The sequence below is a fragment of the Neomonachus schauinslandi genome, chromosome 7 (genome assembly GCF_002201575.2).
Source record: "Neomonachus schauinslandi chromosome 7, ASM220157v2, whole genome shotgun sequence".
NCBI classification, from domain to species: Eukaryota; Metazoa; Chordata; class Mammalia; order Carnivora; family Phocidae; genus Neomonachus; species Neomonachus schauinslandi.
Genome location: NC_058409.1, coordinates 109123445 through 109263181, shown reverse-complemented (window position 1 = coordinate 109263181; position 139737 = coordinate 109123445). Strand labels below are relative to the sequence as shown.

At 51.5% G+C, this 139737-nt stretch overlaps 4 protein-coding genes and 1 pseudogene across 6 annotated transcripts in view; 2 read left to right on the top strand and 3 right to left on the bottom strand.

Annotated features, from left to right (window-relative positions):
• Positions 1-38533: 38533 nt before the first annotated feature.
• On the top strand, positions 38534-75834 carry TCOF1 (treacle ribosome biogenesis factor 1). The gene is made up of 28 exons (XM_044916902.1): positions 38534-38654; positions 41286-41341; positions 44198-44343; positions 46387-46460; positions 47214-47400; positions 48015-48088; positions 49807-50037; positions 51160-51372; positions 51593-51814; positions 51979-52158; positions 52301-52483; positions 52647-52898; positions 52989-53189; positions 57380-57517; positions 57708-57898; positions 57972-58164; positions 58320-58460; positions 60617-60727; positions 64990-65176; positions 66879-67012; positions 68537-68650; positions 69015-69237; positions 69889-69971; positions 70469-70649; positions 72512-73060; positions 73769-73866; positions 74614-74657; positions 75442-75834. Exons 1-27 carry the CDS (start codon positions 38547-38549, stop codon positions 74638-74640), a joined length of 4497 nt encoding a protein of 1498 aa, XP_044772837.1. The 5' UTR covers positions 38534-38546; the 3' UTR covers positions 74641-74657; positions 75442-75834.
• A 1123-nt stretch (positions 75835-76957) lies between these two features.
• Positions 76958-86078, bottom strand: CD74 (CD74 molecule). 2 transcript variants are annotated; one of them, XM_021700875.2, is made up of 9 exons: positions 85782-86078; positions 81581-81753; positions 81295-81374; positions 80608-80670; positions 79852-79947; positions 79472-79556; positions 78299-78490; positions 77806-77868; positions 76958-77549 (listed from the first exon to the last, which is right to left on the bottom strand). In XM_021700875.2, the coding sequence occupies exons 1-9, from the start codon at positions 85856-85858 to the stop codon at positions 77539-77541; spliced, it is 840 nt and encodes a 279-aa protein (XP_021556550.1). In that variant the 5' UTR covers positions 85859-86078; the 3' UTR covers positions 76958-77538. The 2 variants fall into 2 exon arrangements, with proteins under 2 accessions (XP_021556550.1, XP_021556559.1); XM_021700884.2 differs by lacking the exon at positions 78299-78490 and having other exon boundaries at positions 85782-86073.
• A 1938-nt stretch (positions 86079-88016) lies between these two features.
• LOC123325321 lies at positions 88017-88132 on the bottom strand (annotated as a pseudogene).
• An 18967-nt stretch (positions 88133-107099) lies between these two features.
• RPS14 (ribosomal protein S14) lies at positions 107100-113321 on the bottom strand. 2 transcript variants are annotated; one of them, XM_021697096.1, is made up of 5 exons: positions 113042-113321; positions 110567-110717; positions 109775-109936; positions 108182-108258; positions 107100-107221 (listed from the first exon to the last, which is right to left on the bottom strand). In XM_021697096.1, exons 2-5 carry the CDS (start codon positions 110713-110715, stop codon positions 107154-107156), a joined length of 456 nt encoding a protein of 151 aa, XP_021552771.1. In that variant the 5' UTR covers positions 110716-110717; positions 113042-113321; the 3' UTR covers positions 107100-107153. The 2 variants fall into 2 exon arrangements, with proteins under 2 accessions (XP_021552771.1, XP_044772835.1); XM_044916900.1 differs by having other exon boundaries at positions 112838-113042.
• Positions 113322-136722: 23401 nt separating this feature from the next.
• Positions 136723-139737, top strand: part of NDST1 (N-deacetylase and N-sulfotransferase 1) — a 59760-nt gene continuing 56745 nt past the window's right edge. Inside the window, exon 1 of the mRNA XM_021700902.1 lies at positions 136723-136901. The gene's annotated coding sequence lies outside the window, so the exon portion shown is untranslated. The remainder of the gene's footprint in view (positions 136902-139737) is intronic.

Here is a 139737-nt window from a genome sequence, read left to right as displayed (position 1 = left end):
ATTGCACAAGACATTTTAACTGTAATCAGTTGAGATCACTCACTTTTTCCATTCTGTCCGCCTTACTGTCAGATCTTCCTTTTGTCAGATGGCTTTAGAATGGCCGTGGCATTTTGTGGATCTGGCTAAGGAGAAGTGGAATTGGTGATACCTTTAGTTTGCGTTTGGTGGCTGTATATATTTAAGTCAGCTGTTTTGGGATAGAAATGTCTTGAAGGACCCCCTTGCTGTCTACTGAGCCCACTCACCTGGCATAAAGACACAGAGATGTAGGCTCCGAGCTGCATGGCACCATGAATGTGTCCTCCAGGGTCTGGCAACAGAACTGTGTGTGTTGAAGAGGAGGGATCATTTGAAATCTAGGAAGCTGGAAGCTAGGCTGTAGACAGTTCTTCCAATGATCAGGCCTCTACGATTGTAAGCAGATAACCTTTCCTTTCTTTTTGTGTTGTTTATGGTTGAACTGTGTCTCTCTGAAAAAGGTCTGTTGTTGTCCTAACTCCCAGTACCTCAGAATGTGACCTTGGTTGGAGATAGGGTCTTTATGGAAGTCTTTAATCTTTAAGACCCTTTAATTAAAGACCCTTTAATAGGGTCTTTAATCAACTTAAAACGAGACCCTTAGAACGGGCCTTAATCCACTATAACTGATGCCCTTATAAAAGGGGGAAGTTTGGACACAGAGACAGACACACCGTGAAATCCCAGATAGAGATGAAGGCAGAAATCGGGGTGATGCTTCTACAAGGCAAAGAACACCAAAGACTACCAGCAAACCCCCAGAAGCTATGAGAGGGGCCTGGACAAGATTCTTTCTCACAGCCCCCAGAACAAACCAATACTGCCAACACTTTGATTGCAGACTTCTAGCCTCTAGACCTGGAGACAATACATTGCGGTGGTTTAAGCCACCCAGCATGGCACTTGGTTATGGCGGTCCCAATAAACAAATACACATGGGAAACAGAAGTTGTCAGAAGACCTGTGTCTGTAGGCCACGAACCTGGGGCAATACCACACACAGTGAGTACATCCATGTGTGAAGCCCCATGTTTCATGCATTCCAACTAGCACAAATCAAAAAGAAAAATCCAGTTAACCATGCAAGAAGGAAGAGCCGATTATCTTTCCATTTTCTTCCCAAGAGTATACCTGTGGCCTCCCCCCCGCCCCATTCTCCAAGACCTACACGGCTCCCACCATCTGGAACTTTCTCTTATTGTCCGCAGCTAGGGCTTCCCTACCTCCACCCCCAGGGCCTCATCCAGTTACCTGTGTGTGCTCCCCACATCATATTTAAAAAACAACCAGCTGGGCTCTGCTCCTGTGGGCCCAGATCCCAGATTTGAGATTCTAGAGATTTAAAGGGTAGAGTGGCCTGAACCCTATCCCCCAAACCACCCTTCCTCATCACTTTCCGTTCCTTCCCCCAGCCCAGAAAACCAAATCAGAGTTCTTTCCTCTCAGACCCTGAAGGAACATTGCCTTCATGTTTGGCCCCAGGCGAGCATTCTCAATTACCCTGGAAAGGCCATCTAAACATTGGCGATTCTGCTGGGTTTTTCTTTCCACCTCTTCCTCCTCCTTCCCCTGGCCTGGCCTCCAGCCTCTCTTCCATATTCCCTGCCCCACAGTGTCCTCAGGGGAACCCGGCCCTCTCTTCCCCTGCAACCCACCTCCCACCCACCCTTACCACCAGCCTCCTCTCTCTTATCAGATGACCAGCCATGGTTGTTTTTCTTGGGCATCTGTCTGAGGCTCTTGGCTAAGGATGTGGGCAGCAGCAGAGGGAACTATAGGGTGGTTCGGCTGCAGGGGCCGGGCGGGGATTCAGTGGCTCACAATGCGGAGGGTTCCATCTAGAGCACCCTCAAGCACAACTTGACTCGTCAAGATTCTGGACTTGGCACTGAGAAGAGGGGATTGATCAGGATCCTTGGAGTTACAGAAACCCATTTTGCCAGCTTAAGGCAAGAAGGGGGAGTTTTTCGACTGGTGGAGCCACGAGGAAGGAGATGGGAAAGAGTAGGGCTGCTAGGATGACTTGCACTCTTCCATTTTTCAGCTTTTCCCCTCCGTGGGTGTCACTGGTATTCTTCCAGGCTCACCAGGAAGACGCTCAGAGACACTTTCTTGGCCCAAGTTAAAAGCTCCCAGAGAGCTGGCACATTACTGATGGGAAGGTTCAAAATGGTGCAGCCACCATGAAAAACAAAAGTCAACAGAGAATCACCTTAAGACCCAGCAATTCCACTCCTAACTGTATGCCCCAAAGAATTGAAAACAAGGACTCAAACGTACACTTGTACACAAATATTCGTACAGTGCTATTCACAATAGCCAAAAGGTGGAAACAGCCCAAAGGTCTTTCAGGGGATGAATGGGTAAACAACTTGTGGTAAACACATACAGTGGAATATTACTCGGCCATAAAAAGGAATGGGGTTCTGATACATGCTACAGTGTGGATGAGCCTCAAAACCAATATGCCAAGTGAAAGATGCCAGACATCTAAGGTCACATATTGTAGGATTCCATCTATGGGAAAGAGCTAGAAGAGGAAAATCCATAGAATGCAGATTGGTGGTTGTCAGAGGAATTGGAAAGAGGAAATGTGGAGCAACTCTTAATTGGTGTGGGGTTTCCTTTGGAGGTGATAAAAAAGGTTTTTGAATGAGAGGTGGCAGTTGTCCAACATTGAATTGAGTTGTTCACTCACCTTTAGAAAGTTAATTTTAGGTTGTATTCATTTCACTACAATAAAATGTACCCCATAGAAGAGCTCTAGTTGGCCTAGCTTGGGTCATGTGCCCACCCTGGCCAATCAACAAGGATTAGGGGTGGGATCTACAAAGACATGGCAGCTCTCCTTGGAGTCACGTGGTTGCAGTTGGGAGAAGTTACATTTCCTGAAGAGGTGGGAGACAGGGCACTCTCCTGAGACAATGAAACTTTAGTTTAATGAATAAAAGAATGGCCAAATGACAGGGCTAAAAGAGAATCTGGAACCACACCATCTGTTTGGTGGCTACTAGTTAAATATGGCCATTTATTTTTTTAATATTTTACTTATTCATTTGAGACACACAGAGAGAGAGAGAGAGCATGAGCAGGGACAGAGGCAGAGGGAGAGGGAGAAGCAAGCTCCCTGCTGAGCCAAGAGCCCATCACGGGGCTCCATCCCAGGACCCTGGGATCATGACCTGAGCCAAAGGCAGATGCTTAACTGACTGAGCCACCCAGGCACCCCAAATATGGCCATGAAGATTGAAATTAATTCAGTTTCTAAATGGCATGAGCACCTTTTAAGAGCTAGCAGCTACCATATTGGACAACAGAGATACAGAACTTTTCCATCACTGCAGAAAGTTCTTTTGGACAGCACTAATTTAGGGATCATGAGTCCAAGCCCTTCCTTTTGCAGGTGAGGGAAATGAGACCTAGAGGAGGAGGGGACTTACATAAATACAGCAGTTGAGGGCCATAGCCAGAACCAACACTCAGGCTTCTTGACTCCTATTCCGACAATGTCCTCTCCCTACAGTGGCCCACACTGTAGGGTGCTGTCTCTCCTCAGGGGGCTCTCAGTTTCATGGGAGAGGAGACATGCCCACAAGAAATGACAGGGCAGGGGCGCCTGGGTGGCTCAGTTGGTTAAGCGACTGCCTTCGGCTCAGGTCATGATCCTGGAGTCCCTGGATCGAGTCCCGCATCGGGCTCCCTGCTCGGCGGGGAGTCTGCTTCTCCCTCTGACCCTCCTCCCTCTCATGCTCTCTGTCTCTCATTCTCTCTGTCTCAAATAAATAAATAAAATCTTTAAAAAAAAAAAAAAAAAGGAATGACAGGGCAACCCCTTCGATTCCATTCACTGATAGTCTTAGGCTGCGGGGGGCCAGGCTCCCAGTCACGCCAGGAAAAGCAGTGTACGCCACAGGGAGGGTGATTGGCAAAAGGCCACACAAGCGTAGGGCAAGTAGACATGAAGTTCTTAATTGGAAAGAAGCTCTAATGTCTTTCTGTTTATAAAAGCAACATGTTCGTTGCATGCAACTTAGAAAACCTCAAAAAATATTAAGGAAAAATAAATATCACCATAATCTTCATGACTCAAGAGATTGTCATAGTTAACATTTTTATATATATCCTTCTAGGCCTTTTTTTCTCTGCATTTCCAATTATAGACACATATATATGGATCAAAATGCATTTTATACACTTTATTCTGTCTTCTGCTTTTTTCACTTAATATATTTTGTACATTTTTTATGTAATCAAATGTAGATTCATGTCATCATTTTAACATCTGTGAGAGATGAATTTTGAATAGAAAGTTCTGCAAGGCTCCTTGATGAAGTGGCATTTGACCAGGCCCTTGAAGGATCAGGAGGCAGACGGTGGCCAGGGCATCCTCAGCAGAGGGGGCAGTGTGGACGAAAGTCAAGTCAGTGACAGTCCACTGTGCCCACTAAGCTGGCCGTTGATAGATGAGGGGATTGAGGCCCAGAGGCGGGAGTTGGTGTTAAGGGTGAGACTTGAGCCCCGGACTGCAACCCTTCATCCAGGGCATCTGCCCTCACAAAGTCCAGCCCAGAGTGCCCCCCCCCCCATGGGCACTTGAGGTCCTGCACCACCTGGATCTTGTTCCCTTTCATTGGCTTTGTGGCAGATGACAACCCATCCTGGATCACGCTGTGCTTCTGCTTCCTGCACCAACAGGGAAATCGAGGCCCACAGAGGGAAGGGTTATCTGGGTCACCGAGCTAGAGGATAATGATGGCCGTCACAGAGAGAGCCCTCACGCATGTCAGGCCACGAGCTGGGGCCTGGCCTCCATTCCACCCGGGGACCCTCTCCTCCCCTCCTGAGGGCCGTGCCCGCACCACCGTGAGTCACAGCCGGCATGCCTGCTTGCTGTGAGTCAGCAGCGTTCTTGGGGCCTAACAGCACCACACTGCAGCCGCAGGCCCTGCCTTGTGCCTCGATGAGCCTGGCACATTCTGCGGAGAGGCGAGACGTGAGCGCGTCAGCCAGACGAGCGGCCTCAGGTCACGGCCCGACAGCCTGGGAGCTGACCCTCAGGGGCCTCGGGGATTCGGATGACTCAGAGAAAGCCCAGCTGCCTCTGTGCTGCCCCGGAGCTGGATGCTGACGCCACATGCTCTCTCTGAAGGAAACTGGGGGGGCGGCGGCGGGGGAGGCATCAGCCACTGTCCAGGCTGGGAGAGGTTGTGGGGGAGCAGTGAGAAGATTCTCTGATACCCTCTCTGCCCCGATTTGGGCAAGTCATTCCCCACCTCTGTGCAGGGGGGGATGTTAAGAGCAGAGGCTTTGCCATGAGACAAGCGTGGGTTGGGATTGAGCCCCAACTCGGCCTCCTACGACCCATGATCATGGCCAGTTCCTTAACCCCACAGGGCCGCAGCAGGAGGAAATGAGAGGTATGTAATGCACTTAGCACAGGGCAGGACACAGGGAGGGCGCTCAAGAATTGGAGCTCTCATTAAGGTAAGAAATACTATCCACAGTCTTTTCTGGCATCCCCCTTGTATGCATGCACCCATTCACTCATTCATTCATTTAACCAGTATTTACTGAGCGCCTCCAGCTGGGGACAGAGCTGGGAACAGGGCTTTCCAGGGAGCGGAGGTCACCTGCTCAGCTGATGTTCATGGCCAAGGCCTTTGCTGAGCCGAGAAAACGCAGATGTTGACCATCACGGTCTCTGCATCATGGAACTTACATTGTAGTGGGGAGAAGAGAGACCGTGCAAAGTTAAATGGATAATAAGAAAGAAAATTGCAGGGCACCTGGGTGGCTCAGTCTTTAAGTGTCTGCCTTCAGCTCAGGTCATGATCCCAGGGTCCTGGGATCCAGTCCCACGTCGGGCTCCCTGCTCCGCAGGAAGCCTGCTTCTCCCTCTCCCACTCCCCCTGCTTGTGTTCCTGCTCTCGCTATCTCTGTCTCTGTCAAATAAATAAATAAAATCTTTTTTTAAAAAAATTGCAGATAGACGGTTGAGGGTGGCGGGGGGAGCCCGTGTAGATGGAGTGGCCAGGCAGCCTCCCTGGGGAGCGTGATGTTTGTTCTGAGACGTGAGGGCGGAACCGTGAGAAGAAACCAGCCTTGTGAGGAGGCAGGAGGAGGGCCCCCGGGCCAGGGCGAGAGCAAGGGCGAGGACTGGTGCCAGGAGACGGTCTGCTGGGGAAGGCAGGGCAAGGAGGTGCGTGGCACTGCCCTGAGAAGGGGAGTGGCTCGAGATGAGGACAGAGAGTGTCAAGGCCTTTCAGGCCATGTGAAACGTGTTTATTTTCTCCAAAATGTGATTCCATGCCTCTGTAGGTCAGTGTTCCCTGCAGGGCAAGACCCCCCAATGCCTGAATCGGGACTAAAGCTGGCAAGAGCTTGGCCATTTTCCCAAGGGGGCAGCCTGTGTTCTGTTCCCGCTGCTGTGCCTCTCAGCCTTCCCAGCACCAGCAGGGCCCTTGGAGGTGAGCCCCTCCTCGCTGGAGCACAGAGACCACAGCAGAGCCACCTGGAGGCTATTTCTGGCAGGGGGCCGAGCCCCCCAGCTGCATTCCAGGAGCAAATCTGCCTCGATAGTTGGTTCTGAGGAATGCAGAGTCCACCTCTACCCTAGACACGAGGAGCCTTTTCTCACCCAGGCCCCTGGGGTGAGGGTTTCCAGGGCTGGAGGTCACCCGACTTCTGCTGTTCACGGTGAAGACCTGTGCTGAGCAGAGAAAACACAGCCATCAGCCAGAGGCCCAGCACAACACCTGCAGGGAAGGACCTGGACAGGGGAGGGGTGGGGGCTGCCAGGCTCACTGGGTCCCTCCCTGCCTCCTGAAGTTCAGTCACACTGGCATTCAAGGACCTGCATCTCCCTTGCCTATTCTAAGCAGGGATGACAGCCTGCCATACCATAGATCATCTCCTGAACCCACTTCAGAGACAGGGAAACTGAGGCCAGGGAGGGGAAGGGGCCACCCAGCTAGATAATACCCGACCATTGAGAACTTGTCATGGGTCAAGAGTGTGGTAAGAGCTTGACCAACACTTCACAACAATCCTGTGATGTGGCCACTCATGTTACCACCATTTTCCAGATGGGGAAACTGAGGCTTAGAGAGGTTCACTTACAGGCCCAAGGTCAAGGAACTACTAAGAGGAATAATCTAGGTTTGAACCCAGGCCTTCTGGGTGACTAAAGCTCACTCTAATGTTTTTGTTGTTGTTGTTGTGTTTTATTTACTTAAATTAATTTTGTGACTCCAAAACTCTAGTGTTTTTTGTTGTGTTTTATTTACTTCAATTAATTTTGTTCTCAAAGGAAACTTGTTATTACTACTACTAGTGAAAAACCCATGTTGGGCAAAGGTAAAAATAAATGCAACAAAACCCAAATAATGTTAGTAAATTCTAACTAATTCTAACCAAAGTCTAAAAATATTGTTGCTGTTCAAAGTACCGCAAACTGGGTGGGTTAAAACAACAGAAATTTATTCTCTCACAATTCTGGAGATTATATGTCTCAAATCGGGTGTCGGCAGGGCCATGCTCCGTCTGAGATGCTGGGTAGAATCTTTCCTTGCCTCTTCCTAGCTTCTGGTAGTGGCCATCCATCTTCCGTGTTCCTGGGCATGCAGACGCAGGTGTCCGATCTCTGCCTCTCTCGTGTTGTGTGGTCTTTTCCTTGTGTGTCCGTCATATTGGATTAGCAGCCCACTCCCAATCCAGGATGACTTCATCTGCAAGACTCTATTTCCAAATAAGGTCACGTTCACAGGTACTGGTGTTAGCACTGCAACATAGATTTTGGGGGGGAACACAACTCAACCCATAACACCAGGAGTCGGAAGGCATGGCCCTTTGACCTCTGGTTTTCCCTGGCGGGTGGAAGGGGGCATAGAAACGGAGGGAGAAGGTGAGCGGGAGCTCTGATCCGGGTACCCGGACATCTGGACTCTGCCAGCAGCTTCCAGGGTGACCTCAGACACTCCCCTTTTCTTGGCCTTATTATTCTTCATGGTAAGATGAGGAAAAGCATGCCCCGCCCCCAACCAGGTTCTCATGAGACTCAAATAGGCCAGGGGCTAGGAAGGGGCTTTGCAGCCTGGAAACCCATACACGGTTTCCCTCGGCCTTTGACTTCCCTCTCATCCTCTCCCCTGAGCTGGGCAGCATTACTGAAATGGTAGTTTTTCCACCAGCCCTGCTAATTAGACATGCACGAGGCTGGGCCCTCAGCCCCCCACCCTCTCCATTTCCAGGGTTTCTCATGAACTCATCTTTCTCCTGTGCCTCAGTTCGGTTACTTGGCTCTGAAAGTCTGTTTCCTTCCCTCTACAGTGGGGAGAAGGTTGCCACCACATATGGTTGTTGCAAGGATTAAATTTAGAGGCAATGCAGTTAAGTCAGCACCGTGCCTGACGCATGGTAAACTTGAATAAACACACATTAATATTGATTTGATCATCACCGTAAGGAAATAGCCCCCACAACATATAGACACACAGTGGCCACTCTGTCCCCCCTTAGCTCGTGGGCCTTTGTTCCTGCCTTCATTCCACAGCCTTAGATTCGGCCTCTCCTTAGCGCCTTGCCAGGCTTCAGAAAGGATGGGCCTGGTTTGTCGGGAGACCCCCACCAGTTCTGCTCACGGTGTGGGTTGGGAATGGCCCCTGTCTCTCCGGTCCTTAGTCTCCTCCTCCGTACAATGAGGGTATTAGCCTGGGGGCAATCTCTGGCAGGCCCCAGCAGCTTTCTTGCTGTATGATTCTAGCCTACAGGGGCCTTTTAGGGCAATTCAGGCCCCAGACCTTGAGGGGCTGAGCAAAGGCATGGTGGCCAGAGTTCAGACAAAGGCCAGGACTCCTGGTTCTGCTTCCTGCTCTGCTACTGACATACCTGGGCAATTCCTTTCCCTCTTCGTGGCTCTTCTCTCCATCACAAAAGAGGCTGGCCAGGATGAAAGCCCTTCCGGTCTGCTTGTCTATAGTTCAACAACCAACCCTCCTCTGGAACAAGGTTGTCCTCACCACCTGGCCTTAATATTTACTGTACACTCCTCCAGAAGGCATGTCCCCCACTGTCCCCCACTGTCCGCATGGTGCTCTTCTTCACCTCACTCGGCTCGTTAGGATTCAGCAAAGCCTCCCCTTTCCAGCCTGTCTGGAACCACACGTATACACACAGACCTGAGACTGCTTCTCCCTAAAACAGCTATTACCTGGTATCATACTACACACTTATTTGTAGCTTACTTTTTCCCAGGCTCCCCCACTAAAATATAAGTCCTCTAATCACAGGGACCTTCTCTTTCTTGTTCAACACAGCACTCCAGTGCCCAAGATAAGACTGGACACATAGTAGGTGCTTGATATACTGTGGAAGGAAGAGAGGGAGGAGAGAAGGAAGGAAGGAAGGAAGGAAGGAAGGAAGGAAGGAAGGAAGGAAACGTTACCTACATGCGTGAATTTAGCCAAGATCACCTAAAATGCCTTTTCTTTCTCACCATTGCTGTTGCTAAGCTATGTCTTTTTGTATTTATCTGTTCAACCAGTATTTATTGCCAGCTGGCTCTGCCCCAGGCGTGGAGCTGAGGCCAGGGGATAGGGAGGCCATCTCCTCTGGGTCTTATATCCTCCGAGGAAGAGACAATTTAACATTTTACCCAAACAGTAAACCAGGCTTGCGGTCAGTACCATGAAGGAGAACAGGACACCATGTGACCCTGAAACGGGTCATGGGCTGGGGGCAGGGAGGAGTTAGGGAAGATTTCTCCGAGGAAGTGACACAGGACCTGAGTGGTCAGTCTGGGGGCGGGGAGGGGCGACTGGCTCCCTGGTGTGGACCCTGGCAGCCCCCGGAAAGCAGGTTCTCTGGCCTGCTTTCCTGAGAACCCTTGCTCGCCCAGCTGGACACCCTCCTCCAACCAAGCCGGGACCTCTCTCCTCTCTGCACCCTGAGGCAGCAGATCCTCACTTCTGAGCTGTGTCTGCCTTGCATGGCCTCGGCTGCCGACCTCTCCATGGGGCACTCCCTCGCTGCCTCCCTTTGACACACGCCAGGGGGCAGGCCCTGGATGCACTCCCTGACCTCGGCCCTGTCGCAGCTTGCAGCGGCCACCCTCCCCTCTCTCACCTCACCTCTGAGGTGGTGGCTCTCTGACTCCCCTTCCCTGTGGCCGGGGTGCAAACCTACATCTCTCCACTGAGTCAGAACCTGGCTGACCCCAGGTGGTGTTAGAGGACATCCCAGGAGGCCACTGTCAGGCAGGCTCTATTTAGCAGCAACAACAACCACAATAATAATAGTAACAACAACAACAATAATAGTAACAACAACCACAACAATAATAGTAGCAAGGACAACAATCATAAAGGGCCTTCCTCTGACATTTGTCTTAGTAGGTGGCTGAGCAGGGGCTCTGTGACAGGGCTGTGACACCGAAGCCCTCCATGTCTTACCGAAGAGCAGGGCCTATCCGTTCCACACCCCGTGGCTGGGCTTACTGGGGCCGGCAAGTGAGCCAAAGGCCTGCTCCTTTTCCAAGAAGCCAGCTGTGCTCCCTCATGAGGGAGTGGGATAGGGTTGGGAGGCAGTCAGAATCATGGATCTTTTCAACGTTGGGCAGAGCCTTGGAGAAGGGAATTAGATGGCCATCCTGCCCTCTGGACATTTCCATAAATGATAGTAATTACAACAGCTACTATTTATCTAGTACTTACCATCCAGGGCCGGGCGCTGTTGTAAACAATTACACATGCATTCGTGGTCTGATCCTCACAGAAACTGTTATCCCCACTTTACAGATGAGCAGACTGAGGCCGGGAAAGTTACATCCCCACAGCTACTGAGCGACTGTGCTGCGGTGGAAGCCAGTAGGCTCTGGAGTCAAGCTCTTAAGCTCAACTGTTCAAGCATCTCAGAGTCACTGCCGTGGCCCTTGCACACAACCTCCCCTGGGCTCACCCCCACCCCCACGTGGAACACACAAGGGCAAAGGACCAGTCATCCCGGCCCACATACTCCCCCAGCCCTTGTCCTCCAGACCAGAGGCCATGTTCACAGTGATGGGTCTGGACGCCTTTTAGAAGAAAAATACAATTTTCTTTTCCACTCAACAAGCCCATGTTTCTCTCCCCTACCTCCAGCCCCAGTGTTTATTTCAGCAAGGAAATGGCCTTTGAAGTCCTCACTTCTTGAAAGCTGAGAGGGAAGGGAGGCACTACAAACATTTCAAAGCATGTCCACATTTTGGTCAGAACGTGGAATTTTTTTAAGGATTAATAACACTTTTTGGAATCCACCGACCCTGTTGCTTTTTCAAGGTGAAAAAAATAACCCCTTGAAAATCACAGCTGTCGGGGCCTGGGGGGAGAAGCCCACGAGGGCAGGAAGCAGTGCCGAGGGCCTTCGTAAGCAGAACCAGGCAGAGACTGATGAGGAGCCGCCCGAAGTGGGCTCCGAGGGGGGGATTTCATAGATTGTGGCAAGGTGAGAGGAAGAACAACCGAGTCGTTCCTAAAGCTCCATTCACTCAGCTTAAAGGATTGTCTTTCGCTCAGGGGTTATGCCCTTCCTGCTTTGCTTGATGTCAAAAAGTACTCTCTTTAAGGAAATCGTGGCTATGTTCAACGATAGCCTTTTTAAAGTGTCTTTAGCAAAAGAAAATAGTTGCCAATCCAGTTTTGGTCTCTCCCAGTTTTTAATTTTTAATTTTTTTGGAATGCGTCTGGTCTATGAAATTTCAGGTCTGGGAGTATAGTTGGTGATGAAGAACTAGCTGGACCCAAGTTATCATAATCCAAAGTAGAAACAGGGGCCTCCTAAGACTCTGCCAAAGTGTTGAAGAGGTTCAGGGAAGGTCTCTCCCGACGCAGATCCTAAGAAAGTCTTCTCAGAGGAGGGGACGCTAGATTAGGCCAGGAAGGTCAGGGACCACTCCACCCCCCCACCCCACCCCCACCCCGGCCAGGGCCAAGGCAGAGCTCCAGGGAGAGGGAAGGAAATGAGCAAAGCCACAGAGGAAGAAACAAAATGACCCTAGGGGGACACCTGCCTGCCCACACGCTCCCTCAAGCTGATCTCATGTACTTCTCACAACACCCCTGCAAGGAATGTACCCCAGTTATCCCCGTCTGACACGCTAGGAGACAGAGTCATGGGCAGCATCACACAGCAAGTAGAGGTGGAGCTGGGTAGTGTGACCAGCTACATAATTTGCAAGCCCAGTGCACAGTGAAAAAACATGAAGCCGAGAGTTCAAACATTATTAAGAATTTCAAAATGGTGACTGCAGGACATTCATCCAAGCACAGGGCCCTCCTAAGTGCAGGGCCCTGTGCGACTGCCTAGGTCATACACCCAGGACATGAACTTGGCCACCTGGCCCAGAAGTCTAGTTCTTTATATGCTGCTGCTTTCCATTAGATGGAAGAGTTAAGTTAAACAGAACCCACATCGACAATATACCACATTGTTCCTCCATGGCTATGTTTGGGGGGTTAAGACAATAGGTGGATTTTTTTCTACTTTTCTATATAACTAATTTTTAATACAAGTATGAATTTCGTTAGACTAGAAATGAAGAGGTGCCTGGCCTTGGCATTTTAGTGGTTTTACCTATAGAACAGGAAGAATTATGGAGTTTCCTGGCCATTCTCTGAGCTTCCTTTTCAGGGTCACTTGGTTCTTCTTTGTCTGTCATTCCCTCTGACTCTAGACCCCTACCCACCCTCTGTCAGGGTCCCAGCCTGGCCCTGGCCTATGGCAAACTGTCAGGACCAGAGTATGCTGTGATAAACCAGAGCATGTGGAACAATGGAAAGACCATGGCCTGGGAGAGAAACTAGGTCTACTTCCTGCTCTGCCATGAATGTACTGTGTGGCCTTAGGTAAGCCCCTTACCCTCTCTGGGCCTGATGTTATAGTAGGGCCCTTTCATACAGAGTGGCCTACAGTTCAATTACTGCAATGATCAAGGGGGCAAGCCCACCCACCACGATCCTTTCTAAGTATCCTCCTGTTCCACAGAGAGAATAGAGGGAGTGAAACAGGATAGCCTGAGGAGAGGTGGTAGAGTAGAGTGGGCAGACCGCTGAGCCTGCCATCAGGAATTCTAAGTTGGAGATTCTCTAGGTGGGTGCTATCTGCCCTTCTTAGGACCTCTGTCCTCTCTGTTCCAAACTCTCCGTGGCTTCCAACTGCCCCCAGAATAAACCCCAAACTCCTTAGCATGGCCCTCCATGACCTGTCTTGCCAGCCTCATCTGCTGCCATCTGTGCCTCTTGCTCACGCTCCACCTGCCATGCTAGCCTCCTGCCTTCCAAGCTCATTCGCCCTCAGGCGCCCTTTGCACTGGCTGTTCCCTCTGCTGAGAACTCTCTTCCCCAGACCTTCACGTGGCTGCCTCCTTCTTGCATTTGGAGCCCCAGCAACATTGTCACTCCTCAGAGAGGTTCCCCCAGTCCCCAGAGTCATCCTATGAGCTCATGTCTGCATCTCTACAGTCTTCTCAATCACCCAAACACTTCCTGTTTGTGTGTTTTATTGCCTGTGTGCGTCTCCCCTTTCCCTCCCTGTGACAATCAGCAATCATACCAGGAGGGACGTTCTGCCTCCTTCCCTACTGTGGCCTCAGTGCTTAGACATTCCATAAATATTTGATGAATGAGTGGATGAATGACCAGCATGGACATCAATTTGCCTATCAATGCAATGGGAGTGTAGGTATTACCCGGCTCTGGTCATAGGTGCCTTTTCAAATATAGCACAGTTTAGGGATCCCCTCCCTGAGAAAGCACAGACACACAACATTTTTTAAAAAGATTGATTGATTGATTGATGGGGGGGCACAGATAGAATCCCCAAGCAGATTCCCCACTGAGCGTGGAGCCTGATGCAGGGCTCTATCCCATGATCTAAGATCATGACCTGAGCGGAAATCAAAATCCTCAACCAATTGAGCCACCCAGGCGCCCCAGACACCCAACATTTTACGTCAAGTTTGGAGAGGGTGTCCCCAGCCCCTTTGAAGCCTACCCCAGACTCCCTGATCTTGCTCTGAGGTTTTTCAGATTTGGAAACAGAAAACAATGAGATCGAGCGGCTGTTCCTTTGGTTGCAAAAGGTGCTCAGGATTTGACTCCCCTTTCATGGACTTTGCATTTCCTCATTTGGAGGCGAAGGTGCCCCTGGGTGCCCCCTCTCACTCCTGTCCCTAACTCCGCAGACCTCTTACAGTCTGGGCCCATTATTCTTGCTCCTTGGTTTGCCACCCCCATTCCTCCTGGCCCTGTCCCCTCCTCTTCCTGCCACTGGGATCTTAAGATAGCAAACTCAGGCCCCCTGGAGAAATGGTCTCCCTTAACACCAACATAGTCCCCATCTATAAAACCTTTCAACTTCATAAGCTCGTAACTGCAGAAATCTGTCCAAACATTCCGGGGCGGTTGTAACTATTGGTGTTGGCTTGCAGACCTGAGCCAAGCTGCCAGGGCTTTAATGAGGAAATACTTAACAGTCCCAGCCCAGGGTAACGGCCAGGGAGGGTGGGGAGCCCGCAGATGGGCGCCAAGCAGCCATGAGCTGGCCTCCAGGGCACAGTGGATAAGACAGGCTCTGCAGCGTTTTCTCAGAAAAGTGAAATTGACTTAATCCTGTTACCCTTTGCGGGTGTGGGCAGAAGAGGCCAAGATGGGTCAGGACAGCTGTCAAGAGCAAGAGCTTAGCCAGGGCTGAACTTTTGAGTTGAGAGCCGTGTAGCCAGACAGATGAGAAAGGCGCTTTCTCCCTCCCAGGCTCGGTGCTGGCTTTTCCATGATTAATGTGGAGAGAATGGCTTACACGCTTTGGAGGGCCGGCTGCGAGAAGTGGTCCCTTTTTTCCCTCCTCCTTAGGCGCCTGTCTGGGGGGTGGTGGGCGGGTAAGGGTCAGCCGTGTTGGTGGGGTCTGCGGCCGGGTTGCCTAGAACTCTCGCAGGAATCCACATCGCTGAACACCACCACCCCCCCCCCCCCGCCCCGCGCGCTCCTTAGGAAGGGGGGCTTCTCTGGCCCCAGAGAAGCCCGTGGTATTTTCCCTCCCACAAGCCACATGAAACAATTCCCGGGGGAGAGGGAGAGAACACACTTGAGAAGTGGGTGTGAAAATTTGAGCCTGGTAGATGAGGTGCCATCCACGACAAGGGGGCAACTCGGTGGCCTTGGAGACTAGTCTGAAGGAGTCCCCTTCGGTCTGGTCACTGGGAAAAGCGGCACCCCAGCTGTGTGGCAGGAGGAAAGTGCTGTCCCACTGCACCCCTGCCAGAGGTCCCCTCTCCCTACACAGTGCCGACAGGACCACACTTTGCACCTGTGGCTGGTGGGGGGCAATTCTAAAAGTCGATACCCAGAGGTACTAAGCAGAGCCGCATACCTGACTACCCCATTGGCCCAGACTGTCACCACCTTGGAGCTTCAGTTTTTCAGGGTAGTTGGCCCTGGGCCACGGAGATTCTATATATTCCATGTACGTGGGGAAATGAAGGTCACTGTCGTAGGAGCTGAGGGTCTTTCCCAAGAGAGTGATGGATTTCTTTTCCCTTCATCACATCAGTAGCTCTGAAGACCTTGCCTTGCCTAAGGTCCTGTGCTCTACTGAGATTCTCCAAGACCCCCATGGAATGGAGCCCTACTCTCTTCCCAGATAAGACCCTGGGAATTATACTTGAAGCCCTGGGGGTCAGGAAAAGCATTGCTTAGGTTTCTGACTAGGGAAGGAAGAAGAACCTGAGGCCCCAGAAAAAAGCTGAATTGGAATCATAAAATGGATTTTCCCTTGGAGGTCATCTGGCACCAGGCTGATTTTGCAGGTGGGACCTCTCCAGCTCAGAGAAGGAAGAGAACTAGATGTGCCTCCGACTTCCCCCCCCCCACTCCCCACCCACCACACCACAGAGCTGCGTGATTCCCTCTGCCCAAGGAGCCCTGAACATGGCCTCCCCTTCCCTTCCTCTGCTCCCATCTCTGGAGAGGGCCCGGCAGGCCATGCCCGTGCAGATGCTCCCCCAGCTCCCAGCAGAGGCTGGGCTTGGGCCAGAGGAGTCTCAAGGACCTCATCAGAGCTGGGGGGTGGGGTGGCTCACAGGCAGGAAAGCAACAGACGCAGGGACAGGAGTCAAGAAAGCTGATTTCAGTCCCAGTTCTCTGCTAGAAAGCTGTGTGACTTTGAGGGGGCGCTTTTTCAAATATCCCTGTTATTTGAAGAACCCATCACGTTTGACAAGGCTCTTTCACATATGTTACTTCATTCTACCCTGAATCCCTTGGGGCCTCAGTTTCCTCCCATCAAAATGAGGGGATTGGACCTTCAAGGCATTCTCCACACCCCCCCCATGCTAATATTTTGTGAGAAACTATGTTTTCTGGTATCTGATATATTTTATTGTTCGTTTTAGGATTAATGACGCTAAGAGTCTGCATTCTGGGATTCTAGAATCTTCGGTTTCTAAAGTGCAATGGCCTTTGGTTCTGAGAATATATGACTTTTTTGTTCCGTGATTGCATATGTCAGTGCTGCCCAAGTTTGTCTCGTACCCACACCACCTTCACCACCTAGGCTATGTCTGCACACCACCTGTATTTGTATGCATTTAGTATTTTTCTTTAAATAGACTCTTTTTAACTTAAATAAATGTCTTTAAAATGGAAACTTTATATCACTACAGCAAATGGAAAACCAGTCTCACCTGCCATAAATAGGACCTAAAAGTAAAAATAAATACAATAAAAACAATGTTATTAAATTCTAACTAGATACTGTTGCATGCCAAAGGCTCAGAGCCCAAGGCCTGCTCTTAAAAAAAAAAATCTTTTTTTTAAGCACACATGTACACACACACACACACACACACACACACTAGCAAGGCTTGGAGAGGCATTAAAGACATGTTAACATCAAATTAAAACAGTATAGTGAGAAGGACTGAGAATATCACTGAACTTTTCATCTGCTTCTCCTTAAGTGTTGGTGTATTTGGTGCTGTCCCTGGACACCACCTACGTTCATTGCCAAGTGCGTCCCTTCACCATGCCAATCACCTTGCTCTCCTACACGTAGGTAAAGGAACCTAGAATTCTTGCCTTGGGGGCCACACACACATTGCCCAGGAACAATTGTCCACACTTTGTCCAGTTGGTTTCTTCTCCTCTGAGCTTTGGGCCAGGTCCTCTTTGCATGATTGCAAAACCAGGCTCTGGAATTCAGGCCTGGGCCTTCACCCTGCTCATCTCTGTCTGGCTACAAAGAAGCTAGAGTAACCCTGGAAGCTCCCACCTGGAAACGGTTGGAGACAGTGACTCCAGAGCCACCAGCAGGACTCAGTGCCCATCTGGTGACAGTTGGGCCTGCGGTGATGCTCTTGCCTGCAGGACAGAAAGAGCGGGCACAGCCCAGGCCATGCCGCACCCCCGGGCTAGGGAGGGTGGAGGCGGTGGGGAGAATCTGGTGTGGCCCAGCACACCCCTGCAGGTTCAAGGCTGGCTACAGAGCTAGGGGGGCATCAGGATGGGCACTGACCCATGGGCAGGAAGCCCCGAGTCCTAATCCCCTCTGCCACTGCTGGCCCAGTGTGGGACCCTGAGTAAATCCCTTTTTGTCTGGGCAGCCGCTTCCTCACTGTAAGATTGGGATGGATACACTGGCTCTGACTAGCCATCCGATTACTTATTGGGTCACACTCTATCTTAAGCATGTGTTCACACTCAAGTAAATGGCTGAAGCTGTTACCGTTGAAACACTAATAATTATGATTTGAAGCTCATGATTCTTCAGTGAAGGGTAGGGTGGGCAGTAATTTTCTCATTGACAGGGTCAATACATCTAAATGTTTTGGTACACAGAAGCACTTCATAAATTTGATAACAACTCTATTTCTCTCCTGCCAAGCCCCCTGGTGCCTAAGAGCAGCATCAGTCCCTAGACTGAAGTCAGTTTCTGAAGCTGGCCGCATGACAACTTCTCTGATAGTGACCTTGACCCCCACATCCAAGGCAGCCTCTGTCTGTCTGACTCCAGAGCAATTTATGAAAAGCCAGAGCCATCTCACTCCCTGTTCCCTTCACCTCTTGGCCACTGTCCTTGCTCTTGCCCTTCACTGGGGTGCCCTCTTCTCTCTGCCTTGTTTGACCGAGCCCTCAGGACCAGCCTCTGAGACCCAGCTGATGGTCCTGGCTGGACCCCTGGTTCTCTTCTTACTTTGGGTAAGTCCCATGACTGCTCCAGGCCTTAGTTTCCCCATAGGAAATAAATCATTGAACCTCATGTCCTCCAAGTTCCTTCCAGTCCTAGCATTGGGAATGGTAGATGCTTCGGTGCCCACCGCAAGAAGGATGTGAGCCCAGCTACTCGGACTCCCTTGGCTCATTGAAGACCTGTCAGACTTCTAGTCAGGAGGGTGGGGACAGCTGGCTCTATGGCCTGTGAAGGTTTGGAGCCATCACGGCAGAGACTGCAGGCAACCAGAGGACAGGGCTGGGCCTGCATTTCGTGACCCTCACATCTTCAGCCCAGCCCAGTGCTCAACACCAAAGCTGCTCAATAAATAATTAGCAAATGGATGCATGTATGTTTGAAAAGCAGTATGGTAAGTATTATTAGTAAAAGCTGAGGTTAGAGTCAGATGCAATCAAGCTAGGGCTCCTTAACCTTAAGCTTCAAAGAGAGAAGCCCCCTGACCCCCCCACTTTGTGTTTTCCTCCAGGCTCAAACACCTGCATCAACCCAGTCTAGGGGTATGGGGGGGGGGGGAGGACAGGGGGAGAGAACAAAGATCCCATTAACTTATTTTAACTAACTAGAGAAAACTTCACAACTACAGACATCCTTACCCCACCCAATATTCTTTCACTTATTTCAGAAACATTTCTTGAGAACATCTGTGCTGCTACAGAGAGGGTTGGGGGGATAGGTATGGGATCTGGTTCCCAGCCCCAGCTCACTTAGACAAGTCACTTTCTTCTTAGTAGCCTAGTCTCCTCATCTGTGAAGTGGGGAAGTTGGATTTGATAATATCTAAAGATTCTTTCGTTTCTTATTATCTGTGATTGAGCTGCAGATCGCTCTGCAGGGGAGGAGCAGAGATTTCCTCAAAGATCTGGGAAGTTGTCTGTACCTCAAGCATTGTCTGTAAACTAAATCTATGAAATTATCACTCATCTCCTTTTACGTGTGATGGAGTGAGATGGCTAATGCATTTCACAAAAGGGGCTCAAACTTTGAAAGGTAGAACCTCTACTGGGAATAGCACTAGCTCCAGTCCTGACTCGCATGGAGCTTACAGTTTTGCAAATAAGATAGACTCCAAGTAACTTGACCACAGGGCGAGAAACAGACGTGGGACCTGAAGGTCCAGAGGCAGATGAGACTAGTGATCTCTGAGGGGTCAGACCCCTCTGAGAATCTGAGAAAAGTACTAACTGTCCCTGGTCAGGATGCCCTCATGCACCAGATTTCATGTACAATTAATTACCTGGTGATCACAGGTCTCCTGGTTCATCTCACAGACGTCAGATTAAGAACTCTTGATTTAGATAAACCCATAAACAGAAGTCAGGCAAGTCTGGAACAAATGCCTAACTTGAGTTCTTGAACAAAAGCACCACAGAAGTTATTAGGAGAGGCTAGGGACACACAAGGTCTGTGGCCCCAGGACCTGGGGGCAGGGGTGCTGATCAGGGAGAAAAGGGGGGAGGGAGAAGCTTAGGTAAAATAAACCATGAGGCAGTCTCTTTGTTCCTTCTGCTGGACAAGGCAATTCTTTAAGCTGTTTTAAAAGACCGAACTCCTAAGCTTCAAAACATAAACAAGCAGAGCCTCTTAAATCATTGGGGAATTGTTTATGAATATAATTATTGGATTACACTGTCTGTTTATAATAAGCAGAGACTGGGCTGAGAATCCACAATCTCTGTGATTGGGTGGAGAAGAAGAAGGATCTTCTTCCCAGAAGATCGGGAAGGGTCCCTGTTGGGATGAGACCCCATCCAAAATGATCCTGCTCACAAGCAAGACCACCAGCTAGAGAACTCTGCCTCCATTCTCGTGAACATGTTCCTTGGGGTGCTAGAAACCTGATGGAGAAGTAAGCTTTTAAAAGTGAAATATGCTTTTGATTCTTAAGTGGCAATTTGGAAAGTCACAGCCCCAGCCGTCAGGACTAACAATTACACCCAGTAGTCTCGTGGCAAAGGACAAAGGACCCAATAGCCAAATGCAGTTTGATTGAGGCTGCCTGGCAGCCAAGGGCCCCGGCCCCCTGAGTGAGGGTGGGGGTGGACTGGCTGGGGAGGAGGGAGGAAGTTCCGGCCACTGAAAATAGGCTTCTCGCACTTTGATGTATATCTGAATCGCCTAAGCCTCTTGTTACAACGCAGGTTCCGAGTCAGTAGGTCTGGGTGCACCTGGCAATGTGCATTTCCAGCAAGCTCCCAGGTAATGCTGATGATACTGGTTCTCAGGCCATACTTTTATAGCGAGCTTCAAGGACATGGCCCTGACAGCTGAGCGTGGCTAAGCCCATGAATTTCGGAGTCCGATAGACCTGGGTTCAAATCCCGACTTCCCCATTCCACTAGCTAACTAACTTCAGTTACTTAGCCTCCTTGAGACTCAGCTCCTTACCTGTAAAATATGAATTAGAGGCAGGATTATTTGTTCATTCAACAAATGTGTATATAGCGTCAACTCTGTGTCGGTCTTGTGGTAGGCCCTGGGGAAGCAGTGGTGAGCCAACACAGGACTGGTTCCTGACAATCTTACAGATAATGGATGTGGAGTCATCAGCACAGTGCCTGGTACATGGTAAGAACTTAACAAATGATATCTATTTTTATTAGGAGGGGGAGGAGTATCATCCATTTTAAGCACCCAGGGGAAAGAACTCTTCTGTTAAATGCTGACTGCGTAGAAGGATTTGGAATTCATTCTGCAAACCAGGGGACCCAGATGTGAAGAGTACACAGTCCCTCTCCTTGAGGAGTTCCTGGTGTTAGTGGAAAGATGGGTGCGTAGCCTGAGTGGCCCCAGTAAGCCACCCGGCTCTCCCCAACGGCACACAGCGACATGAGTTCGCTCTGTTCACATACTTGGTCCTGGCCACCAGCCTCGGCTCACGTCTCCAAGCTGGCCCTGCTTCTGGCCTGACTGTCCCACCCAACTTTACTTTTCTTACTCTGCTTCCCATTTATCTACCCTTCCCTTACCCCTTTGACTTGAAAAATGCCGTTCCCCCCTACCCCCCTTGCTCAGGAAAGATCCTGCTCTAGCTCCCATTACGCTGCCAGCCAGACAGCCTAGAGACCTCCCACTTTGAGCTGGGTGCCACCCTGAGGGCCTCCCTACCCTCCTGACCGTGGGGCCCTACCAGTCCATCAATCCAGACACTGAGCAAACAATGATGTTGTGGCGGCGGCGTTCTGAGGGAAAAAGTCACAAAGACTAGGCCTGCTCTGCAAATCTGCATAATATCCTCAGGCAAAGGCCTAGTTGGGCTGGGCTGGGCATAATCCAGAGGTTGGAGTTCTCAGAAGAAAGAATGACAGCCTGCTTCCAGGTGGGCTTGGCCAGAACAGCTGGGTCTGGGCCTCCCTGTCCCTTCTTCCTGGTACAGGCTTTGCAACAGTGGGGTTCTGAGTCAAGGCCAGAGAGAAGGAGCAGGGGGAAATTTCAAGGAACAGCCAATGACCGGAGACCCAGAGGCAGCCCCAACCTTCAAGTAAATGGCAAGTGACGGGGGCTTCTTATAAAACCATCATGGGCAGTGCTAGGCCTTGGGGACACAGTGAGGATCAGGGCTGAGCCCCTGCCCTCAGGGAGCTTACAGTCTAGCAAAGAAAGCCGATGTGCTGGCACTCCAGCTCAAGGCAGTGAGGAAGTCTAGGCAGGGAAGATGAAGAGCTAGAGTGTTCCAAGATGGATAAACAGCTCAGGTGAAGGCTGGATCCAGAGGGCTGGTCTGTACGGTCAGAGCGGCAAGTGTGAAAAATGGGCATGGTGAGGAACAAGGCCGAGGGCAGGCCAGGGAAGGTTGACATCTCTAAGGGACTTGGGGGCTCTTTTGAGGGCAGTGGAGGGTTCTACGGTGCAATTCAGCAGTACAATGAATGATTAGTCCCCTTTCCCGGATGGGGAAACCGAGGCACCGAGGAGCAGTAGGTAACCAGCCTGAGGTCACACCACCAGAAAGTGGCAGGGCCAGGATTCCATCGCAGCAGTCTGAGGCCGGAGCCTACACTCTCCAGCACATTGTTAAGTACATACACCGAGACCAATACACGTATCTTAAAATTAAAAAAAAAAAAGCTGCACCCCGGGCACCAGGCTCAGCCAGAGGCCATACAGGCAAACTCTATTTAAACCCAGTTAACAAGGAGCCTCTTAATGATCTCATTAGCCCGGACAGGGCCCTTAGGAAACTTGAGGCAAGGCCCTGCTTTAAATGGGGCTCCTTTGAAGTGGCCACCACCTGAAGCAGCCACCTGAGAGGGCGGGAACAAAGCCAGCCTGTGAGTCCCGCACCCGCTTGGGCAGGCGCCACGGGGCTGCTAGCGAGGTAAGACTTGGCCCCGGTGTGGCCCAGGGCGCCCGTCGGGTTTCCATTAGCGCCCTCCCAGCCAGCCTCTCCACAGGCTTGCATGCATGGGTGATTCGGCTGGCCACAAATGAGCTCATGCGCCATGATGGCGGCAGCCAGGAGCCTGTGGCCTTCCTTAGGCCTCAGCCCCTCAGGATTGGACTTCGGTCTCCCTCAAGCCCTGGTCTGGCTCATGACCCTGCTTAGGTTCTTCCTGACCCCAACCTCAACCTCCACCCTCTGTATCCCTCATTTCTCTTCATCAGTCCTCTCGTTTTTGGACTGACCAACTCTGATCTCTCCATGACCCCCTTAAGGGTGAGTGCCTCACCTTCCATGAGAGTTGCTGTGAAGACCCCAACCAGACACTCCCCCATCCACATGGATGTCTGCCTCTCTGGCCAGCTCTGGGTCCAGCATGAAGGGGGAGGGTCAGCATCCTGGCAGGGCCATGCCCCCTTCCGAGCTGCCCCAGGAAGGCTCAGGGTGAGTGACCTTCTGAGAAATAAGCACCTGGCCAATTGTGCCACCACAGGGTGCAAAATCCAGACAGGCAGAAGGAACTGATTCACCTTTCCAGAATTGCATGCTGAGGCCCTCCCAGCAGGCTGCGGCTGAGGCCCCTGCCTATTAATAGTCAAGCAGCTGTTTGCCTCCCTGAATGAGACTCTTTATTTGCAAGCTGCATTGACAAAACAGATCCCGCTCCTTCCTGCCAGGAATATTTGGGGATGGAGGGGCCGCAGGGAGATGTTCCTTCCTTCCAGGGAAGTTGAGAAGGTCAGCGCAGGAAGAGACCTTAGTGATGACCCCCCTCAACATTGGGGAGGCCAAAGCTAAGCTCATTATCACCATCTTCTCTGCTCCCTCCCTCACTCCTCCTCCCATGTTCCCAGCACCAGCCAACGGCCCCATTCCTTTCCGAGTACTGCCTCCTCAACAGTCTCCCCTTCCTTTGTCCCAGCCTCAATCTAGAAGCCTCGAGGTCAAGTCCTTGGGTGACTGACATCCAGGCCTCATCTCCTGTGCCCCCAACCTTTTGATCCACTGTTGTCTGTGACTGTGCCCTCCCTGAGATCCTGGCCTTTGCACATCCTATTCCCTCTGCCTGGGGCTTCTTTCCACTACTCTCCCACCCCACCCCCGCCCTCTTCCCATGTTTAATGCTCCCTTACATCTTAGCCTAAAAAAGACCAGGAAGCCTTGCCTCTCCATACCCACCTCAAAGGGCTTTCACACTCTGCTGAATTTACCCCTCTCACCTGAAGTTCTAGGAGGGTAAAGTGATGCCTTTTTTTTTCGTTGCATTTCTCCACCGGCCACAAGGACACTATATGACATGGAACTAAATCAGAGAAAGGGCATATGAATTTTTTCCTCTTCCCAGACCTCCATGATCTGATCAATCGCCAAGTCCTGTTAATTCAACCTGGTTAAGAACAGGAGATCTGGAAATGTCAGTTTGAACCATGGTTCTGCCACTTACCAGTTGGGAGACCTTGGGTAAGTCACTTAACCTTGCAAAACCTTGGTTTCCTCACCTGCGAAACAGAGCCAACCATAGTGTCTGCCTCATAACATGGTCATAAGAAGTCAATGAGATAATGCTTATAAAATGCCTAGCCCAGTGCCTGACATATTCAGCAAATGTGGGCTGCAAAAATGACTTTTAACATTTTGATTTGAACCAGAATCTCTCACCCGTCCCTGCCCCCCCCGCCCCAACTACCACCCATGATAGTTGTTGCTCCACAGCACATGCTTTGAGAAATGCCTGTCTAGGCTCCCCACCACCACCCCCGCTGCTGAACAGGCAAGGCATGGAAGGCCAGAAGGAACAGAGAAAAAAGCCATGAACCTAAGGGTTAGGCGCTGTCATGTGGCTGCATCTCTGCTTATTGGTACCTGATGGCCCTAGAGCCTGCAATGGCTGGCCTCCCGGGGAAAGACCAGGACCAAGAGGCTGGCTGTCTTCCCAATGGAGCAGCCCAGGTACCCATTTTGGGTCCCCAAACCCCTCAGGGTGCCTAAGGCATGTTTTTGTCAGGAGTTAAGGGACTTTGGTCCTTCTCTGCCTGATGAAAGTTGCAGAGGGAGGGGTTTGGGGAGGAAGGAGACATTCATTCAAGCCTTGGAGCTGGTGCTCTCTGCTTCCAGGAGTTTGGTTGGCTTTTCCTGCTCCTCTGAGCTTCAACGCCTTCTTAAATTGTCTTCAAAGAGTGAGTACTAATCTCTGCCTCGTACAGGCCTTTTCAGTTCCCAAAGCACATTTACTTCCATGAGCTCACTTGGTCTCTTAGCTGCCCTCCCTGTGAGCAGAGTAAGGCTCTCCCCGACTTGGCTGATGGTGAATTTGAGGCTCAGAAAAGGCAAATGCCTTGCCCAAGGCCGCAGAGTGAGAATATAACCATGCTGAGGCTGGACCCGGGTCTCCTGGCTTCCCACCCAGCACTCTCACCTGGCTGGCGTTCAAGGTGAGTAGCTAGCGGAATGTTCTCTGTGCTGTGAGAGGGCTGGCCCCTTGAAACAAATAACTCTAGGCCCAGAAACCTATGAAAAGATGTTCAACCTCATGGGGATTCAGAGAAATACAAATTAAGACCATTGTGAGATATCATTTTACACCCACGAGATTGGCAAAAAGATAAGGAGCCTGACAATACCAAGTGTTGGCAAGGATATGGATACTGCTAACAGGAGTGTCTGTGGGGATAAGTGATTCAGAAAACCATCTGGTATTATCTTATAAAGTTGATCATTCACTTTCCCTACAACATGGTGGTTCTACCCCTGGGCATGTATATTCCCAGGTATGTATACATGAGTGCTTACCATTTGGACCACACTGGTTATTAAAATTTTGAATTAATTTCAGGTCAGTTGGTAAATAGCTGCTCCCCCACATCTCTCTCCACCCAGCCCCTTCACCGTGTGACTCCCCCGTGCTCTGGCTGCCCCAGCTCCTCTCCTGGGGACCCTCCCAACATTCCCATGATCCAGCAACTAAAGGTTAACACCTGGCCTCTCACAATACCTCCAGGACCAGGTTCCAGCTCCATAGCATTCATTCTGATGCCTCAGTGCCCTTACCTTTCCGGTTATTTGTTACTATTATACACACCCTAGAGAAACTCTTGTTCACATGCACCAAGAGAAATGCACAAGTTTATTCAGAGCATCAGGGTTCTTAGTAGACACAACAGCAACTGCAACAACCCCAACAACAAATCAACTATAAATAACTTAATGTGCGTGGATGGAAGAGGCGGATCCAGGCTGCCTCCTTCTGTTGGGTCAGAGAAGCTACTCAGGGCCTCTGGGCAGATGAAGGAGACAGGCCGGTCTTCCAGCGGGGCCCAAGCCCCATCAGATGTCATGTTGGATGGCAGGTACTAAGCCCTCATTTCTGTGCCAGGTGCTACATTCGTTAGGGTTTGATCTTATTTCCCAGCCGAGGAGGCAGTTACGATGCTTCATCCCATTCACAGGGAAGGAAGCCGAAACGTAGAGAATTAAAGTGCTTTGTCCAAAGTCACACATTGCAGAGCTGGAGTTTGAGGTCACATCTGTCTGATTGCCAAGCCCAAATTCTTCTTCACCACTGTGGGCTCATTGCCATAGAGTAGGGGTTTCTGGGGTGCAGGACCTTCTCTGCTCAGGATCCCCAGCCTCTACCCCTGGCATATGGAAGATGCTCAGCAAACAGAGACTTGATACCACAAAGTAGTCAATCCGCCTGTTGAGTCTGACCTCAGCCTCTGGCCTGGCCTTACTCCTGCCTGGTCCCTGAAATCCAGGCCAGAAGGCCGTTTCTCCCCCTAATTCCCTTGCCTTGTGATGGCCTGATTTTGGCCTGGACTTGTTAGACATGTCTCTCAGGGGCCCCTCCAAATCTTGAAACACAAATAACATGACTCTACTCACACATTCCTTTATTCTTTAAACATTGATTGAGCCCCTCCCACATGAGGTGCGGAGCTCCGCTTGGGAGAAACAGCACTGACCAGAAATCGTCCTTGCTTTCTGAAGCTCTCTGCCTACCCTGGGGGACCCCAACCCTGAACACTATGTCTTCCAGAAAAGTGGGTGCTGAAATGAAGCCCATGTGCTTCGCTCAGTGGCCCTTCAACCGGTCAAAGTGGTAAATCAAATTGTCTGGTATGGAAGCCCTTGGTTGGATGTTCAGTCCCCGTGTACCTCCTGTCTGACCTTCTGCCTGAGCAAGAATTTGTTTTCACTCCAGGAAGAGAGGTATAGCTGTGGAAAGTTCAACGTGCTCACTTGTTTGTTTGGTTTCCTTAATTTCATCTTTTTTTTTTTTTTAAAGATTTTATTTATTTATTCATGAGAGACAGAGAGAGAGACAGAGACAGAGGGAGAGGGAGAAGCAGGCTCCCCGCGGAGCAGGGAGCCCGATGCGGGACTCGATCCCAGGACCCTGGGATCATGACCTGAGCCGAAGGCAGACGCTTAACCGACTGAGCCACCCAGGCGTCCCAATTTCATCTTTTTAATAAATAAAAATAAAGATGATGTGTTTGCCCAAATAGTGACAGTCTCCACCTGAGATGTTATTATGACACTTTAGGAATGAAAATCACACCACTGCGACTAATGGTCTCGGTGCCCAGGGCAGTGGGGAAGTGCCAGATGGGGTTAGGATCCCAAGCCCCCAGCACAGCTCTGCCAGGAACTGATGTTGGAAAAGTCATTTGGCCTCTTCAGGCCTGTTTCCCTCTTTTATGAAATGAGAGAGTTGAACGTGTTCATAAAGACAGAACTTTCACATTCGCTACCTTGTTTTGCCATCATGATATCCTACAAGGGAGCCTCTTTGATCCCTAATTTAGTGGTGGAGAAATGAAAGCAGAAGAAGAGTCAGAAGAATCTGGGTGACTCAGCCACTCAGCACCAGACATGGGACCTCAGTCCAGGCTCCCAGCCCCTGTCTGGAATCCTCTTGTCTTCTCCAAGGTTTCTCAAGCTTGGGAAACAGACACATGCCTTAAAAAATTCTCACTGACCTGGGATCTTAGGGGTCTGCAGACACAAAATATAAGAACCTGCTCAGTTTGATCTTTGTGAAAATCTTGGTTTGTTCAGGAGGCTGGAGAGTCATTGATGATCCCAGGGCCAATGCGATCCTAAATACAAACACCAGCACAAGCATAGTCACGCGGTCATGCGACATTATCAGGCAGACATCCCGACGATCCAAAAACATTATCTTTAATTGTTTTAGAGTATCACTGGAATGAACACCAAAAAACTAAAGTCTAAAAGAACTTGTGGGGAACCCCACCCCCCAATCTGATATTCTGTCAGGCTGCCTCCACATTGCCTGAAAACCCCTCCCAGTGTAACATTCTTTGAGTTTCCCTGGTAACCATCTGCTGGTGGAAATGACAATTAAGCTGTTCAGCTGCCTGGTTCACATAGTTCCCCCATTATGGCTCTGTGCCAGGGTCAAGAAGGCCTGAATTTACCCACCCCCAGTGACAGGCCAAAGTAAGAGGGAACCTCCAAGGTCAGGGATGAGTCTCGAAATACAGAGTCCAAAAAGCTTAAACCTGGATGAACATCATTCATTTATCCACCACCCCATCCACTAACCCATCCGTTCTTCAAATATTCACTCCTGCCCATTATATCCTAGGTCCTAAATTTGGGACAGAGAAGATAGGGTATAAAAAAAATAAGCAAAGTTTACCAAAATGTGTATAATGTGCTACTCTCAATGTTATATAAATGCGTATATGTATATACCCTCCAATAACATTGTTTCCTCCTGGGAAGCTGGGAAGAAGGGTGGGAAGCTGGGAGAATTTTCTCCACATCCTTTCTGTACCTTTTTAGTTTTTACATCACGTGTGTATTGCCTACTCCAGAAATAAGTTTCAGTTGTAAACAACGCTCCTGACTGCCATCCCAGTGCTCCGGTCACTTGAGCAGGCGACCTCTCTGTGATGGTGGGAGGGGTGGTGGAGGGATTTAGGGTCAGCCGAGTGAATAGTAAGCATCTTTTGGCCTTCCTGTCCATGGGCTCTGTGGTCTTGTCCAAATGGCTGTTCATCCCAGAAGCTCTGCCCACCTCCCCCCAGGCTTGATCCTGCCCCAACAGGGTGCTGTGACCAGGATGAATTGCTGGGAGGCAATGGGGGTACCCCCCTGCTGTGGCCTCAAGAGACCTGTTTGTGTGGGCTGGCACGTGGTCACATATGAAAGTGACTGGGCATGTGTGCCCTTTTCTTTCCCCAAATATTTTCCTTGGAGCCATCAGATGCTCCCTCAAGCCTGCTACCATGGATAACTGGCTTGCAGCTGCCGTGGTATGCATCCTTCCACCTCTCCTGCAAGATCAGGAATGCGACTCCATACCTGTCCCTAACATGGAGTCACCTAACATGGGCTCAGGACCCAGGGCCTGAGTGGGAGGGGAGGGGTGGTAAGGCTGGGTTTCTCACATCCAGTTCCTCCAGAGACCTAGCCGTGTTCTGAGATGTAGTTAGATTTGAAGAGAATGTATCCATCCCTTTGGACCAGACAACATTGAGACATCCATGCTAGATGGGCCTCAGATGACAGCCTCTCTGGAGACTCTTGTCAGGGAGTCCTCCCTCACCTTCGGCCACTTCCCTCCTCTTTCCAGCCTCGCAGCATCCCTGAAGCTCAAGACCATCCTTATCCCTGTTTTCAAGAGAAGAAGCTGGAACCCAGAGGTAAAATAACTTGCTCCCAAGTTCACCTCACCTGTAAATCTCTCAGGAAGGATTCTGTCCAAGCTGGCCCAGCTCCGGAGCCCATTCTCTTCCCACTGCAGGCCTCCTACGGGGGGCGCTATGCCGGCAAAATGGCCTCTGCTTACCACAGACCGCAGAAGCCCAGGCCACAGAGGGAGAGATTGACGCTGTAATTATACTAAAATGTAAAATCCTTGTGCATCAAAAGACTCCATAAATAAAGTGCGAAGACAGGCCACCGACTGGCAGGAGGTAGTAGCAACAGGCCCAGGATTCGAGCTCCCACAAATCCGGAAGAACGACACAGACAGCCCACTAGAAACATGGGCCAGAGATACAAAGGCAATTCACAGAAGAGGAAATGCAAGCGACCAGACAAGTGATGAAAACGTTTCAGCCCCACTGATCAGAGACATACAAATTAAAAACACCAATGAGAGGCATTTGGCCCTCATCAGAGCGGCATAAATTCCAAAGTCTGACAACTGCCAGTGTGAGTCTGGATGGGGAGCAACAGAAACCGGCCAGCCCTTCAGATGCAGTCAGGCGATGGCGGGAGGGCTGGGAGAAGCTCACACGCCCGGCAACCCCTCCCCGGGCACACGCGGGAGACTTGTCCAAGGACTTTCGTGGCGGTGAGGCTCGGATCGTGAAAAACTGCAACTAGCTCGAATGCCCATCGATGGGAGAACAGATGAATAGGTCACAGCACACAGTTACAATGAAATGGATTGGAAGGGTGGTAACATCTGTACTGAGCTCTGCACATAATACAGATAAATTTCAAACAAAATGTTGAAAGAAAACAAGCAAGTTGCGGAAGGCTATGTGCAATATTATAGCACTGACAAAAACTTTAAAAATCTGCAGCGCAATACTTTACGTGTTTTATGGATGTATACATATATAGCATAAACATAAAAATATGTACAAGAAAGATTCATGCCAACCTCAGGGAACACGGTGGTGACTGTCTCTGGGCAGGAGGGAGGTGACGCTGCTACTTATTTGCGATGTCTTATTTCATAACCTGGGTCCCGGGAACATGGAAGCTGTATGTATGTGTCCCTATATTTTTCATACGTTGAATGTTTAATTTTTCTTAAAAAGCAGAGAGCCAGACAACGGCTCCAAGGTCAATTGTCTCCCAGGTCACTGATCACTGTTAGAAAATTCCATCTGGAATTTACCCCCTAGTCATGGCTCCTAATTCTGTTCCTTGAGGATCCCTTGTGATTGTGCAGGCTGGCAAGTGCAGAGAGGAGGCTGCATCTCCCAGCCACACCCCCTCCATCGCCACCCCCTCCACCCCTCGCCACCCCTTCCAGGCTTTAAAGCAGATGGCTGTTCACACAGCATGTTCTTTTCTGTGGAAAGTCCTTGAGAAGCCCAGACGCAAAGGAGGCTCAAAGAAATCCCACCACATTTGTCAGTGGAGTTCTCTCTGTTAACCATGGACTAGGCTCAACAAGGGATGCTCAGTGAGAGGCACTGAGCTGGGTGTCAGGACATCTGCTGTTGATATGCTGGGTGACTCTGGGTAAGCGACAAACCTCTCTGAGCCCCGGTCTCTCCACAGGTACACTGATTAAAATGTGTGGTCCAACGTGGTGGGCCCAGCCCTAGAAGCATCAGAATCGACTGGTGAGGTTTTTAAAGTGTTGATGCCCGGGCTCCATAATCAGAATTGCCTGAGGTGGGGCCCTGGAATTGCAATGCACGGGCAAGTTTGGGGATCAGACGATCATTCCAGGTTGGACATTCACATATGTCGGAAAACTCTGTCCACGTCGCCTTATTTTCTCTCCCCACCCCCAGTGCCTTCCTGCATCTTGGTTAATCATCACCCTGAATAGTTGATGCCAAGCAGGGTGCTGGGTGAGAATGAGGGAGCAGATGAGCTTCCAGAATGCGGCCCCTCTCAGCCTCCCACTCCTTAGTAACCGCAGGGAAGCTGAGAAAGAAGGCGGGGAGGAGGGGCAAGCACTTGCACCCCTCCACAGGTGGAGGAGGGTCTGGTGGTAGGGACATGGCCCATCTGCTGAGTCCCTAGCCCCCTGCTCCAAGTCCCAGTGCCTCAGCTCCTGGAGGCAGCGCCTTCCTCCCTGCCCCCATCCTTGGCAAGGGCAGGAATCACCACAAATGACAGAATTCTAGAACATCAAAGGCAGACCAATGTTTTCTCGATGGAAGCCATTCACTGCCGTCTTACCACCTGTACTATTATTTAATTGCTACTTTCTTTTACATTGACTCACTGGTTTTTTTTTACTTGAATGCCTACTTTAGCCCCATTCTAAGCAATAATATCTGTGAAATAACAGGTTTGATGTGCTAGTTATTTTTTGTCTAATACACATTAAAATAAATACATAATGATTTCCATTTTAAAATGTCCATCTATTTATCTCCTGAAGTCACTTTGTGCGTCACTGCGCTTTCAGAAACGCGGAGCTGGTCCAACCCTCTCGATTTACAGAGACACAAACTGAGGCACAGGGAGAGGCGGGGCCACGCCACTGGGGTGGCCGTATTTCCACAAGCATCCACCTGGAGATGAGGGGGTGCACACCAAAGGGCTTGTGGCCAGCCTCCGTCCCGTGGTGACCTTGACCTTTAGGGAGACCTTTCTTTGGTGGTGCGCTGCCCCCTCCTGGTGGGCCCTTTTGCAATGTAGCTCCTCCTGGAAGGAAGAGAGGGCCTCCTTGCAGAGCAGAGATGACTAGGCTCGGGTGAGAAGCTGAGGCAGTCAGGGAAGGCACCACGGAAGAGGTGGTATTTGCATTTGGGTCTGAAGCGTGACCAGACAGGGCTGAGCTTGAATACCTGTTAGGAAGCTGTGATTCATTCTCATGGTCAGTGGTTGACCTCCCGGGGGAGGTTTGATAAGCCCGGGAGAGAAGTCACGCCAAATGCAGTGTGGAGAACGGACAGGGGAGGAGAGAGGGGGGCAGACACAGCTGGAGGGAAGGGAGGTGTGAAGCCGGACAGCACCTACCTCGGCCTCGAACCCGGCTGGGACCTCACCAAGCCGATTCCTGCCTCTGCTCTGGGCGTGTTTCCTTATCAGTGAGAAGAGAGAGCCAGGCTCCATGCTCTCCAAGGACACTTCCAGCTCTGAGAAATAAAACCACGTAAATAGGAAATTATGCTGATGAAGTTGTGAACTGCTACACCCTCTTGGCAGTTAATCCGGCTTTAGCTATTAAAATAAACCAGAGCATCCCCTCTGGCCCACTTTCATTCCATTCTACAAAAATTAAAGCTCCAGTCCATAAGGATGTATTTGCCAGGGCGTTGAGAGCAGCGCTGTTGTATTAGCCAGAAAAGGAGAAATAAATAACCTGTCCCAGGCTATCTCCCACCTCTGTCAGCAGGAGTCCCCCCCCCCCCCCGCCCAACCCCCCTGCAGCTGGCCTTCATCCAAACTCTGCCCCTCACCCGCTAGCTCAAAGCTCATGGCCTGGGGCCTTACCTCACTGAGCCTCAACTTCTTCCTCTGTGAACGGGGTAGAGAACCAGTGACAAGCTCCACAGGGTGCTCTGAGGGCGAAACCCGTTAAGTGCTGGTTCACCTCGCATGGTAGGTGAGCTGCCACTCTTACTCAGAAGGCTGCAGCAGATCCCAATGTCTGGAGAAATGGCTCAGATCTGTCACTTGGTGAAAAAAGCGAGTTGCAGAGTTGTGTGTTTAGGATGATCCCCTTTTGTAAAAAACAAAGAACAGAGAGAAGAAAACGGGAAATGGGAGGAGAGGATTAAAACCTTATAAAACCTTATGCAGGGTGTCTTTGTCTGTCTGAGCCCGGAGGGAGGGTGTGAAGGGACCTGACATCAGGCCCCTAGGGGTTGCTGGGGGTGGGGGTGGGGGCAGGTGGTGCTGGAGGGTGGGGAAGTGAGCTGGGAGTGGGTGACCTGGAGGGAAGGACTAGCTTTATCTTTGGACATCCCTGATTTGTTTGACTCCTGACTTCAATAATCACTTTTAAACCTTTTGTAAATCTATAAAATCTCCAATGAAATTGAAGAAAAAAGAAAGCGAGAAATTGTCATCCCAGGAGAGGGAAGGGGACTGTGGGAAACCTACTGGCCCAAGTGACTTGGCCCAGGGAGAACCCATTGTTACAGTAGATGAAGGGGCCATCTTTGGGTTCTGGGGACAAAAGCAGCCTTCCCAGATGGGCCCCTCTCTTGAGAGTTCCAATGCCAGAAGGGGTTTTGTCCAACTTCTCCAACCAGTAGAAATGTTGAGGATCAGAGAGGTCAAGAGACTGGCCCAAGGTCACACAGCAGAGCCTGGCCAAAAAGGCAGTTTCCTGACTCCTGGCTCAGTAACCTCTCCCCTATATCATGCTACCTTCCAACTCAGAGCAGGAGCCATCCTGCTGGGAAAAGAAGGGTATAGTGTCCCACCTGCTTAGCTTCTTTCCCCTCTGCTGACAGTCCCTCCTTCACTCATTTCCTGAGTGCCCTCACTGTGCCCTGCTTGAGAATTCAAGATGACTAAGGCGTGCTGCTTACCCGAGAGGCACTCGCAATCGGGTGGTCTGGAAGCTTCTGGCTTCTACCACTAACAAAGACATCTTTTTCTAACTGGTAAAAAAAAAAAATGCTCTGAGGCTAATTTTTTTTTTTAATGCACTGTTTTGTTTGCTGCTGTCTTAATTGCTGCCATGTTATATTTTATCAGTTTAATGTTTTAATTTTGTGCTTGGGGCCTGAGGCAATTCAGTGAAGAGTATGATTTAGAAAATCAAGGAAATAAAAAAAATTGTCCACATAAGAGGCAGCCTCCCAGGAGCCAAGGACAAAGTATAAGTGCTTAAAATGAATTCTATTAGGAACAAAACAAAAACAACCTGTTGCCAGACAGAAGGTATTAGACCATCCTGTTTTTGTTTTTGTTTTTTAATTTAATATCAGTTCTTCCTTTTTCCCAAGGTCAGCCAAAGACTCATGACCCAGTACCCTTTCCATTGACTTCTAGAAGCTTCCACATTTCTGCTTCCAGGCTTGTATTCACAACGTGTGCCCTGCCTGCTCTGCCCTCCTTTCTTCCTCAGGAGACAGGCTATAATCACCCTTGCATTTGCCAATATTTGTTGATTGGTGTTGGAGATAACACAGCCAACAAGACAACCCCAAATCTGCCCTCGGGAAATTTATATCCTATGAAAATTCATTCTCAATGAGGGTGATAATACCCCATGGGGGTGAAAATAAGTTCTTGGAGGGGTGAAAAAAAGCTTTGATTTACCCAAAGATTTGTATGCTCATCAGCCTATTGACTTGTCTCAGTCAGTGGCCCATCCAGCCCCCCAATCAGGAACTTGGGCATTGCCATCAACTGGACTTGCCAACTGTCTTTCAGCTCCGGCTGCTGGTTATCAACCTCATGGTGGCCCATTCCCCAGAGGCTTCCACTCTCTCCCTGAAAATTGACTCCATCTGTCTCCACTTCCCTCCCTGCCCATTCTAGATCCCAGAGCCCAGAGACTGAGCACCTCTCTTGCCAACACTTTAGACCCCTGTGCCTCTTTTCCTCACCCATCTGGCAAAACCCAAGGCCTCTAGATAAACCCCACTAAGTACTTGCCCCCGGCCTGCACCTGGGTAGGTGAGCTACGAAGGGGGAAACCTCTTAGTGGGACGGGACAGGACGCACGTAAATTAACCATCACCGTCCTCAACTGGGTTGCCTCTCAGGCAATTGGGGATTTTGTGGGCAAGTTTGCTTCCCAAGTCTGAATGCTCATTCTCCTCCTTCCTCCAGACTCTTCACCACCTCTTCCTCGCTCTCAGCAGAGGACCTTGCCTCCCACTTTGCAGAAAAAATAGAAGCTCAAGATGAAATCTCCCTTAACATCCCACTACAAACCTACATCTACATCTGCACCCATCCTCTCTTTGTTCCTTCTTTTGGTTCTAGAGAAGTCATCCCTCCTCCTCTCTGAGACCAACCCCTCCACCCACATGCCTGATCCCATTCCCTCTTGCATATGCTCCTTATCCACATCACTTGCTGATTATCTCCCCTGTTCCCTATACCCCTAATTAAGCTCTCTCCCTTGATCTGCCTTTAAACAAACCCAGCTCTCTTGCACCTTATAACACACTTCCCCCAGCACACACACCGACCCTGTCACACTGTCTCTCTCCTCGCCTTTGCACAGAAACTTCTCCAAAGACCCACTGCCTCCTTCATCGCCCCCTTCACTCATCAGACCACTGCCACCTGACCTTCTCCATCACTCCACAGAAGAAGCGCTCCCTAAAGCCGTCAACAGTCACCACAGCCATCATTAAACCAAAGCTCATGGTCCCATCCTCATCCCATCTGACTTCTTAGAGCCTTCCCCATGGGCTCGCCCCACTTCCCTGAAACTCATCCCTTGCCTTCCTTCCCTACACCCACCCTCCTGGGTTTTCTTTTACCTCTCTGTTCGCTCCTTCTCAGCCTTGCCAGGCACATCCTCCTCTGCGCAATCCTACCCTGTGGGTATGCCTCAGGGCTCCCTCCTGGGCCACCTTCTCTCCTCTGCGTTCTGCTCCCTGGTCAACCCGGCCCTCAGCCACAGCCTCAATCATCATCTCTCTTCTGACAACTTCCCATCTTCGGGTGGGTCCAAGCCCAGGCCCCCAAGTACCTACCCGACACCTGCACTCCATGTCTCAAAGGCATTTCAAGCTCCACCTGCCTAAAGTGGAATTTAGCTTTTCATGGCCCCCTCGTCACCCTCCCCTCCCCACTCTGCCCCCATCCCTGTCCTCTGCAGGCTTCCCTTTCTCAGGGAAAGTCGCTGCTTGCCAGGCTGCACAAAACCTCACAGTCCATCCTGACGCTCCCTCTGCCTTGCCCTCCATTCCAACACATCTCTATGACAATTTTACTTCCTTACAACTCTGGAATCTTCCACCACTCTCCACCTCCGCTGCTACCAACATTGCCCCATTATATTCTCCCTGGATGCCTGCCTGCCCTCCTAACCCTAACTTGTCTTCTGGCATGGACGCACCCACACCCTACTCCACTCTCCACAGGCATTCACACAGGTCACATTAAAATGAAAAATCATCCTGTCCTTCTTGGGCCTACACTGTCAGTGGCTTCCTATCATGCTTAAGATGAAAAGAAAGATTCCTTAATGTGGAATCTGCCTGTGCCCACCTTCCACATTCCCCAATCCCCCTGCTATCCCCCTAAGCCTTCCTACCAAGGCCTTTTCTCGCCTCTTCTCTCAGCTGCACCTTCTGCCTCAGGCCCTTTGCACGGGTTCTTCCCTCTGCCCAGGAATCCCCCCCATCATCACCTACACATCATTCAGATTTCCTCACAAATATCACTTTCTCAACAAATCCTTCCCTAACCCCCAAGAAAGGATAGATCCCTCCTTCCTGTTAAATGCTTTCACAACAATGGCTAACATACATCTAGGCACAACTCTGTTGTTAGAAGCTCTTCTTAGCATTTCTGCTTAGAACTCAGTTACTCCTCATGACAACCCTATGAGGTAGATATTACAATTATCTCTATTTTACAGATGAAGAAGCTGAGGCACAGAGAAGTTATGTAACTGACGCAAGGTTCCCTAGTTAACAAGAAGAAAAAGCCAGAATTTGAACCCCAGGTGTGACTCCCGCACAGTGTTTACTGTTCCATAAGAAAACTCTATTCTTTTCCTCTCTGCATGGACTCACTGTTTGTAACAAAGTGTTCATATGACTGTTTAGCCTGTGTCTCCCCCTTTAGACTTCAAGCTCTGTTGGGGTGGAGACTACTTCATCCCAATAGTAGGTACTCAATGAATATTTTACTAAATGGCTGAATGCAGATTCCTCTCCTCCTTCTTCCTCACTCACTGTATTCAGTTACCTGGTCCTATCCCTGTTGCTTCCTGGAGCAGTAGTTCCTAACTCTAGGAGGTTCAGTTATGTGCTTATCCACATCCTAAAATTGGTTTGAAAATGTTATGTGTCTGTACACATTCAAAATTTTCTACAGCAAAGTCTAAGTGGTTCATCCTATCTTCAGTTTCTCAATGGGTCCATGAAGTTAAAAAGAGCTGATTCAAATATTCCCCAGCCTACCTCATCCCCTCCCTGCCAACCTCCCCTCAATAAGTACAACAGCTTCACATCTAGTTTTGTTCTCCACAAATCCATCCTCCACATTTTGGTGATAGAAATCTCTTAAAAACACAAACCCGCGTCACCCTCCTACATAAAACCAGTCAGAGATTATCTATCACCTTTGGAACAAAGTGCAAGCTCTGGTCAGCAGGAGAGGGTGCTGTAGGGCCTCTTTACTTCTCCATCCTCCTGTGTCCTTGCTCATCCGCTCTTCCCCACAACTACAGCCCACCAGCACAGACCGGGTTCTATGTTTTGGCTTCCCAGCCTATACCAGGGTGGTTTCTCCTGTCTGTATACAGGCAGTGCCCTCTGCCTGGAATGCCAGTCCTCTCTTCTGCACCTAGAAATTCCTGCTCCAACTTTAAGCCTCAAATTAGATGTCTCTTTGGGGTTAGGTGCCCCTCCTCCTGGCTCCCATAGGCTGTGCCTGTCCCTGACAATGCACTCAAGGCATTGAACCATAGTTGCTTGGTTACCGAATCTCCCTTGAGCTTTGAGGGCAGCCACCATTTCTTATCCATCTTTTTATCCCTCCATTCTAGGTGAGAACTAGCCTAAAGTATGGTGCTCAAAAACGATTTAGGCAATGAATGAATAATGACGAATAGTCATGGGTCCTAAAAACTCTGTGAAGTGAATAAATGAGTGGGTAACTGGAAGTTCGGGACCAGAGAGAGATGCAGATTAAGATGTTCAGAGATGAGTAAAACCCTATCGCAGACGTCACAGCGAACATGGAACACAAATGCCTGCAGTGAGCAAGTCTAGAGGATTTAAGAGGGAGTCATTCAGCTCAGGGCCAGGAGGCGTGTCTAGGCCTGACCACGCCCTCCCCCGCCAATGGGAGGCCTCGTTATCCTCCAGGCCTCCGCCCCTTTCACCCGCCGGGGCGGGGCCGGCCACTCCAGGAAATAAGACTACATTTCCCGGCGCACCGCGCGGCGCGGGGCGACAGAGGAGCCGGAAGTGGGGCGCGCGAGGTCTAAGGGCACGAGGGAAGTGGCGGGCGGGGACTGAGGGGGGCGTGCAGGTGAGCGGACGGGCCGGGTTTCGCCGGCATGGCCGAGGCCAGGAAGCGCCGGGAGTTGCTTCCCCTGATCTACCAGCATCTGTTAAAGGCGGGCTATGTGCGCGCGGCGCGGGAAGTGAAGGAGCAGAGTGGCCAGGTAAGCGTGCGCGAGCCGTGTGCTAGGGCCGCGTGCAAGATTTGGAGAGCGACTGCCTGCGCTCCCTCCCTTAGCGGCCTGGCGGGCGCCCGGAGCCGGACCCTGCGGTGCCCCGGTAGGCGGCCAGGGGTAGTGAGGGAGCCGCAGCCTCTGCCCCCTGCGGCTCCCTGTCCTTCTGGGCCTCAGTTTCCCCAGCTGTGCAGTGGGCGGGCCGGGATGTGAGATCCGACGCGCAGGGCTTTGTAATTCCCGCGCCCCTTACCTCCACCCCCTTCCTGGTAGTGGCGGTTTAAACTTTCCGAAGTCTCGGGCCACGTGGCTCAGCGCGGCCGCGGAGGGCGAGAGGGTTGCTGAGAGTCTGAGGGGTGAATTGCGACCAGACCCCGGGAAGCGTGAGGAGGCGAAAGAGCGCCGAGGGAAGGGGCTTGTGGCCCCTTACTTGAGGTGAAGCTCCGGCCCTCATCCCTCCCCTACTGGGTCAGACAGCTTTGGATTGCGAGCTTGTGGTGGAGTCATTGCTTACTTCATTCATTTTTTTCAGCACTCAACTCTGGCGCTCAGGGTGCTGGTGATAGAATGTTGAGCACGGTCCCCCAGCCCTCCTAGGGTTTACATTCTAAATCTAGTAGGGGAAGTGGACATAAAGCAAAGAATCACAAAAGTAACTGTACACCTAACACAGTAGGTGCCAAGAATGAGAGACATAGGGTGATAAGACAGGATGGCAAATTGCCCATGTCAGGGATATCCAGGACTGCTTTCCCCGCGAAGTGGATGTTGATTTGAGACCTGAGAGAAGGAAAGTGGATATTCCAGGCAGAGGTGCAAATGCTCTGTGGTGGGAGGGAACTTGTTGCATTTGTACTGGCCTCTGGAAAGTCCACTGTGGCTGAAGCATGGAGTACAGGGTGACAGTGGGTAGGGAGCTGGCTAGAGCCCTACTGTAGTTAGTTTGGGCTTTATCTGAAGAGCAGTGGTAAGCCACTGGAGGGTTTAAAGCTGGTAAAGTGGATATTGACCTGATTAGTCACCCCTTTGGCTGTGGTGTAGGCTCTGGTCCTGATGCTTGCTCCCAGGATCTCCCTGAAGGGTGATGGGCCCTAAGACATTATCCTAGTTTTTCTCAACCCTCTCTGGACCTTGATTGCCTTCTTACTCCATTTAGGTCACTTAACGGGTAAGTGGGGTAAGAGACAGTACCCATCTTCACTGGGGCATTTGTCTAGGCCAAAGTATTTTGTCCTCATGGAGCATACAGTGTAGCAGGAGCAGACAGATGACAAATATTTAAAAAAAAAAAAAGGTTAATGATGTAGTGTGTTAGGTGATCATAGGTGTTAGCTATAAAAGTAAGGCAGGCAAGGAGGATAAAGAATATCAGGGTTCAGTTATAAATAGGGTGATCAGGAAGCCCCACTGAGAAGGTGACATTTCACCTGACATTTCACCTCTGAGAAGGCAGAGACCTTAAGGAAGTGAGGGAATGAGCTATGTAGTTAGCAGGAGAGAGCATTCCAGGCAGAAAGAAAAGCAGCACTTTTGAGGGCCAGTGAGGAAGCAAGTGTGCCTGGGGCAGAGCAGAGTGAAACCAACAATTGGAGTCTGTGTTATCAGCTCATGTGCTGGGCACTGACAAGAATATCTTGTTCAGGCCTGATAGCATCCTGCTAGGTGGGTGCTGCTCTTATCCCTGTGTTATAAAGAAGAGCCTGAAGTTTGAAGAGGTGAAGAGATTAGCTCAGCCAGTTAACAGAGGAGCTGTGCCTGACTCCACATGCAGCCTCTTGGCCATTCTGCCCGGATCCCTGATTCTGCCCTCACCTCACATTGCTCACTTGATCTCCCTGGGGCACTTGACACCCTGGGTTCTTGACATTTACAGAGTGGGCCATCTGGCCTTGGCTCCAAAGGGCTGGATTCCACCCAGTTCCCTCTGCTTCTATCAAGGGACTGGCCCATTTGGTTCTAGTCTCTTCCCAGCGAATGAGTGGACCGCGGTCATGCCACCTGGACGCCTTGGGTGTCTGGGCTGTGGTTCGTACTGCCCTGGGAAGATTGACCCACCTGGCCTTTCAAAGACTTTGGAAGGTCAGGGGTGGAAAAAACTCTGTCTTGTGGCCTCTAAGCATGGAGAGTGCAAGGGAGGTTGGGGGCTGCTGGATAAATGCTAGCCTGGAACATTCTAACTCCAGTCTCTCAAAGGTACCTCTCACTAACATGTTGTCTTAAAAGTTTTTAGCTGCGGGGCGCCTGGGTGGCTCAGTTGGTTAAGTGACTGCCTTCGGCTCAGGTCATGATCCTGGAGTCCCGGGATCGAGTCCCGCATCGGGCTCCCTGCTCGGCGGGGAGTCTGCTTCTCCCTCTGACCCTCCTCCCTCTCATGCTCTCTGTCTCTCATTCTCTCTCGCAAATAAATAAAATCTTAAAAAAAAAAAAAAATTTTTTTTTAAAGTTTTTAGCTGCAAGTACTTGCTCTGCTTGTCTCTGGAAGGTTTGAGTGGTACTGACAGGGCCAAGCAGACATATTTTCCAGCGCAAAAAGTCTCCTGTGAGGTCGTGGAGAGTTGGGCCCAAGGAGGACCCATATTGTGCTGGGGGGTTAATTGCTGCTTTCTCTTTACTTCTCTGCAGAAAAGTTTCCTGACTCAGCCTGTAACCCTTATGGACATCTATACTCACTGGCAACAGTAAGTCTGATGGGGCTGAAAGAGTGGAGTAGGGACACCCCAACCCATCAGCTTGAAATAAGCTAGGATTCTAATCTGATCTGCAATCTGTCTGCATAGCCCACTGTGGACACCGGCATTGCCCCTGAGAAGCCAGGTCACAGGTATAGGTGTCTGATAGTGAGACAGAACGCTGAAAGCTGAGATCAGTGCTTTCAAGGACCACAGCTTCTCAGCAGCTTGTTACTCATTCAGTCAACAAACATTTATTGAGTACCTATCCGCTAAATGCCAGGTCCTATTCTAAGCATGGAGATAACTGTCATGAGTGAGACAGACATGGTTCCTTCTTTCCCGGAGCTGACATTGGAGTCAGGGAGGTAAGCATGCCTCAAAGAATGAAACAAATAAGTGTAAAATTAAAATGGTAGTAACAATTATGAAAAAGGACCTGGTGCCAAAACCCCATAAACGGGTTAGCTGGGCCTCATTTGGGGGTTTAGGAGGGGTTTCCCTGTGGTGACCTTTGGTATAAGGGCTGCAGGGAGTGGGGGAGAGAACTAGGCAATAGGTCTGGAGAGGCAGGTAGAGTGGGCCTGGCAGAAGGAACTGTGGTGCTAAGGCCGTAGCTGCAGCCACAGGCCAGAGGAGGCTGGACGGCTCGCAGGGTCCACCCCATGCAAGGCCTCATCGTCCATGGTGAGAAGTTGTGTCTTTGTCCCAAGGGCAGTGGGAGCCATGAAAGGGTGCAGTAGAGAGTGGTGAGATCACTCTGCAGGATGGCATGGCTGGTTGGGGCTGTGGACACCATCATCCAGGCAAGAGCCGATGGGGCTTGAGACAGGAATAACAGAGGGGGTAGAGCATCAGATAGTCAATTCCAGGAATATTAGGGGATGAGACCGGGAGCTGTGGATGGTCTGGAGGGGTGGGCTCCTTGACTCCCAGGTGCCTGGCTTGTGCCCTTGCATGGAAGGTGGGCCTGAGCAAGAAGCAAGAAGCAAGCCCAGTTTGGGGGGAGAGATGGAGGGAAGGGGAGGACATGTTGAGTGTGAAATGTCTGTGAAACATGCAGAAACAGGAAAGGGGGGATAATCCAAGGGCATATCAACAGAGGAATGGTGTGAGAGGGAGGGAGGGGATAATCATTCTCTCCGTGAACTGGCCTGACCACAGTCATCCAGGGGAGTGAAGAACCTGCAGTCATGTCCCATGAAGAGTGATTAGAAACTACTGAACTGTCCAGGTTGGACAAGAGATGGCAAAGGGACAGGTGATATGTCTGCACATCTCTGAGGACAAAGGGAGTGGGCCGTTCCCTGGGGCTCTGAGAGACTAAAGTGGGACCCAGATGTACTGCAATAAGGAGACAGTCTTCAGCTTCTGAATATAAGCACTTGGTCATCAGAGCTATCCAAAATGAGGTAGGCTACTGTTTCCTGTCATCAGAGGTGTGTAAGCAAAGGCAAGAATGGTGTGGAAGAGATCCCAGCTTCCAGTGGAGAGCTAAGGTCTGTGAAGGCCCTGTCAGCTCTCAGTTCTCAGCTTTCCTCTGCTGTAAGGTAGGGTCAGAGTGCAGTGCACACCCTGCACTTCCTCTCCTTCACCCGCTTCAGCGTGCCCAGGGGTCTGGCACTTCCTTCCCTAGAGAGCTGCTTCAGTGAGCCCCTTCCTTGTCACTGGTCCCTTCTGTGGGTGAGGGGTACTGAATGCAACGAGGACCTCACACCCACCAGAGGCAGCCTAGTCTAATGGTTCTCAGCAAAGTTCAAACCCCACAACGAGCTGTATGACCTTGGGCAAACTTGGCTTCCTTGAGTCTGTGTCTTCATCTGTAAAGTATAGTAATAATAAATAAGGGGCTAAACCTGGCCATCGGAGGCACCCCCCCCCCCATATTTATAGAGCAGCAGCTACTATAAGCCAGAACTGTTCTTGATATATCTGGAACCGACCAGAGAAAAATCCCCGCCCTTGTGAAACTTAGATTCTGTTGGGGTGAAAGGGGCAGAATGAATTGAGAAGTGTAATAAATGAAACCTCAGGGGAGTCCCAACAAGTGGCCTTCCTGGGAACAAGGGACCGCAAAGTGGCAGAGCACGTCTAGCCCAGCTGGAGAACATGGGACATAGACAGTGACTCTGTCAGGGTGGGAGGGTGAGGTCAGAGGAGATGGTCCTTGCACATTCCAGGGACTCAGCCATCTGGGTTCTTGTCCTGCCCGTGCCGCAGACTTCCAAACCGTCCTGCTCTCTGACCCTAAGCAAGTCACTTAGTTGTTCATTTTTTGAGATGTAAGCTACATGCTGAAGATACTTAGTGAGCCAGCAGAGGTTCCTGCCAGCCCCCCCCACCCCCTGGGGTTTGACTATGTAGTTGGGGAGTCAGGCAGGAAGTAAGTAGAATAGCAGAAGAGAGAAAAGTGCTCTGAAGAAAATGAAACAGGATGGCAGGGCAGAGACTGGCGGGGGTGGGGCACGATCAGGTAGGGCCTTTGAGGAGTCTGTATTGGCGCTGAGTCCTGAAGCACAGGAAGGACCTGAGCAGGGTCTTCCAGAAAGAGGGTAGTGCAGGTGCTGCAAGTTCTGGAGGAGGGGGAGCCTGGACGGTTCTATGAACGGCCTACAGGTGCTGGCTCATCCCACTCAGTGATTGTTGGCCATTGTTATATAATGTTATTGACCCTTCCTGATTATTTTGAAGACTAATAGTTTACAAAATGTGTGAAAATGCAGAATACAAGTGTATTACACCATGTTCTCAAACTCTCTATGCACATTTCCTCAGGGGGTGCGCGGGGGGCATGTCTTTCTTTTCAAATCTCCTGGAGGTGTCCTTGTCACCTGGTTGGTATAGCCAGTCACCCTTGTCCTGCAGAACCTCAGAGGTTGGTCAGAAGCGGAAGGCAGAGGAGGATGCGGCACTGCAGGCTAAGAAGACCCGAGTGTCAGACCCCATCAGCAGCTCTGAGAGCTCAGAAGAGGAGGAAGAGGACGAGGCAGAAGCTGAAGCCACCAAAGCCAGTAAGAGTCCTGCACGCTGGGGGAGCTTCCATCGGTGTGTTTGTAGGGGCTCAGCCCAGGGCCCTGCAGCTTTGGGGAGCAGGCTTTTGGATATTGGGTTGTTCTGGGGGAGAGCCCCCCTCCAGCTTCTCCTCCAGTGAGTCCTGGGAAGACCAGGACCTTTTAGAGAGAAAATTAGAAGCATCTCACAAACCCTTGCAATATTTAGTTGCGGCCTTTCTCGTGCCAAACATTGTGTGCCGGGGACTGGGAATCCAGTGGTGAGCAAAAACTGAGCTGGGCCCTTACAGCCTGATTTGGGGTACAGTGGCTACGTTGGTACAAGCCCCCAGGGATTCTGATAAAGATGGAAAGAAGCCCACACTTGTAGAAGAACTGCTGGAAAGATCTCAGAGGGCAGCTGGTGGGCACCCCTTCTGTGTGGCCTGTGGGCTGTGGGAGAGGGGCTGTGCTTTCTGTTGTTCTGGAAGAGTATGAGGTGGCTTGGGGAGGCTGTCCTGGGCGCTCTGCTTTCAGAGCTCTCGCGGGGGTGACCCCGTGAGGCCTGCCCAGCCCCTTCTCCCCAAGTCCTCAGGACAGTTCGTGCTTTAACCAATACAGCTATAACTCCACAGAGGAATCGTCCTTTTTCGCTGCAAGGTAATTGGGTTTTGCTTACGTAGAAGGTAATTACTTAATTTTAGGTATATTTTCCGATTGTCAAAGAAATCTGGGATTCACTGTGGACTGTTCATTATAGGATATATGAAAATGACTGGTTAAAAAGGCAGGAAAAAAATTACCCATACTCTTGCCACCTACCATTTGGCAAATTATTCTTCCATTTATTTTTCCTGAGCCTGTTTTCAAAAATATTCAAGATCATATTGAATATATATCTTATATCTTTCTTAATCTTTTAAAATTACAGTTGCAAAACAAGTTCACTTTGAACCATACAGAAGCATGTGGAAGAAAAATGAGAGGTTTTCTGTTCTCCTATCCTGGTTCCCTTTTCCCCCCTAAATGTATCCTGGTGGGTAGCTTTACAGCTCTCCCCTTTGCATCTAGTCCTACAGCCGTCCATACGTGCACACATCCATATCTACACACTTTGTAACACAAAAATTGGTCAATTTCATACTGATATTTGATATTAATGGATTTTTATTTAGTGATACTTTATGAATTTTTCCTGTGATAACAGAATCATAATTGAGTCCCCGTTGAGAGAAGCATATGGAAATATTTGTGGGCAGTGTGGTACAATGTCTGGCATTCTCTTCAGAATCATACTTGATGCCAGAAAGGCTGGGTGACATCACATTGGCCACAAGTTGCTAATGGTTGGGGCTGTGTGGTTCGCTGTACTTCCTCTCCACTTACAAACGTATCTAAAATTAAAAAGAGAGGGAGATGGAGTTAAATGCCAGGAAGGGAATTAGACCATGCTGTTCATCTCCACAGTGTCCTCTCTAATTCACAGCACACCCTAGAAATCTTGTCCTGTCTGAGATCTGGGGAGACAGTCTCCTGGTGTAAGAGCACCAGGAATCTGTGAGTCTCAACATTTGACCAGCTCCCGGGCCCATGGTTCAGCTGCCTTTCCGCTAGAAACCCTTGAAATCCCGAGCAGCTTTCTCTGTGGCCCCGGGGGCAGGCTGGCTGACCATTGCCCCCGTCCTGCTGCGTGACTCTCGGGCTGCAGTGTGGTCACCTGTCAGGCTGGTGCACCCTGAAGTTGGGCCGGGCCACCAAGGTATGCAGCACGCCTGTGAGCCAGCCCTTTTCTCTGGGACCACCAGTTTCTCATGCCAGCAGGGAGTCGGGACTTCCTGGGGGACTCGGATCGGTGGCTTTCACGTCTCCCTGCCCTCTTGCTCCTTCTGGCTGGGGCTCCTGCACCCCGGAGCTCTTTTCCACAAGTCTGGGCTCAGCCTCAGGTCCTCGCGCCAGCACCAGACAGCCATACCAGTTGAACTGTCAGGTGAGCCAAGACCTGTTGGCTGTTCTTAATGAGAAAAAGCTCATCTGGCTCATCCCGCGGGTGTTTCTGTCTTGCAGCCCCAAGACTAGCGTCTACCAACTCCTCAGTGGCAGGGCCAGTTTTGCCATCAAGCGCAAAAGAAAAAGCCAAGGTGAGTAGGACCACCTTCCAAGCTGTGGCCTATGGGAGTGAAGTGCCCTACAGGGGACAGTCCCCTGCGTCAGAGGAGGATAGGGTTGTGGGTAATGGACTGACTTGGATTCAAATGTCAGCCTTTGTCACCAGCTGTGTGATCCTAGCACGTCCCTTCACCTCTCTGGGCCTCAGTTTCCTTTTCTGTAAGGTGGGAACAGTGCCCACTGCTCTGGGCCCCTGGGCACAGTATGCACCTGTAACAGCTTCTTTCCGCCCGTCATCCCCGCATTCTCCTGTTCAGCCAACAACTTGTGACCCATCCAGTTACTTTCCAGCCACCGTGGGAGGCAGTGGGGGCACCACAGTGAATAAGACACCTATGGTTCTGAAAGCGCGAAGCTCATTTTCTAGACTGAAACCACTTAGAGAGGAATACCATGTGCTGGTAGTCCATAAAGCAGCATCGGACACACAAGGACGCTGAGCTGCGTCCCCGAGCTGCCTGGCGCCCTGGCGGCAATGCGAAGAAGTGCTAGGAACCACAGCTGACCGCTCGTTACCACTTAGCAAGTAACTCCTGTGTCCCAGGAACTGTAATTGGGCTTTCTCCACGCCTCTGTGAGGGCAGGTACCGCTGTTGGCCCCACCTTAAAGATGAAGAAACAGACAGAGGGAGGGAATTTGCCCAAACTCTCACGGCTAGGAAGGGGTCTGTGCTTGTCATTCACCAGGCCACACCCGGCATGTCTGTCACCCCTGTCCTTTGTAGGCAAAGACCAAGAAAGCCAGCCAGATGGTGAACTCCACGCCACATCCGGCCTCTGGAAAGGCAGTGGCCCACCTTCTGTCTGGGAGGTCCCCCAGGAAGTCAGCAGGGCCCTCAGCAAATACCATCCTGGTCTCAGAAACTGAGGAGGAGGGCAGTGTCCCGGCCCTCGGAACCACGGCCAAGCCTGGTGAGCAGCGCTGACCTCTAGACGTGAAGCCCCCTGAGTTTGGGCTGGGGAGGCAGGCCCCGGGCACTGCTCTATCCAGCTCTGGGACATTCTGGAATTTAGAGGTTTGTCTCCATGGCAGTAAGAGCTCTGCACCTCGATGAGGGAGGGTCTGCTGCAGGGACACGTCAGGCTTTGCCAAGGGAGCTGGAGCAGCCTGGGTGGTAGGGGAACATTTTCTGGTTTATTGCTCTCAGCTGGGTCCGGGGCCCAACTGAAAGGCCGAGGCTAAAGTGAGAGGCCTGGGTTTGCCTCAGTTTCTCACGTCAAATAGGCGTTTGCCTGCCTGCCTCAGTGTGATGATGATGGAAGGAGATCTCTGAGCCATCAGACGCTGGCTTGTGTGTGTTAGGACCTAGTCTAACGCTTCCCAGGGCCAAAGGAGTGTGGCAGCGCAGGGATACGAGTGGCATGCACCTCAGCTGTGGGGTTTCGGGATAGGTGGAGCAGAAGCTCCGCACACGAGAAGTGAGCCCAGGGTACCTGCCTCTCATTGGCTGGCGTGGCAGAGTGCTGGCGAGGGGAGGGGAGTCTGGAAGGGCAGGCCCTCAGTCCTCTCCCTCTTCCTCCCTCAGGAATGGCATCAGCCAACCAGGCCGACAGCTCCAGCGAGGAGACCTCCAGCTCGAGCGATGAGACCTACGTGGAGGTAATGGCCACCATCCTCGGGAGGTGCCCTCTGCAAACCTCTAGCCCTCCCAGAGCCTGGCCGGGGCTTCGCACACCAATGGGGCCAAATCAGTTCAGCCAGTGTTTCAGGGGGACTGGGAGCTGGAAAGGCCGAGGCCTGGGGAGGGGAGCCAGGTGCTGCTCATCGCACCTTGGGCATGAGAGAGGTTTCGGGTTGGCGGGGAGAGACGCCAACCTGTCTGTGGGACAAGGGGAGCCTTCCTGGGAGAGGTGGCACTGGAGCAGGGCCTCGACGCACAGAGGACTCCCCAGGAAGGGATGTGGGGGAAAGTGTTTAAGCAGGAAGAGCTGCACGAGCCAAGGCCCAGGGGCAGGAGGGTGGCCGTCCCGTGGTGTGGTCAGGTGAGTTGGGTGAGGAGCTCTGGGCACGCTGGTGAATGCCAGGCCTGGGCACATGGTCAGAGATGGTCAGATGGTCAGGTGTTGGTCTGTGGCCTTAGCTCTTCTCTGAGCTGTGACCAGGGAGTCTTTCTTTATGGGGCACCTGGGCCTTGGGAATATAGTGGTAGGCAGGAGTGCATGATTCCTGCTGCCGTGGGGACGTGGAGGGGTCCTCAGAAGTTTGACTGCAGTGCTGAAGGTTGCTAGGGGAATGTAGAGAGCCCCGAGGGGCAGCAACAAGGATGTGGCGCCGTAGACGAGGTGCAAGTTACAGAAAAAGGGTCAGAGGTAGGCAGGGGCCCCATTCTGCTGCCAGACCATGAGGGCCAGCAGGAGTTTGGGTTGTACTCTAGGCTCTGTGAGAAGCCATCTCAAAGTTTTCGGCATGGAGGTAAGGTGGCCTGATTTATGTTGGAGAAAGGTTGCTGGTCGTAGCCTGGGTTGGAGGACAGGGCAGAGGGAAAGTAGCAAGACCGTTGAAGCTGGCGGAGTGAGGCTGGTGGCAGGCGCCAGGGCGCCTACTAGAAAGGGCCTGTGGAGGGAGAACCAGCAGGAGTCGGGGCGGGAGGGTTGATCTGGTGCCCAGAGTACTTCTCCCTTGCTTCCTGCCTCACCCAGTAACCTCCTGTCTACCCCAGGCCTGGCCGAGGGCCGCTCCCCACATCCCATCCCCACTTGGCTACAGCCATCAGGGCGCCCCGGAAAGCCAGCAGTCAGACACACAGCTTCGGTGGGCCAGAGGCCAGCACAGGGCCCTAACAGTAGTGAGGAGTTTGTGATTGAGGAGATGGCTGTCCCGGGAACCCAGGGTCAGGTGAAATCTGATGATGGAGGTGGAGGTAGGGCACTGCCTGCCTTGGAAATGTCAGAGTTTTAGAAGTCTAAGAAAGAGCCCATAGAGGAGAGGAATGTGCCCGAACAAGCCAGTGGTGAGACTGGAGTTCTAATCCTGGCCTCCCGGCCCTTGGGATGGCCACCACGATCAGATACTGTAGTCGAAGGGGCGGACAGGGTGAGCCTCCAGGTGGCAGAGGAGTATAGTGTTTGAGGGTTCTGCCCCCAAGGCCACACAGACATGGGTTCTAGTCATGACTTTGCCCTTCATATTGGTCTTGAATGACTTAACCTCCCTGAACTTCTTGTCCTTTTCTGGAAAATGAGTGTAAAGATAGCATCTGTCTCAGGGATTTGAGAATCAGATGATACAAGGAAAGGACTTTATAAACCATAAAGCCTCTCCTACCCCTCAGAGGCAAAGATGATTAGTTTTTCCCTAATCGCATTTTCTTGTTCCAGATGAAACCTTCAGTAAAACCGCCCCAGGTCAAAGCCTCACCAGCCCCTGCCAAGGACTCTCTCGGGAGAGGGGCAGCCCCAGCCTCTGGGAAGGCAGGGGATGTGACACCCCAAGTCAGAGGCGGTGCTCTGACCCCAGCCAGCAAGGCCAAGGAGCCGGAAGAGGACTCAGAGAGCAGTGAAGAGGAGTCTGAGAGTGAGGAGGGGGCCCCTGCGGAGCCACCCCACCAGGTGAGTCCTGGGGGCGGACTACCCCTCAGCGTCCCGCATCCCCCAGCAGCCAGGGAGTCTTCCATGGCCAGCAGAGGCTGGCCGAATGGCTACATGATGAGCACCTCCTCTGCCAGATAAGACTCACCTTAGGGTTTGGGGAGCAGGAGGTGGAGGTGTGAAAATTGAAGGGCAAGGACAGTTGGGCTTGCGTCAGCCACCTGTGGAAATTGCCCTTCCTGCCCAACCAGCAGCCTAGAAGGGCTGCTTCCTACAGGATGGTCCTGCACCCCACTCTGTCAGTAACACCCCTTTACCTCAGCTTCCTTGTCTAGTGAATGGGATGTGGCCAGCTGGCCCTATTGTGAAGGGACTTAAGTTTTAATTGCCTGGTCGTCTGGCTTCTCGGGCCAAATCATGGTTTGTTAGCTAACAGAAATCCTGTTAACTTCCATCTGCTGGGATCCCCTCCCCTGGGCAAGTAGCCAGGGCTCTGGGCACATCTGAAGGGAAAGCAGTGGGGCTGGGAGGCTGTTGGGGCCGGAGAGCCAGGAGGAGGAAAGCATCAGATAGTGGTGGGAAAAGGCCCCGCAGCCCTGAGCTGGCCAGGTGAGGATGATCAGGGGAGATGCAGTAAATAAGGTTCACTTTGCTGGGTGTTAAAGAGGAAGGTCAGGTGGGCTGGGCTGTAGGAATGACAATTGAGATAGAGTCCTCAGGGAAGGCCTTACAGAGACATCGAGGACCTGCCACACAGAGGGCGCGGAAGTGGGCCAAGCCAGACTTGGTGCCTGTGCTCACAGAGCTCTCCCAGCGGGGGAGCCTGGCCAAGGGAGGCCCTGACCCCTGTGTACGGGCAACTTTGGGAGCAGTGCAGGGGCCTCAGGGAGGACTGCCAAAGGAACTGGCGTCTGTCTCAGACCCAGAGGAGGAGGCAGTGGTGGCCTAGGGAGACGGGCAGGGCTGTGAAGGCCCCAGGAGTGAGAGAGAGAAGCTGATAGGCCAGGCCTGAGCACCAGTCAAGGTAGAGCGTGAGGAGAGAAGCGGGGGCGTCTTGTGAGCCCCAACTAAGGCCTCCGCTTTGTCCTGAAGGCACCACCAGAGGGTGAGGAGAGGAACAAACCACCCTTTCTCTTTTACTAGGTGAAGGCCTCAGAGAAAATTGTCCAGGTCAGAGCTGCCTCGGGTCCTGTCAAGGGGACCCCTGGGACAGGGGCCACCCCAGCACCTCCTGGGAAGGCAGGGCCTGCAGCTGCCCAGGCCAAGGCAGGGAAGCCAGAGGAGGACTCAGAGAGCAGCAGTGAGGAGGAGTCCGACAGCGAGGAGGAGGCGCCGGCTGCCAAGATGCCACTTCAGGTGAGGCCTGGGGAGGGAGAGTCCGTGCAGCCCTCGCCCCTCCCCTGAAGGCCTTCTGCGGACTTGTTCTGCCCTCTGCAAGAGCCCTAGACATGCTCAGAGCCCCGCCCCTTCTCCCCTGGGGTATGTGTGATGTCTTTTGCCCTGTCCGGTCTCTTGTGTCTCCTCCTCATGTCCACTCTCTGGGCTCCCTTCCCTGATTCCATTTGTCTCCCTTCAGGTGAAGCCTTCAGGGAAGACCCCCCAGGTCAAAGCTGCCTCAGCTTCTGCCAAGGAGTCCCCTAGAAAAGGGGCTCCTCCAGTGCCGCCTGGCAAGGCAGGGCCTGCAGCCTCCCAGGTGGGGAAGGGGAAGGGGGAAGAAGACCCAGAGAGTAGCACTGAGGAGTCCGACAGCGAGGAGGAGGCCCCAGCAGCTGTGCCCCCAACCAAGAGCCCTGCTCAGGTGAGGCTGCGGGTGCCCCTGCTTGGAGAGCCCATCTGTCGGCTTGTCTTCCCCCTCCACACGTGGGGCCCTGCACCCTGCATTTGCATTCCTCCCCGCCTGTCTCCCCTCACACGCAGTCCCCTGTGGGCCCCTGCCCTGATCCTGTCTTTTGTTACTCCCAGGCAAAGCCCGTGGGGCAAAACTCCCAGATCAGAGCTGCCTCGGGTCCTGTCAAGGGGCCCCCTCAGAAGGTGGGGCCAGCAGCCACCCCAGTAGGGAAGCAGGAGGAGGGCTCTGAGAGCAGCAGCGAGGAGGAATTAGACAACGAGGGGGAGGCGCCGGCCCAGGTGAGGCCCCTGCCTGTAAGGCTCTTCTCTCCCCCTCGGTGTCGGGAGCATCCCCCCTCCCCACACACACACACTGACTGCTTGCCCTCTCGGTTTGTCTCTCTGCACACAGCCATGCTCTCCACTCCCTCCCCTGATCCTGTGTGTCTCACTGCAGGCAAAGTCCTCCGGGAAAATCCTCCAGGTCAGAGCTGCCTCAGGTCCTGCTAAGGGGCCCCCTCGGAAGGCAGGGCCTGTGGCCACCCAGGGCAAGGCTGAGGGGTCCAAGGATGACTCAGAGAGCAGTGAGGAGGAGTCAGACAGTGAAGAGGAGGCACCTGCAGCCGTGGCTCCAGCCCAGGTGGGGCCCAGGAGGGGCTGCTCTGCAGCCTGACCTCACCACCCTCACCAGTCAGCTCCCCAGGGAGCAGAGGGGAAGGATGGCAGCAGGGCTCCACCCCAGAGCAGATGGGGGCTCTGAATTCAGGCTCCTTCTCTAGCTTCTGACTTCTGCTTCCTCTCAGGCAAAACTGGCTGTGAGAACACCCCTCACCAAGGCCTCCCCAAGGAAGGGCACTCCCATTACCCCAGCACCTGCCAAGGTCCCCCCAGTTCGGGTGGGCACACCAGCCCCTTGGAAGGCGGGAGCAGCAACTTCTCCAGCCTGCGCCTCATCCCCAGCTATGGCCAGGGGCGCCCAGAGGCCAGAGGACTCTTCAAGCAGCGAGGAATCCGAGAGTGAGGAGGACCCCGCTCCTGCCCCAGCCGTGGGACAGGTGAAGCCAAGTTTATTCAGCTGACTCAGGGCCAGTGCTCACGTGGCCCCTGGGGCACCTGTGACCCGCTTCTCTTCCCTGTCATTCCAGGCAAAGCCTGTAGGGAAAGGTGTCACCCTGAAAGCTGCTTCCACACCCACCAAGGGGCCCTCAGGCCAAGGGACTGCCCCAGCACCCCCTGGGAAGGCAGGGCCTGCAGTGGCCCTGGTCAAAGCTGAGGCGCAGGAAGACTCCTCCGAGAGCAGTGAGGAGGACTCTGACAGTGAGGAGACGGCTGAAGCTCTAGCCCAGGTGAGGCCAAGGAAGGCCCAGCCCATCCCAGCCACACCAGAGCCTGGGGCAGGGCTGAGGAGAGGCTTTTCTGGGCTGCTCTTGCCCTCCCCGCCCCCCTCCCCTGCCCCCGGGTGTGCAGAAACGTCAAGGGCAGCTTCAGCTCAGCCTCCTTCCCCACTTTTCACTCAGTCTCCTCCGCCTGTCAGAGACAGCAAGATCTCCCCCGTGGCCTTTTGAGCTCCCATTGGGATTCCTTATGCCTTCCGCAAGCTCTGTTGAGCACCCCATCTGCCAGGCGCTGTCCAGTCTCCCTCAGGGAGTTCCTAGTCTAGATGCGGGCGTGGGTGTGTGCCCAGGTTTTTCCAGCATGGTGTGTGCTAAGGCTGAGAAGAGCGCGTAGCTGGGCTAACAGCATGGCTGGTGAGAGCGTGTAGGGGTTTCCTGGAGGGAGTGGCATCGGGAACTGGGCTGAGAGAGCCGGCCAGGGGAAGTGGAGTGTTGTAGGCAAAGAAGCTGGCCTGTGTGAAGGCCCAGAGGGTGGGAGAGCGCCTGGCCTGAGTGAACTGCCCCAAGCAGAGCATTTTGGTGGGATCACTGAGGGAGGTGGTGTGGCAGGGGCAGACGGCAGGGGTTTGGAGCCAAACCGCCTGGATTCAAGTCCCAGCTCCGTGTCCTAGCAAGTGACGGACTCCATCCAGGGCCTTTGTTTTACTCTTCTATAAATTGGAAATCAACCTTCACAGGATTGAGAATGTAACGAGCTCTCACCTACCACACCCAGCAAGGGGCCTGTGCGCTGCAGGCTTGCTCATCTGCCGCCCTGAGGGTGGGCCAGGCCAGTGGGGAACAGAATCAAGAGTCCCCTCCCCGTCTGGAAGAGTTAAGTTGCGAAAAGTGAAGATTGCTCATACCCTGTGCTCACTCACCATTTTATTATTTGTAATCGTCACTCTCCCCCGACCCACCCAATAACCACTCAGAAATTAGTCATTTCTTTCTTTTCCCTATACCAAAGCACACATTTTCTATGGATTTTTTTTTTCCCCTCTGCCTGTTGCGTTGTGGGACCCAGGTTCCTGTGATTCCCCTAGTGAGGTTTTGACCTGCGTGTGGGCCCTGCTGGAGTCCCAGCCCAGCAGCTCCTATCCCGTTTGTAAGCTATAGACGCACCCCAGACCAATGCCTAAAAAGTTTCATTGTGCTTTATGGCTGAAGTATTTGTCTTCCCATCTGAGCCTCCCACCAGTACCATTAGACGGGTGTTCATTTGCTTTGCTTTCTGGAGGAGGAAATTAGAGCTTAGAAGAGTTGTTCGCTGACCTGCTTCAGCCCAGCCAGCCAGTGAGGGTCCGAGCTGGGCCCGGGGCCCCAGTGTGTCTGCCTCAAAAGCCTTGACTTTCACACATCCTTCTGCTACATCTTGGCCCAAACTTTTCCAACCACAGACATGATTATGCTCTGGGGTCTTACATTCTTCCAAGGTGCAAAGTAAAGCAGCTAATCCCTCTCTAGGGGAGCAGCTTTATAGCCTGATGCCTGTCAGAAGATGGGGCCTTGCCCAGCTTCAGGAGGTCTGAATTGCCTCCACCGAGACAGGCGGCTCTGATAGGAGTCTTGTCTGAAGGATAAGGATAATTAAACCTCTGTTGTGAGGTTCTGGTGAGGAAGAAATAAGAGAATCCTTGTATGGCTTCACTCTCAAAATGCTGTCTGCACACACTCAGTGGGTCCCACACTGCTCAGTATTGCTGGGGTCAAGTGAGTCAGATAGTCTCTGGTCTGCTCAGAGACCCCAGCCAGCTCAAAGGAAACCATCCATGTGAGAGCTGAGGTTCAAAACAAAGGAACAAAGACAGGACTGGTTCTGAAAAACCAGATGTGCCGGAGCCTGAGAAGGAGGTGATTCTCCATTGCAATGCCATAGGAAGAGAGCCCTTGTGTGAGAGGGATGGGAGAGATGGTCAGTCAGCGTGTCGTGATTGGCTGAATAAGTGGTACGGTGCCTTTCGGGCCTGACCTTGTGTTGTATGTTGACCGTACATTTTTTTTTTTTTTTTTTTAAGATTTTATTTATTTGTCAGCACAAGCAGGGGGGCGGCAGGCAGAGGGAGAAGCAGGCTCCCCACTGAGCAGGGATCCCGATGCGGGACTCAATCCCAGGACCCTGGGATCATGACCCGAGCTGAAGGCAGGCACTTAACCAGCTGAGCCACCCAGGCGTCCCTGTTGACCTTACATCTTACGACATTACATTTGCTTACCTGTTTTCCTGGCTTTTGTAGATTCCTTGAGATTTTCTATATACAAACCATGTTGTCTGTGAATAAGGACAGTTTTACTTTTTCCTCTTCAATCTAGATGGCGTTTATTTCTTTTTCTTGCCTTACAGCCCTGGCTAGGCCCTCCAGTACAATGTTGAGTAGCAGTGGTGAGAACAGACACCCTTGCCTTGTTTTCTCATTTAGGGTATAGTGTTCAGTCTTTCACTGTTTAGTATGATTTTAGCTCTAAGTTTTTCAAAGATGCACTTTATCAGTATGAGGAAGTTTTTTTTTTTTTTTTTTTTTTTTTTTAAGATTTTATTTTTAAGTAAGCTCTACACCCAATGTGGGGCTTGAACTCACAACCCTAGGTTCAGGAGTCACATGCTCCACTGACTGAGCCAGCCGGGTACCCCAAGGAAGTTCTTTTCTGTTCTTAGGTTGTTGAGTTTTTATTATGAGTTGGAGTTGAATTTTTGTCAAATGCGTTTTTCGGTTGAAGTGATCTTACTGTTTTTTTTCCTGTTCTGTTAATGCACTATATTGCACTTAGTTGATTTTCAGGTATTAAATCAACCTTTCATTCTTGCAATAAATCCCACTTGGTCATGCTCCCTTTTCTTTGTTGCTGGATTTGGTTTGCTAAGGTCTTTGTGTCTATATCCACCAGGAATATTAGTCTGTAGTTTTTGTGTAACGTCTTGGCCTGGGTTTGGTATCTGGGTGATACTGGCCTCCTGAAATGGGTTTGGTAGTATTCTCTCCTTTGTTTTCTGAGAGTTTATGTTGGATTGGTATTATTTCTTCCTTAATAGAATTCACCAAAAAAAGACACCTGGGCCTGGATTTTTTGTGTGTGGAAGAAGATTTTTAATTACTAAATCAATTTTGAAAATTATTATTGGTCTGTTCAGGTTTTTTTATTTCTTGAGTCAGTTACATTTTATACTGTATTGAGACTTGTGAGGTCAACTTAGTGCTGGTGTCTTCTGTTTTCTTAAGTGAATGTAAAAGACATTGCTCCCCTCTGGATGACTTTTCTATGCTGATGAGCACCTTGACCTTAGCCAGACACAGTCTGTGCTTTAGAGGGCTTTCTTTCTTGACATGCTGATTCTTAGTTTCACTTGGTCTCGTGTGGATGGGGAAGGTCACTGATCAGATGGCATCTCTGAATGAGGCAGGGGCCTAGAGACACTGCCAGATTCCTCATTCTACTTCACATTAGCCCGGTTTGCTTTCACACTCCTGTCAGCAATCTCACTGTCAAAGATTTTACTCTTTGTTGCCCTCATCTCTCTAGGTCTGTGTTTGCTTGGATACCCCGAGAGGGCTTGGGGGATCCCTTGGATATCAGTTAAGATTAGGTTAAACTGAAGAAAACCTCAAACAGCCATGGTTTTCTGTCTTGTTCTGCCATCCTGAGTACCTGGCTCCTGCCTCATACGCTAAGATGGCTGCTAGACCTCCAGCTGTTACTTCAGCATTTCTTCCAGCTGGGAGGAAGAAGACCCATGTTTTCTACCCGTGTAAGAAAGTTGAATTGTATACTTGACTTCCATTCTGTTAGCCAGAAGTTAAACTCATGGCTGCCTAGCTGAAAAGGGAGCCTGGAAAATACCTCTGCCTTGGGTAGGTTCCTGCTTAGCTAACACTAAGAAAAGCGCTCACAATAAATGAGTTTATGTGCCAGGCACCATGCTGAACACTGTGACTTTCCCATTTAATCCTCGTGATAACCCTGTGGGTGAGCCTTGTTGTTAGCCCCATTTTACAGAGAAGGAAACTGAGGCCATAGAGGTCAGTGAATTGCCCAGGTTCACACAGCTATTAAATGGACGAGCAAGAATCCACACTCAGGTAGCTGACTCCAGAACCGGTGTTCTTGGCTAACCACTCTGCTGCATCTCACCTTCTCCCTTCCGTAATTCCTGTTTCGCCTTCCAGGTGAAGGCCTCAGTGAAAATTCCTCAGAGCAAAGCCAGCCCAGCTCCCACCAGAGCAGCTTCAACCAAAGGGGCAGCATCAGCTCCAGGAAAAGTGGTCACTGCCATTGCTCCAGCCAAGCAGGAGTCCCCGGCCAAGGCAAGTGGGACCAGAAGCCCAGGTGCCGGAGGGGGGTGGAGCTCGGGAGGAGCACGCAGCTGGCTCAGCCTAGCCAGGGCCCTGCACAGGCGGGAGAGACTTCCGCACGGTCACACCATGGGTGGGCTTAACCTAAATGGAACCGTGCTGTCTGCTTCCTTCCCTGATGCTGCTACCTTCTCACATTCAGGTAAAGCCGCCAGCGAGAGCCCCCCAGAGCAGTGCTGTCTCGGTGAGGGGCCGGGGGGCCGTGCTGGCTGTGGGGAAGGCCGTGACCACTGCAGCGCAGGCCCAGGCGGGGCCAGTCAAGAGCCCACCGGAGGACTCGGAGAGCAGCGAGGAGGAGTCGGACAGTGACGGGGAGGCCCCCACTCAGGTGAGGCCCCGGGGAGAGTGGAGAGCAGCTCTTGTGGTCCCTGTGGCTCTCTCCCCTAATTCTGTTTCTCTCACTCGCGGTGAAGCCCTCAGGGAAGACCCCCCAGGTCAGAACTGCCTCAGCCCCTGGCAAGGGGTTCTCCAGGAAAGGGGCTGCAACAGCCCCTCCCGAGAAGACAGAAGCCACAGCCACCCGGGCTGGGAAGCCGGAGGAGGCCTCGGAGAGCAGCAGTGAGGAGGAGTCGGACAGCGAGGAGGAGGCGCCGGCCCAGGTGAGGCCTAATGAGGAAGCCGCTACGACTTCTGAGCCGTCGCCGCCCACTCCTCCCGCAGGACTTGGGTTCAGGGCCAGGTGAGGAAGGAAGACCAGATGAAAGCCATGACTCCTGGACCCTTACCCCAGCCGCTGTCCTCTGTGTCTCTTTAGGTGAAACCTGCTGTAAAGCTCCCCCCAGCCAAGGCCTCCCTGATGAAAGGTGTCCCGGGCACTCCTGTTTCTGCCGAGGCCTCCACAGCACGAGTGGACACACCAGCCCCACAGAAGGCTAGACCAGCAACTCCTGCCAAGGTAAATGAGACCAAGGATCTCAGGATGTCACAGGGAGTCTTGAGGAGGCTTGGGCTGCGATGCAGGTACCAGGAGGTGCTGGGGAGCTAGAGGAAGTCCCCTCCCTCATCTGGGCCTGGGACCTCAGGGAGAGCTCAGCTGGGTGAAGCCTAGGGAGTGGGGAGAGGGAGGGAATGAGGAACCGACTTCTATGTGGACAATTTCCCTTCTGTCTGTGTGCGGAAAGCAGCAGGAGCAGCTTCGGCCTGCAGAAGTTCAGGGAGCCAGACTCCAGGACATAGAGGGCTCCCGTGTGTGTGATGGCCTGGTAGCCACCACTGAGCCTTGGTGTCAGGAGAGGCAGTAGAAGGTGGTGGCAGCTAGGGCAAACTGGAGAGTTCTGGTCCCAGCTAGAAAGATGGTCCCTGTCAGCCCCAGCAGCTGATTACGACCGCATGTGGCCACATGTTTGTTTCTTAAGGGAAGCTGGAAGTCCCTGTGCCAGGCCAAGCTCCATCCCCTCTTAGGTTTCTGTTTTCTTCAGGAGTAAAACAAGCACCAAGAAGTTTGTTAAGTGCTCCTAGCACTGACCTCTGCCTTCAGTGCATCAGACCAACTACGAGCGCTCCATCTCGCGGATAGAGATAAAGGGATGAAAGATGTTGGCCCTGCTCTCATCTCATGGGGCCTGTAGTCAGTAGGGCAAGGTGAAGTAGTGGATTATTGGAGAATATTCTGGTAGTGCTCTGTCTGATGGAGCTGGGAGAACACGTCTCTAGAGGCCAGAAGAGATGATTGAGCAGAGCTTAAAGGAAGACCAGGGGTTCACCAGACAAGCGGAGCTAGGCCCTCCGGGGCGGGCGGGGGGTTGCGAAGGGGAGGGAATGTGAAGTCACGTGGGTTTCACAAAGGCCAGCCACCCTGTAGGCAATAGTCCCTTCTAGTTGCTTGTCACCAGTCACATGTATGGGGGCCTAATGCCAGACTAAGACACAAGGGTCCCAGCCATGTTTAGACATAGCAGTATTTTGGTTTGTTTTTGTTTTTTAAGTTTTAAGTGGGTTCCTGGATCAGGACATCCTAATCTGCGGGAGAAAACCTAATTCCAAGAGCTTAAAGGAGATTGGTTCCATCATGGCGCACAAAGCTTTGGGGTAAAGCTGCTCCAAAGGTGGTTCCTTCAGCTCTGCGTCATGGGTGACCCAGATTTCTTCCATCTTCTGCTCCCTGCCATGGCAGGGCTGCAGGGTCTCCAGAAGAGCTAGGAAGTCCCCCAGCAGACCTCCCTTCCCCTCACCTCCTTGTCCACATCTAAGGCATGTGCTTCCCCCGCCAAAAAAAAAAAAAAAAAAGGCCGCTCACGGGGAAGGGGCCTGTGATTCTGTGATTGGCTGGGAGAGGGGGCCGCCGTCCCCAGAGCCTGGTGAGCGGGTGGGGGGGGGGGGGCGCTAGCAGAGCAGAGTCGGGGGCACAGCTGTTGTGGTGTAGGAAACGACACAAATCAGGATCTCCTAGCTGCTCTTGAGAAATTGGACTCGGGCAGCGTAGGCGGCTCTGCCACTTTGCTTGGCCGGACTGAGTAGTGAAGGAGGGGGGGACTCTGCCCCTGCCCTGGGCTCCCCTGAGCTGGTCACCACCAGTGCCTGCTACTCTGTGCTCTCCTCCTCTGGCTCCCCGACCACAGCTCCTGCCCAACCAGCCCCCCTCATTTATGCCTGGTCCGGCAGGAGGGGTGGCAGCCTTGGGACACTTCTGGCTGGCTCCTGCTCTTACCTGGGGGTGTTGCAGCCAGATGTGAGCACGCTGGGACCACTACCACTGGCTCACCCCTGCAGCCTTGTCCCGAGCTGCTGTCTCCTCTCATCTGGACGCCAGGCCACCAGCACTGCAGCCCTCAGGTTTTAGTGGGGTCTGACTCCTACTTCCCTTTCAAGTTCAGAGTGGGCTCTGGAGGGAGCATTAGCAGAGGGGAAGGCTGTGTTTCCGGTGGCCGGGGGCATGCTGAGCCAACAGCTGTCTTCCCATGCGGGTAGTAAGGGGCCGTGCTGCCTGCCGTGGACAGCCAGCATACGAGGGCATGCTTGCTCGCTGGCCGTGGTTTCCCTGCCCCAGTCTCTCAGTCGTGTTCCCCTTCAGCTAACACCCCCTGCCCCCTACCCATGTGCTTGTCCCCTCAGAAGGAGGGTAACTCCAAAGCTGCCAGAAGCAAGCCCCTGACCCCAGCACCCCCAGAGAAGAACACAGAGGGCTCCTCGGAGAGCAGTGACCAGGAGCTGCCGGCCAGCCAGGTAGGCCTTTCCTTCTCTTTGGGACACTGCAGACTCAGGGCAGCGGGCCCCTGAGGGGTTGCGAGGGCAGACCTTTGCCATTTAAACAGCACTTCACGGTCTCCTGGTTGAGCCATTCATCTTCACGGTAACCCCAGGAGGTAGGCAGCGGGGCATCACTGAGCATCCAGGCTTCAGAGCCAAACGGTGGAGGGTCAGTGCTGGTTCTCCCAGCTGCCAGTTCCGTGACCCCGGGCACACCCTGACCACCCTGAGGCCCAGGTATCTGCCCTGGAAGCAGGCAGGGTAGCAGTCCTCCTTCCCGCATCCCTGCACAACGCGCTGCCTGATGGGAGTGCCTTTTCCTGCGGGAGGGCACGTGCTATGGCCTATTGGATGCATCAGGAATCAAAGCCCAGTGAGTTGAAGTCCATTCCCCAAATTTTCATGACCCGTAAGAAGACAAGGCAGGGCCGGATGCTGGTCCCCTGGCTCCCGATACATCCCCGCTTGCTGTTTGGGACCGGGAGCCTTCTCTGCGGGGCTTGTCAGAATCCAGCGGGCATGTCCAGGACCTCACTCTGGCGCCCATGGCACGCGTTCACGTGCTCTGCTGCACCCGCGGCCTCCCCAGACTCCCCCTAAGGTTGGGACCAGGCCCACCTTATCTCCCCAGCCTGCTGAGTCCAGGCCTCTGCCTTTCCAGCAGATAGCAGTGCCCTTTGTCCTGTAGCCCCAGGTGCCTGGACGCCTCTGCCAGGTCCCCTCAGGGTCCCTGGAGTCCTATAATTACCAGACCCTCTGCTTAACCACCTCCCTCGTATACCTACCGTACCGCATGCTGATTGGCCCACCAGTGAGGTCAGACGCTGCGTGCTGCCCTCAGTGACGGGGTGGGGTGCTCGCTGCCGTTCTCTGCTCCGTAAAGTCCTGATGAACAGCTACACCTAACGTTATCGGTCACTTTCCATGTGCCAAACCCCGTACTTCGTTAGCCTGCTCAGTCCCCACAACAGCCCTCTGAGGGTAGGTCCTTCTTTTATTCCCATTTGAAGGAGGAACGAGTGAGGCTCAGAGAAGTTGAGTGACCTGCCCCGGCGTCCCATGGCCAGAAACAAGGGGACAGACCTGGCGTTTGAACCCAGGCTGTGCATACGGTGCCCACGGGCCGGCACTGCCTGCACTGTTCTCTCTCCAGGGAAAGTGGAGGGCGGCCCGGGCCTTGCCCTCTGGCGGTCCAGGCGCCCTTAGGAGGCCGCCTCCTTGTCTGAGCAGGATCAGGACAGCTGGGAGGGAGGGGGCCGCCTCGCCCTGCGTTGTGGGGGCGGACTAACACAATTAAAATGAACATCATGCTTAAGTTGAACCATTTAATTGGTACATTAGTCCTGAAGATTCTGGAGTCCCTATTAAAAAAGAAGCAGGAAAAAAGTTGGCATTTTGTGCATTTCCCTAGGAGGATTCAGGGAAGACGGCGCAGCCTGAGGAAGCTGCAGCCTCTCCTCCCTGCTGGGGGATTTTGAGCTCCTTCATCCCCAGCTCACTAATTATGATCATTATCACTATTATGCATTTGTCAAGTACTTCTTTACTGACAAGTTTCACTCTTTTTATTATTAGCCTATCAATGGAGAAAAGGAATCAATGCCAGAGTGGTGGGCAGAGCCTCAGGCTGGGGGGCAGGGGCGATCGTGGCTCCATTCCCAGGCTCCCTCGCTGTGCCTCAGTCTCCCCACCTACAAGGATGGACCCCAGCCTCTTTCTCTGAGATAGACTTCAGGGGGGGGTGGTCTGTGGCTCCGCCCTGTTGCTGGCATTATTAACCCTAGGCCAGGGTCTGTGCTGGGGTCGGTGCCGTATTAAAAAGACCTAAGCCCTGCCCTCAACGTTTCAGGTAGAGTCAGAGAAGAAGATCCGTAAGGAGCTAAATTAGGGTGTTAAGTCGAAACCCTAGCATGGTTGATCCTGGAAGGAGCTCCTGTTTGGTCCCTGGAGAGCAGACTTCCAGCTCTGGTACAGTTTGCTAGTCACCCTGGGTGAGGCCACTTGCCTTCTCAACCCGTGGGGTGACATTCCTTGGGGGCTGGTGAACCACGAGGCTGCAGGCCCAGCCTGGAGGGGGATTTCCCAGCCCTTTTGGGTGGGACTGGCCCAGGACCTGTTAACTAGGCCCCGGGCAGTTCTGCAAGGGGCTTTTGGTTGCCTTCTCAGCTCTGTCCCTTACCGCAGAGTTAACAGCCTGGGCTGGCCAGCCCCCCACCCCCACTCAGCCCCAGACTGGAATGAGGGCAGAGTTGGTGAGCCCAGCTGTGACAGCGGGCCCCCAGGTTTGGTTCTGCAGTAGGAAGGGCGTCCTCGCTTCCCTCTGGGCCCTCGTGGCCTGGTGCCGACAGGGAGGCCCAGCCAAGTGTCCAGGCTGCATCAGCTTCCCATGAGTCTTTGTCACCTCTGTGTGTGCTGTGCTTTGCAGTTTTCAAGGCGCATCAGAGCGCCTCTGGTGAGCGAGCCCAGGCTGGGATTACTAGTAGCCTTTTCAACAGGTGGGAAAGAGGCCCTTGAAGCTCAGGGGCCTCACCACATGGTGAGGTCTGGCAGAAGTGGGGTCAGAGGCGGGTTTCCCCATATCCCTGGGTCGCATGGCCCACCTTTTGAACGATCCGATGCTGCTGCTGCACTGTTGTCGTGTCCAGGGCCCAGCCCTGGGCCCCTCATGTCCCTGCCCTCCAGTGCCAGGCCCCCTGCACCGCCCCCGGGGCCGAGGCCGTGTGGGCAGGTGGAACAGGGAGGAGGAGGCTTTTGCTGCTGAGCTGCTTTTAACATCCCAGACGCTATTGTTTGCCTCGGTGGGTTCGGTGCCTCTCTTCGTCCCCGACAATCTGTTCTTCTGTCTTCTCACATATATATAGATCCCCCCCCCCCTCAACTGTAAGCCTTCTCCCACTTCCCATCCTTCTCTCTTTCATCATGTGGGAAGGCAGGCTCTGGAAGTGGCAGATCAGAGCAGCCGCGGGGGAGGCTGTTTGGCAAGGGTGGGAAGGGCCCCAGCCCAGCAGAACTCCCACCCTCGGGCGGGCACCTCTCTGCTTGACTTTTCAGGATGCCTCTCCCACCGCGCCCTGGGCTGCCCTGGGCCCCCCTGGGCCCCGGAGGTGGGCAGGGTGGGGTGATGGGCGAGACGGGGTCCCAGACCTTGGCCTCGGGCAGCTTCCTCCTGCTGTCTTGTGTTTCCCCCCGGGCAAGGGAGGGTGTGGAACTTAGACCGAGTCTGACCTCGGGGGATGGGAGGTACAGGCTCCATGTGTGTGAGGGTGCCCTTGTGTACGGTGGACATGTCCACCAGAGCTGCCACCCCAGCCTGGTCCTCAGGATCCCAGGGAGCGGCCACTTTCTCTCTCTTTTACTGCCTCACTGGAAGCTGCAAAGCCTGCCCAAAGATAGAACAGCGTGCAGAACCCCCGCGTGCCTTCCCCAGCCTCAGCGGGTCTGCACTTGTGACCAGGCTCGCTTCATGCAAGCCCTCCACTCCTTCCCCAGCACCCCTGGCTTCCTCTCTTTGATGAGAGGACGGCCACCATACAGTATCACTCCTAAGAAACTGGCCTGCGCGCTCGGCATCCCCACTTCCCAGATTGTCTCATGAACGATAGTCTACATCTGGTGTGTTCGGATAAGAGTTCACACAGGGCACACACTGCATTGGGTCCCTTGAGTCTTCACCTTGGCTTTTCCCCCGTGCAGTTTGTTTGTTGAAGACATGGGGTCAGCGTGAAGTCAGGTTGTTGTGCCCTGGGCCACAGCTCAGGAGGCTGCACCAGCATGGCTGGGGTGGGGGCAGCTCGGTTATGCACAGCTCCCCAGGAGAATCGTGGGTGACAGCCGGGCAGCTGAGGGGCCTGCTGCTTGGAGCACCCGGCTCGGCCAGCGTCTGTCCGGCCCTGAAGTCAGCCAGAGGAAAGAAGGCTGAATTGGCTCTTCTGGCCCTGGCTGTACAGTCAGTAAGCTGTGCAGCCTTGGGCAACTCTTCTCCCCTCTCTGGACTTCTAGTTTTCCCAGCTGTACAGTGGAGCCAGGATCGCTGACCTCAGGGGCTCCTGGGGGCTGTGAGGCGCTGTGTGGGTCTTAGCAGGTGCATGGGCGGGTGGCGCACTGAGAGTGCTGTGGGTAGCCGGAATGGCCTCTGCCTGCCCGGCTGCCCTGCGCGCTCTGGACCCCCACCCAACCTCCCCTTTGCCTGGCCAAACCTTTAATCACTGGGGGGGTATGTTTTGTTTTTGTTTTTCAAGGTGATTAAACCCCCTCTGATTTTTGTCGACCCTAATCGTAGTCCAGCTGGCCCGGCTGCTACTGCCACACAAACCCCGGCGGCAAACACCCCGAGGAAGGCCCGGGCCTCGGCGAGCACAGCCAGGAGCTCCTCCTCTGAGAGTGAGGATGAGGATGTGATCCCCGCCACGCAGGGCTCCACTCCTGGTGAGCACGAGCCCGCTACGCAGGGCTGAGTCCCGTGCCGCAACCGCCGGGGCCGCCGGGCTCGCACGCAGTGCACGCAGCACACACAGCTCACTGCGGCCCAAGGGGAGAGGCTGCTGGCTGAGTCACACAGCACACAGTTGTTGGTCCGGAGGGGCTTGGAGCCAGGTCTCTGCCCCTGGCATTGGTTCGTCCCAATAAGGAACTACCTCTGGTCTCCATCTCCGGAGACAGTATTTGCCGGGACTTCTCTGTGCCAGCTCCAAGGGGTGGTACCCATGCCAGTGGCTAGAAGCTGCAGACAGCAGGTTCCTACGTAATCTAAGGGAGAGCTTTGTAACAACTGCCTGCCTGAACGGGGAGAGGGCTGTGAGGTGGTAGTGAGCCTCGTGGTCCTGGTGGCATGTACAGAGGGTTAGGTAATCCCTAACCAGACATCGTAGGCAAGGATTCCATCTATCAGTGGGAGACAGGACCCTATCTGGGGTTTCTTTTGACTTCTGAGAATCTGGTACTCCCGTTGCCATCAGGAAAATGGCTAATGTTGTTGTGATATTCTGTGAGGATAACAATAAGACCTGATTTTGGTGGGCTCATTAAATACAGAATAGCACAGAAGAAATGTCACCGTAATCACGCTGTCTGGAATAATTACTGACGTTTTAGAACTGTTAATTTTACCAAAACTACAGGAACTGCAGCTGTATCTGTGTTTTTAGTGAGGTCATAGTGTGCACACGTGCTCTGTAATTTTTACTTGACGAACTGTGACATTACGTATTTACCGTGTGAGTCCTGCTGGTCACAGAGCTGTCCTTTGGGTGGGCTTAGCATAGTTTATGTGGGCGGTGCCAGGCTGGAGGAAGTGACGGGCTTTGTGTGGGGGCTTTGGGGTTATCACGAACAGTGCTACAGTGAGCACACGGGACTGAGCCTTTTTAAATGACCATGACATTCTTACGAAGACTCTTCTAGGGACCCCTGGGTGGCTCAGTCGATTAAAGCGTCTGCCTTCGGCTCAGGTCATGATCCCGGGGTTCTGGGATCGAGCCCCACATTGGGCTCCCTGCTCAGCAAGGAGTCTGCTTCTCCCTCTGCCTGCCGGCCGCTCCCCTACTTGTGCTCTCTCTCTCTGTTCTGCCAAGTAAATAAATAAAATCTTTAAAAAAAAAAAAAAAAAAAAGACTCTTCTAAATGCACAGAGTCCCATTTGGTAGCCGTGCTCCCCACCAGTGCTCAAAGTAGTGGCCTGGCCAGCTGAGGGACGGCAGCATCGAGGACTGAAGTGTGGGGAGGGGCCAGGGAGAAAGCCTGGGGTCACAGCAGTCCTGTGGTTCCCCTGAGCTCGTGACACAGAGCTAGTGACGGCTCCTGCCTGTGAGGCTCAGGGATGGCGTTTGGTTTTTTAATTTTATTTATTTTTGTGAGAGAGCATGAGCCAGGGATTCGGGGACAGAGGGAGAAGCAGACTCCCCACGGAGCAGGGAGCCCGCTGCGGGGCTCGATCCCAGGACCCTGGGATCACGACCTGAGCCGAAGGCAGACGCTTAACGACTGAGCCACCCAGGCGCCCTCGGGGAGGACGTTGAACAGGCTTCTGCTGCAAATGCCGTGAGCACTGGGCCCTGTCCCCAGGAAGGGCTGATAATTGGGGATTGCTGCATGTGTGCCCTGACTTGCACCCCATCCTGCTCCATTTCAGCCAGTAGAACCAAAGCAGCCGTGCTCACGGCCCACTCAAGGCCAGCTGTCAGGGCCAGCACTGTTGGGGCTGGCAGCAGGGAGGCGTCCGGTCGGGTGTCAGAAGGCAAGAAACAGGAGGCGCCCGTCGCTCAGGTACAGCAGGCAAGGGAGGGCTGTGCAGGCCGGCAGGGACGAGGGGACCCCCCCCCGCCCTCCCCGCCCCCACACATGCTGCTGGGTGGGGCTGCCGTCGCTCTCCTCCACACACCGCCCCCCCCAAGGAGCCGCCTCCTCGCAGCCAAGCGCCTTCCCTGGCTTGGCTGCAGCCCCGACCAGGCTCCCAGATACCTCTGAGCTGTGAGGAAGAGTAGTCTGGGAGCGTGGCCCCCAGGCAGAGCCACGCTGTGGCTCCGCGCACCCCTCAGCAGCCGTTCCAACGTGGTTGCGCTTTTGGTTTGTTTGCCTTTTCCGTCCCGGTTTGGAAATGCTGTGAACAAACCTTGTCTCTCTTAGTGTGGATAATGGTGACTTCCTGGCCTTCACCATTTTCAGTGCATTTCTGTTGGGTCTTTGCCTAAATCTACAGCCTGAGCAGGGTAGAGTTAGCGGCCCCTTGTGCGAACGACAGAGCTGAGCGCTGTCCCTCAAGACCGTTGAGGCCTCTCCAGGATTAGGCAGGGCCAGAACCCAGGTCTCACTCCTCACCCCGCTCCTGGGCCACGTGGGCTAGTTTTCCCATCCCACTGCACCCCACCTCTCTCTTCTAAGAGGGCAGGAGGGAGCTGGGCGCCCCCAGCCCAGAGGGGCTCACCACAAGCTACAGCCCAAGAGAAGCTTCCTGGGAGCACGGGTGCTGGCCAGCTGTGCTGTGGTCACTGCGCCCGGCAGCCCGCCTCCGTTCGGCCAGCAGATGGTGCCGAGCATCTGTCCGCACCAGGCAGACGGCAGGGAGGGGCTCGTGGGCCATGAAACAAGGAAGCCAAAAAGTACTCACCAGTTGGTGGGTACTTTGAAAGAAACGGAGTCTAAACTAGAGAATAATGAGGTGAGCTGCTTTAGGAAGGATGGGCAGGAAAGGGCAGCCTCCCCATCGAGGCTAGAGAAGCAGCCAAGCCAGGGCGAGCCAGGGAGGACTCCAGCCAGGGGAACCCGGGCTGGGACCGTCTGGGGAAGCACTTGGGCGGGAGAGCTTGGGGGAAGCAGCAAGGCGAGAGGAGCCAGGCCCGACAGGCCGGGGTGAGGGCCGCCCAGGTTTGCAGGGGGAGCCCCGCCCGGCTCCTTTCCAGTTCTGTCTCCCTGACTAGTGGCAGGTGTGGGAAGCAGGAGTGGCACCAGGGAGACCTTTGAGGAGGTTTTTGCAGCCACCAGACTAGAGGCTTTTCCCAAGTGCAAGCTCAGATTGAGGTGGGGGTGCCTCAGGTGGGAGCCGAGCTGCTTCCCTCCCCTGGGCTAAAAGCTGTCTTTGGCTCCACTGAGAACAGTAGGATCAGCTGACAACCTACAGCCCGGCCCTGTTTTCTGCCCCTGAGGGTGGTATTACCCCCTTGACTGTCTCTCAGTCCCCTCCTCCAGCCCCATGGCTCCTTGTGCAGATACAGGTCCCCTCCGACCCCAGTCGGGATCTGAGCAGGGCCTGGCACAGATGGCAGTCTCAGGGCTGCCTGTGGCTGTCCACAGGTGACAAAGAGGAGCCCTGCTCGCCTCCCTCTGACCCAGGCCGCCCTGAAGGTCCTTGCCCAGAAAGCCAGTGAGGCCCAGCCTCCTGCTGCCAGGACCCCGTCTTCCAGTGGGGTGAGCAGGGGAGCCTGGGGGGGGCGGCCCCACCCTGGAGGGGACAGTGAGCAAAAATGACAGACCATAGAAGGGAGGGGCCAGGGAGGGGCCCAGGTCCCAGTGCCAGCATTTACTGCCCTGTGACTGTCGCATGCACACGTCTGTAACCCACCCCCCCCACCCCCCCCACCCCCCCCCCCCGCCCAGCCTCCGCTGCCCGGCTCAGCGTTTGTGGGAGGGCTGAGTGAGGCCTGGTGCAGAGCAGCTAACAGGCGCCTAGCCCTGAGGTAACTGGGGTGTTCGGTAGGCACCAAGTTTATTTCCCTTCATTTTTTTTTTTCTGTTCTCTCTCTCTCTTTTTTTTTTTTTTAAACCAAATTAGGTTGACAGTGCTCTGGGAACACTCCCTGTGCAGGCCAAGGGGACCAACAAGCTCAGAAAGCCTGAGGTTCTTGCGGTCCAGCAGGCCACAGCCACTCCTGCCGGACGCGCCAAAGCCAAGGCCTCTGACACCTCCAATGACAGTGACGACAGCAGCGGCAGCTCTTCAGGGAGCGAGGAGGGTGCTGCCGGGCCCCACATGGCTCCCTCAGCCCCCAGGCTAGGTGAGGGTCCCAGGAGAAGGCTAGGTGGGCCCCGAGCGGGGGAGTGGCGGCCTCGGCTCTGTATCTCCACCTGTTCTGCAGCCTGGGCCCAGTCACCCCGTGCTGGGCCTCAGTTTCCCATCTGTACAACCCCACGAGGAGGTTGGTCCAAATGATACCAAAGATCTTCCAGCTCTGCTGTTTGACCACTGCCAGCTTTTTACTCTCAGGCTCCCATAACTGACCCCCCAAAGTCCCGGGGTCATGCTTCCCGCACAGAATGGGGCACCTGGGTGGCTCAGGCGGTTAAGCATCTATCTGCCTTCGGCTCAGGTCGTGATTCCAGGACCTCATCGGGCTCCTTGCTCAGCAGGGAGCCTGCTTCTCCCTCTTCCTGCCACTCCCTCTGCTTGTGTGTGTGCGCGCTCTATGATAAATAAATAAAAACCTTTAAAGAAAGAAAAGCAGGGAAGCAGAAGTCGGGCCTCAGGAATTAGAATGGAAGGTTTTGGCATTGAGATGTCTTGCTTAGAAAGCTGCAAATAGCCATTGAGCTGGGAGGGAGTCGTAGGAGCAGGTAAAGCCTTGGGCAGGAGGGCGAGGGACCAGCGGAAGGCTCAGGCCATCCCAGGGCCTCCTGACAGCTGGCCTCTGCCCCCCCACCCCCGGTAGGTCCGGCCCCCTCCACGACGGAGACCTTGGTGGAGGAGACCACAGCGGAGTCCAGTGAGGATGAGGTGGTGGCACCCTCTCAGGTAATGGTGAGGGAGGGGACTGGCCCCTTGGGGGCCTTCGGGCGGGCGCTAGAGGCCACGTGTTGCAGTGTTAGGCCGAGGCCATCCGCCACGGCGGGGCCCCGTCTCTCCCCCTGAGGCTCTGTTTCAGCATAGAGCCATGAGTAGTGGACTCCTAGAGCCTGTAGGAAAGGCTTGCCTTGATTTTAGATGAGTCCCAGAAAAAAAAGACATTTTGGAACAGATGGGATTTCTCTAAGGTTATCTTCTGTACACGGCAAGTGCTAGTGATTTTCCATTCGCGTTAGTAGTGAGAGATTGTCTTCTTAAATGTGGCTGAGGGAAATCTGTATTAATTAAAATAGTGCAGGAGGTCCATATGAAGGGCTCATGTGCCCCACGCCAGACCCGAGAGGGCTGGCCCGACCTTAGGGGCTCCTGGGACGGCTTCCTCAGAGTAGGCCCTGCACTCACGGGTGGAGCAGGGTTCCAGCCACGTTCACACTGGGTTTCTTCAGTCTCTCCTCTCAGGTTATGTGACCCCTGGGCCGACTCTGGCCAATTCCCAGGCTTCAAAGGCCACTGCTAGGCCAGACCTCAACCCCTCGGCGTCCTCTACTTCTGCCACCAAAGATGCCCCAGACGGCATGCAGGAAGTGGAGCCCCAACATGTAGCAGGCACCGTATCCCCTAAAACAAGTGAGTCAAGGGCCACAGGAGAGACACGGGGACACGGAGGGACAAGGCAGTGGGCCCTTTCTTTGCCTCCCTCACGAACAGTCCTACCAATATGGTCCTGTCTGTCACAAGGGCCTCTCCAAGCAAGGCCTGGTGCCCCACATCTGGGTGTCTGGCTCTTACGACCTGGGACGGCCTGGAAGTTGGGTTTTCCAGCTCTGTGGGATGCTGGTGCATCTGGTTGGGTGATCCGTGCCTTCGAGCGGCCTTGGCTTTCTCTAACTGTCCCCGTTGCCTCTGCTTCCTAACAAATGGACACATGGTGTGGGGTGTGGGAACTGAGGCAGCTCAGATGGAAGGCAGGAGCCATTTTTGGAGAAGTCTCTAGCACGTGGCAGAGACCCCAGGTGATGGGCTGACTTGTAAAGCCTCAGACAGGACCCTAGCCACACTGGGCCTCTGGGTCTTAACCACAGAGGGCAGAGTAGATCCATCCAGTGAGTGTCAGGGCGTGGCACACACAGACAGTTGTCACGCGGTGTTTGGAGGGCAGACCGGAGTTGCCGAGGTCACCCAGCCTGGGGCATTGCCAGTGCTGAGGGACAGGTAGCTCTGATGGGCACGCCTGGGACAGCTCTAGGCATTCCCCAGCTGTGGTGTTCTAGGGTGTTTGTAGACAGGAAGCAGAGACGTGGGCTGCAGGGAAGGAGGTTGCCAGCGCAAACCTCCTCAGCTTCCCTCTCCAGCCAACCCCTGCCCTTGCCAAGAAGCACCAAACAACTGAATTGGGCCTCCGTCTGTCCTGGGACGCCGCCCCCCACGACCCCTGCTCAGCCTGCCGTCTGCGCCTCCCCTGAGCTCCCACCCTGGGCCCACCGCATGCTGCGGGCAACAGGCCCCAGCCCCATGACGGGGAGCTGGCCGGGCCACGGGGCGCCTCTCAGAGCCAGCGTGTAGGCACGGTTGTGTGTGTGAGGCCCAGAATGAGTGCAAACCTGCTGAGTCACCCGGGAAGTCAGGGGCAGCAGTGGGATACTGCTAATGTTGCCCCCCCCCCCGCCCCCGCCCCCCGATACCCCAGCCTTGGCTTTAGCTGCAGCTCACCGCTCCTGGGTCAGCAGAAGGGTCGTTGCTCACTGTCTGCCCCAGTGTTCTTTGTGAGGGGCGCGGGCGACGGGGAGACATTTTAGAGGGGGCTGTGGACGGGTTTTTTCACACGTGTAGTCAGCACACAATTATCAAAGGAGAGCAGAGGCCTGGAAAATTCTAAACAAAGGCTGCACCAGAAGTCACTCTGGCAGGCAGCAAACCTGCTTCGTCAGCCACCATGTGCGTATACACCAGGCCCGTCACCCGCTAGGCTGCCTTGTCCCCTGACCAGCTCTTATCATGAGTCCGTGACTTAGAATAGAGGCCTCACCGTTCATCTGAGCCCTTATTTTACCAATGGGGAGACTGAGGCCAAGGGAGGAGCACAGTCCCACAGCATGCTGGTGGTAGTCAAACCTGGAATCCAAGTCCCTTGCCTCCAAGCTCTGGACCTCTGACTGGACAATACCGTCTCCCTCCTGTCTGACCTTTCATTTTGTTGGTAGAGTTCACTTCCCATCCTTAAGATTCTGGAGTCCTTTTCCATCTCCAACCTGACTGGAGTGCAAAGAGACGAAAGAGCTAAGTTAGAAACTGCTGGAAAGGTGTGAGCCAGGCAGTGGGGCAGAGTGACCGCTGGGCCGCCCTTTCCCTGTCTATACCTTGTCCGAGGAGGTCAGCTGTGTCCCTAGACGCCCTCTTGGCTTATACGTGAGTAGGCCGCACCCTGCACGTGCAGGGTGAGCCTGTTTCCTAACTCTCCCGATCTGTGACCCCGTGTTCTCTCTCCACAGGCAGAAGGGAGGCTAATCCCACGCCTCAGAAGCCCCGGAAGCCCAGGAAGGAGGCCGAGAGTCCCCAGGCCTCCATACTGGCACTGCAGAGCGACCTCAGCCGGCGCCTCCTGAGCGAGCCCTGGCCCCTGAACGAGGCCGGAGTCCAGGCCTCGGTGGTGAAGGTCCTGACGGAGCTGCTGGAGCAGGAGAGGAAGAAGGCCGCGGATGCTGCCAAGGAGAGCAGCAGGAAGGGCCGGGTGGGCCGCAAGCGGAAGCTGTCGGGGGACCAGACGGCCGCCAGAGCCCCCAAGAGCAAGAAGAAGCAGCAGCTGGTGGCTGGGGGAGGTGGGGAGGGTGCCGGCTCGCCAGAAAAGGCCCTCAGGACTCCCAAGGGGAAAGCCAAGAGAGACGGAGTGAGTGGTGACATCAAGGAGAAGAAGGAGAAAGCGTCTCCTGGCTCCCAGGGGGCCAAGGAGAAGCCAGAAGGGGAGCCAGGGACACTGAAGGTTGAGGGTGGAGACCAAGGCAACCCAAAGAGCAAGAAGGAGAAGAAGAAATCTGACAAGAGTAAGTGGCTGGCCGGCTGCAGCCTGGAACAGGCTTCGGGGCCCATGCGGAGAGCCTCCAGTCAGCATGCCGTGGGCGCGGGCAGCCGGCGGGCACAGAAGGGACAGGCTGCGAACTGGTTGGTCTGGGGCCAGGGTGGGGGTGGCAGAGCCGGAGCTGGGTCCCGGAGCTCTGGGCTGACCTGCCGGGGAGCCGGGGAGATGCAGCTGCAGGGTGCGGCCTACTCACGGGCCAGCGGTGCTCGCTCCCGGCGGGCGGCCAGTTGTCACGCGCACTTCAGCGTCCTGCTTCTGCAGCCCAGGCACCTAGATAGAAGCTTCCCCTCAGAGCTCATGGTGGCTGGCCCTTCCCAAGCTCTGCGATAGACTCTGCGTGCCGCAGAACCTCCTTTCGTCCAGCCCTGTCTGTCCCTTAGGTGATGTTTCCGTTTACAGGTAGAACGTCACTTTTTAAAATGTGTGGAAGTTTTAAAAAGTGAGTTAGAAATAGTAGTCCAGATGGTCCGTGGATGGGCTCTTGGGCCAGGGCAGGTGGTCACAGAGGCCTGGGCCTGTGTTTTGATGGGTCCCCGGAGTGTGGGGAGAACTGGGGACCTGGCATTGGGAGGAGTGGTTCTAGGATCCCTTGAGACCAGCCCTGTCTCTTGACATTGACCCCCCCGCCCCCACCATGCTTCTGTTATTTAGGGGCTTTACTTTCTTTCCTTAGAAAAAAAAGACAAGGAAAAAAAGGAAAAGAAGAAGAAAGTAAAAAAGGCCTCAACCAAAGACCCTGATTCACCATTCCAGAAAAAAAAGAAGAAAAAGGTAGCGTGAGTTCCTGAGGGGTCTCCAGCCAGAAAAAGGACCCAAACCCAGTCCCCAGGGTGAATGTGATCAGCCCCATCCTGTGTGTGTCAGAGTGCGGGTGGGGCAGGCCAGACCTGCTCCCTGCCCCCGATCCATTCTCAGGGTCCAGAGGTTGGGGCCTCATGAATTGTGACAAGCTGGCGAAGATGGGTGGAAGGCACGGGCCACCCTGAGGGAGGGACATGGCCTGTGTGTGTGAAGCCGTGGGAGTGGCCCCGTCTTTGTCTGTGAGGTGAAGGATGTTCTTGGGATGGGTGAAGGAAGGAGAGCCCTGAGGTGGGGGGCAGGGAGGCTAGCCAGGTAGACTGAGGTGAGAGGGTACATTCCCTGGGATGTATGTACCCCAGCTGGCAGGGTATCCCCATCACAGAAACACACCCCTCTGCTTTATGGGTTCCAGAGGCTGATCACCGGAGTAGGGGGGCCTCCGCACCTTACACGGTGCAGTTCTCACCATGGCCAGCGGGGCCTCAGCTGTGTTCAGCTGAGCATCTGCTGGCTTCAGTGTCCCGGGCTCCTTCCTGGGCAAATAGGGCCCCAGTCCTGCCCTTGGGGATCCCTGTATACCCAATATCTGTTCCAGGAGGGGGAGCTGCAAGTCCTCAGGAGAGAACCGGTTATCACGTCCGGTCGGGGGGGGGGGGGGGGGTTGGGGGGGCAGGGCTGCTTCAGGTACAGGAGCTTCTCCTCCTTCTCTCCTCACAGAAGAAGACAGCAGAGCAGACTGTCTGAGGGGCACACGGCGACAGGTATGCTTCCTGGCCAGGGGATCCCTGCTGACCTCCCCTCCCTGGTGAGGGTAGGAGGGTAACTCTAGCATCTGGCCTGGTCGCAGGGGCCAAGCAGGGGGAAGGAGTGGGGGCTGGAGAAAGTGGTTCTGTCCCTCAAGGTCAGTGGGGCCAGTGAGGCGATGCCAGAAATCAGAGCTGCAGAATCAGAAGGATCTAGAATAATGATGGCCGGGACCAACACAGCACTCCCTGGGTGCGGGCACTGGGATAGTGCCTCTTTGTAGAGGAGGATGAGGCTCGAGGTCAAGTACAGCTCGGTCTCTTCCCCCCACTGTCCACTTCCTCTTCCTTGTGATCTTGTCATTTGAGGGCATTCCTCATGGGGAAGAAGATGTTTCCTCAGGATAAGCCACTCTGACGGAGCTGTGCTTTCCGGGTGGTGGTGAAGCGGCTGATGGGACCCCAGCAGCCACCAGCCCCCTGGAAATGGGGGGCGGGACACAGCCTGCCTGGCTGGCGTTGAGGATTAAGTGAAGTGTGGAGCGCTAAAGAGCTCAGCCCCGTTCTGGGACACGGTCCGCACTGAAGCGCCCGCTGTGGTTAAAGCTCCTCCCCTGCATCAGAGACACCGGGTTTTGATTTTATTTTCTTCTCTTTGGAGAAAAAGGTCGGGAAATTTTCTATCTGGATATGTTTCCTTCACCCAGGGATTTCCTAGCCAAGTGGTGACCAGCCCCATGCCTCTGCCCTCTGGCCACCATGGGTTGGGATTCAATCTTTAACTTCCCTCCCTCCCCAGAAGAAGCCAGCCCGCCGCAGAGCCCGTGCTGGCCGAGCTAGTGAGCCCTGCACAGGCTGGTCCGAGGAGGAGGAGGAGAAGTGACTTGCGCTCACCGACTCCGCGTCTGACTTCTGTCCTGACACAGAATGCTTCAGATAGATGTGTACAGTATATATATATTTTTTTAAGTGACCTGCCCCTCCCCCTTCAAACCCAACAGGCCCAGGGGCCTCGGGACTTTCCATCTCTTGGCCCTGCAGACCTAGCAAGGCCCAGCCTGCAGCTCCTTCCACGTCTCTGGTCTCTGGCTGATGCTGAGGCTTTGTCCTCTGTGAGTTTTTCCCTGTTTTGTTTGTGGTTTTTTTGTATCAACTCAGAAAATAAAAGGCTTGAAGGAAAGGTTCGAGTTCCCAGCGCATCGGGGACAAATGTTTTGCAATTGACTTATTCTTGGAAGGGACCAAATCCCGCTCAGGATTTGTTCTTGGCTACATATCAAGCTCTGGGACGCTGTGGTGAGTGGAACGGACAGGTTGCCAGAGAACAAGACTCTGCGAAGTGCCCCAGGTGCTGAGTCAGCGTGGGGAAGGCTTCCCGGAGGAAGTGGCATCTCCGCTAAGGGGGACCTCGTGCATCGTCACAGCTGGTTGGTTAGCGCCAGGCAAACATCCAGAGGCAGAAAGTGGAAGAGGGCGGGTGGGGGATGACTTTCCAAGCTACCTTTTGAAGGTGGGGTGTGAGCTGGAGTCAGGCCCTCTTGATGTGCCTGGTAGAGAATAGGTAACCGCGGGCAGAGTAGGAGCAGGGAAACCAGTTAGGATTGAGTTGCCTTCGTGTCCAGATAACGAAGGTTCTAGGATGATGAAGACAAGAAATATATGAACTCCAGAGATCTGTCTGGGTGCCGTATCTGCAGCAAGCGGCGAGGGCAGCCATGCCATTGCCCGGAGCTGCGTGGAGCCCCAGAGGACGCCGAGCTTTCTCTCCAGGGCCCTGAGCCTCCTGCCAGCGAGAGTTAAGAGGCCATGTGGAAAAGGAGAGCGCTGGGCTGGAGGTCTCGGAGACCCGGGTTGGCATCCGCTGCACCCTTCACTCGGGGCCCTGCCCCGTATTAGCTTCTCTCTCCTGCTAAGCGTGTTGGTCTCGAACGGGTCTACATAGGGCGTGAGCTCCTGGCTCCCCACAGCTGCCCCCTTCCTGGCAGTCCTGACACCGGGGCCTACACCACTGCTGTCCGTCCTCACACTCATGCTGTTCTTAGTAGAGAAATGAGGACGGGACGAACTTGTACTTAAACGATTCTGGGCAAGAGCCTATTTCTTTCTGGAAGTAGAGTACGCCTGTGTGTCCCCACGGCAAGCAGGCATGCCTGCGTCCCACGAGTGCACTCCCTCAGCCCGGCCGGGCCCCACGGGCATCTGGGGCTGGGCTCGCTGGGCTGTGCCCTCCCACCCACGCCACTGGATTCAAGGTCTCAGGTACCTCCTTGGGGTCCCCGAGCCAGATCCCAACAACAGTCAGGAGCCAGAAGCGTTCTACTTACTACCTTTTATTTTCACAGAGCTGCGGCCCTGAGGGCCAGTGACAAGCTTGGCCGCATGGAGGGAAGGGGGAGGGGGTTGTGGAGAGGCTGGTTCTTCCTGGGGGAGTGCTGCTGGGGAGGGGAAGCGTGGCTCCTCCCCGCAGCTAGGTAGGCTAGAAAGGCAAGGCCAAAAGGGCAGGAACAGCTAACATGTTGGGTGTGGGGGAGCACTGTCCCCTCTCCCTGCACCTTCCATCTTGTCTGTGGGCCTGGATCTTGGGGCTCCATGTTGGAGGCTGAAATGGGGGTCAGCCTAGCTCCTGGTCTACCTCCTTGGGCCATGCGTTCCTGCTGATGGATGAGGGGTCAGGCAGCAGGACCCTCCTGCATCATTACATCTGTGTTGTCTGACGTGACTTGTGTCTAAGGCTGACGGAGAGCCAGGTGCCAGGGTGTTGTGGAAGGAGGCGCAGAGTGGGAGACAGTGGGAGACAGTGTGTAAGGGAAGGAGGGGGGCTAGGGCTGAGGGTGGAGGGGAGCAAGGAGGCAGAGGCCATGCGGGGCAGGCTGCGTGCCGGCATCTGCGTCTGCTTGTCTCATACGCCCGCTACGGAGAAGAGAAGCAGCAGGTTAGGGTGGGGGTCACCTGTTGGCCCTGCCCCTTCCCAGCACCCTGGGATCTCAGGGCAGTTAAGGACTCTCCACCCCCACAGCCCCTAGTAGCGGTCCTCAGTTGTGAAATGAGTGTCCCGGGGAGGTTGGAGAATGGCCCGGGGTCATGCTGTACCGGAGGGCCCGAGAGGGATTTGGCTCCTCGGGGGATAAGCTGCTGGGGCCCAGATGACCCCTACAGGGGCCCTTACCGTGGCCCAGGTCCTGCTTGGTCAGACCCAGCCCGGATGACAGGTCTTCCATGTCCAGTGGCTCTGCAAGGGAATAGCAAGGCCATGTGTCACTGGGCAGTCCAGCCTCCCACACCCATTGGCCAGAGGCTGGGGTCATTCGTCCCAGCCTGGCCACCGGCCTCATGCCTGGTGGAGGCAGGACTGGCTGGATGGCAGCACTAAGGTGTGCTTGGGGCAGGCCAAGGGAGGGAGCCATGACACGAGATGGGTGGGCCTGTAGGGCTCCTGGATGCACCGTGGGCGGTGCCTAGTGGCGTGAGCGTCGCAGATGGAGAAGGGGAGGACAGATGAGTGAGCAGATGAGTGGATGTAAGGAGAGAGAGGACCGACGGACAGACGACTGCATGCGTAGGTGGATGAAGGGGCGGCTGAGGGGCTGCCCCACGTGTGCCAGGGCCTTCTGGGTCCTTCTGCTGCTTTGATGCTCCCTGGCCCAGTAGGCACTGCTTACCACTGCAGTTATGGTGCCCGTGGCTCCTGGTGTGGGGCACCTCGGTGCCGTTGGGGAAGACGCACCAGCAATAGCCGGTGCTCCCATAGCACTGGAGCGGCTTATAGTGGCCGTTCTCATCACACTGGGGCCTGAACGTGCCAGGGTGGACGGCGGGGATGCGGCTGACCTCTTCCTGGCACTTGGTCGGTACTGAAGCGACAGGCACGGTGAAGACAGTGAGTGAGCAAGCCCTGGGCCGGCACCTCAGCAGAACCAGACGTCCGCATACTGCCGCCGTGGGCCTAAAGCCTTCTGCCCACCGGGCTGTGCTCGCTCTACCCCGGCACAGGTGGGGAAACTAAGGCCTGGACCAACAAGGTGTGAGATCGAAGTGGAAGTGAATGGCCACGAGGCTGACATATCCCAGAACTCGGTTTCTTCTGACACTCAATGCCTATTAAAGTTTGGAATTGCACCTGTGATTCTTATTTCTAGGGAAAAGCAATGGGCATCTTGGTAAGTCTGAGCCTCTGTTACTGGAGTTATCCAGGTACAAATGGGGCTTTGAGGATGTGGTAGAGGGATTCAAACATCAGCTGGCAGTTGGTCACCATGGCATCGAAGGTGCCTTCTATGAATCTATGTTGGGAAAATTGGAGGCCTCTGGTGGGACGGGCTGGGCCCCTGATCTTCCACTCCCCAAACTGAAGCCTAGAGGGAAGACACTTCCCAAAGCTGTGTGGCAAATTAGTGCCAGGAGGAAGACATGGCCCTCTTTGAGGCTTTAGGGCTGAAAATCCTATCATACGTTGTCCCCAAGACGGAAAAACCCCAAGGTCCTCTCGTCTGGCGTGTACTGGCTGTGTGAGCTCGGGGAGGTCCCTCGGCAGGTGGGGTCATGAACCCTGCCCAGCCCCCTCACTAGAACCTGCGTGGGGTTGAGTGGAGGTCACTGTGATGACACCTGGGATGTGTCGGGTCCTTGTCTCCAGGTCCCACGTGTGCAGTGCCAGCCTCCACGAGGGAGGTCAGCTTCTAAAGGGAGTGCTGAGGGGGAGCAGCCAAGCCCAGAAGGAACAGGTGGGAGCGACAGGAGTGAGAGAGAGACTGGGGGAGTCCCACTGCGGCTCCCAGAGAGCCCTGAGGGAGCTTCCAGAAGCCCTGGCATCCCAAGGCTCCTGTTCCCCATACCTCTTAGTGGAACCTCGGGCTTATTCTCCAGGGAGTTCTTGCTCATTTCAAACAGGAGCCACTGATAGATCCAGCTCTCGAAGACCTAATGGGATAGAGGCAAGGGGTCAGGCCCCACAGCCCCCTCCAGCCCTGCCTGACTTTGCCCCTGGGAACAGACATGGAGGGTCCAAGAGGGACCCAACACCCCAGAGTCCAGCTGCAGCCAAGTTCCCTCTTAGAGACCCATAGGGTTTGGTCGAGGTGGTTCCTCAGCTCGGAGCCTTCATGTCTGTGGCTCTGTCGGCGCTGGTGCACCACCCCCCAGCTCCCTGGGGATAGCTTCCCCGAGCCAGCCGGTGTTGGGGATGAGAGGGGGCAGCACAGGGCAAGCTGCTGACCTTCCAGTCCAGCGGCCCCATGGTGCTCTTAAGGTGTTTCAGGTTCTCTGGGAAGTTCCCCTTGAGCTTCGGGTACACCTTCAGGGGGTCAGCCTCCTGTGGGGTAGCAAGGCAGGAAGGAAGGTGTAAAAAGAGCTCTCTGGCAGGCAAGGTGAAATGTGCAAGCTGCGTTCCCCTGCACCTCTGCCATAATGGGGCCAAGGAGGGGGGAGGCAGCAAGGGCCTTGCAGCTGCACGGCTATGTGATCCTAGGGCTGGGAATTCAGAGACCCAGGTTCCAGGCCCGGTTCTACCCATAACCCCCAGTCTTCTATTCCTTGCAGACTCCTACTCATCCTCCAGATCTCCCCTCATCAACACCCCTGCACCACCCCCCACCCCCCCGCTGGGTCCTCTGCTGCTTTCCTCTGCGTGTCCTTTATCACCTGGTCACTTGTCTAACTCCCACATCAGCCTGGGACCCCTGTGGGGTTGGAAGCAGAGTCTGACTGCTTCCCAGTGTGAGCCCAGAGCCTTGCACAGAAACTCGGGAAGGGAAAATGGGCATCTTGAGCAAGTCACTTCCGGGCTTTGGGCCTCAGATTCTCCATCTCAAACACTCAAGCGGATGGCAGGGCTAGACGACATATGACAGCTAAGGGCCACATTGGCATTCTTTCGCTCATCTGGTGAGGCCGGAATCGTGCAGGCCTTGGAGTGCGGTGTCACGGGAACCATGGGTGGGCAGGCAGGGCCACCCATGGGGTCCCAACTCACCAGAAGCATGTGCATCACGTGATCCTGTGTCATGTTGCCGTACTTGGTGGCGTTCTGCATGGGCTGTGGAAGGAAAGAAATGGGGGTTACCGGTACTGACCCACAGAGGAGGGGCTCTGCAACAGAGCCAGCAGCTCCGGGTCTGGGTAGGAGTCCGGAGTTCAGCTGCTCAACAGGAACAGGCCCATCTCCGCCACCTCGGAGTAGGAGCCCAAGTAGGAGAGCTCAAGCCAGTCACTTGCCCTTACTGCGTCAATGTCCTTAGTGGTCAAATCTGCATAAGCTTTCCTGCCCAGGGCTTTGTGGACAGCAGATTGTTTCAGGACAGAAACATTACCCATAAAGGACATCAAGGGCTTTGAGAAGGGAGGGGGCCGTGAGATGCTCTGGGAAACGAGAAGCATTTTGTAAACATCCCAGGGATGGCCCCAAGAGGCTCTTTCCTCCCCCACCCCTGGGAGCCCTCTTCTTCCTAAGGCAGGCCCTGTCCTCCCCCAACAGCTCCCCCCCCCCCCCCGCCCCCCCCCCTTCTCCCAGGGCCGGCCCCGCCCCCCCCCAACCGCCCCCCCCCCCCCGCCCCCAGCTGGGCTTTTCCTGGCTCAGCCATCCTCCCCTGGCCTTCGGCACCTGCCCTCCATCCAGGCTAGATGACACCTCCCCGTTCCACCGCCCTCGGGTTGTCCTTACCCCCTGGAGCAGGCCTGGCATGGGCAGCGTCTGCATCATCATGGGGGTGGCAACCCTCATCTTGTTCAAAGGCTTGGGAGCTGTGGGAACAGGAGGTACAGTATGAGTGTGGCCCCAGTGCCCAGGGAAGAGAGCACTTGGACTGGGGACCAAGATCAACCCAGTGAGGAGGGGCTGGAATCCCAGACCCGAGGGAGAAGAGAGTGGGCCCAGCTGCGTGCAGGGATGGGGTCTCGAGGGAAGGATGGTGGGGTGGGGGAGGTCGGGATGGAGGTGGGGCACGCACACTTGGGGAGCTTCATGCGCAGGTTCTCCAGCTGCAGGTTCTGGGAGGTGACCGTCAGCTTGTCCAGCCGGCCCTGCTGCTGGTACAGGAAGTAGGCGGTGGTGGCCTGGCCAGCCAGGAGCAGAGCCACCAGGACAGAAAAGCCTGTGTACATAGCTCCTCGGCTGCACTTGCTGTTGGGGGGCAGGATGTAGGTCAGAGGAGGGTCCACAGACGTGGCTGCCCCAAGGGCTGACTGAGAGCAGAGGGATGCCCCCTGTTTCCGTTAGCTCCTCCACCCCCTCAGCTACCCCGAACACACACACACACAAGTGCCTATGGACACACAGCTCAAAGACGTTCCCCCAGCCCCACAATTCTAACCACTGCTTCTCCTACAGTCCTCCTGAGCAGAAATCCTAGCGCTGCCCCTGGACCTAGGATGAGTGGGTAAGAGCCAGAGACGAGTGCCTTGTCCTTCCTGGGCCTCGTCCCACCTGTGCTCCAAGGGTTTGACATGGAGGGTCTCCCCGGGTTCTTTCTGCCAGCGGGGTCTCCTGAGCATCAGGACTGCCCTCAAGGGGAACAGGTTTCACCTCCCTACCTCCCCAACCCTTGCAGTGAAATCAGAGAAACGGGAAGGAAGTGGGCCCTGGACAGCAGAGCATGTGGCCCACCTGAAAACGAGAAGTGAGGCCTTGATATTTTAGGAGCAGGCTGGGGGCAGTGGATGATGTCAGACTGGAGCAGAGTCGGGCACCACTCCCTCTGGGGACACATCCTCACCCCACACTCTCCGTGTCTTTGAGCAAGTCTCTGCCATTCTCCGGGCCTGTCATGTGGGTGCCTCTCACCTCAGCAACTCTAGGATTTGGTGGTTTTCTTCTTTGAAGCAAGATCTGACTGCGACCACGCAAGTATTTCAGATGGTACCACCCACCCAGGGGGGGATTTCAGTAGGAGTATGGTGCCTGAGCCTGTGTGCCTGGGAGAATGTCTCACATTCTCTAAACGAGTTGGCTGCACAGGGAGGGGTGGCCAGACCTCAGGTAGTTCTTGGAATTGTTGGCCTTGGATACGGTTTTGGGGGCACATGAATATGTCACAGCTTAGGGAAGGTAAGGATCCTGCCCCAGGACCCTGAGAGTTCCTGGCCTGTTTTCTCCCACCTCACCCCAGCGGTGGGGCTACCAGAACCCCACTAGAAACTGTCAGCATGAGACTACACTCTGCTTACTCCAGGAACCAAACAAGGACAGTTTAGGAAACTCCAGGAGACCCTTCTGCCTAGTAACTCATGACATCACAAACATAGCTCATTCTCATTGGCTCTCTGCTTGCCAGTCCTCTGCATGTTCTGGGCCAAGGTCCGGGCCAAAAGGTTGTTGTTCTGTTAGGAGAAAGCAAAAACCCCACGTGGGGAAAAGGAGGAGACCAGACAGGAGGAGAAAACAAGTACCACTTCTTGGCCTTCTCCAGGAACAGGGGTGGCCTGGCTTCTGTGAACATCCACCCAAGCCTGGGTCTTGCCTGGGTTCAAGCTCTCCAACTCATTATCTACATGCTCACCCCTCCGCAACCCCAATCAGGTCCCAGTTCTACCTTCCACTATACCTTCTGTGAACCTCAGTTTCTCATAAGGCCTAAGAATCTACAGTCGTATTGGAGATGAGACCTGGAGTGGAATCCTGGCTCTGCCACCCCCTTAGGTCAGGGAGCTGGGGTAAGTCAACCCCTCCGAGTAACTTGAAGTAGGAACAGCTACTCAAAGGGTTGTTATATAAAATAAGATCATGAAGGGGCGCCTGGGTGGCTCAGTCGTTAAGTGTCTGCCTTCGGCTCAGGTCATGATCCCAGGGTCCTGGGATCGAGTCCCACATCAGGCTCCCTGCTTGGCGGGAAGCCTGCTTCTCCCTCTCCCACTCCCCCTGCTTGTGTTCCTGCTCTCACTATCTCTGTCTCTGTCAAATAAATAAATAAAATCTTTAAAAAAATAAAATAAAATAAAATAAAATAAAATAAGATCATGAGGGTAAAGCTCTTGGCTCCACACCTAGGTACACAGTTAGCACTGAGTACTATTCTCAAGGGAGTTAATAGTTAACTTTAGCATCTGGTTTCCTTCCTCCTTCTGCCCCTTGAATGCGGGTCCCCTGGTTCTGGATGACTGCCAACTCTTGCCACCTCTCTCTTCATTTCCTCCTTTCCATGGCCTCCTTCTTGAATGAAAAATAATAATAATAATTGGCTGAAGTCAAGAGCCAACCAGAACTAGCAGGAACCATGATACAAATGTTGTGAAGCAGAAGTGTTCACAAAGGGGTCTGAGAAACAGGCTCAAGGCTGGAATGGACTGAGCACACAGGACCAGGCCCAGTTTTAGAAGCAGTCCCTGAACTAAAAGGAGAGTCAGGCAAGGATTTGAGGAGGGGGCACCCTCTCTGTACACTGAGCTCGCGCTAGGTCTGTGACTCACTGCGTGGCCCTCCATGCCCTCTCTGCAAATCCTGCCTCTAGAAGGAGGCCAGATGGTAGAGTGGGCTCATATTTCGAAGTCAGGCTAGTCCTGGATTCAAATTCTCACTAGCTCACTCCAATACTCACTAGCTGTGATAACTTCAGTAAGCTGCTAACTAACAAAGCCTCAATTTTCTCTTACGTAAAAACGGGGATGATAAAAATACCGGACTTATAGGGCTACTGTGAGAGTTAGGGTTGGGTTTAGCACATAACTAATCATAGGAATTACTAACCCTGGCTGAGGACTGGTGACAGGTAGTCAGTGAATGGGAACTATTATCACGACTAGTGTCTTCATTGTTTTTATTATTACTGAGACCCAGAGAGAAGTAGCAATTTGTCCAAGTCACATGTGACAGCAGCAGAACCTGGACCAGAATCTAGCCCTCACAGGAGAGTCAGCCCTCCTAGCCCTGGGATTCCTTGGGGTTTTCACAGGAATGCTCTGATGGTCTATATCTGGTCCTGCAGAATGCAGTTCCTCATGACATCTCTGAGTGTCTCTCCCAAACCTCTTTCTGCCTGGCAACAGCTGACATCACTGCTCTGAGTCCCTATAATTTGCAAATTACTTTTTTTTTTTTAAGTCATCTCTACATCCAACATGGGGCTCAAACCCACAACCCTGAGATCAAGAGTCTCATGCTCTACTGACTGAGCCAGCCAATCGCCCCAATTTGCAAATTACTTTTTGAAGATTGGGAAGAGTGGGGCCATGGGGTAGCCGCATTCTAACCCTGTTTCTTTTCTTGTCTTTTTTTTCCAGGGAAACACCTGGATGAGACAATCCTGGGCCTGGGAAAGGGGTCCTGGGGTCCTCCTGGATGGCTGTGCTGGCCCCTTGCTGCAAGGGAGAGGGACACAGGCAGGGCATGACCCACATCAACCTTCAATCCCTTCTAAAAATTTAGCCAGAGCCCCCACCCTTGCCTTTTCCTGACTCCTCCCGGCATCTCTCAATCCCTCCTGTAATGGCGGATGCGTCCATCTGCTCACACTTCCCTGATACAAACACATACACCTATCCGTGGTAATTAGAGAGAAAGTCCACTGTGATGAGCAGCTTCTACCATCCTCTCTGAGAAACTCTGTTTCTCCATCTAGGATCCATAACATTTTCCAAATCTAGTCCAAGGTTTCTAACCTAGGATTCACAGTCTAGCTTCAGGGGGTCTGGGAATCCCCTGGTATTATGTGAAAGTCTAGGGGGAGAATCCAGGGCTCTCTTATGATTTTGAGGACAGAAGTGTATCATGCAAAGAAATTTAAGATCCCTGCCCTGGAGAAGCTCCCTCATTTTAAAGGTTTTTGTTTTTTTTTTTTTTTTTAATATTTTATTTATTTACTTGAGAGAGAGAATGAGAGAGAGAGCACATGAGAAGGGGGAGGGTCAGAGGGAGAAGCAGACTCCCCGCCGAGCAGGGAGCCCGATGCGGGACTCAATCCAGGGACTCCAGGATCATGACCTGAGCTGAAGGCAGTCGCTCAACCAACTGAGCCACCCAGGCGCCCCCGAAGCTCCCTCATTTTAAAGGAGGGAAGACAGAAGCCCAGAGCAGGCCAGAGACTTGCTCAAAATCACCCAGAGGCAGGGCCTGAATCCATCCCTCCCGTGGCTCCCTGTCTAGTGCTCTTCCCACGGCACCCAGGCACGTCTGTGTGGTCCAGGATTTGTGTGCTCTCTCCTGCAGCTCACACATACCTCTCTGGGGCGCTGGGGCGCTGGCCGAGCATGGGCAGCTGCTCATGGTTGGAGATGAGGTCGCGCTGGTCTTCCATGGTTCTGGCCTCTGGTCTTCCCCACACTTGCTGCTTCTGCTGCTGCTGCCGCCGCCTGGGTGTCTGGAACCCTGAGCCCCTGGCTTACCTCTTGAAGTTGGAGCTGAGGAGGAATCTGATTTGTCCACCGGAGGCCACTCCGCCCACCTGGTAAAAGTGGAAGTGAAAACCACAAAGCTGGAAATAACCCCACTTGGGCAAAGCTGCCTTTAACAGGACAGGATGGGGAGGCGGGGGCTCCCCAGACAGGTAGAAAGGCCAGCATACTTCCAATTGGCTACTCAGGGCCGTCATCACTTGTTTCTGGGCAGACCTTTGGAATCATAAGGCACTTTGGATATTGCAAGAAACAGGCAAACATTCACTCCCTAGATGGAAAATCACTTTGAAACAGCAAATACCTTTGTCTCCCCTGCTTCCCCACTGAAAAGTGGGTGCAGAAGGTGGGGGGTGGGGTGGGGAATGATCCGCTCAGGGTTCCCCATGCTCCCTTCTAACTTGAACATTTTATGAGCCTGAGTCCACAGTTCTAAGGCTCTGGTACTAACATTTGCTGCCACGTACTAAGCCTTCCTTTGTGCCAGGCACCGTGCTACTTGTTTTACATGCTTTGTTTCATTGAATTTCTAGAGTGACCCTTTGAGGCCTGTTTTATTTTATTATTTCCTTTTATAGGTAGGGACACTGAGGCTTTGAGAGGCTATGTGCTCGCGCAGGATCATGCATCCAAGAAGTGGGGAATCCATGGTTTTAATCACTCTGCTCTTGTGTCATGCTGATGTCCAAACCATGTGGTTCAAATTCAGGACAGTGGGGGTCTCTGCAGAGGGCCTGGAAAGGGTACCCAAGAGAGATTTAACTATGTTGGCAAGGTTTTATTTCTTACTATTTTGTAGCTTACCTACCATATTTGTTTTATTAATCTTTATGTCTTCTGCATATTTCAAAATTTACATTAACTTTTTTTTTTGTAATTTTAGTAGTTTTAAATTTCAAAACTTTGTGGTCTGGGCACCTGGGTGGCTCAGTCAGTTGAGCATCTGCCTTCGGTTTGGGTGGTGATCCCAGGGTCCTGGAATTGAGTCCCGCATTGGGCTCCCTGCTCCAAGGGGAGTCTGCTTCTCCCTCTGCCTCTGCCTCTCTCTCTCTCTGTCTCTCATGAATGAGTAAATAAAATCTCTAAAAATAAATAAATAAATAAAAATAAAAACTTTGTGGTTTGAAGATTCAATGAGTCTTAGATTTCAAGAATCAAGGGAGATAGTATATGTATTTTGAGGGGAGGGGAAAAAGCAGACATGGCCTTCGATGCACCAGACCCGAGTTCAAATCCCAAGTCAGAAAGACCCTAGCCCCATGACCTGAGCCAGCCCCCTGACGTTTCTGAATTGGTTTTCTTCTTTGGAAAGGAAGGACAATAACACTAAACTTGCAGCGATATAAGATTAAGTAAGCATTTAGCACAGAGCCTGGTACCATAGGAGATGCTCAAGAAATGAAACTGTTACTCAAATATTTACCAGATATTTTCTGGATAATCAAGACAAATGAAATTATGTATCCATACAAACTTGAGCACAAATGTTCCTAATAGCCCCAAACTGGAAACAACCCAAATGTCCATCAACAGGTGACTAGATAAACAAACTGTGGTTCATTCATACAATGGAATACTACTCAGCAATATAAAGGAATGAACTATTGATACTCACACCAACCTGGATGAATCTCAAAATAATTACGCTATATGAAAGAAGCCAGAACAAAAGAGTATATACTGGGACGCCTGGGTGGCTCAGTCGGTTAAGCGTCTGCCTTCAGCTCAGGTCATGATCCCAGGGTCCTGGGATCGAGTCCCGCATCGGGCTCCCTGCTCCGTGGGGAGCCTGCTTCTCCCTCTGCCTCTGCCTCTCTCTCTCTCTATCTCTCATAAATAAATAAATAAAAAATCTTTTAAAAAAAAAGAGTATATACTGTATGATTCCATTTAGATAAAATTCTAGGAAATGCAAACTAATTTACAGTGATAGAGAAGAGATGAGTAGATACCTGAGGATGGGGGTGGGGGGTAGTGCAAGAAGGAACAAAAAGGAGGGATGACAAAGGGATACAAAGAAACTGTGGGGGGCATTATCTTGATTGTAGAGCTATTTTCATGATGTATGCATTTGTCAAAGCTTGCCAAATTGTGCCCTTTAGGGAAAAGTTTTCAATTAGCAATAATCACGCCTCGGATAAACCTCATTGGCTACGATACTGCCACTGCGCAAAGCTTAAATTGTGCCCTTTAAATTCGTAAAGTTTATTATGTGTCAATTATATCTCAATAAAACTATTTTTAAAATAAGACTTTTGAAAAACATTTCTTAAAAGACAAGTGACAAAGAAAAATAGTGTGTGTATTTCAAAGGTCACTATTAAGAAAGTGAAAAGTCAGCCCATAAAATAGGAGAAAATATTTACATATTATATATCTGATAAGGATCTAATGTCCAGAATATATGAAGAGATATTAGAACTCAATAGTCACAAGACAACCTGATTCCAAATGGGCAAAGGATTTCAGTAGATTTTTCTCCAAAGATGTGCAAATGGTCAATAAGCACATGAAAAGATGCTCCCCATCACTAGTCATTGGGGAAATGCAAAATCAAAGCCACCATAAGGTGCCACTTCATACCCACTGTGACGGCTACCAACAAAAAGACAGACGATAACAAGTGTTGTCAAGATGTGGAAAAAGTGGAACTGTCATTATTGCTGGTGGGAACGTAAAATGGTGCAGCTGGAGCGCCTGGCTGGCTCAGTCCATAGAGCATGTGACTCTTGATCTCAGGATTGTGAGTTCGAGCACCACATTGGGGACAGAGTTTACTTTAAAAAAATAAAATGGAGGGCGCCTGGGTGGCTCAGTTGGTTAAGCAACTGCCTTCGGCTCAGGTCATGATCCCAGGGTCCTGGGATCGAGCCCCGCATCGGGCTCCCTGCTCGGCGGGAAGCCTGCTTCCCCCTCTCCCACTCCCCCTGCTTGTGTTCCTGCTCTCGCTGTCTCTGTCTCTGTCAAATAAATAAATAAAATCTTTAAAAATAAATAAATAAATAAAATAAAATGGTACAGCTACTTTGAAAAACAATTTGATAATGCCTCAAAAAATTAAACAGAGTTATCATGTGACCCAGTAATTCTGCTCCTAGATGTCTACACAAGAGAAATGAAAACATACCCCCCCCACAAAATTGTACACCAATATTCATAGCGCCATTATTCCTAGAAGTCCCAAAGTGAAAACAACCCAAATAGCCATCAACTGATGAGTGAGTGAATAAAACGGGGCATATCCACACAACAGAATATTATTTAGCCATAAAGAGGAGTTAAAATCTCAACAGAATTGTTGTTTTTAAAAAACAATGAAGTACTGATTCATGCCACAAAATGTTTGAATTTGGAAAACACTATGCGAAAGGAAATAAACCAGACATAAAAGGCTACATATTGTATGAGTCTATTTCTGCGAAATGTCTAGAATAGGCAAATCCATAGAGACAGAAGGTAGATTAGTGGCTGCCAGGGGCTGGGTGGGGAGGGGGCAGGAGGGGGTATAGAGGATGGTTGTTAACGGGTACAGGGTTTCCTTTTGGGGTGATGAAAATATTCTGGAATTAGATAGTGTTGATGGTTACACAACTTTATGGATATATGGAAAACCACTGAGTTGTACAATTTTAAAAGCTTGAATATTGTGGTATGTGAATTACAGCTCAACTTAAAAAAAGATTTCTTGGTAAGGATGGCTAGAACACACATATAGCTTTGCTTCCTCTCACAAACGACTTTTTTTTTTTTTTTTTTTAATGTAAACTCTAAGGACAAAGAGGACAGAAGAGAAAACAGCAGCAGAATTTTGGAAGCTGGAGAGCATATAGACTAGTGGTAAATCTCATAGCAGACTCCAGAAAGCTAAATCTTAAACCTGCAGCTAGAAAAGCTGAGAAGCTACCTATTTACATGGCAGAACAGGCTCAGGAATTGGGATGTTAGGCAACTGGGTGGGAGTAAAGGTGGGGCTAAGAGGAAGAGGACTGGTTGGAAGTCTGTTTATGAAACAGTTGGATACCCACTTCCTCTCCCTCCCCCTCTCTGAGAGAAGACTGGAAGTTTATCCCCAGGCGTAGTAAAGAGCATGGGCTAGTACTAAAGCTGAGAGTCCCAACCGTCTCCCCCTCCCAGTTCCCAGAATGCTAGAAGGCAGGCCTCTCCCTTAAGTAATATTTGGAAAGATCCTTCTTTGGGGAACATGACCATACCAGGAGGAATGATCTAAATATTCTAACATTGGGGGTTCCCCAATGAACAGGTAATGCTATAGGGAAGCCCTCAGCAGATAAGCCCTACTCATGGATCACGGCTTCCATTTGGTTTTTTAGACAATCAAGGATCATGGAACATCTGAAGAAAGCCTCCAACATAAAAGAGAATGAACTAAACAAATAACCAAACCCCAAAAAAGCACCATGGAGGAAAACAAATGGCCATGAATAGCCTTAGGGACATAAAAGATGATACTGTACCCATGAAACAAGAATAGGATGCTATAAAGATATAGGTGCTATTAGAAGAAAAATACAGCTATTGAAGATTAAAAGTACAAGGGCAGATATTAAATAATTGGTAGATGGAAGATAAAGTTTTTTTAATGTTTCAGAAAGATAAATTTCCCACAAGGATAAAAAGAAAAATCAGAAAGAAAAGAGAATTAAAGCCAATCTGAGAAACCCAACAGCCAAATATCAGAGCTTAAGAAATAGAGAACAGAGAAAATCAGGGGGAAGAAATCATCAGTGAAATAACTCAGTACCATTTCCAGAAGTCAAGGACATACATTTCCAAACTGAAAGGGCCCAGTGAGTACCAAGGAAAAGGCATAAAATAGTTTCAAACGAAGGGACATCATGGTGGAGGTTTCAGAAAAATAAAGACAAAGAAGAGTCCACAAATTCCAAATTTCCAAAAAAGGAAAAAAAAAAAAAAACCCACATATAAAAACCCAGGAATCACAATGACTTTGGACTTCTTAACAGCGACCCTGGACACCAGAAGATATTAGAGCAATGCCCTCAAAAGTCTATGGGAAAATGATTTCCACCCTACTAAGCCAAATTATCAAATATGTGAGGGTGTCATTAAGATATTCTCAGACACTCAATATCTCAAAAATTTTCCTTTCTCAGAAAGCTTCAGGAAGTTATGCTCTACCAAAATGAAGTTCACTAAAAATAAGAGAAGACCTGGGACACAGGAAACTGAAATTCAATTGGTGAGAGGGAATGGGGATGTCCAGGAGAGTGGCACACAGAAATTCTAGGAGTAAAATAAAATATCTACATTGGATCAGGCCCAAGAGCTCTGAAAGACATCTCCTCAACATGACAAACTTGATAGATATCTGATATGCCTGGATGTACTGAGATGCAATTTTGGGAGTATATGAGATTAAATTATAATTTCATAGAAAATTAAGTAAATAAAGGAACACTCATGCACCATTGGTGGGAACGTGAACTGGTACAGCCATTCTGGAAAACTGTATGGAGGTTCCTCAAAAAGCTAAAAATAGAACTACCCTACAATCCAGCAATCTCATTACTAGGTATTTACCCAAAAAATGCAAAAACACGAATTCAAAGGGATACATGCATCCCTATGTTTATTGCACCATTATTTACAATAGCCAAACTATTGAAGCAGCCCAAGTGTCCATCAAAAGATGATGGATAAGAAGATGGAATGAAACACAACTGAATATTATTCAGCCATAAAAAATTGAAGTCTTGCCATTTGCAACAACATGAAGGGAGCTAGAGAGTATACTAAGCAACTAAGTCAGAGAAAGAGAAATATATGATTTCACTCTTATGTAGAATTTAAGAAACAAAAGAAAATGAGCAAAGGAAAAGAAAAAAGAGAGACAAACCAAGAAACAGACTTTTTTCTTTTAAGATTTTATTTATTTATTTGACAGAGACACAGTGAGAGAGGGAACACAAGCCAGGGAGAGCAGGAGAGGGAGAAGCAGGCTTCCCGTGGGGCAGGGAGCCGGATGTGCGGCACAATCCCAGGACCCTGAGATCAGGACCTGAGCCGAAGGCAGACACCTAACAACTGAGCCACCCAGGCGCCCCAAGAAACAGACTCTTACCTATAGACAACAAACTGATGGTTACCAGAGAGGGGGTGGGTAGGGGATGGGTGAAAGAGGTAATGGAGATTGAAGAGTACACTTATGATGAGCCCTGAGTAATGTACAGAATTGTTGAATCACTCTATTGTACTGCTGGAACTAATACAACACTGTATGTTAACTCTACCGGAATTAAAATAAAAAATTTAATTAAAAAAAAGAAAGAATATTAAATAAATGAAAAACCAAGACAACTATTAAGTCTTGGGAAAACAAAAGTTATTTAGGAAATGTCAGTAATCCTAGTATACTGTGTAGCTCAAACTGAATGATGTACACATTGTCATAATATGGTGAACATTAAATGCTGATCATACATAACCAAAAATACAATAGAGGCATAAGGGAGGATGAAAGGACAGAAGGAGTGACATAGAGGGACAGAGGAGGAAAGAGGGCTAAATCTTCATCTTCCACTGTGAAAAACCAACCAGATAATGTTTAAAATTGAAAAATCAGGAAGTAATACCAGAAGCTATTCAGAGGTACAGAGATAAATACCAAAAGAATCGGCTAAAAAAGTTTAAAGTAGTATGAAGAGGAAGGTGAGGAAATGCTATTTTTCACAGCAAGCCTTATAGAGTATTTGATTCTTTAAATATGTAAATTTGTAACTTGGATACAAAGTAAAACTAAATTTAAAAATAAAGAAAAAATGCAACAGTTGATTCTAGGCTGATTGTGAAAATAAAAATGGCAGCGCAAACCCTTTCCCTTGTTTTTTTTTTTAAAGGTTTTATTTATTTATTTGACACAGAGAGAGAGAGCACAAGCAGGGGGAGCGGCAGGCAGAGGGAGAAGCAGACTCCCCACTGAGCAGGGAGCCCATCACCGGGCTTGATCCCAGGACCCTGGGATCACGACCTGAGCCGAAGGCAGACGTTTAACCGACTGAGCCACCCAGGCGCCCCCAAACCCTTTCCCTTGTGAAGCAACTTTAGGTCAAGGCTGAGGATGTCCCCAAAGATCAACCTGGCCTTGCCCAGAGGAGGCTGTAGACTAATTCCAGCCAGGAGGGTATACCCCAAGACTGAGCTTCCCCGGGATTGGCGGGAGAGGGCTCCCTCCATCTTTTCTAATTGTAGGGTAGTATGTCAGTTGTCATATAGGCCCCACTGCCCAGTGTAGGAGTCCTGTACCACCCCTCTCCTTGCATGGGGAAGGAGACAAAGTGATGGAAAGTAGGAAGGCTTGGTATGTGACCCATCCTTAGGGGGATACAGGGTTAAGGCAGGATTCAGCTCCCCATTTTTCAGATGGAGAAAGTCTGGCTCAGAAGGGGAAAGGAACTGACCCAAGGTCACACAGCAAGGTCACACAGAGCTGAGACTAGCCCCTGCAGTTAAACAAAAGAACTCTGGGGCAGACTTCCTGTATTCACACCCAAGTTCCAATAGCTGGATCACAGGGTAGAGGAAAAGAAAGTACAGGTAGGTGTGTTGGAGACATCTTTTTTTCCAGAAAACAAGGAAATGCTCAGACTACTGGGATTTGTCAGAAGGATCCAGGATCTGGGGCAACTGGGTGGCTCAGTCAGTTGACAGTCTGACTCTTGATTTCAGCTCAGGTCATGATCTCAGGGTCATAAGATAGAGAGAGCCCTGAGTCGGGCTCCACACTCAATGCAGAATCTGCTTGAGATTCTCTCTCTCCCTCCCTCTCTGCCCCTCCCTGATGCTCATGCTCTCTCTCTAAATAAATAAAATCTTTAAAATGGAACTCCTTTAAAAAAGAAGAAGGATCCAGGATCCAACTTGAATGGGCACCTGCCAGCCAAATATGGGACAATTCCAGAATCAATTAGAATAATTCACCTTGCCTCTTTGGAAGAAACTATAGTTCAATCCCAGTTGATAAAGAAAAATTCTTCTTTACATAAGAATGCAAGAAAACTAACATAAAAGAAAATATAGAATTAGAAAATCACCTTTTTATAACCTCAGTGTAATAGCCGGTTCAGGCAAGGGCCACCAATGGATGCTAAAACCATGAGATGAAATGTTGCAGGGTGACAGGATATCCACACACAGCAGTATCATCCCAGAGGTCCCTGCTGGTGGCAAAGAGGGAACGGCACTTTACTGCTGTCACTACCAAGTGACCAAACTTTTAGTATCACCAACAGTGGGACAACCTGACATTATATTTCCTGATGGGGTGTAATACTCAGCACCAACCAGGAAATATCTTTTCTAAAAAATCATTAATCTGAATCTACCTTTAGACCTAAGTTCCAGTTTACAGTAATTAGAGGAGTAGAAGAACAAGTTAAATGACACCATGAGGAAATAAAAAATTCCAGGGACAGTCTGCAAGACAGTGACTGTTACCATCAAAGGGTCAATGCCATGAAAAAGATATGTGTGTGAGAGGGTTTTATATTTTAAAAGATTAAAGAAATGTAGGGGTGGGGTGCCTAGGTGGCTCAGTTGGTTAAGCGTCTGCCTTCGCTTAGGTCATCATCTCAGCGTCCTGGAATTGTACTCCCTCTCTCTCTCTCCCCATACTCATGTTCTTGCTCGCTCTGCTCTCTCTCTCAAATAAATAAATAATCTTTTTTTTTAAGATTTTATTTATTTGACAGAGAGAGACACAGCGAGAGAGGGAACATAAGCACGGCGAGTGGGAGAGGAAGAAGCAGGTTTCCCGCTGAGCAGGGAGCCTGATGTGGGGCTCGATCCCAGGACCCTGGGACCATGACCCGAGCCGAAGGCAGATGCTTAACAACTGAGCCATCCAGGCGCCCTAACTAATCTTAAAAGAAATAAAGACATGCAGGGGAACCAGCTGGCTCAGTCAGTGGAGCGTAGGACTCTTGATCTCAGGGTTGTGAGTTCGAGCCCCAAGTTGGGTGTAGAGATTACAAAAAAAAAAAAATCTTTAAAAAAAGATTAAGGAAATGTAATAGCCAGATATAATTTGTGAATCTTTTTTTTTAAAATATTTTATTTATTTGAGAGAGAGAGAAAGCACATGAGAAGGGGAAGGGTCAGAGGGAGAAGCAGACTGCCTGCCGAGCAGGGAGCCCGATGTGGGACTCGATCCAGGGACTCCAGGATCATGACCTGAGGCGAAGGCAGTTGCTTAACCAACTGAGCCACCCAGGTGCCCCAATTTGTGAATCTTTTTTAAAAAGATTTTATTTATCAGAGAGAGAGAATGAGAGAGAGGGGGCACAAGCAGGGGGAGCGGGAGGCAGAGGAAGAAGCAGACTCCCCACTGAGCAAGGAGTCCAATGAGGGACTCGATCCCAGAACTCTGGGATCATGACCTGAGCCAAAGGCAGACACTTCACTGACCGAGCCACATAGGCATCCCTGCAATTTGTGAATCTTGACAAGATTCTGGTTTGGAAAAAAAAAGCTACAAACGGTATTTTTGAGAAACTGAGGAAATGTGAATCTGGATAGATTATTAGAGGATATTTGGGAATTACTGTTTTTTTAGGTGTGATAATGGAATTTTCGGCCATTAAGTGAATTTTTTTTTTTTTTAAGATTTTATTTCTTTATTCATGAGAGACACAGAGAGAGAGAGAAGCAGGCTCCCAAGGAGCAGGGAGCCCGATGTGGGACTCGATCCCAGGACTCTGGGATCATGACCTGAGCCAAAGGCAGACGCTTAACCATCTGAGCCACCCAGGCGCCCGTGAATATTTCTTTTTAGGGGCTGAAGGCTGAATGAAATACTTGGAGGTGACATGACATGATGTTTGCAACTTATTTTCAAATGTTCAGAAGAAAGATACAGATAGATAATAGATAAAATTAACAATAGTTGATTATAGATGTGGGTATAGGAATGATCACTTTTCTATATGTTTGCAATTTGTCATAATAAATGGTTGGGGAAAAAAGGCAATTGTATACAAATCCTACACACAAACTGCGCTGGCTGCTAAGAACACATTCCATTCCCATCACTGTTAACATTGACACTTGTGGGACAGTGGGCCCTTTCACACCATAGGCACATAATGTGTGTTGTATCTTTGCTGGACTTTCTCAGTAACTACCAGAAGTTGGTGTTTGGTTTGTTTTTTGTGTTTTTTTTTTATAGGAAAAAATTCTGGCTCTACCACTTACTAGATGTGTGATTTTAAACAGATTACTTAACTCCCTTTTGCCTCCATTTCCTCATCTGTAAAATAGGCATACATACCACAGAACCAAATAGGCATACAACAGAACCTACCTTATTGGGTTGCTGGGAGAACTGAATGAGTTAATACACACATGCCTGACATAGAGACTGTGCAATAAAATTTTGGTAGCCCAATATGATTTTTCCTGCAAACTTCCTAAATCTGAATCAGGGACCCTGCCTGTGTAGAGATTTTGGAGCTGCTCAACAAAAGGGAGCAGCAAGCCTGTTTGTTCGAGCATGTGTATCCTCCCACCCAGGACCTTCCTGGGAGTCTCATACTGTACCCTTCGAGCTGGTCAGTTGAAAGGCCTGTTCTCCCCTGGTCTGGATACTCCAGGCTCCAGAGGCATGAGTTCCTGCCAGTTCACTTGGGTGAGCCAGGAGGTGGAGTCTCCCAGGACCTCAGGCCCATCCTGTTCTCCTCCTTAGTCCCTAAGTCCCTGAGAGGAAGAGCCGCCCCAGGTGGCAGGCAGGCTGTTCATGTCCAGCCCTGTCCCCACCGCACATGGCCTGAGGTGGGGCCTCCATGGATCCTAGTACACTTGGGCCATGAACACAGAGCCAGAAAAGGGGCTCTTTGTGGGGAAGAGCAGGTCTGGTCTCCAGCCTCATATCTGCTATACCCGCCCCAGGCAAGTTACTTACTTCACTTCTTTCATTCATTCATTCAACATTTATTTATTGCACATCTACTTTGTGCCAGGCACTCTCCTGGGTACTTTGGCTACATCAATGAACAAAGCAGAGAACTATCTCTGCCTTTATGGAACTGACATTCTAGAGGGAGACAAACAAGTAAACTATACTGTTTGAGAGAGACGAGCAAGCTGGGAAAAAGGGAAGGTATTGCTGGGGCAGGTGGATGGGAACAGGTTGCAGCACTTTATAGGGTGTTGGGATGGGCCTCACTGGCAAAGCCAGATTTGAGGATAGGCTTGAAGGAGGTGAGGTGGTTTACCAAGCCCATGTCTGAGGAAGTGTCCTCGGCAGAAGAAACAGGCAGAGCAAAGGTCCCTTGGTGGGGATGTGCTTGGCATGGTTGAGGAAGGGGAAGGAGGCTAGTATGCCTGGAGTGGAGCCACTGAGCTAGAGAGTGCATGGACGTGAGGTCAGTGATGTATGCAGCCAGACTGTGTGGCTATGTTCATGACTTTGGCTTTTACTCTGAGTGAAATCAGGAGCCATGGGAAGCCTCTGAGCAGGAGTGCTGTTATCTGATTGTTTTAACAGTGGCTCGGGCTGCTTCCTTGAGAATCTGTACTATAGGGACAGATAATCCCCACTGCCTAGTGGGACTGCTTTGAAGGTCTAAGGAGAGCCCGGATGGAAAGCACTTCGTAACAAAAGGCCCTGAATACAGTACAATGCCTCTGGGAAAAAAGAGACTAGCTATTCTGTTTCTTCCCATCTTATTGAAGGGACAATTGAGCAAGGAAAGGATCTGATTTGCCCAAGGTCAGATGTTCTACAACCAATTTAGAATCTGGAACTCCCAGAGTCTTCTCCCAGGTGCCATCTGGCAGGTAGGTAAATAGCCGTTGGACTGGTGATTTCAGCTAGCGCCTCTGAGCAGGACGGACTGAGTAGTCCTCCCCTATGATTCATTCATCCAACAAATATGTACTAAGCACCAGTTCTAGGCCAGGCATTAGGATACAGGGGCATTTGAAGACACCTGGCCAGGGTTGAGCCCCAGTCTCCAGAGGGTGGAGCAGGGGTCACATATCAGAGACCAGGCTACCAGTGGCTGGGGTTAAGCTTAGGGGTCAGGGGTCGGTCTGTGGCTGGAGGCAGAGAGACCAGTTAGGAGGCTGTGGTGAAAAGTCAAGCTGGAGAGGCAAGGCCTGATGGAGCCTGTGGCTGGGAGCATGGAGGAAAGGGGATGAAGACTACAAAGGTCAGAAGGAAAGTCCACACGACTTGGGCCAGACTGAACTTGGGCCTTTCTAGAGAAAGGGATGGGACCAAGATGCTGCTGAGCATTCCTACTTGAGTGACAGAGAAGATGATGTCATTCACAGAAACAGGAAGTCCTTGGCACATTTGAGGAACAGAAAGAAATGCCGTACGTCTGAGCATTTTGAGCAAGGGGGAGAGTGGTTTCAAATGTTGTTGATGGGACAGGCAGGGGCCAGATCATGCAGGCTTGGGTGTTAGTGGGTATTATTTCAAAACAATGGGAAGCTAGCAGAGGGTGTGAGTCCTGAAGGGCTGGGTTTGGTTAATGTTTTAAAATAATGTGTGGCATATAGAGTTAAGGTGAGCAGGAGTGGGAGCCTGGAGACCAGGTAGGAGTGAAGTAGCTTAGGTGAAAGATGGTGGTGATTTCTGGTGGTGGTAGAGACGGGGAGAAGTGAATGGATTCCACAGCTGTTTTGAAAGGAGAGATGACAGCACCTGCTTTGGGGATGAGATCAAAGATGGTGCCGGGGTTTGGGGCACAATAGATGGTGGCATTCATCAAGATGGGAAAGATGGGAGAGCACATTCTGGAACGGGCAGACTCCAGAGTTTGGTTTTGGCTGTATTCTGTGTGACACCCACATGTAGACATCAAGTAGATGGCTGATGGTACCAGACTGAAACTTAAAAAAAGAGTGAACAAAGACATTTGTAAATGATCAACTTGTAGATGCTATTCACAACCATGGGACTAGGGCTGAGCTCTAGGGACTCTCAACATTTAGAGACTGCATGGAGGAGCAGCCCTGACCTGTGCAGAGCAGCCGTCAGGAAGAAGGAAAGCCAGGAGAGGGTGTGCTCACAGATCCCAATAAGGGAGTGGAGGGGGAGTGTCAACTGCGGCAGATATTGCTGAGAGGACAAGGTGGAGGGGAAGGCGTGGCCACGTAGAGGCCATGGGAGATGGAGACAGGAGATCAGTGAATTGGGTCGGGAGGTGACTGGGAGAAATGGTGCCAGTATACGAGGGAGAGCACAGAGTTGGGGGGCAGCAGCTGGAAGAGGACTCAGGTCATGGCTTTTGGGCATGTTTGTGGATGGGAAATACTCAGGAGGGAATGGGACAGGGGCAGATGGGGCTGAGGAAAGGTCCTGCCCAGCTCCTGCAGAGTGAGGTGCTTCTGCAGAAGCTACCCCTCCAAGCAAGGCCACTCTGTCACCCAGCCTCCTCCCCAGTGCCTCCCCTCCATGGCAGCCAAACCAGCTCCCCAACACCCCCGTTCTTCTGTTCCTCGGGACTCAGCCCTCCTGCCTCAGCATGGCAGCTCAGCCAGCTCGTTTCCCAAATGCTGCCAACAGCACTGTCTACTGGATTTGAGGAAAAAGTGAAACTTCCTGAAGTACACCAAGGCCTTCGTTCTTGGCTTTCGTTCCCTCTTGGTGTCTCACCTCTGTGGCTGAGAATAACGGATTCCCACAACATGGTTTCTCATTTCATTGTCACAACAGCCCTAGGAGCCTCAGGGAGATTAATGAGACGTACAAGTATGAGCTAAGGGTGCTAGTAAGTGGCAGAGCTGGGACCTGAACATAGGTCTGAGCTGCCTGCAGATTCCATTCTCTTAACTACCATGCCATGCTGCCTCCACAGACCCCTTACTCACTTTGGCCAGTCATAGTGAAGGCCATGCCTCCTGTACCCCTAATTCCCACAGGATAGATTTGAAAGGCAGATGTGATTCTTTCCCCATCTTTGTTTCATGTGGGCAATTTCCACGATTACTCTCCAGACAAGCTTAGTATCAGTTCACCAGGCTTCTGTCCTACCCAGGAATGACCCTTTTTGAGCATATCCTCACATCCCTGATGATCTTTTTGCATGCCTCCAGAGACAGAGAGCTCACTACCTCCATGAGCAGCCTGTTCTAGGCAGTAGGATAGCATAGCAATCCAAAGCACGGACCCCAGACCAAGTTGTTGTGGCTAAATCTCAACTCTGCTACCTACTGGTGTCCCGTGCCTCAGTTTCTCATCTGCAACATGGTAATAATAGTCGTACCTACTTCCTAGTGTGACTACGAGGATTAATAAGATGCTACATTTAAGTTGCTTGGTAAGTACATAATAAATTTTAGCTATTAATATCATCATTATTTTTCCTGAGGGAAAGCCACCACTTACCTTACTACAACCTCAACCCATTGGGCCCTTGGAATTCTACCCGCTTCTGTACTCACCTGCAGTTTAATCCTATTGTTCTGCAGGTCTCAATTTTCATTTTCTTCTGATGCAAGGTTTTTTTGTCTTTCGGGTTTTTTTTTTTTTTTTGTAAGCTCAATTAGTTATCATGCAAATATGATTTTCCTAAGATCATGATTTCTCCTTGACAGAGTCACTGGTAGTTTGCCAGGCAAGCTCGACATTGCCAAATACATAACTAGGGTGGGAGAATGACAGCTTAAGGCCTCGCCTTCTACCCTTACAGCCTCTCTTGTTGGCTCCCAGGCTTTTGCACTCCCTGGATTTGGAACCCTGTCAGTGGGCCCCCCATGACTGCATATCTACCACCAGGGGAAGATTATGTCATGATGAAAAGCCCAGATTCTGGAAACAGACAGAGCCAAGCTCAAATCCAGACTCTTCTGCTTACTTGCAATGTGTGATCTTGGCCAAGACACTCAGTGTCTCTGAGCCTCAGTTTCTTCATCAGCAAAAATGAGAGACAAACCTTACCTCATCAGGTGCTATGAGGATTAAGATAATGCATATAAAACACTCAGCACAGTTCCTACCTCAACAAACATTTGCCATGAATACTCTAGGGCTCTGCTGTCTAATAAGGCAGTCACTAGCCACATGTGGCAGTTGAAGCCTTAAACATGGTTAGTCTAAATTGAGATGCGCAGGGTTTCAAAGACTTAATATAAGAAAAGAATGTAAATGGGGTGCCTGGGTGGCTCAGTCGGTTAAGCGGCTGCCTTCGGCTCGGGTCAAGATCCCAGAGTCCTGGGATCAAGCCCTGCATTGGGCTCCAGGCTCAGCTGGGGGCCTGGTTCTCCCTCTCCCTCTGCTTGTGCTGTCAAATAAATCTTTAAAAAAAATGTAAAATACCTTGATAATTTTCATATTATGTTGAAAATGGAAATATTTGGATATATTGCATTAAATAAAATATATTATTATAATTATTTTCTACTGTATTAATTCATCTACTAGAAAATTTGAAATTACATGTGACTCAGTTTTGTGGCTTGCATTATATTTCTTTTGGACAGTACTGTTATAGCAGTATACTGAGTTTTTGGGGAGTGATGGTGGTAGTGCTTGTTTTTTTTCCAGTGGGGGAGAAAAAAATAGTACAAATGGTTTTGGGGTATTTGAATTTTAGTGGCTGTACTTGTCTCTTAGAGATGGTATTTGAGCAGCAAGGGCGCTTTGGAGATTAAGGAGATCTAATCTCCTCTCTGTAAAGATGGGGAAACTGAGGCCTACCCACAGACCCATGGGATATGCCTAGGGCCAGAGAACTAACGGTGACAGAATTCAGATCAGAACCCAGACACCGTACCCATCCCAGCAGGCAGCTTCCTATCAGAATGATGCTGCCACCTAGTGGTCACCCATAAATGAGTGCCCAAAGGACAGTGGCTAGGCTCCCTTAGGAGCAGGACTCTGCTGCCATCTACTTCCCAGTCCTCTGCTGAAGTGAGGACAGGAGGATCCTCCTCCTCCACCTCCTAGCCAGTCGGACTGTGCGGAGCCCCAGCCTGCCAGGGATATGACAGTGCAGTGATTAAGGGCACTATCTGTGGTTACAGACAAGTCCCAGCTTAAATCCCAGCTCTGCCCCTTCTAGCTGTGTCCTTACACAAGTCACTAATCTCTGACCCTTGGTTTCCCTATATGTAAAATGTGGATAATAATAGTACTTACCTCCAAGTGATTAAATGAGGTAGTGCCAATAATCTGAGTCAACAAATACCTACAAACCATCACCACTTATGCACTGTTCCTGGTACTGGGATATAGCAGTGAACCTAAAAAGCCAAGTCCGGTGGTTCTCAAAGTGTGGTCTTTGGACCACTGACAGCAGCAGCACCTAACATCTTGTTAGAAATGCAAAACTTTAGGCCTCCATCCCAGATCTACTGAATCTGATGCATGCTCAAGGTTGAAGACCATTAGACTTAGACATATAGATGTATACATCAGGTAGAGTTGTGCTATGAATATGGCAAATAAATGGTTAAATATTTTGAGAATAATGGCTGGGTGGAGGGGTAGGTGGGGAACATTAATTCATCTATGATGGTCAGGGAGAGTCGGTCTGGATAAGGTGACAGGTTCCAGCAGAGATCTGAAAGCAATTATCTAGAGGAAAGGTTAAAAGGGTATGCCTTTTCCTATTCAAGACACTTCCTATATTTATAAGTCTTGGAGATATAATATAGGGGACTATAGTTATTAATTCCAAAAGATACTTCCTGCAAATTGCATACACAAATTCTGCTTACATCTCATTGCCCACAACTTAGTCATATGGACCACACTTAACTGCCTGAGGAGTCTATTTTTATTTTTTTTAAAGTAGATTCCATGCCCAGCATGGAGTCCAGTGTGGAGTTTGAACTCACAACCCCAAGATCGAGTCAGATGTTTAACCAACTGAGCCACCCAGCTGCCACTGAGGAGTCTTTATTCTGATCAGCCATACATCCAGCTAAAAATTGAGACTCCTTTTTACAATAGAAAATGAAGAAAAAGCATATTGGGAAATGGTCTCTGCCACACTAAGAGATTCTGATGTAACTAACCTTTGAGGGTCTGGTTTATGCTTGTATGCCTCCAGTGATGGGGAGATCCCTATTTCATTAAGCAGCTGTATTCCCTCTTTGAGCCGCTTTTAGAAAACTCTTTGATAACTCAAGTCTACCTCTCCACAACTATCCAATGGCCAAATCCTACCACGTTAGGACTACATGCAACAAGACTGCTTGCCCCTTCCTTGCCAAGACAGAACTGACAAATTGTAAGTCCATTATCCATCTTCTCTTTGGACCACTAAAGGTCAATGGCTTCCCTGAAGCCATGTCTTGGGAAAGGTTTTCCTGATTCTGCATTAAGAGATTGAAAATGACCTTGAAAGTAAACTCCTAGATGACAGGGAGCCACATCATCACTCAGGTCAACGAAGGCTAACTGGAAGGCTAATGCTCTCGCTCAGGCAGAACGGGAAGGGAGCAATGCAGGAATATATTCAGTTCCAATCCCATTGGACTTCTCTGTTTTGTAATTCTTCAGACTTTGTAGTTCAGCAATTCTTTCTTCTGTTGGCTCTCATCTGCCATTGAACCCATCCACTGAGTATTTAATTTCAATAACTATTGTATTTTCTTTGCTTCCTCGTCAAAGCCATCTGATTATGCATATTTTGCCTACTTTTTTTGTTCCATTGTTTCTTTAAACATTTCATTTGAGGTTATATTTTAATTCTAATATTGAGTCTTTGAGGTATATAAAAAACTGTTTCTGATGACTCTCACTTGGTGCCTACTTTCATGCGTTGGTATTTTGGCGGGGAGGTTCCTACTTGGTTGAACTTCATCTGTGGGAAACCAGAGGGCCTCAATTGTGGTTCTTTTTTTTTTTTTTTATAATATTCTTTTTTTTTTAAAGATTTTATTTATTTGAGAGAGAGAATGAGATAGAGAGAGCATGAGAGGGGGAGGGTCAGAGGGAGAAGCAGACTCCCTGCTGAGCAGGGAGCCCGATGCGGGACTCGATCCTGGGACTCCAGGATCATGACCTGAGCTGAAGGCAGTCGCTTAACCAACTGAGCCACCCAGGCGCCCCTCAATTGTGGTTCTTTCCAGAGGATTTGCTTTTGCTTTTGCCAAGAGCCCGGGAACAGTCCTACTTAGGACCATATTGCCAAGAAATCTGAAGACTTCTGGCTAATTATTGTAAAGGTCAAGCCCAGCTCCCTCACCTTGGGACTGATAGAGGTAAAGGCAGAGCCTAAACTAACTTCCTGGCACTGACTTGGTATTTGCCAGGAGGGCTACCCCAACTTTCTTTGCCTACAGCTGTGTTCCCTAACCCATTTCATCTTGATGAACTTTCCCTCTCTCATTTCTTGAATGCCCTTGGGGATTTCCTTAATTTCTTTGAAGCACAGGAACACGTGTTTGTTTTAATTTATCGAGGATCTACCAAGGCTCTTTAAACTATCTAGTTTAGGGGCACCTGGGTGGCTCAGTCAGTTAAGAGTCTGACCCTTGGTTTCGGCTCAGGTCTTCTAAGGATCGTGGGATTGAGCCCTGTGTCAAGCTCCACGCTCAGTGCAAAGTTGGCTTGAGAATCTCTCTGCCGCTCCCCCACTGCTCGCCCATGCACTCTCCCTAAAATAAATCTTCAAAAAATTTATTAAAAAAAATAATAAGCCATCTAGTTTATAGAACCTATTTAGTTTACAGAAGGGGGAAGCCCACTCACCTATTCTTTCAGTGATTCATTAAACAAATCATTATTGAGCCCATACTTTGGAGACTGGACTGAGGGCTGGGGTGGGAAACACTGAACAAGACCCACTTTGCCCTCTCAGAGCTCACAGATTAATAGGGAAAATAGGCTATTAGAATACAGGGGGCAGCGGTGGCACATGGGAAGTAGGGGTGACGCAGGAATTTAGTGAAGCACTTTGAGGGGCACCCAGGAGGGTGACTTTGAGAGGGATGAAGAATTGATTCTAACAGATGAGCAGAAGATAGGTGAAATGGGGGAGAGAAGATGCTGATGGAGCCAAGCTGGGAGGGGACATGAGCAGAAGACTGAAGGCCCAGAGAATTGAAAAGTGAAAGGAAGTAGGTTTGGCTTGGGCAGGAGAGGGTGAAGTGTGTGGCAGGACGAGGTAACAAAACATGTGGTCTAGGGCTAGGCAGGGGCCAGAGGGGAGACAGGGAGGCTTGTTTGGGAGACTTGCGTGGCTCAGGTCAGAGAAAGGAGGCAGGAGGGCAGTAGGGACCATTTCTAGGGGCCTGGTTGGGGTTGCAGCTGTAGCCCCTGGCATCAGGCTCACCTGCCAAGGCTGGGCTCCCATGGTCCGTGTCGCAGGTGGGCAACAGCTCATCCAGTCCTGCCCTGCATGCCTGTGGCCAACAGACTGCTCCGTTCCAACGCAAGCTGTGCAAGTTGGCTCTCCTTGCAAACAAACCTCTGAAAGGAACTGCTTTCAAAGACCTGGCTGATTGCATCCCTGGTTACCAGGAAACAGCAGGACAAGTTGCAAAGTCCCATCACAGGAAATAAAGAATGCTCTAGCAACTGCCAGCATTTTTCCACCAGGATTCCAGCCAGCTGTCATTCATTCCTTGGCATAAGAACTCAACAGGCATTAAGAATAGCAATAGCTTCTTCAAAGCCAGGCAGTGCTGAACACTTTAATCTTATTTCTTATGACACCCTACGAAGCAGCCATTATCACAGGAATTTTCACTCAATGGCTGAGTGCTTATTTGCTTAAAGCTACAGTCTGAAGCTGGGGAACTAGGTATTTTCATCCAGGCCTGTTTACCTGAGGGTCTGTACACATCCTGCCTCAGAAACCAGGCTGACCGTATTTTTTTTTTTTTGCCCTCACATTTCTACTTTGCGTTAATTTTAGATTCACCAAAAAGTTGTGAAAATAATATGGCTTTTCTGTATACCACTCATCCAGCTTTCCCTAAGGTTAACATCTTATACAACCACGAAACTTTAGTCAAGATTAAGAAACTACTGTTGGTACATTACTAATTGAACTTCGGGCCTTTCTCGGATTTTACCAGTTTTCAAACTAACACCCTCCTTCTGGGTCAGGATCCAACGCTGTATCTAAGTTCTGTCTCCATAATCTCCTCTGGTCTTCTGCCCTTGTTTTTCATCACTTTTGATAACTTAAGCACCAGTATTTTGCAGAATGTCCTCTGTGTTATGGGTTTTTAAAGTGTATCACAGAGTTGAAGTGTTCCCGTCGCCTTGAATAACTATAGCTGGCCCTTTAACAACATAGATTTGAACTGTGTGGGTAATTCAATCCATGTGGATTTTTTCGATAAATACAGCAGAGTACTGTAAATGTTTTTTCTCTTCCTTAGAACATTAATACCATCTTCTCTCTAGCTTACTTTATTAACCACCCAACACTGTAGCAGCCACCATCCCTGGGCCTATGCTACTTTCTTGCAGAACACTCTGTACCATCTGGTGCCACTGGGTCCTTGGAGGTGGAGACAAGCTTCTGGAGAGCAAAAACTTTTTTTTTTTTTATCACTGATGAAAATAGGGCTTGGTGTGTATTTGTGGGGTGACCGAATCTCTATGTACTTTATGTACTGATGTGGAACAATCTCCAAGATCTGCCAAGTGAGAACAAGCAAGATGCAGTAGCGTGTGCTCCCAATTTTGCACAGAAGGTGTGGGGGGCGAGTATACACCCACATGTGTTTATATATGGCTCAAGTCTGAAAGGCTCCTCTTCTGCTCAGACTACACTTGGCTCAACAGCTTCCACTCTGCTCCGGCTCTTTTAATAAGATTTAGTCCGTTTTTGGAACGAACATCTCCGCTTTCAAAACAAGGTCTCCGAGGCCTTGGTGGGCTTTAGCTGATGGCCACAACAAGCAGTGTGGAAAAGCCCCAACCGCAGCACAGGCACCTCACCTCTCCTGAGGCTACTCCTCCCAGGAAGTCACTTCACAGAACACAGGCTCACCCCATCGCATGTCAGGGGCCCAACCAATCCCTCCTGTGTTCCTGCTTGCCAAGTTACCTACGTCCTCTGAAGTAAAAGATCTACTAAATGCCTCCTGCTTTGTCCTGCACCTGTGACTGCGAGTCAGTCTCATGCCCTGGTCAAATTTCTAGGAGGAAAGAATCAAATATCCCTGAAGGAGAGAAGACTAGAGTCGAAATAGCTCACACAAAGGCAATTTATTAACAGAAAACAGTAATTTGAGGAATCCTGTTCACAGACGGCGACCACGGCGACCCCCCTTCCTGCGGGTGCTATCGGAGGGGATGGGGGTGACATCCTCTGTGGGGAGGAAGAGAAAACATCATTGCCTAGAGATGGATGGGAAAGAGTCCAGGCCTCCCTAGACCAGTGGTCTAACAGACCAGCAGTGAATCCCGCTGCTCCCCACGTGAATCCTCAGTATATAACACATGGACATGGACTGCCCCATCTGCTGCTTCCTCAAAATTTCTGATGTGGTCTCAACTCACTTTTCTGAAGGGGAAACTGAGGGTCAGAAAAGGCACTCAACTTACAATGTCAGAAGGAGGTGAAATAATCAGGTTTCTGACACCCAGCTCAGGGACTCTCTAGTGGAAAGATTCTTCTAAACAGGGGCAACTAAAAACTACCTCCTTTCCAAAACGTAATAGGCTGAACCATTAACTAGACCGATCAGTATATGATGCTACCTTGTGTACAGAAAACAGGGAAGGGCTAACACCTTCTTAAGAGCTCTAAGAGGCCAGGAGATCACAGGCGTGAGGGGCCAGGCACCACACAGATGTAGGTGACTCGCTGTGATTCTCAACCATGGGAGGTGCTGCTCCCTGCACTCATTTTCCACTGTTAAAATGATTGGCATGCTCTAATACTTTGTAGGGAAGAACCAAGGATATGGAGGGTCTTAACAATTCAGGGGACAGACCACATAAAATGCCAACTCCCGTGAGAAACACTGAAAGAGACATTTCATCTCCCATCAGTTCCACCAGCCAGTCTCAAGCCCTGCACACCAGGCAGTGTGGGGCACAGAGGTTCAGGAATCAAACTGTGCTGTCAACATTCACATCAAGGTGATAGGGGTGCTCAGGGAGGAAATTCTGTCATATGGTGGGCCTCTTGCAACTCCATTAACTGTGGCACCCTAACTGCCAATAGACCCCAAACCAGGCACTGCATCCCACTGGGTACAACACAAACTTTCTGGGGTCAATGCTTCAAAGCAAATCCAAGTGCTAGCTAGAGGGAGGCACTTACCAATCCGCCCGATCTTCATTCCTGAGCGGGCAAGGGCTCTGAGGGCTGACTGGGCCCCAGGTCCAGGGGTCTTGGTTCTAGGGAAATGAGGATCTACATGAAGAAAAGCTCTGTCCAACTCATTAGGGGTTCCTTCTAGATCCCACAACCCTCTAGTTCAGGAATCTGCAACTTTTCGTAAAGGGCCAAACAATAAATATTTAAGGCTTAGTGGGCCACGTATGGTTTTTGTTGCATACTTTCTGGCCCATGCGTCAGAGTTTGTGCTCTGCTCTGCCTGCAGCCCTCTTAAGGAACTGTCTTTCTTGCCAAAGGCTGTAATTTTTTTTTTTGGCAATCCATTTCCAGCTGCTTCCCCCACCCAAAACCAAAACACTAGCATCTCTCCAGAGGACCACTTTCTCTGGTCTGCTGCCCACACAGCATTTTTTTTTTTTTTTTTAATGTAAGCTCTATGCCCACAGTAGGCCTGAACTCATGACCCAGAGGTCAAGAGTTTCATGCTCTATCAACTGAGCCAGCCAGGTACCCTGAAGCAGGAGTCATCTTTAAAAAAAAAAAAACAAAAAAACCCCTAGGGGCGCCTGGGTGGCTCAGTCGTTAAGCGTCTGCCTTCAGCTCAGGTCATGGTCCCAGGGTCCTGGGATCAAGCCCCACACTGGGCTCCCTGCTCAGTGGGAAGCCTGCTTCTCCCTCTCCCACTCCCCCTGCTTGTGCTCCTGCTCTCGCTGTCAAATAAATAAACAAAATCTTTAAAATAAAGAAAAATCCCCAATCTCTGGAGCACCTGGGTGGCTCGGGCACTTAAGGGTCCAACTCAATGTCAACTCAGATCACAATCTCAGGGTCGCGCTGAGCAATGGAGTCTGCTTAAGATTCTCTCTCCCTCTGTACCGCACCCCGCCCACACATATTCTCTCTCACAAAAACAAGACTCCAATCTCATCAGGTCATTACTATTAAAAAGTTCTTATGCCCCCCCCCCACCCTCTTTGGCTAAAGTCCAAATCCTTACTGCTTCCTTTAAGACCTAGCAGGAACTTGCTCCTATCTCTCTGATCATACCTCATGCAACTCTTTCCCATAGATGTATCAAGTTCATTCCCACTCAAGACCTTTTCCCTGCAGTTGTATCTGGCTGGAATATTCTCTCCCTGCCCTTCCTTCACTGGACCAACTCCTGGCACAACATTTAGGTCTTAGCTGACATTACACTTTATCATTAACTCCCAACCCTCACACCGTACGTCTTACTTCCCAGCACTTGCCACAAATGGAAGGCACATGTTCCCCTAGTCAGGCTGTTTAAAGTCGGCCTCTTCTACCTACACAGGAAGAGTAGAGGCTTTGACTACCCTTTTCGGTCATCCTTTTCTAGTACCTAGAACACAATACCTGGTATGCAGCTGAGTGCTCAATAAACAGTAAGTTGGGGGGTGGGAGGAGTAGAAGCAGTGGTGCAGCAACCAACTACTAAATACGAACACACTTATGATGTCTTGTGCAAAGGTACAAGAGAAAAACCAAGCCTCAAATCCGGTGCTCTGGCACCCAGGCCCAGAGATCTCACCACCCAGCCCCTGCCTTATGTACCTATTTCCTCCTGTGGCTCGTAGTTTGATGTGGAGGGCAGTGATGCCCAGCTCCTTGCACCTCTGGGCTACATCCTGGGCAGCCAACATGGCAGCATAGGGAGAAGACTCATCTCGGTCAGCCTTCACCTTCATTCCACCAGTCACGCGGCAGATGGTTTCCCTGGGAACAAAAGCTCAGTCATTTCTCTCATCCATCAAGAATTCTGAGTGCTTATCACATCCCTACTGAGTAAAGACTGCCAGAGTTCAGGTATGGCAGAGGATGAAGGTTAACTTGAATATGCATCCTCCTTTCTAACAAGACTATGGCCATGGGTTCTGCCCTGATGGGGTTCAAAGACCCAAAATAAACGAACAGTTATTAACAACATAAATTTACTTTTGCATTTAATCCTCCCAATTGCTCCATGAGCTCTCACCTTATATGAGAAAACCAAAGCTTAGTATTTGAGTGACTTCACGTGTCATAAAAACTTGCTAATAGCAGCCAGAATCTGTACATAGAGTGGACTTCTGTCCACCCCTGCTCCTACAAAGTACCAAGAGATTGAGGATTCAAGGACTACACTTTAAGGTCATTAAGGGCAGAAGACGTGTCTCTTTCTTTCTCGTAACCCAAGTATCTGGGAAATCACAGTATTTGTGGCCAAACAGCCAAATGCATTTCCTTATCTGAACATTCTTTTAAATTCTTTCACGAGAACCCCTTAACCTGCCAACCAGTTTCAGGGGCATTTCTTCCCCTAGACCCTTGCCAGTTTGGTCTGTGCCTTTTCACCCAGGTACTCACTTGCCAGAAAGATCGGTGACATGGACAAAAGTGTCATTGAAGGATGCAAAGATATGGCAGACACCAAACACATTTTCTCCTTCAGCTACCTGAGGTCCAAGGCTGATGACCTGTTCTTCCTTCTTTTCCTTCCCCTTGCGAGGTGCCATTTCTGAAAGAAGGAAAAAAATCCAACATTAGCAATGGACAAGGTTTCCACAACACTTTCTTCCTGGCTATTGAAGGAAATCTCCCAAGTTTTGCTCCTCTGTGTCCTGCTTCCCTCCACCCTAGTCTGTGAAACCTCATTTCTGCCTAAAACTCATTTCTCCCTGCATTTAGGGGCTTTTAACTTATGGCTAAAGAAAGCAAAGTACCTTGAGATAACCTTTCTCCTGAATCTACCAAAAGCACAGCTCGTAGCACTTATAGGAAAGGAGCCTAGAGTTCTAAGCAGATCATAAGTATCCCTCAATTTTTTACCAAGTGGGCCTCAAAAACTGGCTTAGGTCTCTGGAGACCTCCAAGTTCAACTGACAGCTCTACAAACCCAGGCAAATCCATTATCCCTGAGCCTTACTGCCTCCAATATATATCCTGAGAAACTTTTGATGATTTGTTTAGGGTGACATAGCAAGTCAGTTGAAGAGCAGAAATGAAAACCAGGTTAAGAGATTCCTGGTCTACGAATCACAATACTTCCAATGCCAGGAGTGTTTCTGGTTTCCTGGCCCCCAAGTACCACGTACAGGTTAGGCTCAAAGACGACTTTAAGACCACATCCAAAAAGGTTAGTACAAAGCCAAGGCCAATAACCTACCCATGAATTGGTGACACCTGAAGACCCTTTATGGAAGGCACCTGCTGCCTGAACTCTGCACCAATTCCTTGGCTTAGAATTCAAGGGTCCCTTACCCACATACCCTCTAGCTTCATCTACTATATCCTGTGCTCTACGAGATCCCTCCAAAAGCCAGTTTAAATGCTATCTCTTATTCTCTGACAACTGATCTCTTGCTGTCCTTCCACAACTGATTAAAACCAAATTCTTAAACTTTTACTAGAATCAAGCATTAAAGGCAGTAAAACTTATCTTCTTAAAAGGCTAAAAGAAAAGCCCCATCCCCAAAATTCAATGTTAGTGAAACCAGGTAACTGTAATCTGACATGGCATGTAATGGAATTAAACTGTCACAGACCGTAGGGGAGGGAGACGCTAACAGGAGGAAAGCAGGTGAGGATAGTAATACGAAGGCTAAGAGAGGACCTACTTTCTGACCAAAGCCCCAGGCCTCCTGAGACTCAAAAATCAGAACAATTTCCTAACACTTTCAGAAGACACTAGAAATAAGCAGGGCTCAGATGACTTAGGCTGTCCCCTTCCAGGTGAAGACAAACACAGCCTTGCCTAGGTTTGTAAAGACAGTGGCAAAACCAAACCTACAAACCAGTGTCCCAACCCCCAGTCCAGCACTCTCTACCCTGTATCAAGATGCCTCTATTCCACGAATAACCACAATTCCAGACCTGGAGAAGTTCACGTCTCCTGCGTTCCTGGATCTCCCCAGTGCCTTCCTTATATAAGGTCTAGTGAGTGATCACAGTAAGCACTACAAGTGTAGGCCTTGGGTGTACAAAGTTAACTACTCCTACGCTTTAATTAGATCCAACAGAGTAAGAATTGCAAGGAAGGTGCCAAGGGAGCTCACAGGAAGAGAAGCTTTTAAGTTCTGCCTGGAGAAGCCCAGAAAGACTCCAGCAGATGTGAAGTAAGGAAGCATGAATACAAATGCCTGCAGTGGCCACTCAACAAATGCCCATGTGCAGTTTCCCCACCCCGTGTCGCCCTTAAGTGGTGATGACAATGGTCCTTGGAGAATAAATTACAAACGCACAGCAGGTGCTCAGCAAACACTGATGCACATTCCCTAAGCCCCGACTTCTGGCTTCGTGCGGCGCGCCCTAAGCGTCCAGTACTTGCAACGTGCCAGACTTAGCAATCACCCAGACTTAGGGAGCACCCAACACAGGGCCGTTTCTCCTGATTCCCTCCTTGAATCCTCACTACAACTCTATGGGGTCGGGGCGACAGTTAATCCTATTTCCCAAACAAGGACACGAACTAGGGATTAGGGACCGGGCCTGCGACCGCCCAAGAGGTTGGCGGAGTAAAGGTGAGAGGCCATTACTGACTAGGGTCCCCGCTCCTTCTCAACCACGCTGTGCGGCCCCTTACACGTAGCGGTGGCGGCAGCGCGGAGCCCGGGCCTTCAGGGCTGTAGCCGCACTCACCCCTACTTCACAAGCTCCTCCTCGAGAGAAGACCGCCACCTTCCGAGACAAGGCGCGACCCTGAGTCTGGGGTCGGCCGGCCGCGCCCGTCTCGCCCGCACCTGGCTCAGCTTCCACGGAAACACCCCAGGCCCGCGACCCCGGCCCCGGTGAGTGCCCCCTGTCCCAGGATGCCACTCGATTGTCCTCGCCCAGGCCTCCTACCTGCGCGTCTTCTCCAGACTCCGCTACCGGAAAGAGAGAGTGGGAGCGGGCGGGGCGACGGGTCACGTCCGCGTCCCCGGAAGTGTACGCCTGAGGTCACGGAACGAGGCCGGCTCCCGGAAGATGCCGGCTTTAACGTTTCTAGGGAGTTGAAGACTCGCCCTCGTAAGGGCGCTTTGCTTAAAAGAGTACCAAAGAAGGCAAGGGGCAGGGTGTCGCTGCGAGCGGGTCTACCTCTGAGACTGCACGAAGCAGCTACATCTGAGTGAGGCGGGCCAGTGTGCAAAGATGGCGGGGCGCCGCGACTGGACGGACTTCCTGTATCCTGACCCCGGGCCTGGTCAGCCCGGAGGCGGCAGCGCTCCTCATGGCTCGGAGGGCAATAACAACAACAGCCGCGATCACTCTTTATGTGGTCTACTATGTACTGGGCAAAATAAGAACAAATTATTCAATATCTGTTATACACTAGCTTGGGCCGAGCAATTTATATGGATTGTTTCATTTGATCCTTACAAGATTATCAAATAGATAACTGTTTTCATTTCCCTTTTTACAGATAAGGCATGTTAACTGAATCACTCATTTGTGTGATTTGGAATTCTGACTTCAAAGCCTATATGTTTAACAGCCACTTCCATATATCCCTCCAATATTGAAGGATCTTGAAGGGTTGGGATAATGTATAGATGGAAATATGGGGAAGGGCCGAGAAGTAGGTCGTGTGTGTTTGTGTGTGTGTATGAATGTGTGTGTGTGTGTATATATATATATATAAATATATATATATATGTATAAGTGTATATATACATACATACATTTATATATAAAGCCCATGTAATGGATTGTATATATTGCATATATATATGAACGTTTTTGAACAAAATGATTGATTATACAGAGTAACATAGAGCCCTTTCTTTTCTAGAATTGGTGCCACTGAATAGCTTTAAGCTCAATTTAGGGAAGAACTTTTTAAAAAAGTGGTGCTTCTTTTTCCCTTTACAAAAGTAATTAATTACAGAAAACCCATAAAATAGAAACAGTCAGAAAGGAGAACAAAAGAGAAAAAAGAAATGACAGTCTTACCCCCACAATTAACACCTTGGTGTATGTCCTTTCCAAACATGATCTATGCAAATACATAAAGAAGAGGCACATCCTCTTTTTTAAAAGAGAATAACCTTACAGTATCTTTCCTTGATGGTTTAAAAAAAATCCGTGCTCAATATAAACAATCTTCACAATAAAGAAGAGCATGGACAAAAAAGTAAAAATTGTCTCTACATACTTTCTTCTAATGATACCGCCATTATCAAATTATTATCAAGGTGGAGCATCATTCTAGAAATAACTTTCTATTATCTATGCCAATATTTTTATTATATAATACATAGTTTTAGGTAAATGAAATTGTATTCTGTATGTCATTTGGTAACTTTCTTTTACTCAACGTTGTGGACATCTTCCCATGACAACTAATAGAGATCTTCAACATTTCTTTACAATATTTTATTTTATTTTTTAAAAAGATTTTATTTATTTGACAGAGAGAGGGAGAGAGGGAGAGAGAGCACAAGCAGGGGGAGCAGCAGAGGGAGAGGGAGAAACAGGCTCTCTGCTGAGCAGGGAGCCCGATGCAGGGCTGGATCCTAGGACCCTGGGATCATGACCTGAGCGGAAGGCAGACACTTAACCGACTGAGCCACCTAGGTGCCCCGCTCTGCAAATATTTTAAATTTTATTTGCTATTTTGAATATTAAATGCATTCACAAAAATTAAAACTACAAACAGATATAAATAAGTATGCACAAAAAAAAGTCCTCCTCTCAATTCTGACTCCAGCAACCCAATCCTCTTCCTTGCAAACAGCCAGGAATAGTTGTATTGTATCATTTTTAACTACTGTATGATATTCCTTTGTATAGCTCACCCATTATTTATTTAGCCAGTTCTCTATTGTTGGGAACAGAATTTGTAAATGTAGACAAAACTGTCAAGAACACACTTGTGCTATTTTTTCCTCAGGGTAGATTGCCAGAAGTCAAAAAGAATATATATTTGAAATTTTGATACATATTGCTAAATTGCCCCTCAGAAAGTTCTTATCAGTTTCCACTTTTGCTTAACTGAGAAACTAAATATGTCTCCTTGTATTGTATTTCTTCCATGGTTAGTAAGGTGAGATGTCTCTTTATGGATTATTTTGAGCATTTGCATAATTTATGTGAATTGTCTGTTTATAGTCCTGAAAAGGGAGGGCTTTTTATTCTCTAGTAGTGAGTTCCTCAATAGAAGAGGTATGATAGCAACCCTCAGGTTGCTGGAGGGGTGGAGTGTGGGGGGATGGGGTAACTAGGTGATGGGCATTAAGGAAGGCATGTGATGTAATGAGTATAAGACTGATGAGTCACTGACCTCTACCTCTGAAGCCAATAATAAGTTATATGTTAATTAATTGAATTTAAATTAAAAAAAGACGTTTTCTTTCTCTTTATGAATTTCAAAATTATTTGCATAGAATATTTTACAGTATTGTATTAAATTATTTTAACATCTATATTTGTAGTTATGTATCTCAGTAAATGTTTGCATATTTTACCTCAAAAAAAAAAAAAAAGAAGAAGAGATATGACAGTAGAGACTGGAGCATTGTGGAGTGAGTTCTTGCTTTGGGTAAGAATTTTATTAAACACACAGATCTCCGTGAGGGAGAACTTCATGAAGGAAGCATGGCTTGATCTTACAGCTGAAGATAGTCCATACAGTCACCACAGAACATATTTTTTTAGGGGCACCTGGCTGGCTCAGTCAGCAGAGCATGTGACTCTTGATCTCGGGGTCATGAGTTCTAGCCCCACGTTGGGCATAGAGCTTACTTAAAAAAATAAAATAAGACAAATATTTTAAAAAGAACATTTTTTTTTAACAGGGAAGTCTCACCTTCATACCAGAAATCAGCAAAGTCACTGCTTTCAAACTCCAATTCAATTATTTAATCAACATATTTATTATTTCTACAAATAGTTATTAGTTGTGAGTCCTTGGGCAAAAATTGTAACCTCTCTGCACTGTAGTTTTCTCACCTGTAAAATGGGGTAATAACTGTATTTTTTAAAATGTGTATTGAAACATATATCTTCAGTGGGCACTTGCTCTGTGCCAAGCTCTGAGATATAATAATATTGGCATTTAAGCTAAGACTTAAAAACAGAGCAGGAATTAGCTAAATGAAGGTGGAAAGAATGGTCTGGACAAGGAGAACAGTTTATGCAAAGGTCCTGAGGTGGGAAGGAACTGGGAGAGCTCAAGGAATTAAAAACATGGCCAGTATGGTTGGGGTATTGTGTGCAAGGGAAGGGGGTGGGAGATCATGGGAGGAACGGTGAGAGCCACTTCCTGCTGGGTCTTCTTACCTCTCTGTTGCCTTGCCTGCTTTCCCCATCACACCCCACCCCATGCAGCGTCAACACTGTAAACACAAGGAATATGTTTGCCATCACCTCTCATACTTTATTCATTCATTCAATAAATACTTACTGAGCCCTTAGCATGTGTCTCGCACTGTTCTAGATACCTGGAGTGCATTTGTGATCAAAATAGATAACGATCCTTCCTTTTTGGGAGTTTATGTTCTGGCAGCAGGGGCAGACATAATATCTAAATAAAATTTCTATTATGTTAGAAGGTAATCGATCAGTTACTATGGAAAGAAGAAAAAGTCCAGTAGGGTAAAGGATATTGCAGGTGTGGGGGCTTCTCAGGGAAGGGGTGGGGCATGTGGCAGAATTAAATTGAGAGCGCAAGGTAGTCTTGTTGAGAGTTTGAGCAGAGGTGGGAGGCAGAAAAAGGAGCAAGTATTGCCAATATATAAGGGAAGATTATAACAAGCAGAGGGAACAGCATGTGCAAAGGCCCACAGCGGTGGGAGCACCACTGGTATATTCCAGGAACAGTAAGGAGACCAGTGTGGCTGGAGTAGAGTGAGTGAGGGGAGATGGGTGGAAGATGAGGAAATGCAGTGATGGGAGGTAACGGGTGCTGTGGGCAGATCATGTAGGCTTTTAGATCATTGGAGGGACTTTGGCTTTTACTCTGAATGGAGGTATCAGAGGGTTTTGAGCAAAGGAGTGACAGAATCTGACTTAGGTTTTAATAAGATCATTGAAGATTCTCTGTGGAGAATAGACTCTCGGTAGGGGTGGGAGTGAGGGGCTAATATAAAAGGAGGGGTTCCAGTTTAGAGGGGAGAGATACTGGTAGCTGAGCCCCAGGTGGCGTCAGTGGGGGCAGAAAGAAGCGATCAAAATTTGATTAGATTTCTGAAGTAGATCCAACAGGATTTCTTGATAGATTAGACATGAGGCATATGAGAAAGAGAATTATCAAAAATGATTCCAGCATTTATGGTTGGAGGAACTGGAAAGATGGCATTGCCATCAGCCAGGATGGAGAAGGCCGAGAGTGAAGTAGGTTTTGGGGGGAAGATCAGAGGTTCAATCATAGGCCTGAGTTTAAGGTGTTTATTGCACATCCAAGTGGAGGTACCAAGGAGGTTTTGGGGCTAGATGAGTCTGGAATCGAAGAGAGGTGTCTTCAGCGTCTAGATGGTATTTGAAATCATGAATCTGCTGGTGACCACCAAGGGGCTGAGTGCAGATGGACAAGAGGTCCAGGGAGTGAGCATTGGAGCATGGGGGTAAGAGAAAGAGATAGCCAGGGGAAAAGAAGCTGGGAACAGTGAGTTGGGAGGAAAACCGAGAGGGGTGTGACCAGGAAGCCAAGCGAAGAAAGGGAACCAAGGAGAAGGGAGGGGGCAGCTTTGCCAAAGCACCCAGAGGCAGATGTAGGGGGAGGCTGAGAATGTGCTCGGATGCAGAAACATGGGCGTTGGGGACCCCAGCAAGAGCAGTTTAAGCGTGCGCGTGTTGGAGTAGTTGTAAGACAGAAATGAAGGCAACGTGTGCAAAGGACAGGATGAGAAAATGAGGAAATGGGGTCAAGAGGTTCTTTTGGTTTATTCTTTTTAAAGGTTGTATCGATAACAGATGTTTGTACACTGATGGGAATGGTCTAGTACAGTGACAATTTGATGAAGGAGCTGTGTCCTTAAGCAGGTGAGATTTGATGGGCTTTAGTGCCCACAGGGTGGAACCGACTCGAGGTAGGAGCGTGGGCAGTGCATCTGTATAAATGGGGGAGAAGGAAGGTGTGCAGGGTAAGCACATGTCAGGGAGGGAGCTCGAGAGTGGCCTGGAGGAATGGCAGGAGGGGGAATGGCACGAGGCTGGGGACGGGTAGGGGGATAGGGAAGGTTGGAGGTGAGAGAAGGCTTGAAAGGGTCACTGAGATCTAGGGCACTAAAGGATAATTCTGGGGCAGCACGAAGGGCCCACTTGAGGTTGGTGGTTGGTGTTTTCTCCAGCCATGTTCAGCTGCATGGATGCAGCTATGGAATAAACAGAGCTTTGGATTTAACCAGAGTTGTGGTTTTGTCAAGAGAAGAGAACTTGAGAGAGGGGCAGGAGAATGAGGGTGAGTGCACAGGAACAATGATCATGACCGAGCATGACATTGAAGCTGGATGACTGGGGTTGTGAGAGCATCAAGGGGCTAAGGGACACCATAAAGACTGTGGGGGCAACAGGTCAGAGGTCCCGATGGGGCAAGGGGACAGCTGCAGTCAGTAACCGGCTGATACTTTGCGCTGGAGGTCAGGGGCTGAGGGGCATGGGATTGAGATGTTGGTTGAAAGAGGAGTTGCAGGCATTGGTAATGACCATGGGAGTGAGTGGCTCTTCATAGAGAAGAGCAGATCAAGGGACCAGAGGCCAGGGTGATGGCAGCATCCTCTGTGTGAATACTGAGAGGGCCAAGAAGTAAAACAGGAATAGACTGATGGAGAGTGATACAGAGTCCAGGGGAAAGGCCTTAAGGATGGGAGGCAGGATGGGACCCAGGGGTTGGGAGATATCTTCGCTGAGGTGGAGTAAGGCGTGCTAGCTACAGGCCTGCGGTGACAAGATTCAAAACTAGTGTCCTTTAGTGTGTGTGTTGCGGGAGGGGGGCGGAGAATGGCCTGGAAATAACAATGAGGAGCAGGAGGATAACATGCTCACACCTTGTGGTTCCTATCCCCCTTCCATAGGCTGTGTAAGCAAAAGGGGAAGCCATGGGGAGGTCTGCAGGGAGATGGAGGGGAAATGGAGGGGAGGGCCAGATTTCCTAGGACAGGATGGGAAAGTCCAGAGAAGAGATGGAGAGAGAGGAAATCCCATTGCTGATGGCCTGGAATTCCCCAGGGCAGAATTCCAGAAGGCTTTGAGGAACTGAAGGAGGTGGTGGGGGGGACTAAGGAGGGGCTGCCAGGGCCGCACTGGGACCTGGACGGATTGCCAGAGACAAGGGAGGCCCTGGGTGTGGGCAGGCGGTCAAGGCGGCAGAGCTTAGTGACTGAACCCTGCAGCCGCCCGGGGAACAATGGTAGCAACAATAGCCCCTATGTTAATGGAACATTTACAGCACGCCAGAGCCTGTCCCAAGCCAGGTGCATGCATCACCCCCCTGGGAGGCAGGACTGTTTTTGTCCCCTCATTTACAACTGAGCAAACAAGTAAGCAGTCAACAGCCATCGGTGGTGGTGCAGGGATGTGAGCCCAGGCAATCCGACTCCAGAGCCCCGAAGTTTTAGGTGTTTTCTAAACATCTGTTGTCTGGGTAAATGAAGAGCAGAGAATTAACCTGAGAAACCCACACCCAGCCCTTTGCTGGGCCCTGCCTGGAATGCCCCAAACTTCCCATGTTCAGCAACAGGTCACACTTTAATTTGTTCGTGGGTTCCATCCTCTGTTCTGCTTGGAGGCAAGCTTTGTGAACGGGAGCAAGGGAAGCGTGGGAAGAAAAAGCTGTGGCCCAGAGAGGGTGAGTTAGTTCACCACAGACACACAGCCAGGAGTCAGAGACCAACGGTAGCCCAGTGGGCACTAGGGCTTGGAGGTGGGACCCTGCCTGAAGCAGCACCCTGCGTCCTTCCTGGAAACCCCCAGTGTCCATCCTCCACAGGCTGTGACCTGCTTGCTTCCGATGCTCCCGGGACTTACTCGCAGTTTGAGTGTATGGGGCCCGGGCCCTCTGAGCACTTACCCTGCTGAGGAAAGCATGACAGAGCCTCTGTCAAGGTCTCTGTTGAAGGAGGGATCCGGGCAAGAAGCATGGTGTATGTACGTGGAGCAGGCTTAGCAACAGGGCGGGAGGGATGCCTGGGGGGCAACAGAGGGCGGGCCTAGCTGGGTCAGGGGCCTCCGGGCAGGTGACATTTAAGTAGAGGCCCCGAGTGTGAGCAGGGGCTAGGGGTCAGCCAGGACAGGGAGAAGAGGGTGGGGGAGAAAAGAGCCTGTGGGAAGGTCTTGAATCTGTAGAAAACGTGGACCATTCAGGATCATTCGTGGAGAAGTTCTGTGCGGCCGGTGGGGAGGGAATGGTGGGAAGTGGGCTCCCAGATCGGGGGTGAGAGGCTATGTGCCTGAATGGGCAGCTCCTGTGTTTGCTCCTAGGCCCAGCTCCGCCCACGGAGGGAGTTCAAGGAGGCAGTGGGAACAGAGGGGCTGAGAATGCTGCTCCTGCCTAGGTTCCCCACTAGATGGCGCAGATCCCCACACTGGGGGCAAGGAGAGGCCTTTTGGATGAGGCTGGTGTGGGGAGGATGCTCTGTGTTAGGGACAGGCTCTGTGTTAGGGACCTGCTCTGCCGTTTCTGAGCCCAGAAGTTGGTTGGGGAGTGTGAGTGTGAGTCTGTGTGTGTAAATCTGCACTTCAGTCGGGACATCCACCTGGGACATGGCTGTGAGGTGGCCTTGGCATACATTCTCTCTCTGTGCCTCATCTCATCCCCAGGAGCTCAGGTTCTTATCCTCATTTTCCAGAGAGGAAGCCAAGGCTAGAGAAGGTGGGGGACGTGCCCAAGGTCCCTGGGCTGTCTCAGAGTGGAGTAAGTGGTTAGAGTGGAAACCAGGCCTCCCAGATCTGAATCTAGGCCTCTGCACTTCCCCACGCTGCAGACCTGCTTGGGTCGCCCTGAAGGAAAAAGCAAGGCCCAATGGGGTGATGGTACCATGATACAGATTCTGGGGCATTGACCCATTCAGCATGCTTGTTGAGTGCCTGATATGTGCCAGGATCTCTGCTAGGCATTGGTGAGCGATAAGGAAATGTGTTAGCACAGACCCAAAGGCAGAATCTAGCAGTGGAGACAGCCAGATGATGTACGAATAAACTGGCCCAAGTGCTAAGAAGGAAACAGGCAGACTTAGACTCAAGAAGATCACAGGGTTGGACTCATTCTCTTAGAGGGCGGTGGGGACAAGACTCTGAGACCTGAAGGGAGAAAAGGCACACGGCCAGAGAATATAACTAGCGCAAGGACTGCCAAGGCAGAGAAGAGCCTAAGGGACTGCCTGGAGGAGGGGGCAGGCAAAGAGGGAGAAAGAAGTAAGATCATCCAGGAGGGCAGGAGCCTGGTGGGCCTTGGTGGGAGGGTGCCATGGGAAGGCAGTGAGGAGCTTGAAGCAGGGCATGGCATGCTCTGATTTGTGTATTTCAAAGTTCACTCTGGCCTTGTTGGGAGAATCAGGTAAAGATGGTCGTGCAGGTGAGAGATGGCGCTCAGAGCATGATAGTAGCTGTGGGGATGGGAGGACCAAATCCAGATTTGAGAGCTACTTTGGAAGTAGCATCTGTAGGATTTTGAGCAATGGGTGGACAGTGGGACCATTTATCAAGGTGGTGGAGCCTGGGAGAGGTCATGATTTGAGTGGAGGGTGGGAAGCTCAGGCCCCGTTACTTTTGGAGCCAGCTGTAGGACCTCCTGATAGAAAGATGGGCAGGCAGCTGAGGCTCACTGGAATGGTCAGGGCTGCCGATGTCACTTTAGGAGCCTCTAGATTGTTCTCATGTCAAGGGATTGAGGGAGGTCATCCAGCCCACAGTCCAGGTGGCTCCGCAATGGAAGGTAGCAAGGGCCCCATCACTGCAGATGTGCAGGGGAGCCTGGCTGAGGTCAGTCCCAGCTGCGGGAAAGGGGAGGCCTCTTTGAGAGAGCTGGAATAAGTCGGCTTCTGAGGATGCTGGAGACCAGGGACGGGTGGCCCTGAGACTGGGGGAGGAAGCTGGACATGCTGACTCTCTCTTTGTCTGGTTAGATTCTCCTCAGTGGCACTTCCCCCACTGCCATCTGGCAGGGCCCAGAGATGAGACCCTGGGGTGGGGGTGGGGAGGCCAGCCTCAGGGATGGGCTGTAATTTCAGCTGGGGGCAGGGTTTCTCAATTTCAGTTGCACCTGGTGTGAGGTTCCTCTTTCTGGTGCCTCCCCATGACCGGCTCTGCTGACAGTCTCTCCTCCCCAGCTATAGCTCCTCAGCTAGCTTCCCACCTGGAAAGGCACTGGGTCAGGTGGCACCGCATGGGGGGCGTGGGGAAGGGTAATTGGAGGGGGCTGCCAAGTTTAATTAGTGGTTGTGAGGCCTGGAAACTGCATATGAGAACACCCCACCCCCAACCCCAGACTTTCATCTTCAAAACTTCCCCAGCAGCCTGGATGAAAAGGCCAGGGAGGGGCCAGGTATTAATAGTAATTATTGGTTTCACTAATAAAGAGAAGAAACAGGATTATCACCAAGCCTGACTTGTTCTCCCCTCTTTGTCTACCTCTTCTCTCCTTCCTCCGGCTCTATGTCTCTGTTCTTTCCTCTTTTCCTCCTTCTCCCTCTTTCTCTTTCTCTTTTTATCCAGGCCTTGACAATTCTATGCAACCTTGTTTTGAGGCCTCAGGATCCTGTCCCTCTAGGTCTCATCAGATCTTTGTGTTGGGATGTCTAGGGCACCAGGATATTTGGGGAGCACCCCTGTGCTTGTCTGGGTTGCAGAAGGAGGCTGGGAGAAGGGGTGTGTGTGTGTGTGTGTGTGTGTGTGTGCATTAGGCTGTCTATGTCCATTCATTCACTGTTTTCCAAATAGTTATTGAACACCTACTAGGTGCCAAGCACTGAATTGGACCCCAGGGAGTCAATGCTGAACAGGACAGACTCGGGTCCTGCCTGTGGAGCCAACATCCGAGGGGGGAAGAGGGACAATAAACAGTGAACTGAGAAGTACGTGTGAGGTCACAGATTGTGACGCACACTGGGAAGGGATAAACAGATAAGATGGTGACCACTTCAGACTGGGGGACCAAGGAGGTCTCCATGAGGAGGTGGCATTTAGGCTGACACCTGAACGATGAGAAGGACCCAGTTTTGAGACAAGATCGGGAAAAGGGTCCGTGGCAGGGAGAAGAGGCTTTACGAAAGTCCTGAGGTGGGAAAGAGCTTGGAATGTTTGTGGATGAGATAGGAGGGTAAGGTGGCCCTGTGTCAGGAGCGGGAGCTAGATTTAGAAGGGGTGAGCTGAGCTGGGGCAAGGTCGGCACAGGGTTGTGCCCTCTGTGCACTCACACCCCCCTGTGCACTCACACCAGGCCCCACACCTGCTTGAATGCTCTGCCATCACTGTCTTGAAATTCTTTATTTTTGAACAAGGGGTTCTGGATCTTCATTTTGCACTGGGCCCCATAAACTGTGTACCTATTCCTGGTTGGGGAGGTCGGCAAAAGAAGTGAATGCCTGTGTGTAGAAGTATGAGGGCGACTCGGCTGGTGTTTGGTGAAGGAAGGAAAGAAGGAGGGAAGGGAGGGAGGAAGGGAGAGATGGAAGGAAGGAAGGAGGGAAGGAGGGAAGGAAGGAAGGAAGGAAGGAAGGAAAGGAAGGAGGGAGGGAAGAAGGAAGGAAGCTGTGTGCTCACATGTGTGAGCTCATCTGTGAGGCTGTCCCACGGCCACATTAGCCAAGACCAGGGGTTGCCATTATGTGTGGAGGGCTCATACACAGATGTGGCCCCAACATGTCCCAAGGTCCTGAGGCACCTGTTACATTTCCCAGGGCCTGTCGCCCAAGGGGCTCCCAGGAGCTGTGTGTACGGCCTGAAGCAGCACCATTAACAGGGGTGAGGCCAGGTTCTGCCCAGCCCCCACTCTGGGAGACAGGGTGACTCCTCCACTTCCAGCGCAGGCAGCCCTGTCTTGCTTGTAAGATTTGAGACTTTGGAGCCAGACAGACTTGAGTTCAAATGTGACTTTGACACTCTGTCTAGTGCTGGCAAATAACTGAACTTTGAGCAGGTGATTTGCCTCCCTGAGCCTCAGTTTCTTCATCTGTAAAATGGGGGTCACTACTTCAAAGTGTTGAGGGGATTATAAGAGAAGAGCTCTTGGCCGAGTCAGCTTGGTAGATACAGGCAATAGTAATTATTATTACCATACAATCTCTGGAGCCTCGGGTAAACATTCGCTTCTGCCTCTAAATGTCTGCATAATCATGAATAAGCACCTAATCCTCCTGGGCCTCAGTTTCCTCTTCTCTTAAGTTGGAGTGATAACAGTCTAACCCATCTCTAACCACGGTGGTCAGGACGGAACCACATGATCGTTGTGAAGCTTTGCTGTAAACTGATGTGTGCACGTGTGCCTTGTTGGCACATTCCTGTCCATTTGGGGGCAGGTTTTCTACAAATCTGCCCACCTGGAGAGAAAAGCACCCCTGGGTTTTTGACAGCATGGAAAACTCAGTCCCTGGGGATGCCTAGGTGGGTCAGTCAGTTAAGCGTCTGCCTTTGGCTCAGGTCAGGTTCCCGGGGTCCTGGGATGGAGCCCCGCATCGGGCTCCCCACTCAGTGGGGAGCCTGCTTCTCCTTCTCCCACTTCTGCTCCCACTGCTTGTATTGTCTCTGTCAAATAAATAAAATCTTTAAAAAAACCCCAAAAAACAGCAACTCAGTCCCTGGATTGCCAGCACTGGGTTATTATGCTCATGCTGGAAAGTCTGCCTGAGAGTGAACCTCAAGTTTAAGGTCCGCATTTGGGCAAAGAAGAGGAAGGTCCCGAAGCTGCAGCAGCGGAAGAGGGAGAATGAGCTGAGGCAGGGCAAAGGAGCTGGAGCCCAAATCCCTGTGGGCCTTGCTTCCTGCCTCCCTCAGGGCAGCAAGCAGCTGGGAAGCTATGAGAATTAGTTTCTGACAAAGGGTCTGGGTGACAGTGTTGGAGTGGGCTGACCCCCACTTCATCTCCCACATACACGCCAAGCAGCTGATTTGCAGGTGCCTCCAAAACTCATGGGGAGCCCTAAGCAGCACCAGCACCAGCCTGGGAAAGAGAGCCCCTTCCCTGGAGGAGTCCTGGTCTGGGGAATCTGGAAGAGAGTGAAAGCTCCCTTGGCCATCCCTGAGTAAAGACTGTGAGCTCTGAGTCCATGTCTAGGGGTGGCCACCAACCAGCAAGGTGACCTTGGGGCTAGTTAGCCTCTCTGTGTCTCAGTTTCCCCATCTAGAACATATCACACCTTCTCAGGGCTTGCTAGGATAACTAAGTGCTCTAAGGTTCTCAGCAAAACCTGGCACACAGTGAATGCTTTAGCAACATTGGCTATTATTATATTCTTTAAAAAATGAGGCCACCCAGCGAGTTGTGACAGTCTGTCAGATATCCTGATAGGCTAGTTCAAAGCCCTCGATATTTTGCCGTATTTTTGGCTGGCAACAATCCTCCGTTCATTTGTTTATTCAGTAAGTATTTATGGAGCATATTTATGGCAGCAAAAGGTGGCAGATGGGGGGGGGGGGGGTTGGCCCGGGACTGATCGGTTCCTGGAAGGCCATTTGAGCAAGAACTAACATTTATTCAGCGCGAACCATGGGCATAGTTTCCGTGCACTCTCGGACTCCCGCGAGCCTGGAAATGGGCCTTTGCCAGTTGATAGCAGAGAGAGTCCAGGTGAAGTCACAGACGCAAGATCACACAGCTACTCAGCAGCAGCGCTGGGATTCAAAGCCCTGCTCACCTCACTCTAAAGTTTGTGCTTTTCCAAATATAGCTTCCAGGTCACCTTCCTGCTGCCCCTCCCCTCAACACCTGGCCCCTGCCCCCACTTTGGCACCACCACATCCCTAGGGGCCAAAGGTTGGGCTGTTTTCTGTCACCCTCTGCAGCAGGATCTTTGTCATTTCCTCCCTGGTTCTCCTGACCAGGCAGAACAACCTTGGGGCTTTCCTCAGAGGGGAAACCCAGCCTGGAAGCAGCCCATGGAAAATGTGGCTGTGGGTGACTCCTGATGTTTGTCTCAGCTGCAGAGCAGCTGGGTGCCCTGGGGGCGGAGCAAGGTGGGAGGCTGCCTGGATGGGTGCTGATCCAATGATTCCCCAGCGGCCGAGACCTAGCCTTTCTCTGGCTCTGTTGCCTGAGACAGATCATAGCTTCACTATGGGCCTCAGTTTCCCCACCTATAGAAAATGGAACAGCTGGGGCTCCTGGGTGGCTCAGTCGGTTAAGCGTCTGCCTTCGGCTCACGTCATGATCCCAGGGTCCTGGGATTGAGCCCCGAGTTGTACTCCCTGCTCAGCGGGGAATCTGCTTCTCCCTCTCCCTCTGCCTCCACCCCCTGTGCATGCTCTGTCTCTGTGCCTCTCTCTCTCTCTCTCTCAAATAAATAAAATCTTAAAAAAATAAAGAAAAGAAAATGGAATGATAACCAAGCTCCAGGACCAGGCCATCTCTCTGCATGGCGTTTGGGCTGGGAGTTTATGTGCTGGGTGGCAAGTCCTGTCCACCTTTCCTCTTGCAGTCTTGTGAGGATGAAATGGGACTGTGGCTGCCAAAGGACTCTGAAGTGGCCTGCGGAGCTGGATGACAGCAGGTGCAGATCACTGTCGACTGAGCCCCTCACTGTCCAACTCCAGCTTCTGCCTCACCCAGCCTCCTGCCTGTACCCAAGCCCCCTTTCCCCAGACCCTCTGAAGGACCTGAGAGCCTGGGGGCAAGGCTGGAGCCAGGGGGTCTCTGGGCCTGCCTGGCACGACTATCCCCCAACCAAGAAGTCATTCACCCGGAAGAAACACCTGTGGGACCTTCCCGCAGCTTCCCTGACATCCTGCCATGCCAGGTTCCCGCCCTGGCTTTCCCAGCAAGCGGAGACAGGAGAGGGAGTTTGGGAGTAGGAAGAGGAACCCTGTGGCTAACCAGAAGGCCTCCTCTTCGCAGAGCACAACACTTGCCTCATGCCTAGATTGGGAAACCCTTTCTGCTCTCTGGCTTCAGTTTCCCCATCTGCACAACTCAAAGCACACATCACATGACCTCAGAAAGCCCTCATGGGTCTCCCAGCCCTAGACAGTAGGTTTCTGACTTCTGCCCTCCTTGGGGCTCCCGGCTTCAGCCTCCAGCAAATGGAGACCAGTTCCACCTTCAGTGGCCTCCATCTGGGGTTTTAACCACATTCCCTAGCTCCATCTGCTACAGTAGTCCCCAGATGCTCTCCAGAGTGGACAGAAACGAAGGGAGGGAGGCAGGGGCATGCCCCTTCCCCGGGAAGATTCAAAGGCAGGAGGTTCACTTCCAGGCTTGTGCGCATGGATGGAGAGATGATGAGCTGGAGAGATGATGAGCTGGAGAGATGGCTGGTGAGGCAGCTCCGCACAGAGGAGCCAGCTCCCTGGGCCCATGGGCACGCCCATCCCCTCTTCCACGAGCTGGGCCAGATGGAGGGGGGCAGCTGAGGGGAGGGCTCTTTGCCCCTCACCCCCCAGGGACTCTGCAGGGGCCTGGATTTCTTTCCACACAAAAGACATGTTGGGGGGGACGCCTTATCCACAAGCGGGCTTGGGGCAGACTTGGGGAAACATTTCAATCTGGTGGAATCACTATTGTAACCTTACAGAACCGTAGTATGCTGCAGAATTCTAGAATCTTGGAGGCACAGCATCCTAGAGTTTTAGAAAGAGGAGACATAGATTTTAGGTTTCCAAACTGCTGTCCAACACCGTAGCCACTGGTCCTGTGCGGCTAGTGAGTACTTGAAATCTATCCAGTCTGAACTGAGAGGTGCTATAAATGCAAGCTACCAGCGATTTTGAAGATTTTGTACAAAAGAAAGAATTTAAAACACCTCATCAATAGTTTATATTAATTGCATGTCAAATTGCTAGTAGTTTGGGTATATTGAGTTAAATATGATATGTTGCTAAAATTAATTTCACTTTTTCTTTCTATTTTTTAGAATGTGGCTGCTAGGAAATTTAAAATTCAATGAGTGACTTGCATTATATTTCTAATAGAGTTGTTCTAGAACCTAAGAATCATATTTAAAAATCTCAGAATCGGGGGCGCCTGGGTGGCTCAGTCAGTTAAGCATCCAACTCTTGATTTCGGCTCAGGTCATGATCTCAGGGTCATGAGATCGAGCCCCACATCGGGCTCTGTGCTCAACAAGGAGTCTGCTTGAGATTCTCTCTCTCCCTCTGCCCCTCCCTGCACTCGCATGTGCGCTAAATAAATAAATAAATAAAATCTTTTTAAAAATCTCAGAATCATGAAATTGTGACATTTCAGAACCTTGAAGTGATAGAATTTTAGAACCAGATTTCCAGATCTTTACATTGCTGACTTTGAATCTTACTTAGACTGTAACGCTCAGAGCCTAGAAGAATCTGAGAAGAATTCCTGGTCTTTCTCCCACCTAATATAGGGATCCTTCTATCTCGCCCTGACTGGTGCTGACAAGCTTCTGCCTACCCCTTCCTGTCTCCTGGCAGAAAGTTCACTGGAGCCAAGGCTGCTGGGCTTCTTGAATGCTCAGTTTCTTCATGTTGGGTGGGATCTACTCCCTGCCCCTTTCTCCACCCTTGAGATCGGTTCCCAGAGCACCTTCCAGGGCCTCCTGGTCAGGTCCCCATGAAAGGTAGGGAGTCTGGGTCCTGTCCCTCCCCCTCCAGACTGTTGTCCTACAGGCAGGGCCTACCTTGACAACTGTTCCTAAAGGTGGGCTTCAAGTACTCCCAAGCAGGGACCCTCAGCTCCAGATGACCTTCTCTGCTTCCCCATCCCTCAGCAGAACTGGTCCTGGGACCCCAATAACAGAGGAGGGGGAGTCTCCCAGCCTCTCCCAATTTGTAGATTATCCTGTCTGTCCATCTGGATAACTGGCCAGTAGTTATCGTCCTTTGTCTTGACTCTGCCTTATTTCCAGCTCCAGGTAGATGGGGGATGGGTGACTACAGGTGCTGGGACATGGGATGGCACAGGAATCAGGGGGTTGATTTAGAGTGCCCAGAATCTGCTTGAAAAGTGCTTTCAATCTTAAGAGACTCTTAGAGGAAGAAGGAAGAGGCTTTTTTTCCCAGCAGAATCAGGAATTCCAAGGCAGGACTAAGTGGCAGTGACTCAGAGGGCCTCAGCAATTCAGAGGGAGACAGAGATCAGTCAGGGAAGGCTTCCTGGAGGAGGTGGGACTTGAAGGAAGGGGTGGGAGTTGGAGTTGTGAAGAGGTGGAGGTGAAGGCATTCTGGGCAGAAGGGATGCTGGGCAGACATGGCTTGTGCTCAGGCCTTGAGGGGCTCAGGCCGCCTGGAGTAGAGTGGTCAGAGGTGGGAGGGCTGTGAGGGTGGGTCAGCAGGCTGAGGGCAGCCTGTGAGTTAGCCTCTGGGGATGGGTGTGTACAACAGAAGAAAAGGAACTCCAAAGAGCTATGGGGGAACTGAAGAAAGTAACAGTAACAACTATAGCTACCCATGGCCTGGTGCTAAGCAGCTTCCTGAAATCTCATTTACCCTTTGAGGTAAATATAACTATCCCCATTCTACAAATAAACAATGGAAGGCTAGTTAAATGACAGTAAGAGGAGGTTGACCTTGGATTCCAACACCGGACTGTCTGGCTCCCAGGCTCTTAAGCACTGGATGGAGGGTGGTTTGGGGAGAAGGGAGGTGGGTGGGGGCACATGGGGGGGCGCGGTTTATGATTGTGAATGAGTGGGACTGTGTGCAGTGTGCATGTGGGGGGAGGTATCCCTGCATTTCCCTCCCTCTTCCCTCCCTCGTCCCGTTCCACCTCAGAACAGACCCAGCCTGGGCAGGTGGGTGTGAAGAGGGGCCTGGGAATGAAAAAACTTCTATGCTTGTTGGAGCAGACAGCCCCAGACAAGAGTCACTGACCCCCCATGCCAGTCACCGGAGCCAACTTCCCACTGGGTCAACTCTGCCCCCCCTCCCCATGCTGGCACATTTGCCAGGGCCCAGGAATGGTGGCTACCCTTGGTCCGGGGAGTCCTTGCCTTCCTGGCGTCACCTGCTCCGCAGCCGCTGCCTATACAACAGGGAGATGGGGCAGGCCGCCGGGCAGGGGCCTCCCCGGGTCGTCCTAGCTCTGCCATGTCCCTGGTCCTCCCTGGGCCTCAGTTTCTCTGCTTCTGCAAGGAGGCGGATCAGATCGGCTCAGGAATCATAAACTAAGATGCCGAAGGGGCTCATAATGCTAATGAACAAAGCGGCTGGCCATGTGTATGGAGTGGTGGGGACCAAGGAAAACGGCATGGCAGCCTCCAGACCAGGTGACCTAGACCATCCCTCCCAGCTTCACTGGGGTCGGCGGGGTGGGGGAGCGGCTACTGGGACCCTGAGCCTCAACTCCATTCTTCAACTAAAGAATGGACATCATAATGCTTAACCCTCCCCCACGGGAGTGGTGAGAATGAACTAGGATAATTGATGGGAATCTTGTGGAGAAATGCCCCCCCTTTTGATTAATGCAATCTTTTGATTTGAGTGATGTTAGAAGTATTTGGCTCCAGGGGATCAAGTGAAGAGAACTGAAGAATGAGGAGGCCAGATAGTGGAGGACTGGATGAGAAATGGGGCCTGGGGGTAAGGGCAAGGCCGGGCAGAGCACCTCTGACCGGCAGCAGAGAGGTTTGGGAAAGAACAGTCCCTCCAGGCCCTTGGCACCTGCCATCATGACGGCGGCTGAGACTTCCACTCAGTTTGCCGGGAGTGAACTCAGCCCTGGACCCTGCCCTGCCCTCAGGGGACTTTGAGCCCTTGCAGTAACATCATTTAGAGACCACATGTCCTTGTGCGTTTTCTTTCACCAGGTTGTAATTGGTGCATCACAATGAACACAGTAAAAAGGGAAATTAAGCGATTTACATTTGTTTGCAGAAGCCATTACCTCCTGGCTTGAGCATTGTGAAGACGTTCACCCCCCTTCATTGCTCTATTTGTTCGATGGTCAAGACGAATCCTCCAGGGACGTGGAAGCACGCGGGCAGGTGGTCTGCAGACCCTGTGGAGCCGCAGCTCGGCATTTTTGCTAGCTGTGCGCATCTCCTCCAGCTTAGCCAAATCTCCATTTTCTCATCTGTGAAATGGGGGTGACAAATCTCCACCGTGTCTACCTCCTAGGGCTGCTGTGTGGTCCCCAGAACTTGGTTTACAGAATGAGACAGTGCTGCCCTGGAAAGGGACTGTGCTAAGTGAACCATTGGCCAGTGGCAACTCCGGAGAACGAGGGATGGTCTAGGGAAGGCAGGACACCTATCTTTAGGTTCTGCCTGAAACAGGAAACCTGGCCCCGGAGGCGGGACTGCTTTGGAAACAAGCTGCAAGTACTCTTCAAACTGCTGCAGCAGCGGCGATGAACGTGGGTTTACAGCAGGGAAGGGCAGGAAGGGAACCCCTGGAAGTGAGGGATGGGGGCGCAGAACCGAGGTGGTCTTGGACAACATGGGGGCTCACGGCCCCTGGGCACCTGCAAGGTGGGGTGAATAGTGACAAGAACTCAGTCTTTTAGTTGGATGGACCTAGATTGGAAATCTCCTCTGCCACTCCTGTCTGGGTGACCTTGGGGAAGTTGCTTCACCTTTCTGAGCTTCACGCCGTTTGGGTTGCTGCGTAACAAACAGAAAGTGGGTGGCATGCACCAGAGCAAGTAATTAATTGCTGTTAATTGCTCCTACCCCCCCACCTCAGACAGTCTTTGGTTGGTTTCCCGAACATTTTATACCCATTGTCCATCTGAAGCATGGATCATCTGCCCATTTCACAGATTTTCTCCTTTATTCGTTTAAGAGATTATCAGGATCTGCCAGGAAGAACTCACTGTGCGTGCCTGCGTGTGTGTGTGTGTGTGTGTGTGTGTGTGTGAGAGAGAGAGAGAGAGAGAAAGAGGAGGGAGGGGGAGGAAACTGTTACACCATGTGGTCAATGCTGTAATTACGGTGACTGTATTCTCCAAACCACAAATCAGGTCACGTGGTCTGACAGAAGCTATTTTCTTCCTCCACTGAAGTCCAAACATGAAATCACATGTAGTTACACATTCATTGAATCACCTTTTATTTTTTTAAAGAAGCAAATGACATGAAATTTGGATCATTCTTGACAAATCCCAGGATAGTCCTAGAAAATCACTAAAGCCATGACTGGGGCCCATAAAGAGCCCTGGCAGGAGCAGGAGGACTTCCTGGAGGAGGTGCTGCTTAAGAGGAGCCTTGAAGGCTGAATAAGAGGTCTTCAGACAGAGGAAGAGTTGGTGAGGACTGAACGCCCTTAGGACAGGGCCTACCCTTCCTGCTCTAAAGACAAACCTACTAGGAACTGGGGGTGCTGGCTACAGTCAGCAACTGTGTGTTTTCAGTTACTTTTCACTTTTTGTTGTTTCAGAGACCTTTGGAGGGAGGGAACAAAATTGTTACAGGCCAGTGTAACAACACACTACTATTGCATTTACTTGTCCTCTCTGCAGTGGACTGTGCATTCCTCCCAGGCAGGGGCCACCTCTGTCTTGTTCATCTCTGTGTCCCTCCACTTGTCCTCCCCCATAAGAATGGCATGAGGAAGACTACTAAAAAATGTCAAATAGGGGCGCCCGGGTGGCTGAGTCAGTTAAGCGTCTGACTCTTGATTTCAGCTCAGGTCTTGGTCTCAAGGTTGAGATCAAGCCCTGCCTCTGGGTCCCATGCTCAGTGTGGAGTCTGCTTAAGATTCTCTCCCTCTCCCTTTGCTCCTCCCCTGCACACCTCCCTCTCCACCCCCCAGGGCACAGCACTCTCTCCCTCTAAATTAAAAAAAAAAAAAGTCAAATAAAGAAATGAATAAAGTACCATTGACAAGCATTTTGTAGGTAGACAGTATCTATTTGGTGCTGAATCTGTTGAATTTCATTTCATCTGCTTTGTTAGCGAATGTGTGCGAGTTGCCCACCCTCTGCTTGGTGCTGAGCAGGGCCGTGGGGCTCAGCGGTGTCTGAGACAAAAGAGGGCCTGCCCACACAGAGCTTACGCTCTAGGGGGAGACATGGGCAGTGGACAAGTAACTAAGGGGGATGGAGGGGGATGTGGCATGTAGACCAGGAAGCCTGGTCTGGATTAGGGGTGTAGGAAAAGCCCCCAGGAAGAAATGAAATTTAGCCTGAGATCTAAAGGATCACAATTAATGCTCAGCTAACACTTATATATAGTGTTCTCATGTAACGGAGACCACCCTGAAGGCTTGGCACATTTAACTCATTTAATTCTCACAAAAAACCTGTGAACTACAATACTATTATTGTTCCTATTTTAGAGATAAGGAAGCTGAGCACAGAAACGTTGACAAACAGGCCCAAGGTCACACAGCTTGTAAGTGGAAAGGCCCGCATTCAAAGCCGGCTGTCTGGCTGAGTCTACACTCTTATCAAAGAATTAGTCAGGTAAAGGGGAAGGTGGGGCACAACATTTAGTACAAGAGGTGAGGTTGAACATCAGGGCAGGGAATTTATCCTAAGATCAATGGGAAGCCATTGGTAGTTTTAAGTAGGAAATGAGCAGATGAGGTTGCATCAGACGGAGCAAAGTGGGAGGGAGGGAGAGAGAGCAATTAAGAGACTGTGAACATGGACCACGGTGGAGACAAGATGGCAGCTTGTATTGGCAATGGTGAAGAAGAAGAAATGGGGTTGCATTGGATTTAAAAAACATCTGCAGGCAGAACCAATGGGACTGGCTCTTGGATGGGATGCGGGGACAAGGGGCTGGTGTCAGATTTCTGGACTGGACATGTGAGTTGGGGACACAGGAGGAGGGAGGGAAGCAGATCTGGGTAGAAGAAATGAGTTCAGCCTCTGACTTGTGGAGTCGGATAAAGCCTCTGACTTGGGACAGCCAAGGGACATATTAAGTGGGCAGTGGAGAGGCCACCTGGGGCTGAGGAAGGGTTGTGGGCAGGGGAGTTGTCAGCACAAAGAAAATCCCTGAAGCTCTGAGAGGTGTGGGTGGATCCTGAGGGGATGGAGAAACAGGGCATCTTGATAGTCTTCCTCAGAACTTCCTGGGGTGTGGTTAGAAATGCAGGTCAGCTTCACCTAGTCCCGTGGAGGCAAATTCCCTGGGTGGGGCCTGGGCCTCACCTCCTTACAGGCTTTCTGGGTGACATTGAGCTGGAGGGCCTTGCGGCCAGCTTGGTGAACAGCAACTCTAAAGACGTGAACAGGGTAGGAAGAGGTAGCTATCAGGGATGGGGAGTTACCCCAGCTCACTGCTGCCCCCCCAAATGCTTTGGATTTGCAACTCCATTGATGAGATGCCAGATCCCAATCAGCCTGGGCAGGAGGATGATGGCTCTGTGACCTGACTGGCATCCCTTCCCCTCGACCCTCCCACAGCTCCTTCACCTTCTTATGGCCTTCTTGTTTCACCAGGCCCTCAAGATAATGTCCAATCTATGGAGCTTCTCCCAAGAGGTCACCTATAATCTACTTCTAACCCACCTCTCCAGTTTTCTTCCTCATTCTTTCCTTCCTGCTATCTCTGCCCTTCTCCTCCTGGCCCCTGCCTCCCACCCATGCAACACTCAGCTTTTCCTGAGCACTTTCCATGTGGCCTTTGCATGGGCTGTTCCTTGTGCAGAGCATGTCCTTTTCCCCACCCATTCCCCCTGATCCTGCTCTGAGGCTGCCTCTCCCAAAAGCTCCCTCATTTTGCTCCCCTCTTACTGTAGGCCATAGCACTTGCCCTAGGCCTCCGCAGCAGGCACTCAGCTTAGCCAGCTCCTGGACACAGGGAGGGGCATGCGGATCATCTCCAAACATGCCTGTATACCTCTTGAGTGTAGACCCATGTCTCTTTCAACCCTGCTTCTCCCTTACCAGGAGCTTGGTGCCTGGCACAGAGAAGAAGCTCACAGGACCTCATGTGGATGGAAATGGTCTTCTAGAGCTCTGAGATTAGCATGAGTAAGGTTCTAGGGGGCTTGTTTAACCTGCCTAAGACTCAGAGCATATTCAAGGACTTTTAGATCATTGACCACAGGAACATAGATTATAAAGGATAATTTGCTGGTGGATGCTGATTCCCTGGCCAAACTGGTGGCAGGGCTGGAGTATGCACTAAGAAGTCACAAGCCCCTCTTTGAACATGGCCTGTTGTTTGGGCCTGGGACCACCACTACTAGGCTCATTCCTGTCTGATGGTACTCCATCCGGAGCTGTCACTTGGGCACATCTAGGAGTCAGGAGCCCAGTCCCATCCCCCAGCATCTCTTTCTTCTTTCCCCTCTCTGAGACATGAGTGGGCTAGCTGAAAACCCCTTCCCCCCCAGCACAAAGTTATCCTTTAGGGGACTCGGCATGAGTCTCTCCTACTGTCATATGTCCAGCTTGGCCTTTCTGCCTCTCTTGGCTCTGCTCTGGTTGCTCATATGCTTTTTGAACTTTGTTCCTACAGTTAATCTTGAGCCTCAGAAGGTCCTTAGGAAACTACCAATCTACTGTTTTCTAAATTTGCCCCAGTCTCAACGCCAGGCCCACAGAGTCAGGATCTCCAGGGGAGGGGCCTAGTGATCCACATCATTAGCAAGTTCCTCAAGGCTCACTAATCAAATCCCCCCCTCCCCTGGCCCATCTCTCCTTATTCAGGATGGTTCATAGAGGGCAAAAAGCCCCTCTGCCTAAAGCAGTCAGATCTGAGCACGGACTCCACTTAGCTCTCAGTGAGACTCCCAGAAATCATTGCATCTCTCTGAGCCTCATTGTCCCCATCTATTTAATGATGATGGCCACTATAGTCTTGTCTAACTTGCAGGGCCCTTGAGATGGTTGAAATGACACTGGCGATGGGAAACTGAGGCTCAGTGGGAGAAGAAATCTGTAAAGGTCATTCACCCCTTCATCTGCCAGTTCTGGGTCATGCTCTGGGGATTCAGCTGGGAACAACTTGTTGGGGGAGATGACATTCTAGTAAACAATGAGACCAGTAAATGAACCAGATAATCACGATAAAGGAAATAAAGGGGTTTTCGAGAGTCGGGGCAAAGGTGGGGTGGGGTGGGGTGGGGTGGGGTGGGGTGGCGAAGGCCTGCCCAGGAGCTCAGGAGGGGTCACTCCGGCAGAGACCTGGTTGTCGGGGGAGCCGTCTGGGGAGGCCCTGGAGGGTTGTCATAAGCCCAGAGGCGGCAGAGCCCGGAGGCCCCCTTCGGTCCCGGCCAGGGCGCTCCCCGGGGCCCCCGGAGGCGCGGCGGGCGCGGGTCTTTGTCTCCCTCATTTTCTCCGAAGCCTCTCGGACCCCCAGCGCTGTTCCCTCTTTGACCTCGCATAACTTGTTGGCTTCCCCCGGGCTTTGTTTCCCCGGGGGTCACCGCCTCCCGGACGCCCGGCAGCCGCCCGGGGCCCTCGTGGGTCCCGCATCTGACACCCGCTCCGGCCCCCGCCCCCTACTCGCTCGGAGACAGGGGTCAAAGGCAGCCCGCGTCACGTGGTCGCCGAGCAGCACCGAATCGGCCGGGAGAGCCGAGGGAGAATCCGGGTGGAAGCCGAGAAATCCAGCCCCGATAGCAGCGCCCGGTCCCGCCCCGGCCCCCGCCCCGGGGCGCTCGCCACACGCCCGCTGGCCGCCCGGGCCTCCGGAGCCGATCTGTGGCCGGCACCCACGCTCCATCACGGGATCGAACCCGGCTCCCACCGCCGCGATTCGGGGAGGTAGGCGCCGCGACGGGCGAAGGGAAGGGGAGACGGGCCGGGGGCCCTGGGCGCGCGGGCTCGCCCCTCTGTGCCCCACCGGCCTGCGGGGCGCGCAGCAGCGCGCCCCAACTTCCAGTCTTCGGGGAGACCCCCACCTCCCCGCCGCGGGACCGCCGGACGGTGACGGGGGGGACTGCGAGCTGCCCCAGCGCAGTACCGGGGGCCGGGACTGGGGGCTGGGCACCGGGCGGGAGGGGGAGGGGGACAGCGGGCGGGAGGCGGGAGGCGGAGCGGGCGGTGGCGGCGGCTGCGGCGTGGAGCGGGGGTGGGAGCGGCGGGAGGCGGCCGGCGAGGGGTTAACCCCGGCCGGGGCCAGAGCCCGGCGGCGCCCGCACGGCCCGGGGGGGAACCCAGGCGTCCCGCGGCTGGCCGGGGGCGCCCCCTCCCTCCGGGGGGGGGGGTGCCCCAGCCTGGGCAGGTAAGAGGCTGGGAGGGCCGGGGCCAGCCAGTCCCCTGTCGCCGGGCCGGCGGGGCCCGAGCCGGGCGTGCAGGCCGCGCGGGGCCCAAGCGGCCGCCGGCGCAAGTTTAGTGCGGGCGGGCGCCGGGCGGGCGAGCCGAGTCTGCCGGGGCCCCGCGCACCGGCGTGGGAGGACAAAGGGGTGGGGGGCCGCGCGGGGGCCGGGGGCAGGCCAGGGTGCGGGCGAGGGCAGCGCGGCAGCTGTAGGTCACGGATAATGTCACTCACGAGGAATGCCCCCTCCCCCTCCCCTCCTCCCGAACAGGGGAAACTTTTGTCTGGCTAGGGAGGGGGTTAGAGGCCGGGTCCCCGCTCGGGGCAGGGTAAGGCAGCCAGACCGGTTTTCTCGGGACTGCGCGGCCTGGTCTCTAACTCCCTTCCTCCCTCAGGTTCTCGGAGCCAGGAGCCTCCGTTTTGAACGCTGCTCCTGAACACCCTGGGACGGGGTGAGGAGGGGGCGCCGGTGGACGCGTGGGCTCTGGGACAGGCCGGGAATCTGGGAACTGGCCTCCTGGCTCTGCTTTCCCGGATTCGAGCACACGGGTCAGCCAGGAGCCAAGCCAGGCCCAGGGGATTCAGAACCCCCCCCCCCCCCCACCCCCCCACCCCCGTCTAGCCCCAGCTCTGTACTCCGCCCACCAACCCCCAATCATTCAGGATGGCCTCGGGCAGTACTGCCCCCTGGTCTGAGGTGCAGACTGACCTGGGTGTCTGTCACTTCCCAGCTCTGTGACCTTGGGCTGGTTCCTTACCTTCCCCTCACCTCAGTTTCCTTACCTGTAAAATGGGGAAAATATAGTTACCTTCTAGAATAAAGTTGAAATGAGAACCAGTGGTACCTCAGTAAAGGATGGCATGTTTCTATTCAACAAGTATTTACTGCATGTTTACTATGTGGCAGGTACTGGGCTACTTGCTTTACATACGTTATTTTATTCAATTCTCCCACTTTTCTATTAACCGCATTTCACCAAGGGGGCAACTGAGGCACAGGATGGTGAAGGTCACACAGGTGGGAAGTGGTGGAGCTTGGATTTGACTCTCCTCCCCCAGCCTGAGTCTCAGCTACAGAGCTCTGTAAGGTCCTGCTGTGACTGAGCTCACGGTGTCATTTTCAGTTCAAGTTACGAGGATACTGTCCCCTTTCCCCATTACCCTTATCCCCAGCTGATGCTCCTTCTGCCTGGTACTGGTGTGGGGTGAGATCTGGTGCCCAGCTCTTGTTATTGTGGGCAGCTGGAGCAGAAGGGAAGTCCACTGGAGCCTGGGCCCGGAGCTCTGTGATGGTCCAACTTCGGTTGCTGGCTGGGTCCGTGGCAGGAATGCTCTCCCAGTGCGGGGGGTGCAGGGAGGAGCTGGTGTCCCTGGCTTCAGCTAGGGACAGCTGGTGGCTTTGTCAACAGGCCTCTCCCCAGCACCCACGGGACGGCAGAGCCTTTCATCTCCATTCAGACCAGGTCACTTTCAGATCAGCAGGGGGTGGAGGTAGGGCCAAGAAGTGGAGTCCTTGGGGCGACGAGAGACATAAGGCCAAGGGATTTATATCCCAGGTGTCCTCTTCTGTGAATCATCAGCAGGGTCCTTATTACTGAACTAATGGGCTGTTCTAGGTGCTCCAGCCCCAAAGGTCCCTGAGGACGGTGATGGGGGGTGACTTTGAGCCAGTGTCAGGATTACAGAATCCTATTGGAAAATGCATGTGTATATGGGATTTCTGAGCCTAGGACGCAGTGTAGGCCCGTGAGTGAATGTGTGGGGTGACCCAGACTTCCACTGGCTTTAATGCCCTGTGCTGGCCCAATCTTTTAGTGGAGTACCATCTCATGACTGCTGATCAGCCTCTGATTGGGAGCCTTGAGTAGTTTTTTTTAAAATGGAAAACAACTTGTTAGCTAATAAATGACATCTTAAAACAATGGAGTGGGGTAGGTAATGAAAGTTCTTGGGAGATGCAAGTTTGGGCGTTACTGTTCGAGCTGCTCTGGGGGCTGTGCCCATACTCTGTCTGGGATTTGCAGGGTCTGCAGGCCTTTGCTAGACTCCACGAATAGGGGGCCCTCCTGGGCCGACAGATCACTGTTAGCCTGTAGGAACAAGAGTGGAAATTCCACTACTAGCTGGACTTTGAGGGGACTCAGAAATGTGGGGCAATGAGTGGAGGGGCTGGATGGCTGAAAGGAGTCCTGAGGGATGGGGATGACCCTTGGCATGTGGCCAGATGATCCTTATCATCGTGATCAGAGAAGGGAGAGAAGCCTCTGGGAGAATCAACAGGTGAAGGGTTGGAGCCAGCAAGCAAGAAAAGATGGATAGTGAGCCTCTTGTCAACAAGGGCCA

What these genes read in the sequence shown, in the direction of transcription:
- TCOF1 (XM_044916902.1), top strand. Translation starts at nt 38,547, where the DNA reads ATGGCCGAGGCCAGGAAGCGCCGGGAGTTGCTTCCCCTGATCTACCAG. An exon ending in CGGAACCACGGCCAAGCCTG is followed by an intron (nt 47,401 to 48,014) that starts GTGAGCAGCGCT and finishes TTCCTCCCTCAG; the next exon opens with GAATGGCATCAGCCAACCAG. An exon ending in CTGCCAAGATGCCACTTCAG is followed by an intron (nt 51,373 to 51,592) that starts GTGAGGCCTGGG and finishes GTCTCCCTTCAG; the next exon opens with GTGAAGCCTTCAGGGAAGAC.
- CD74 (XM_021700875.2), bottom strand. Translation starts at nt 85,858, where the DNA reads ATGGAAGACCAGCGCGACCTCATCTCCAACCATGAGCAGCTGCCCATG. An exon ending in GCGCATGAAGCTCCCCAAGT is followed by an intron (nt 81,375 to 81,580) that starts GTGCGTGCCCCA and finishes CTGTTCCCACAG; the next exon opens with CTCCCAAGCCTTTGAACAAG. An exon ending in TGCCAGGCCTGCTCCAGGGG is followed by an intron (nt 80,671 to 81,294) that starts GTAAGGACAACC and finishes TTCCTTCCACAG; the next exon opens with CCCATGCAGAACGCCACCAA.
- RPS14 (XM_021697096.1), bottom strand. Translation starts at nt 110,715, where the DNA reads ATGGCACCTCGCAAGGGGAAGGAAAAGAAGGAAGAACAGGTCATCAGC. An exon ending in CGAGCCACAGGAGGAAATAG is followed by an intron (nt 108,259 to 109,774) that starts GTACATAAGGCA and finishes TCATTTCCCTAG; the next exon opens with AACCAAGACCCCTGGACCTG. An exon ending in AATGAAGATCGGGCGGATTG is followed by an intron (nt 107,222 to 108,181) that starts GTAAGTGCCTCC and finishes TCCTCCCCACAG; the next exon opens with AGGATGTCACCCCCATCCCC.